At 37.1% G+C, this 144,179-nt stretch overlaps 4 protein-coding genes and 1 pseudogene across 4 annotated transcripts; all 5 read left to right on the forward strand.

The window, feature by feature from the left end:
• Positions 1-7,152: 7,152 nt before the first annotated feature.
• Positions 7,153-50,456, forward strand: LOC131520006 (NKG2-A/NKG2-B type II integral membrane protein-like; annotated as a pseudogene).
• A 10,997-nt stretch (positions 50,457-61,453) lies between these two features.
• Positions 61,454-71,731, forward strand: LOC131520005 (NKG2-A/NKG2-B type II integral membrane protein-like). The gene is made up of 6 exons (XM_058743686.1): positions 61,454-61,673; positions 61,993-62,070; positions 62,533-62,586; positions 63,034-63,185; positions 70,969-71,072; positions 71,329-71,731. Exons 1-6 carry the CDS (start codon positions 61,487-61,489, stop codon positions 71,447-71,449), a joined length of 696 nt encoding a protein of 231 aa, XP_058599669.1. The 5' UTR covers positions 61,454-61,486; the 3' UTR covers positions 71,450-71,731.
• A 10,772-nt stretch (positions 71,732-82,503) lies between these two features.
• LOC131520007 (NKG2-A/NKG2-B type II integral membrane protein-like) lies at positions 82,504-91,760 on the forward strand. Its single transcript, XM_058743687.1, has 6 exons — positions 82,504-82,690; positions 83,011-83,088; positions 83,545-83,598; positions 84,080-84,231; positions 91,219-91,322; positions 91,573-91,760. The coding sequence occupies exons 1-6, from the start codon at positions 82,504-82,506 to the stop codon at positions 91,691-91,693; spliced, it is 696 nt and encodes a 231-aa protein (XP_058599670.1). The 3' UTR covers positions 91,694-91,760.
• A 917-nt stretch (positions 91,761-92,677) lies between these two features.
• LOC131483886 (NKG2-A/NKG2-B type II integral membrane protein-like) lies at positions 92,678-118,971 on the forward strand. Its single transcript, XM_058682252.1, is given in 7 exon segments — positions 92,678-92,882; positions 101,392-101,586; positions 101,976-102,053; positions 102,541-102,594; positions 103,129-103,280; positions 118,225-118,328; positions 118,585-118,971. Coding segments are annotated over 7 exon segments (909 nt in total). The 3' UTR covers positions 118,706-118,971.
• Positions 118,972-128,583: 9,612 nt separating this feature from the next.
• LOC131484055 (NKG2-A/NKG2-B type II integral membrane protein-like) lies at positions 128,584-138,047 on the forward strand. The gene is made up of 6 exons (XM_058682331.1): positions 128,584-128,770; positions 129,043-129,174; positions 129,627-129,680; positions 130,191-130,315; positions 137,501-137,604; positions 137,860-138,047. The coding sequence occupies exons 1-6, from the start codon at positions 128,584-128,586 to the stop codon at positions 137,978-137,980; spliced, it is 723 nt and encodes a 240-aa protein (XP_058538314.1). The 3' UTR covers positions 137,981-138,047.
• The last annotated feature ends 6,132 nt before the right edge of the window (positions 138,048-144,179 follow it).

Below are 144,179 nucleotides of genomic sequence, written 5' to 3' on the forward strand. Positions count from 1 at the left end.
CAGTATTAAAATTTTGTTTTCTGGTAATTAATGGGTGTAAAGTTGAAGATAAATCTCTAGGGGCACTTGGGTGGCTCAGTTGCTTTACGTCTGACTCCTGATTTTGACTCAGTTCATTATCTCCTGGTTCATGACACTGAGCCTCACATCACATCAGGCTCTGCACTGACAGCTTGGAGCCTGCTTGGGATTCTGTCTCTCCCTCTCTCTGCCTCTCCCTCTTTTCTCTCTCTCTCTCTCTCTATCTCTCACCATCACAATACATGAAGTTATTTTAAAAAGAGTCCTTGAAAAATAATTCACCTTGCCATCATATTCCAAAGATATTTTCATATCTAGTTCATCCGTCGTACCTAGGTCTCCTGGTTTGCCATTATTAGAAATATTAGATACTTGATATCATAAAAAGTAAGCTCTAATTACTCTAATTACCCATATTATTTTGAGTAATTTTGAGTGTGGTGTTTTTTATACTGCTAGGCATAGATTTCATTAAAGTTAAACACCAAAAATGGGAACCCATGTTTAAACGTGTAACAAAGGACAATATAAATTGTTTAATTTAAAACTTAAATGTGTATAAATACAGGAATAATAGATGTAAGTACCTCCAACTTCAGAAGACATTAGTGAAATTTACATGATTTGGCATCATTGATGAATGCTTTGGATTAATCCTACCTATATATAGAAAGAAGCAGTCAAACAAAACGAGGAGATAGAGAAATACGTTCCAAATGAAAAAAAAAAGATAAAATCTCGGGAAAAGATGGACATAACATGGAGATAAGCCAACTACCTGATAACCAGTTCAAAGTAATGATCATCCACATGCTCACCAAACCCAAGAGAAGGGTAGATGAACACAGAACTTCAACAAAGTAATGGAAAATGTAACCAAAGAAACAATCAGGCCTGAAGAGTACAATGATGGAAATTAAAGACTACATTAGAATGAATCAATAACAGATTAGGTGATGCAGAAGGATCATCTACCTGGAGGACAATGTAGTAGAAATCATGCAAGCAGAACAACAGCAAGAAAACATTAGTTTTATTTTATTTTATTGTTATTTATTTCTATCTTGGGGAGAGAGTGAGAGCATTTGAAAAGGGAGAGGGACAGGAGAGATTGAGAAAGAGGATCTCAAGCTGGTTCCACACTCAGTGCAGAGCCGGACGTGGGGCTCCTACCCTTGATCCTGGGATCATGACCTGAGGTGAAATCACGAGTTAGAGTCTCAACTGACTGAGCTACCCAAGAGTCCCAATTCTACAAAACTTTTAAAGGGAGTTGACACCTCTGCATCTTAAATTAGTCTCAAAACTGAAGACAATGGAAAGTTTCCAAATTCATTCCATATGGGCAGTGTTACCCCGAAACCAAAACCAAACAAGGAAACCAAACAAACACACACACACACACAAACACACACACACACACATACACCCCACAGTATATGCCAATATCCCTGATCACATGCAACAATCCTCACTCAAGTATTAGCAAACTGAATTCCACAATACAAGAAAGGTTCCAAAAGCATGATTGCATGGGTTTGTTCCACTTATGCAAGGATGCTTCAAGACCTGTAAATCCATCAACCTGTCACACCACATTAATTGACTGAAACATCAAAACCATGTGGTCATCTCAAGAGATGCAGAGAAAGCAGTTGACAGAATTAAACATCCATTTATAGAAAAAACTTCCCAGAGTGTGTACAGAAGGAATTTCTCTCCATATAATAAAGTTCATATATTACAAGCCCGCAACTAACATCATTCTCAACAGTGAGGAGCCAAAAGCTTTTCCTTTCATATCAGGATCAAGACCAGGAAATTCACACTTACCACTTTATTCAACACAGTACTGGAGGTCCTAGACACAGAAATCTGAAAAGAAAAATCAGTCAAAGACATTCATGCTAATAAAGAAAATGCAAAACAGTCACTATTGGCAGATGACTTACTTTCTAGAAAAAAAAATGAGACACTACACCAAAGTAACATATTAGAACGAATACATGAAATCAGTCAAGTTGCAGGACACAAAATTAATATATAGAAATCTTGTGGACTTTATACAGTAGTAGTATTCTGTGAGAAAGAGAAATTAAATAATCCCATTTATAATCGCATTTATAAGAATCAATTACCAAAGAATATTTTAACCAATGGGGTGAAATTCTTACACGCTGAAAATTTAGGCTATTGTTAGAAGAAATTTGAGGATGACACAATTAAGTACATAGGAAGATATATACTGTGCTTATGGAATGAAAGATATAATATTGTGAAAGTATCCCGATTATGCAAAATGACCTATGGATTCAATGTAATCGTTATAAAAATACTAATAGCATTTTCACAGAACTAGAATAAAATACCTGAAAGTTTGTATGGAACTACAAGAAACTCTGAATACCCAAAGCAATCATTAGAAACAGGAACAAAACTGGAAGAAACATTCTCTTGCATTTCAAAGTCTACTACAAAGCTTTAGCAATCCAAGCAGTATAGAACACGAGACACATAGATCAAAGGAATGGAGTAAAAAGCCCAGAAATAAATCTGTGTTTATGTGATCAATTAAATGTGACAAGAAGGCAAGAAGGGACACAAGGGAAAAGAGAGTCTTCAGTAAATGGTGTTTATAAAACTGGAAAACTATGTGCTAAAGAATAATACTGGACTACATGTTTACGCCAAACCCAAAAGAAACCTAAAATGAATTAAAAGCGGTAGGGGTAAGGCCAGCAACAATAACTCCTAAAGAAAGCATAGGCAATAAACTCATGGAGATCGTTCTCCTCGGTATTCTTTTGGATCTGTTTTCATAGAGAATGGCAGCAAAATGAAAAATAAACAATATGACAAACCACAAGGCATTTGCCCAGCCAAGCAAACAGTCAACAAAACAAAAAGGCTACCTACTGAATGGGAGATGATATTTGCAAATGATATATCCGGCAAGGGGTTAATATCCAAAATATATGAAGAATTCCTACAACTTAACACAAAAAGAATGCGCATGATTATAAAATGGACCTGAGACCTGAATAGGTATTTCCTGAAAGAAGATATGCAGATCGCCAACAGACATGTGAAAAGATGCTCAGTATCACTAATCATCAGGAAAACATAAATCAAAATCACAGAGATAGCACCTGCCACATGTCTGAATCCAAAAAACATGAAATAACAAATATTGGTGTGCATGTGGAGAAAAGGAAATCTTATGCACTGTTGGTGAGAATTTGAATTGGTGTCGTCACAATGGGCAACAGGATGGAGGTTTCTCCAAACATTTTCCTCATTTTTGACACAGTTGATGGATCTAGAGGGTTTGACGCTAAATGAAATGAGTCAGACAGAGAAGGGCAAATATCATACGATTTACCTAATGATGTCAAAACAAAAACAAACCAACAAATGAACAAACCAATAGACTCACATGCAGAGAGACCAACTTTGTGATTTCTGTAGGGGAGTGGGGACGAGGGATGGCTGAAAGAAACGAAAGTAAGTAGGTAGTACAAACTTTCCGTTATGAAATAAATAATTCACATGGATGTAAATTACAGCATGGAGAATAGAGTCCATTCCATTGTATGAATTATGTATGGTGATGGGTGATCACGACGATTTATCATGATGATCATAGCATAACGTGTATAAATGATGAATCATTATGTCTACACCTGAACTTAATGTGATATCTTTTGTCAACTATACATCTGGGAAAATAAATACATGAAAATGAAAATAGTATTGTCAACCCATTTTGCCAAACACAAAACAAAACAGAACTACAGACCAAAGGAAACATGCACGTGAATATGCCCAAAATAATTACCAATTCAAATCCAACAATGAAAACAAAGGAAAATAATTCCATTGATGCAAAGTAGGTAATTTAGATATAAAGTTTTATTGCTTGGATGTTCATGTTATTTAATTGTCTTTTAAAAGTACTTTTAAAAGTAGTTTCTCTGCCCTACACCAATATTTTGAGTTAAGTGAAATTGTTAAACACTCATTAATTTTCCCCTAGAGTTAGACTTAGGCTTTTTGTATGTTTGTTTGTTTATAACAAATATTCCTATTTAAATACAGACACCTAGTTACCATTGGTGAATGAATAAGTAAATAGCATGAATAATTATTTAACATTCAAATCTCTGGAATGGTGCTATTGCTGAATATTATTCAATGTTTTATCTTTCTTACAGGCATTTATTTTTTCCAGCAAAAACTTTAATAACCTATTTACAAATAATACAAATGGAATGTAGGTATATTCAAAATGAAGGTAGAATTTGAGAAGATCCATTCAGAAATTGATGTCTTTATGGCAGTCGTAAAAAATTGAAAACGTAGTCATTTTTCACTCTTAGTGTCAAATATAGTTAAACACCCGTCTACGGGTTGATGATTTTAGATTTTCAGTGAAATAGAAATGACATATCAAGGGCATAAGAAAACAGAAATACATAATATCTAGATGTAGCAAATTTGCCTAAAAGTAAAACACAAACTTCTAAGATATTTTACACAAGGCCTAAGTCCTCAGTGTTTGTCATTCAGATGGAAGTAAGTGAACAGCCTGGGTGGTTAAGTCTCTGACCCCAGTATCTCGTGGAACATAAAATTTGTCAGAGGCATTTGCTGAAGGACAAACGAAATGCCACACTGCAAGCTCAAAGCCTCTACATTCTGGAGGTGTGTGAGGAGATAAAGTGTCTTCAAAATAGCCCAAGGGCAAGAATTTCCTGTTCAAATTTGAAGTGACACATTGATGAGAAATCTACTTTTACCACTATTGCTTCACTCTCAGCTCTCACAGGGCCGGCAGGCTGTGAAGACCACAGACACTGTCTGGTCACGAGAGGAACCTGGTTCCCTCTGGACGATGCATGACTGTCTGGCCAACAGAAGGTATGTGTCACCACGGTCCTGCCTTTCTAGTAGTCACCCCAGTGAGTGGGAGATTATAAATGCTGGTGGGATGCACCTGAGGCACAGCTAATATACAATGAAATCATAGAGAACATTGGTATCTGCATTCCAACAATTCAGGGTAACAAACAAGAATGAGTATGAGATACATTAGAGATCTTACAATATTCAAATTCTTGCCTGTGGAGAAGTCATTAAGAACACATGCATATACCTATGCATAGGTTTGCATATCAATATAATTTAAGGTGAGATCCCAGAAGCATCAGGACAAAGAACACATGATTTGGATTTGTCATCAGTTGTCATCAAGAATATATTATATATATTCGACATTGGTCCAGTCTTTAAACATAAATCCCTAAAATGAATCCATTATACCATAAAGGTGAAATGGAATTCCTGATACAGTTATTTCAATAAATGAAAGCAGTTTGATTCTTCATAAAACACAAGATGAGGTACCTTGTGTAAAAATGCTAATTTAAACTTAACTATAAACAATCCAAAGACTTTTTATAAAATTGAACAAAACTTGGCCAAGAAAGATATTCAATACTGAAAGACGCTCTTGTGTAATGAATTGTTCCATGGTCTAAATGCTATGAATGAGTAATGATAAATGGTTACTTTGTTAAAAATAATTAAAATTGGGGGTGTCAGGGTGGCTCAGTCGGTTGGGCATCCAAAGTCTGTGGGGATCATGATCTCACAGTCTGTGAGTTCGAGCCCTACATCAGACTCCGTGCTAACAGCACGGAGCCTGGAGCCTACTTCAGATTGTGTGTCTCACTCTCTCTAACCCTCCCACACTCACAGTCTGTCTTACTCTCTGTCTCTGTCTCTCTCTCTCAAAAGGAAACAAAAAAATTGTTTTAACAAAAATAATTAAAATCATTAATACATTATTGAGAACTGAGACCACTCAGATTGAGTTTAAGTGCTTTATATGCATTATAGTGTACATATTTTAATTCCTATTTTAGATTACTAAACTACATAGTTAGACATGAGATAAATTTTTTTAATTTTTTTTTAATTTTTCATGTTTATTTATTTTTGAGAGACAGAGAGAGACACAGAAGGAGCAGGAGAGGGACAGAGAGAGGGAGACACAGAATCTGACGCATGCTCCAGACTATGAGCTGTCAGCACAGAGCCCCGCGTGGGGATCGAACCCACGAACCATGAGATCATGACCTGAGCAAAAGTTGGTGGCTCGACCAATCTCTCAGTTGACTGAGCCACCCAGGTGCCCCATGAAATAATTTTTGAAGCTGATACTTTGTACTTGGAGAGACAGGAGTAATTCCAGAGTCCACTGACTGCACAGTTCCTTGGCTGACGTCTGAAATTACATTTATGTGAGTTTTAGTATAACTAAACAACTGGAGTTACCCTAACTGCCTTTGAAATCGTAGATCTTTCTAGAAGTTTGTAACAACTGTGTTCTTCCATCAATGATCTGCCCTTTTATTTATCATTTTATGGTTTCATATCTTTGCCATTAAGTCAGTTGTCACTTTCTGATGTTAAGTCCTCTTTTAAAAAATGCTTTGTTTCTTTCTGTTTTCACTCTTGTTCCTGCTTTGGATAATTTTAGTGTGCCTTGTAACATTTTGCAACATAGGAAATATTTCTTCTAAAATTTAACAATTCTCAGAACTCCCCAGATGTTCAAAATAAAATATCACTTTGATAGCACTTTTTAGAAACACAATTTAAAACCACAAATAAAAGTCGTTTGCAACAGGAAATACCTATATGTGCTAAAAACAATATTCTCCAATCTTAGAGCACCTAATTTCTAACCAGTAATGGGTTTTAACATTGTCAAAATTGATACAACACTTTTTTTCTAATACAGCATTTTAATTAATCTGGTTATTCTAATAGTGTTGAAATATGTCTGTGGAATCTGACCTTACTTTAATGAGGACACTATTATTCATGAATTCCTTTCTTCTTCACTAATTTAGTGCTTTACATGTTTTCCAATCAGTATTATTATGCTATTATTGTAAATAAAAAACATTTATTCTATCATGAAACACTTATTTCAATCTCTACACAAGTTAGTACCAGACTTTATATTGTTCAACTGCAAATGAGTAGCATCCCTCACCCTGCACCCCACCCGGTGTCACTGGACTAGCAATATGTCGTCAGCACATGTCACACACTCTTGATCAAGACCTTCAGGGCAGTTTCATCCACATTGTAGCTGACACTACTCAGCTGCAGACATGAACAACCAAGGCGTGACTTATGCGGAACTCCATCATGCTAAGGGCTCAAAAAGACAGCAAGTGCAACCTAAGGGCACGAAAAGTTCCATTTCAGTAACTGAGGAGGAGATAGCCTATGCAGAACTAAATCTTCAAAATGCTTCTCGGGACCTTCAAGGGAATGGCAAGAACTCTCCCTGCAAAGGTAAAAAACATTTAATACAGACAAGTATGTCTGTTTTAGGATTTGAAGTTGGGGTGTAGGGGTGTAGGGAAAGAGTAGGAAGTGATCTCACATCGTTTTCATTTGTGAGGACCAGAGCTGGAGGTTGGAATATGGTATTGTAATTGAATGCATTGGTATATTCTGAGAGAAGATTCCAATGATAGTGATGGGTTTGAGGTGCAGGTTATTGTATGTGATTCCCTGCGCATTGTGGGTTCTCTTGTTTGCAAATCTCCTAAATGATTGCTTCCGGGCATCCTTTCTCAGTGTTTGCCTTTCTCTTCCTACTACTCACCTTCATGTCCAGAGAAGCTCATTGCCGGTATCTTGGGAATCCTCTGCCTCATCTTGATGTCCACTGTGGTAACAATAGCTGTTATTCCCTGTAAGTACGTGTTTGAATGACTAAAAGGGAATTTTCATCTTACTGATCATTAGTTCCTCGACATAGTGTGTAAACACTTTGAATTTATTATTTCATTTTAATGCATTTTTAATGCATGCTCTAAGTGTGGAATGATTATTTAGAGGTTATCTAAAGTAGAAATAACAGATTAAATTGAAGGAGAATTAAACACATATTTGGATTTAATAACTCAAAGGCAAGTCATACAAGAGACTTTATGGTGAAATGCACATTAATTCTTGAGATTGCTTCAAGGAAATATTGTAAGAGATGGTGAGGTTTCGTTCTTTAAGCTTTTGAATTGTTTTCCCCCTCATATTCATTACTTTATTCAATTTTTCTGGTAAAATAGCACACCCAATTTTAAACTAGGAAACTCAAAATATTATGATTTATTTCATTGAATATTATTTTTTTGAGAATTGCTTTAATGTTCTAGCTACTGAAGGACCAGCGCGGAACAAAACGTCCCTGGAAACAAGGATCCAAAAAGGTACAACATCCCTTGCAAAATTCTGTTATTAGTTTCGTGTCTCTTTGAGCTCTGTCTTCAAGTTTGCAAAGATGATAACAGATGCTTTGGGAAAAAGTGAATTCAAAAATCACTTAATGAACTTTCAGAACTGATGGAGAAATACTCATTCAAAATCACTGTACCTGCTGTTAACAATTGCCTCACATTTCCTCCTTCTACAACATGATAAAAGGTAAATCATTCCATAAAGATGGTTGTGTTCACTGACTCTCAGGACATGTATACATGGACATTTTTGTGGTTGCTTTATATGGGCACATATATTAGGGGACGAAAGCCTGACTCTTCTCTGAGTGTGTGCGTGTGTGTGTGTGTGTGTGTGTGTGTGTGTGTTTTGTTTTAATTTTACCAGCTTGTGAGGGTCTACGAATGTTATGTACACATATGTGTATCCATATACACTATGTAAAGTTTCATTTTGTAATATTCAAAGCGCTTTGGATAATATCTCATAATCTCTCCTCAGCTTGTCTCTGTTGTCATTGTCTGAAAGAGTGGTTTACATATTCCAACAATTGCTATTACATTAGCACTGAGGGAAAATCATGGAACGAGAGTTTGGCATCCTGTGCTTCTAACAACTCTAACCTGCTCTACTATGATGATGATGAGGACAAGGTAAGTTTTCAGATGTTTCCAGATTCTATTAAAAGCTTGTCATTAAATGGGGCTCCTGAGTGGCTCAGTGGATTAAGCCTCTGACTTCAGCTCAGGTCATGATCTCAAGTTTTGTGAGTTTGAGCCCCACAGCGGGCTCTGTGCTGACAGCTCAGAGCCTGGAGTCTGCTTCAGATTCTTGTCTCCCTCTCTCTCTAATTCTCCCCTGCTCATGTTCTCTCTCTGCGTCTCAAAAATAAATAAATGTTAAAAAATAAAAAGAAAAATCTTGCAATTAATACTATGCTTGTAGAATTCATCCATAGTTTTATATGTATTTGTAGTTTATTTTTTAAAGTCTTTAATATTCCATGGTTTAACTCTATGACACATTATTTATAGTTTTATACCTTGAATGTACATTTGATAATGTCCAGTTCTTGCTTTTCATAGGATCCTGTGCTTCTAGAAATGCTCTTTTGTCTGAAATTAACTTTACTATTTCATTTTACAGCACATCAAAGAAACTAGGCATATGATTGTGCACACTGATTACAATAGAGTTAGAATCACACAATTCTAAATTACATCATGAGACAGAAGTGTAGAGCCTTTATCAGGCCTGCCCATTTTCCTTTTATGAAATATCTCTGCTTCTTTTGGGGCTGTATATCAATGGAATCATTCAGGGTGCATTTTTATGTGTGTCTCCCTTCTCTCCCAGGTGCTACTTGTAATCCATCTATATTAACACACTTGTCTATAGTTTGTGAATTTTCACTGCTCTCATATGAATATGACATTTTAAAAACCATTCTCAGAAATTTAGTTCCTTTTTCGTATGTGGGTATTATGAATAATTATGTTAGGAAAAGTCTTTTCTATGTCTTCCTCCACATATCATATTTATAATCATTTATTACACATAGCGACATATTATATATTTATGTAACATAAATGTATGGTTTTCATAATAAAATAATAATGTATAATGTAACATAATTGTATTCATGTATAATTATGCTACATTTCTCTGTAGGCATTAGTATGCAATTGCATAGTCATAGATATGTGTATATTTCAATATAAAAATTTATGCCTACATTTTTTTTATTTTATTGTGTAAAATACATTATACCAAATAGGCCTTTGATCTAAAAGTCCTTTGATCAGTAGTCTCAGAAAAATTAATTAATAAGTTCTGATGGTTATTCAGTGACTGTTTTCCTGGGCTGTAAATCTCAAGGCTCTTCTCTTTTGTGAGAATGAGAAGTGCTGGGTTGTGTCTCTTGCCCATTTCTCCAGGACGGTGTCTTCTTTTCACTTCTCAGGAGTCATTGTCATATTTTAGATCTGAGTTCTTTTTCGAGCTTTTAAGATGCAAATACCTGCATCTGCATTTTCACTCTCCTATTGGAGTCTTTTAAGGATCAGAGTTTTAATGTTACCATGGTCCTGCTTAGCTTTTTGTATGTTACAATGAGTATCATGGACCTATTTCAGAAGTTAGCCAAAGTTCATGAATAGAATATCCTATATTATTTTCCTGTATTTACCTTTTTCTTTCTTTATTTTTTAACTTTTCATTATGATGTATGTTCCAATTAGAATTTATCTTTTGTGATGCTATATGTCTGAGGCTGTGAGTGAAAGTTGTATATATCTACATCATTACCTTATTGACGGAGCATCATTTATAGCAAAGTAGGTCCTTTCTTCATCAGTAACTTTATATACATAAAGTTATATATATATGTACACATGTGCTCTAATCTCCTTGATATAAGTAATATAGATATTATGTATCTTTATATAGATGATTGGATATTCATAGATCACGGTCTACACAGTCTATCACAACCCACAGCAGTTCGAGTAAAATGTAGAGACTTACTTGCCTTTACGGTCCATTACCGTGTCCCATTTATACTAGAAGTGGCCTAAATATTTCTCTGCTTACATGGAGAATCACATGCATGTTATAACTTTGCTTCAACTGATACTTTTGCTTCAAATATCAAACAATTTCGAAAACACAGGAGGTGAGGGAAAGTCCATTAGACCTGGTAAGAATTTTATTCTTACATTTGTCCTCTCTTCCTTCCTTAGGATCCAAAATGCCTTCTTTTACCATGTATTCTCTCTAGCAGTTCTTTCAGAGTGGGTCTGGGGGTCATACATTTTCTTAGTGTTCCTTGATCGGAGAATGTCTTCTTTCTCTTGCATGTGTGTTGATTCTTTTCGTGGGTAGTCCATGGTTTTTTATTAGAATCACCCAGTTAGTGTCTAAAACTTTTCTGCTTATCTAGCATGCCTGTTTTCCTGTTATTTTGACTGGAGAGAAGAAACATTGTGGAGACTTGGGTGTGTACCTGTTGGTGTCTGTGGTTTGCTAGGCTCTCTGACCCAGTCTACGTGAGGTAGAGGGAAATTCTGGGGACCTCACCACCACGTCATTCCTCGGGTCTCCAGGGCTGGGATCTGTCGGCTTTCTCATTATCTTTCTGACTCTTCTGTCGTCTTATGAATTATGCCCAGGGATTGTATCTGTATTGGTGGGAGGACTAGGGAAAAGGCTATCCAGTCTATCTTTCCAGAACAGGAAGTGTGGTCTGGGTGGTTTTAATTTGAATACTCCTAAGGTAATGATGTTGAGCATCAGCTCCTATACTCATTTGCCATATACACATGGTGCTTGGTGAAGTACCTATTGAACTGTTTTGCTAACAATTTTACTTTGTTTCATTGTATTTTGAGAATTCTTTGTTGTACCCTGGCAGCAAGTTTTCTAGCAGATGCATGATTTGTAAATATTTTTTAAGTGGCTTATGACCTCTGTTTCTCTTCGAAGAGCAGAGATTATCTTGATGAACTGCACTTCATCAATCTTCTTTTAAGTATCATGGTTTTGGTGTTCTGTCTAAAATCTCTGCCCCACTGTAGGTTGTGCATTTGTTATAACATCTCTTAAAACGTTTTGTTTTCAATTATGTGTGATCTATTTTGAGCATTTTTAGATATGGTATAAAGTATATAATTATTAATAAGATTTGATACGCCATTGTTTCCACAACATTTGTTGAAAAGACTATAGTTTCTCCACCGAATGACTGCATTTTTGTGGAACTTTGCATTTCATATGGTGTGGGTACAAATTTTGCACATTCTCACCTGTTTAACTAATGTCTTCATGTGTTTTTTGTTAGTTTCATGCTTGAAAGGTCTTCCTTTTTGCTTTAAATGTTTATTTATTTATTTTCAGCAACTTAGAAGTCAAGCGGCGGAGGGGCAGTGAGAGAGAGGTCCATGGTGTCAGCATAGATCCTGACATGGGGCTCCCTCTCAGGAGCCATGAGATCAAGACCCGAGCAGTAATCAAGAGTCAGAAGCACAACTGACTGATCTTACCAGGTGTCCCCCAATTGCCCTTTTTTAAACAGTGAGTTGATATAAGTTCAATTTCAGACTTAACACATCTATTCAGGGTCTTTGCATGGATTTACCATTCATTTCTATCATTCTAAAAGTTATTATATTTTTTAATCTTTTAATGTCTATTTATTTTTGAGAGAGAGAGAGAGAGAGAGAGAGGAGCATGAGTGGGGTAGGGGCAGAGGGAGAGGGAGACACAGAATCCAAAGCAGGCTCCAGGCTCCAGGCCTTCAGCACAGAGCCTGACACGGGGCTTGAACCCACAGACTGCGAGATCATGACTGGAGCCAAAGTCGGCCGCTTAACCGACCGAGCCACTCAGGCACCCCCTAAAAGTTATTTTTTATGTTATATTTATTTATTTATTTTGTGTGAGAGAGAAAGTGCACAAAGGAGGGACAGAGAGGGAGAGAGAGAAAATTCCAAGCATGCTCCACGCTGTCAGTGTAGAGCCCAATGTGGGGTTCCAATTCATAAACCTTGAGATCGTGACCTGAGCCAAAATCAAGAGTTGGACGCTCCATCAATGGAACCACCCAGGCACTCCCTTCTAAAGGCTTTTCAAAAGTAAGAATAAATATTTTTTTTTTCAGGTGCCTTGTGAATCAGAGAAATCACATCAATTGATCTTCATTGTCAATGTGACAGATTATGATTATGGCATTTCAAAAGTAAATACAACATGGTGCTACTTGAATAACTCTACTTGTATCAGAGTCCATTATTTTTATATATTGTCAGACCTATTTATGAATGCCCTGACATGTAATTTTGGTTTTTTATTGTATTCCCATCAAAATGTATATGACACTTATTTTATTATCCTCCTTTTTTGACCCTACAATGATTTCTTTTAACTGGTATTTCAATTTTCTCTATTCATAAACATCTAAATACTCTGTAACAGAGTGTGAAAAGTTTTCTGAATCACAGATAAAATTATATTAGAGGCTGTAAGACACTTCTGATATTCCTATTTCTTTTTCTTTTGGTTTTCACAAGTTATGTTTGGTAGGTTTTTTTTCAATGTTATGTCTAATTTTAGATATATCTGAATTACTTCATAATATTCTCCTAGATAATTTTATTGTGGTACAATAAACAACATACAGTTGGATCATATGCTATAAACGCCAACAGACAGCTGAGTTTTCAGAGTCACCATTGCATGGAATGAAAAAATGAATATTACCAGTACTGCACAATGCTCCTACCAAGTTCTTGTCTGCATTTCAAAAACAGTTTATATACATGGCATCACACCTTATACATATTGTATTTTTGGCATTTTCATATGAAGTTGCACTTGTCTGATTCATCCGCATAGCTGCATGAAGTTATAAATTGCCCACATCCCTTTGCTGGTCTGTTGTCGGATTCCCCTACAATGTGCACACCAATTCTATTGCGGAAGCTCTTGGATATTTGGGTATTGGCCCATTTGGGGCTACTTTGAGTTATTCTATGATCCATCCTTCACGATCAACTTTTAGCTAAATGTATGTGTCTCATATTTGAACTACTGGCTCTTCTCTTCTTGCTTCTTGAGAGGGAAGCAACTTAGATCATGCGTTGATAACATTCTTCCTTTTCAGCATAATTGACAAAGGTACAAATTGGCTCTAAACACCACTTTAGTTTCATCCTAAAAACTTTGATGTATGCTCAGTTTATTATCATCCAGTACAAAGGAATTTCTATCATCTGGTACAAGATATTTTCAAAGATTTTATCTTTCAACTGTAAAGTTTTCAGAAGTGTATCACTTTCCACATGTTTGGAAATTTTCCGGATTCCTTTCCATTGCTTCTTCTCATTTTTTTTTAGTCTTCAGAGAAAATACTTTGAATATTTCCATCCTTAAAATTTTTGATCCTAAATTTATGATGTATAACACTTTCTATATATGTCAGTTATGTCAAGCTGGTTCTTAGAGTTTTGACAGTCTTCCATAGTCCTCCTGATGTTGCAACAAGCTGTTCTTACTTACTGAAGGCAGACATTTCGATCTTCAAGTATACTCATTAATTTATTAATCCTAAGTCTGTCAGTTTCTATTTCATGTGTTTCAGGGTTCTGTTGTTAGGTGAATAATGATGTTTATAATTGTGTTATCTTCCTCCTCTTTTGACAGCCTTAACATTTGGATATGTTTCTTTGAATTTCTACTACTATTTCTTGTTTTAACAACTACTTTGATATTAGAACAGCCATTTCTTCTCACTTCTTTGGTTGCTCTTTGTAGGGTCTATCTTTTGCTATCTTTTTATGTTCACCTATTTGTGTCTTTGAATCTACAGTGTGTCTGTTACAGAGAGCATATAGATCAATATTGCGCTTTTATTCGGGATGACACTTTGTCTTATAATTGGAATATGTTTCATTCACATGAGTGTAATTACTGGGATAAGTGAATTTAGATATACAATTTGCTATTTATTCTCTATGTATGTCTTGTTTTCTTCTTCCACTTTACCTCAAATCTTATGTATTAAACATATATTCTATCAGTGTTCCATTTTAATGCGCCTCTATTGATGTGTTAGCTATATTCTTAAGTTATTTCCTTAGGAGTTGTAGGTATTACAAACCTATCTTTTGTTTGTTTTCATGGAGATAAAAACATCTAACATGTTAGACATCTAACATTGCATACATTTAAGGCCAATAATGTGTTCATTTGATAAATTTACATATTGCCTTATGATCACTATGGCCATGTTAGATAACACCTTTGTTACGTCACATATTTGTCATTCTTTGTGTGGTTGAGGACAGCTAAGAATTAGTCCTAGAAACTTTAAAGTTTATAACACAGTAATGTTGTCTTTAATTACTATGCTGCACATTAGACCTCCAAAATTATGTATTGGTTGTAAATTTGTCTTCTTTTTAAAAAATTTTTAAAATGTTTCTTTATTTTTTGAGGGACAGAGAGAGACAGAGAGACACGGGAGAGTGAGGGGCAGAGAGAGAGTGAGACACAGAATCTGAAGCAAGCTCCAGGCTTTGAGCTGTCAGCCCAGAACCTGACGTGGGGCTCAAACTCACAAAATGTGAGATCTTGACCTGAGCCAAAGTCAGATGCTAAAGGCACTAAGCCATCCAGGAGCCCCGTAAATTTCTATTCTTAAACATCTTCCCAAACCCTCAAACTACATTCCTGAAAAACATATTCTACTCTTTGTTTCTGCCTGTTCAGTTTTTTAAATTTCATATGTAAGTAAGACAATATAATATTTGTCTCTCTCTGTCTGACTTTTGTCAGTTAACATAATTCCTTCAAGGTCCATCGTTTTGTTACAAATGGCAAGATTTCCTTCTTTCACCTGTTAAATAATATTGCAGTGTATGTGTGGTTGTGTGTGTATATATGTACCTACATATATATATATATATATATATATATATATATATATATATCACACCTTCTTTAACTATGTCGGTTGGCAGATACTTAGGTTCCTTCTATTTCTCAGCTCTTGCTAATAATATTGCAATGAGCATGGGGTGTAGATAGACCTTTGAGATACTGATCAGTTCCTTCATTTATTTTAAAAAATGTTTTAATGTTTATTCATTTTTGAGAGGGGGGAGTGGCAGAGAAAGGGGGAGACACAGATTCCAAAGCAGGCTCTAAGCTTGCAGATTTCAGCACAGAGCCCGATACAGGGCTTGAACCCACAAAGGGGGGAGATCATGACCAGAGCCAAAGTCAAACACAACCAAATGAGCCACTGACTGCCCCAATGATGAGTTGTATTAAATATGTATGTAAGAGTGACATTACTGAAAACCAGCCATACTAGTTTCCACTGTGGCAGCACCAATTTACATTTCCTCCAAAGGATTCCATTTTCTTCACATCCTCACCATATCAATTCTCTCTAACCTTTCAGAAAAGCCTCTAACAGGTGTGAAGTGACATTTCATTGTTGACTTGATTTGCATTCCCTGATGAGCGATTTTGAGCACCTTTCATGTACTTATTCGCCATTCATATGTCTTCACCAAAATGTATACTGAGGCCCTTGGCCCATTTTGAAAATTAGATTTCTCTCTTTGTTTTGATTCTGTCGTTTGAGTTCTTTATATATATTGGATATTAGTCCCTTCTCTGATACTGGTTTACAAAGATTTTCTTCTCTTCTGTCCATGATCTCTCAACGTTTTGATTCTTCCCTTTGCTGGGCATAAGGCCTTTAGTTTACAGCAGTCCTACTTTTTTATTTTAGTTTTTGTTTCCTGTGGTTGATGACTTATCCCGGAGCTGATTACATACACCAAAGTCTAGGATCTTTTTCCTTTTGTCTCTACCAGTGATTTTATATATTTTATATGTTTTTATGTTACCAATTTTGTCTTTTTGTTTCAGCTGAATGAATACCCTTTAGCATTTCCATGGGGCAGGTCTAATTTCTTCTGACACCTGGCTTCAGCAACCACCACTGGAATCATGCTGCTGCTTTCACCTGACTGCCATCTTGGATGAGAATTGATATGTTGACACACCATTTTCTAGCTTGCTAGGAAAGTCTTTATCTCGTCTTCATTTCTGAATGACAGCCTTGCTGAGTAAGGTGTTCTTGGTTGACAGTTTTTTTCCCTTTGACCACTTTCAAAATGTCATCCTACTTTCTGTCATTCTATGGGACGAAGACCTTTTGAGATGTTCCTTTTTGGTGTCTGGTATGGCATGCTGACCTCAGAGCCCTCAGAGCACTATTGAAGCTGTTGTCCAAGACCAGGCACACATGGAACTATCATAACAACTGGGTCTTGGTGCATAGGTTCACTTGTGGCTGGGGCACTAGGGAAGAGACCTGTGTAGGTATTCCAAGGAAACCCTACCTGGTTCTCAGGGGCTCACCATTGTGACTATGGCTACCAGGGGATTGTAGCAGTCCCACAGGGCATGGATGAGAAGGTTTACTGGTGGCTTGGGGGCCAGTGGGCAGTGTGTGGTAATAGCATATACTGGAGATGGTGAGTCAAAGTTTCAACTGTGTCCCAAGTGGAAGTCCCTAGATAGCAGCAGCATGATCCATTCATGGTTTGTTAAAACCATGTGTCAGGATACAGGGATCTGGACACAGACCCCTAGCCACAGAGCCTCGAAGGAGAGCTTAAGCTGCGATGTGGAAGCTGAAAGTATGTCTTGGGATGCAATTGTATGGTACCAGAAATAAGGCTCAGAGCCCTAAAATGGAACCAAAGTGATGGGACTCCAGGCAGTGGTGACTTGGCCTACCCATGCAGGGTCAGAGCCTTGAGCTGCCATAGGTGGAAGAAAGTCTTCTGGTGTTAGTGATGGCACTTCAGAGTCCAGGCCTGGGAGGCATCAGGTTCTGAATAGCCGGAGGATCCTTTACAATGAAGACTTGGGGTCATGAAATGGAACATGGTGAGTGAGGATCAAGCAAAAGTATGCACCAACAGTGGCAGTTAAGGCACATCCTAGGACCTGGGAACAGGAATCAGGTACCATCCCCAGTGATGTGAGACAAAGCCCCAACCAAGGACAGGAGTAGACAGGCATCAGAGGCAGCTCTAGTCTCGTATAGGTGAGGTGCTGTGGCAAACAACCTCTAAGAGAAGATCTGGAGCCCCTCAAGGCAAGCCTTACCATAGCAACAGCTCCAGCCCCTGAGAATAGATGTAGAGGGGGGCCTCTGTGCTGCTCCATCAAGTGGGATCAGCCTAGATGGGGCACCTCTGTTGCAAAAGCTGTAGCCATCCATGGAGTGGAAGCTTGCTGGGTTCTCCTGCTCCCCTTCTCTCCATGAAGTGACTTCCCCTGAGGGGATTCCTCCAGGTGCCAAGTGGCTCTCAGCTGGAGGGTTGAGTGATGCAGGCAAAACACTTCCTTTTTCTTCCATGGGACCATCCTTGATTTTTGATCAGCACCCGATTTGTGGTGTTTCTTTGTTGTCAAGAGCTTTCCCTGGGCCATGTAGTTGTTGAGTTATGGTTCGGACTAATTTTGTGGGCAGGTGAGCATTATGACCTCCTCGGTCTCCATCTTGCTAATGGCACTCTTTACACATGTATCATTAACTGATTGCCATCTATGTCACATGAATCCTGACTGATTTCTGATACAATATATTAAATGAGCACCAACATAGCTCCTTTGCCACCACCTATCACAGGTATGCCTCAACCTTTCAAAAATTTCCATCATGTCACTTTGCTTTTGTGAAAAACTTACACTAGTACCAGATTTTTCTGAAGAACAGAAATCTGAAGGGGATTTTCGCTTTCAGGAGAAAAGGTGAAAAGTGAAAATTGTGTTCAGGGCTAGTTTTACTGTTAGAGAAGCAGCTCACAGCCCGAGGAGCAAGACTGTTCCTGTCAAGTTCATTTCTCAAAAAACAATCCACTCTGTATATCACTATCAGGCGTAGGTTTGAACTGTATTTTTGAGTGTCTGTGCTTCATCTCAATTTATTTTCTGTACCTCTCCATGCACAAAGCATGTCTTGAGGTATCAGAAAAACCTAAGGGAGGTTATTTTTTGTGTTTTGTGTTTTTGGGGGGTGGTGAATTTTTGGAACAGGGATGCTCAGCAATTTTTCCGTGTAAATTAACGCTATTTGCTTCCTCAATTTACACTATTTCAACTTAGGAAAGTTTTCATAGGAACAACCTACTGTCAGAGAGAGGGGAAATCTGTACTTCTGACAGTGCTTTACTGAAACCAACTCGACTGGTTTCTGAAACCAAACTATGCATCTCTTTACCTTCTCTGCTTTCGTGCTTTCACATTGGAAACCTGAAGGGAAGCATTCGTGGAGACTTTGTACCACACACATTAACAAATGCTAAAAATATAAGGTTTATAGTATAGATCCCACCATGCAGTGTTATAATTATGGCTGCAAATTATCTTATCTTTTCAAGAAATTCAGAGGGGAAAATACACACGCAGATCTAAACTTTTACCAACCTATTTATCATTTCTGGTGGTCTCTAATCTTTCTTGCGGATATGCGTTACCATCTAGTGTCATTTTACTTGTAGCTTGAAGAACATTGTTGAAAGGCAGGTGTAGTAAGAATAAATTCTGTTCGTTTTTGTGTCTGATGTGGGGTCTTTATGCATCTTGTTTTCTGAAAAACTATTTTCTGAATGTATAATTCCTGTTTGACCAGTATATTTGCTTTGTTTTGGTTGTTTGTTTATTTGTTGTGTGTGTGTGTGTGTGTGTGTGTGTGTGCGCGTGCACACAGGTAGTGGGTTTCTTTCTTTCTTTTTTTTTTCCACTATTTTTCTGGTGAGAACTCATGTTTTAATCATATTGTTATTTGCCTAAATATAATGAGTTGTTTTTCTCCTGCCCTTGTCAAGATCACCTCTTTTTGTGGGTTTGACTTTGATTTTCTTTTTTAAGCTGTTGCAGAAAATACCATGACCCCATAACATAGAATTTAACACATTACCCATGTTAAAAAAATAGCCTAGTGTCTTAGAGCAGTTTTAGGTTCATAGCAAAACTCAGACATCGCACCGATATATGCTGTATTCCCCTACTGTCTATGTGTCTATGTAGGAGCAGTTCATAGACTGTCTCATTTTCAAAAGCCCTCAGTGGGGTGGTTCACTTGCTACAACTGATACACCTGTATTGACACATCTTTACCAGCCAAAGACCATAGTTTACTTCAAAGCTTACTCTTGAGGTTGGGCATTTTATGCATTTGGAAAAGTATATAGTGACATGTATCAAACATTATGGAGTTCTACAGAATAGTTTCCCGTCCTTCAAAATCCTCTGTGCTCCCCCTATCCATCCTTCCTACCCCCTAAACACTATCAACCACTGATCGATACTGTCTCCATAATTTTGTTTTTTCCAGAGTGTCATATAGCGGGAATCCTATACTCTCGCACATCTTACATTGCGTTTAACTAGATCATCCATCGTAACCAGTTGAAGCACCCAGTTTAAGTTAGCAGTGCTAACTATCACATTGCTGCAAAAGATATCTAGAGCTCTCCCCTTGTAAAACTGGAACTCAACTCACTGCACAATAATTCTCCTTCAACACTTTCCCCTCAACCTGAGCAACCACTATTCTACTTGTTGTTTCTATCACTTTTACTTCTTTGGATACTTTCTATAAGTGGAATCAAGCAGGTTTTTTTTTTTTCATGTGTATGACTGGCTTATTTCACTTAGCATAATGTCCTGGAATTTCATGCATATTGTGGCAGGTGATAAGATTTCCTTCCATTTACAACTGAATAATATTACAGTGTTATGTGTATACCATGCTTTCTTTCTCCATTCATCCATCAGGGGACATTTGGGTGGCTTCTGCCCCATGGCTCTAATGAATAATGCAGCAGTGAGCATGGGTGTATATATATCTTTGAGATCTTGCTTTCAATCTTTTATATAGTTTCCTACATGTGGGATTGCTGAATCATGTGGTAATTGTATTTTTGATTTCTTGAGGAAGCTCCATACATGTCTTCATAACGGCTCACTCATTTACATTCCCAACAAAAGTGTGTAGTCTCCTCCTTCTCGACCTCCTCACTGACCCTCTTTTAAAAAATGTTATTTATTTGCTGTGAGAGAGAGAGAAAGAGAGAGAGCAAGCAGGGCAGGTGGAGACGGAGGGAAGGGAGAGCATCTGAAGCTGGCTCTGCATCGTCAACACAGAGCCTCATGTGGGGCTCAAGCCCACAAATGTGAGATCATGACCTGAGTCAAAACCAAGAGTTGGAAACTTAACCAACTAAGCCACCCAGGCACCCCAAGCTTTTTTTTTTTTTATAAAATCCATCCTAATGAGTATAAGGTAATAACTCATCATGATTTTGATTTGCATTTCTCTGATCATTAGCATCTTTCCATATGATTTTTCACAATATATATTGTCTTTCGAAATATGTTTTTTTAAAATCTCTGTCCATTTTTTAATTGTGTTTTGGTGTTTGATGTTGTTGGTACTAAATTGTAGACTAATTATATATTTTAGATGTGATTCCCTGTTTGATATATGATTTGCAAGTGTTTTTTCCACTCTGTCTTTTCATCGTTGATCATGCCCTTTAGTGCCCAGAAATGTTTAGGTTGATATAGCCCATTTGTCTTCAATGAACTTTTCCTTTGTGGTCTGGTTTTGGTGGAGTTAATTTTAGTATAAGGTGTAAATGTAAACATACAGCTTCATTCTTCTGCATGTGGGAAGTCAGTTTCCCAACACCTTTTGTAAAAGATTCTGTCTCTCCCTATTGAATGGTCCTGGCACCTTTATCAAAACTGATTAGACTGAATACACATGGGTTTGTGTCTGGATATTTTTAAGGGATTGTTTCTTTGGGGGATTTAGGGTTTGTGTCTTTCTGTTCCTTCATCTTGCTGCTTGTATCCCGTTCCAGTTGGACTAGTGTGCAGGGCAAGGATATGGATTCTGTCTAGATAATGTGGCATAAGGCTGATGGAGGTGGAAGATGTGTCAGCCATCCCTGATTTTCACACTGACTTAAGTACTTCACAATCCACTCTCTTCCCTCAAGAGTATTTCTTCGTCTGTATTTGCCAGTGTTCCTTGGTCATTTCATTATGGTGTCATGAGACATGGATTTGTACGTGCTCATTCTGTTAGCAGTTTGCTAAGTCTGGTGTCTATAAATATTTTCAATGATATTAGTAACCTGTTCAGTCGTTGTGCCTTAAGATTGTTGTCCTGTTTTTTTCTGCCTCTGTCGTTCTTCTCATATTCTACTTAGACTTACACTGGCTTTCCTGATACTGTTTTGAAAGTCTCTGAATTGTGTAAATTCTTCTCTTTTTTCTCTCTCATCCTAAGTTATAAATAAATTTTTTTCCTCCTTCAAATTCATCAGTTTTTTTCTACTTGAGTGGATTTTCCATTTCCGGTATGGATTTATGCACTCAGATTCTCTGTGGTTTCTTCATACAGTTTTATTTCTCTATTGATATTTCCTACTTGCTAAATTGCTGCCATCACATGTTCATGGAATTATTTCAACTAAGTTTTCTTTATAGTTTTCATATATTTATAAATATGAATTTTATTTTTATTATTTTTTTAAAAATTTAATGCTTTTATTTATTTTTGAGATAGAGAGAGACAGAGCATGAGCAAGTGAGGAGCAGAGAGAGAGGGAGACACAGACTGGGAAGCAGTCTCCAGGCTCTGCGCTGTCAGCACAGAGCCAGACGCGGGGCTCAAACTCACGGCCTGTGAGATCATGACTTGAGCTGATGTCAGACGCCCAACCAACTGAGCCACCCAGGTGCCCCTAAATATTATTTTAATTACTTTTGTTCTAATACGTGGAACAACTTATCCCAGCAGACATTTCTATTGACCTATGCTTTCCTTTCGTTGGAAGACATTTTTAAATTTCTCTTCATATTTTTTTTTTTTTACTTTTTAGGTAGACACTTTGTAAAAATATACTTCAGTAAACATGCATTGTATGTCATTTTTCCTAGATTTACTATTTTTTGTTGCCAAACATTTATGGCAGAATCTTCTCCACTGAGGTCTGTCTACTGATAGTTTTGTTCAATGTTTTCCAAATTCTTATTGCTTATTTTTATGACCTTGTGACTTTTACCTTTGATGTTAATTACTGCTGATCAGGTCTCCACCTATGGCATCAACACCCTTGCTCTTTGCAGCTTCTCCCAGTTGTAACATTTCAGTCTTCTTGATCGCTGAGCCAGGGGTGGGCAAGTGGGGAGACACTGAGCATCCCAGGCGAGAAGATGACGGATGTGCTTCTGCCTTGAATCTCCAGGATTTTTTCCAATGTACCTATTTCATAAGTTATTAACCTGTGATCCATTTTCTCAACTCTGACATTGTCTTCACGGTCAGTTTGTCCTCTTCACTTAGTCCTACTAAGATAATTTTATACTTTTGTGTCCACCATGTAACATTATATTATAATTTGAAAGTGTATAGAAAGGAAGAAAGGATGAATGTTTATGTGTTATTACAGAATTCAAGTGAGTATAAGAGCTTGTATTTGACTCCCAATAAATTTTATTTTCTCATAGTTTTTGTTGAATTTACTCTCTGCTACTACATGGGTCAGAGGCTCCCAGAGAAGAAATCATAGTTCATCTGTGCAGCCAAAAGCCTTAACATTTTCTTCTGAACTGTAAGTCTCCTGACAACTTTTTATTTTATGCCTCACAAGAATTGTTCTTAGAAAGAAAAACAGCAATGTGTGAACAATCAGATAAACACAGTAGTTGAAGTTTTTCCAGAGAAAAATGGTATGAGAAATATGGAGATTGAGTCATAATGGATGGTTTATTCATTAAAATACTATGGTACCTAGTAAGAGATATAAGCAACCTTATGGTAAGATTAATGAGATATAATTCTCTGCATTTCAGGTTGTCAGTATCTTCAGAGAGTGACAAGAATTGTCCATATTTCGATTTTCTTGCAAAAAAAACTTATTTTGCACCGTGCTCAGTAATAAGACCATATATTTGTAAGCACCAGGCATTCTAGTTATCTCATTTAGGTATAATGTTATTTCACCATTTATAAAGAATACATCTCTCATTATTTCAAAACCCATATGATTATTTTCTTGGCATATTTTTAAGATAATATTTTTAGTGTAATTTTAGGCTCACAACAAAATTAAGAAGAAGCTCCTGAGACTTCCTGGATTGTCCATGTCTGCACATGTGCATGGCCTCTCCCATTATCAACATCACTCACAAGAATGTTTCATTTCTTACCAAGGATGAATCCACATCAATGCATATATATCGTCCAAAGTCCAAAGAGTACTTGAGGCTTCATTCTTGGTGTTATGGAACTGTTCTCAAATGTAATTATATTAGTGTAAAAAAATATACTCGGTATATATTATTTATTTCTTATGCTTTGCTATTTAGTAGAATAAAATATATATTAATTACAAATCATAACATTAGTGTAAAATTCTCACTACAGTGAATAATTCCATTTATATTTCCAAATTAGCTGATTTGTTCTAGCCCTTTAAGTGCCCCAAATGAGGATTGAACACTCCAGGGTGACAAGGGTATCAGTCCGAATTGAGTCAGGAGACAGAAACAAGGAAGGAAGTTGAGGTAAACAATTATGATCTACTTGTAAAAGAAAGCTTACTAAGAGGAAAGACTACTAAGTTCAATAAAATTACAAAGAATATCTTAGAATTAAAGGAGGGATCACTGGGAAGCCAGATCTGCTCTCTGAAGATGGGATTTAGATGTCATCGAGGATGATGTGGGTGCACACAGCTTCATGGCAGACATGCTCACTGGATTGTCCTGGGGCAGGGCAGCTCCACACTCCTCGGGCTGAACTTGGTGAGGCTGGATCTCAGGCTGTGACTGGCAAACAGGAAGAACTCCCTGTCAGAACTTCAGGAGGAAAGACCGGAAGACAAGAAACTGACGGACTGGCTACAGAAAGTTGCTGGAGGACCAGTACACAGGACTTCTTGTAGGACTGCAAATGGCAACCAGGCCATGGCAGAAAAGGAGAGACAACACCATGAAGCCAGGAAGAAGAGCCCTTTCTGCTGCACTGGCTCTCCATTGTCTCTTACCGACAAAAATCAACTTCATGTGAGATGACAAGAGAGAAAATGGATAGGATCTTACACCGTTGTCTGAGAACAGGGCACTGAGGGTGGACTTGGAGCTGAGAGTACTAAATGAATGGCCCCTCGGGGTTATCATGGAACAACCACAGGGTAGCTGTATAAGAGCCATTCAGATCGGACAACTTCCTCCAAGAATGGAACCAAAGTATACTCTCCGAATCTCTCTTGGTGCCACACAATCAAAGGTTACACTCATCTCGAGGTAGGGATTGGTTTCTAATTGGATAATAGCCAGTGCCCTTTGATACCTTTTCTTATATGTTGTTTTCCTTACTGGGTTCATGTATTTTGAATGACATTTAGGTTTTTTCCATTTTTTATGTACCCACTTCTGTCAGTCTTATAGCCATGCTAAAAACACTTTGTTGTCTTTCTCTGTGTGACTTATTTCACCTAGCTTCCAATTTGACAATAAATTTCACATTAAAAAAATAAAAATAAATAAAAAAAACATTTTGATGCAAAACATAAAATGTTACATAAGAAAACCAAAAATTAAAATCTACAGATATTTGTGTAGGTCAAATGGCTAGTTATTGCCAGATTTCAAGACAAACATGACTAATTAGAAAATGATTCACAAATATTCCTACCCTAATTCAATTTTAAGAGGGAAAGAAATTAAACTCGGTTATTACTTGCAAAATAAATTCATATTTCATATGCATTTATATCTGTGAAGATAGACATATTCTTTGTGTTCTCTCTACATATTCCCTACACTCTTGTAGAAAAAATATGTGAATATTCAAAAGGAATTGAATATAATTGTTTATGGTAGCTGTAACTAATCGCTAAAGTTGTGTTTCATACAACCCAAGATTGCAATGACATTGAAAATTAAGCATTTAATTTTCATTCACCTGTTTGTGGTTTGGCTCTGTTAGGGTTGATCAAGTCTGGGCATTTATGGACTTGGCTCCAGACTACATACAGATGCAGCTCAGATCCTGGTATATGATCTTGCATAGCGGAGATAGCAACTGGCAGAAATGTGTTTCTTAGTGCCTGGTCTCTGAACTCATAACCTATCACATTCCCACACACGTTATATTGTGAACCAATCACGGGGGGCAAATTTATCATTTGTTGTCTGTAGACTACACTCTTTTCACAGTGGTCAGAGGGAAGAAATGTAGATTCACTGAAAGTAACCTAATCTACCATTATAGCCATAAGAATTTTTTTAAATAATACTTCATGAGATAGATAAGTTTGTGAAGGATATTGTTTGGAAATAGATTAAAAATTTAGTACTCTCTTAACTTCCCATTTGTTTTTTTTGTCTTCTGTGCCAAATATCCTTGTAAATCAGTTTTATACAGTGACAAACATGACAGTATAGATTTGTTTCAACATGGTCTTTGAGGAAATAAGTTATAAGCAGAAAATTAAAAAGTGTAAGGACATTGGCATTGAAAGTGGTCACTTCACGTAATTTCTAAGTGCCCACTCCTAGCCCTGGGGCTCAGTTACATAACTGCTCTGGCTGTTTTCTCTGCTGGAATATATGATGGAAATAGTATCTTATTCATATTTACTTGAAGAGTATTTGAACAGTACCTCTCGACACAAGTAGTCACTAGATTTCAGTGGTTTTGGCTTAAGAAATTGATGCTTTTGTGTCATGATGGTCTTAAATGTAGCAACTTCATAGGGCTGTTCTGAGGAATAAATAATAATAAATGATATAATGCCCACAGATCCTTAAAATAAAGTCCAAGCACATGACATTCTTGCTGTCTGTGATCTCTTCATATTTTGCTTTTCCCAATGTCCAATAAAGGCCATTTTCCATAAAACCAAAGCCCTTTAACTGTCTTCTTCCTTTCACCCAGTGAAACAGCCAGTCATCAGAAATGCTATCTGGTAACCATTTTGATCATATATCAAAGAAATTTGCATTTTAAAAAGTGGAGAAATTCAACATGCATCATGTGTGGACACTAAAGTAATTTTTTCTGTGTCTGTGTTTCGTGTTTTGAATTCAAGGTGCAATTACTGTGCTTTCCCTTAATGCTCAAGAACTCCAGTCTCCTCACAAAGTGTGTTATTAGGGCATCTGTATAGGCTGTGTCTTTTGGAATTGAAGAATACACAGGGGATTGTCGAGCTGTGACAAGATAGGCTGTTTGAATTCTAGATTTGGGGATCCTACAGTGTGCAGGGTGAAGAAGGGACTGAAATGCCCTATCTCTTCCAATGTTGGAATATCCCATCTACACATATGCATCTGTTACCATAAAGAATGGAGAAAAGTGAAAGATGCTGCTAAATGCATTCTGATGTAGAACACCTACCATTTCTCCCCGAGTATATTTTACGTTTCTAAATACATACAAAAAAAAAGTGCAAAAATCATTACCTGTACCCATAAGAAGGCATGTGTCACCACTGTCCTGTCTCTCTAGTGAGTGGGAGATCATACACGCTGGTGGGATGCACCTGAGGCACAACTAATCAGCAATCCCATCACAGAGACATTGGTATCTTTATTCCAACAACTCAGGGTAACAAAGCAGAATGAATATGCAATATAGAGATCTATTGATTTGATATCCTGCCACTTTGCTGAATTCATGTATCAGTTCTAACAGTTTTGGGGTGGGATTTTTTGGATTTCTCACAGAAAGTATCATTTCAGCTGAGAAGAGTGAAAGTCTATCTTCCTCTTTGCCTATTTGGATGATTTTACTGCTTTTTGCTGTCTGATTGCTGAAGCTAGGACTTCCAACACTATAGTGAATGACAGTGGTGACTGTAGAGATCGTTGTCGTTCTCCCTGACCTTAGGGGAAAAGGTCTCAGTTTTTCCCACATTGACAATATTGTTAGCTGCGGGTCTTTCGAATATGGCCTTTACAATTTTCAGGTATGTTCCTTCTATCCCTATATTTTTGAGGGCTTATATCAAGAATGGGAGCTACATTTTGTGAAAGTTTTTTTTTTCTGCATCTATGGGAGGATCTTGCAGTTCTTATCCTTTCTTTTATTAATGTGATGTAAAATATTGATTGAGTTGCAGTATTGAACTAGACCTGCATCCAGGAATCAATCCCAGTTGATCAGGGTGAATAATTCTTTTAACGTATTGCTGGATCCAATTTGCTAGTATTTCGTTGAGAGTTTTTGCATCCATGTTCACTAAGGAAATTGGTTGGGATTTCTTCATTTTAGAGGGGTCTTTGGTTTTGGAATCAAAGTAATGTTGGCCTTGTCGAATGAGTTTGGAAGTTTCCCTTCCATTTCTACTTTTTGGAACAGATTCAAAAGATTAAGGGTTAACTCTTCTTTAATGTTTTGCAGAATTCCCCTGGATAAGGAGCCAGTCCTGGAACCTTGTTTGTGGGAGATTTTTGATTACTGAATCAATTTCTTTCCTGCTTATGGGTCTGTTCAAAATTTTCATTTCTTCCTCTTTCAGTTTTAGTAGTTTAAATATTTCTAAGCCATTTGTCCATTTCTTCTAGATTGTCCAATTTGTTTGCATATAATTGCTCATAATATTCTCTTATTATTGTTTGTATTTCTGTGGTGTTGGTGGTAATACCTCCTCTTCCATTTGTGATTTTATTTGGGTTCTTTCCGTGTTTCTTTTTGACCAGTCTGGCTACGGGGTTATCAATTTTGGTAATCCTTCAAAGAACAATTTCCTGCTTTCCTTGATCTGTTCTTTTTTTTAATGTAAATATCATGGATTTCTGCTCTAATCTTTTTTATTTCCCCTCTCCCACTGCTTTTGGACTTTATTTGCTGTTCTTTATCCAGCTTTTTTAGGTGTAACTTTAGGTTGTGTATTTAAGACCTTCCTCCTTCAGCATGGCCTGGATTGTTATGTACTTCCTTCTTATAACCATTGCTGCATCGCAGAGGTTTTGGAATATCTTGTTTTCATTTTCATTGTCTTCCATGTACTTTTTTGTTTCCTCTTTAATTTCGTGGAGAACCCATCCATATTTTAGTAGGATGTTCTTTAATCTCCAAGTATGTATGGTCTTGTCAAAGTTTTTCTCATGATCGATTTCAAGTTTCCTAGTGTTGTGGTCTGAAAATATGCACAGTATGGTCTCAATGTTTTTGTACTTGTTGAGGGCTGACTTGTGACTCAGGCTGTGATCTATTCTGCTTAAAGAGTCCTGCTTAAAATTTCGTGCAGGGCTGGTTTAGTCGTCATGAACTCTTTTATATTTTGTGTCTCTGGGAAACTCTTTATCACTCCTTCTATTTTGAATGACAGTCATGCTGGATAAAGAACTTTGCACTGCATATTTTTCTGATTTAGCACGTTAAATATATCCTGTCATTACTTCCGGGTCTGCAAAGTTTTGTGGATACCTCAGCGGCAAACTTGATGTGTCTTCCCTTATAGGGTAGGGGCTTTTTTCCCTTGCTGCTTTCACAATTCTTTCCTTGTCAGTATATTTTGTGAATTTTACTAAGATATGCCTTGGTGATGGTCAGTTTTTGTGGAATCTAATAGGAGGTCTCTGTGCTTCCTGAATTTTGACATCTGTGTCCTTCCAAGATTAGCAAAGTGTTCTGGTATTTTGCTCATCTAAACTTTCTGCCCCTTTCTCTCTCTCTTCATCTTTTGGAACTCCTCTGTTTTAGATGTTATTCCTTTCTACTAAGTCACCGAGCTCTCCAAGTCTTGTACCCTGTTGTTGCCTTTGTTCTCTCCTTTTTCTGCTTCATTATCCTCCATAATTTTATCTTCTATGTCACTGATTCGCTTCACTGCCTTACGCAGCCTTGCCATCGTGGCATGCATTCATTTTGAATCGCGGTTGTAGCATTTTACTATCAGCCTGACTAGGATTTATTTCTATCTCTGCAGAAAGGATTCTCAGATGTCTTCTATGCTTTTTCAACCCCAGCTAGTATTCACATTATCATGGTTCTTAATTCTAGTTCAGACATCTTACTTTTGTGTGTGTTGACTAAGAATGTGGCTGTCATATCTTCCTGTTCTCGTTTTTGGGGTTAAGTCCTTTGTTTTGTCACTTTGAAGGAAGAAAAAAATTGAGAAAATAAAAAATTAAAATTAAAATTTGAAAAGAAAACAAAAAGCCAAAGAAGGAAGCTAGATCCTAGGTGTGTTTTGATCTGCGTGTTGAAAAAAATCTCGGTAAAATAGAGAGGAAAGGGAAAGGAAAGAAGAAAAAGTAAGAAAACATTTTAGAAATTTTAAAAAATATATAATAAAGTAGAATAAAATAAAATACAAAAACGATATAAATTAGGAACTTAAAAAATTAAAAAAAAACAAATTAAAAATAGAACTATTTTTTTCTGTATCCCAGAAAAAGAAAGAAAATAAAGGGGAAACAAAGTTAAGCTATAACAGAAGCAACGAAAATGAGCCAATAAGTGAACCAGCAAACAGAATGAAACCCGAACGAAGTGACATCCAGTTTCCCCTAGAACTGAAACGATGAAGCCTCCTCTATTTCATGCACTAAGCAGGTGGAGTGACTTGTGCTGGTCTTCTGGGGGTGTGCTTGGAGGGCACAGTTGGGCAGGGCTTGGTGTAATGGCTCCATTCTCCACTAGGTGGCAGTGCTTAGGTTAAGGGGGTGGATCTGTGTGGAACCCATGTGCATGTGTGGGAGAAGGGGAAACGGCTTCACCCAGTGTCCTAGTCTTTGGCACAGGGACTTGCGCTCTCACTGCCCCACTAGCAAGCACCCCTCCTTGGCTGCAGACCTCCGCCCACTCTACACCTCTACCCTGTCCATGTCTAAGCTGTCCACCTTCCAGGTGAACCCTCTCTCCAGAGTTTTATCTCAGATAGGGTTGTGTTTCAGATCCCCACATTTCAGAGACCCCTATTTGGATCTGCACTGACTCTCTGGGAGAGGGTGTTGCTGAGCAATGGCCAGGGTGCTGTCTTGCCTCAGAAAATGTTCATGTGATTGCACATAGGCAGAGGTTCAGAGATTATGGGAAATGACAACACACAGCTAGCTCCAGGTTTTTATTTCACTCTGGCATCTTTGTCCCAGTACTAGCAAATATAGCTGCTCTCATGGTCCGCTGGGACCTGTGCCCTCTGTGAAGCTATATGGCCACTACCAACTGCACTCCAAGCAGGGGAACAGCTTCTCTCTCTACAGCACATAGACCTTTCAGACAGCACTGCCTGTTCCTGGGGATTCTCCCCAGTTCCTCACCAGAGCACCACCAGGCTCTGAGCTCTGAAACGACAGACTCCGCTCTACTGTTTATAGAAACCTGGTAGTATTGACTACCTCTCCTTTCCCCCTGTCAGTGGTTTTGGGGGACAGATTTCTTCTTCAGTCCCCTACGAGTATTTTCATGCTTTCTGTCTCTTTTATCCAGCTACTTTCTGGGGGGAGTGCTTTTCTTGCAGGATCCCAATGCACCACATTCCCCCTTTCTTTCTCTCTGTCTTCTCTCCATGAAAATGGCTCCCTACTCTCTTCATCTTTTCTCCCCTCAGTTCACCTCTCTTCCCTGCATAACCACCGAATCTGTGTCTCAGGTTATGCAGATTGTTGCATTAAGATGAATTTCCTCCAACACCTTAACTCCTCCCACCCATGAAGTAACTTTTAAAAGGTGATACTTTGTAAGTTTGAGAGCCAGGAGTAATTACAGAGGTGATGGACTGCAGACCTCATTGACTGAAGTATGAAATTACATTTATGTGATTCCTTACCATTCCTCTAGAACTAAAGCTACTCTCACTGCCTTTGATATCATAGATCTTTCTAGAAGTTTGCACCAAGTGTGTTCTTCCATAAATGATTTACACTTTTTTTTTATCATTTTATACTTTCATATTTTTGCCATGAAATCAACATCCTTTTTCAGATGTTAAATAAGTGCTTTTTAAAAATACGGGTTTTGTTCTTGTTGTTGTTTTGTTTATTTGTTTTCACCATTGTTCATGCTTTGGATAAGTTAATGTGTCACATTATGTTTTGCAACATATAAAATAGTCCTTTTAAAATTCAACAAATCTCAGAATTCCACAATTTTCAACATAAAATATCACTTGATAGCATTATATTACCCTTTAGTAAAGAAAATTAAATCCCCGAAGAAATGTCACTTGTTACAGGAAATTCCTATATGTGCTAAAACTAGTATTTCCTAGTCTTACAGCACTCTAGTTTTAACCAATAATGGATTTTCAATCGTCACAAAATTGGTGCAAAAGTATTTCTGTAATACAGCCTTTGATTTAATTTGGCTATTCTAATAGTGTTGCAAGGTGTCCCTGGAATCTGACTTTACAGTAATGAGGTCAGTATTATTCTTGAATTCTTTTCTTCTTCACTTATGTATTGTTTACACTTTCCCAACCATTACTACAGTGTCAAACATTGTGTCACTGTAAAACCCTGTTATTCTGTCACAGAATACTTATTTAAGCTCTAAGGGAAGTGGAGTGAGATTTTACATTGTTGCACTTCAAATGAGCAGTATCCCTCACCCTGCACCCCACCTGGTGTCACTGTACTAGCAATGTCATCAGCACATGACACAAACTCTTGATCAAGACCTTCAGGGCAGTTCCATTCAGCACTGTGCCTGACACTACTCAGCTGCAGAGAGGAACAACCCAAGACTAACCTGGTCAGAACTCAGTCAGGTTAAGGAGTCACAAAGACGGCGAGTGAAACCTGAGAGCATTAATAGATCCATTTCAGTAACTGAGCAGGAAATGGCCCATGCGGGATTCAATGTTCAAGTTGCTTCTCAGGAGCTTCAAGGGACTGACAAGAACTACCTCTGCAAAGGTAAAATATTTAATACAGACATGTATATCAGTTCCGGGATGTGAAGTTGGGGTGCAGGGTTGTAGGGAAAGAGTAGGAAATGATCTCATGTAGTTTTCATTTGTGAGGATCAGAACTTGAAGTTGGAATATGGTAGTGTCGTTGAAGTCTGGGGACTCACTTTGTTCCAGTGTTACTATCCGGAGTGTTTGCCAACCTGTCGTGGAGTAGTATGTGACTGCCAATGCAGTGGTATATTCTAAGAGAAGATTACAATGGTAGATATGGGTTTGGGGTCCAAGGGTTTACATTTGATTCCCTGCAGGTTGTTGCTTCTCTTGTTTGTAAATTTCCTAAATGATTATTTCCATGCATCTTTTGTCAGTGTTTTCATTTCTCTTGTGTCCAGGGAGGTACATTGCTGAGATTCTGGGAATCATCTGCCTTGTCTTGATGTCCACTGTGGTAAAAATAAACGTTATTCCCTGTAAGTCAGTGTTTGAATGACTAATAGGGAGTTTTTCACGTTAATATCATCAGTTCTTTGAAATATTATATAACATATGGAATTGTATTATCCTATTTTAATGGATGCATGCTCTAAATGCGGAATAGTTATTCTGAATTTATCTAAAGTAAAAATACCACATGATGTTTAAGGGAGTATTAAACACTTTTCAGAATTTTTATAACTTAAAGGCAAATTATCTGAGAGACTTTATTGATAGATACAAATGAATTCTTGAGATTGGTTAAACCAAATACTGTAAGAGATGGTGAAGTTTGGTTCATTAAGCTTTTGAATTATTCCCCCCCCCTCATGTTCACTACTTTATTAAATTTTTACTGGTAAAATCAATTTTATTGCAGCATTTTCTAATTCTAAATAATATACCAAATTTCAAACTAAGAAACTCAACTTATTGTGATCACTTAATTTCATGTTATGTTTCTTGAAGATTACTTTAATGTTCAAGCTACTGAAGGACCAGAGCAGAACAAAACATCCCTGGAAACAAAGATCCAGAAAGGTACAACATCCCTTGAAAATTCTGTTATTAGTTTAGTGTCTATTCTAGCTCTAACTCCAAGTAGGCAAAGATGATAACAGATTCTTTTGGAAAAAGTGAATTAGAAAATCGTTTAATGAACTTTCAGAAATAATGATTCTAGGAGACTATTACTTCTTAGGCAACAATATGAAGAAATACTCATTTAAAATCAGCGCACCCGTTGTTAACAATTGCCTCACATGTTCTCCTCCTAACATGATAAAAGATAAGTCATTCCATAAAGATGTTTGTGTTCAGTGATTCTCAGGACATGTAGAGTTGGACATTGTTGTGGTTCCTTTATATGGACATATAAATTAGGGGATGAAAGTCTGTCTCTTCTCTCAGTGTGTGTGTGTGTGTGTGTGTGTGTGTGTGTGTGTTTTGCTTTAATTTTACCAGCTTGTGAGGGTATATGAATATGTTACGTACATTTATGTGTATCCATATACAGTACGTAAATTTTCATTTTGTAATAGTGAAAGCTTTTTGGATAATATCTCATAATCTCTCTCCAGCATGTCTCTGTTGTCATTGTCTGAAAGAGTGGTTTACGTATTCCAACAATTGCTATTACATTAACACTGAGAGAAAATCATGGAAGGAGAGTTTGACGTCCTGTGCTTCTAAGAACTCTAACCTGCTCTACTATGATGATGAAGAGGACAAAGTAAGTTTTCAGATGTTTCCAGATTCTATTAAAAGCTTGTGAGTGACTATTATGCTTGTAGAGTTCATCCATAGTGACATATGTATTTGTAGTTTATTTATTTTAAAGTCTTTAATATTCCACATGTTGACTGTATGACACATTATTTATATCCTTATACCTTGAATGTACATTTGATAATTTCCAGTTCTTACTTTTCATAGAACCCTGTGTCTCTAGAAATTCTCTTTTTCCAGAAACAAACTTTACATTTAATTTGACAACATATCAAGGAAATTAGGCATTTGTGCAAATTGATTACAAAATATGTAGAATTACACAAATACCAATCACATCATGGGACAGAAGTTTACAGCCTTTACCAGGCCTGCCCATTTTCATTTTATGAGATATTTCTGCCTATTTGGGGGCTTTATACCAATGGAATCATTCAGTGTGCATTTTTACATGTGTCTCCTTTCTCAGTCAGATGGTATTTGTAATCCATCTATATTAACACATTTGTCTATAGTTTGTGAAATTTCAACCCTCTTATATGAATATGACATTTTCAAAACCATTCTAAGTAATTTAGTTCCTTTTTATTATGTGGGTATTATGAATAATTGTGTTATGAAAAGTCTTTCCTATATCTTCCTCCACATATCATATTTATAATCTTTTATTATATATAACTACATCTTACAGAGCATATTTATGTAATATAAATGTTATGGTTTTCATAATAAAATAATAACCTATAAATACAACATAATTATATTTATGTATAATTGTAATACACTTTCCTGTAAGCATTAGTCTGAAATGGCACAGTCATTGACATGTGGAAATTTCAATATATTAAATTTTCCGAACATCTTTTATTGTATTGTGTAAATATCCATTGTACCAACTAGTCTTTTGACCCAAATCTCAGTAGTCTCAGTAAAAGTAATTAATAATTTCTGATGGTTATACACAGTACCATTTTTCTGTGTTGTAAATCTTAAGGCCATTCTTTTTTGTGAGAAAGAGAAGTACTGGGCTGTGTCTCTTGCCCATTTCTCCAGGATGGTGCCTTTTTTTCACCTCTTAAAAGCCTTTGTCATATTTTAGATACGAGCTCTTTCTCGAGTTTTTAAGATAAAAATATTTGTGACAGGCATTTTTACTCTCATAATGGGGTCTTTTAATGATCAGGATTGTATTTATTTACTTTTTGATATAATTTATTGTCAAGTTGGCTAACATACATTGTATAGAGTGTGCCCTTGGTGTTGGGGGTAGATTCCCGTGATTGATTGCTTACATACAACCTCCCAGTGCTCATCCCAGCAAGTGCCTTCCTCAATGCCCATCACCCATTTTTCTCTCTCCCCCACCCCGATACCCACCCCTAGTTTGTTCTCTGGATTTAAGAGTCTCTTGTGGGGGCGCCTGGGTGGCGCATTTGGTTAAGCGTCCGACTTCAGCCAGGTCACGATCTCGTGGTCGTGAGTTCGAGCCCCGCGTCAGGCTCTGGGCTGATAGCTCAGAGCCTGGAGCCTGTTTCCGATTCTGTGTCTCCCTCTCTCTCTGCCCCTCCCCCGTTCATGCTCTGTCTCTCTCTGTCACAAAAATAAATAAAAAACGTTGAAAAAAAAAAAAAAAAAGAGTCTCTTGTGGGTTGCCTCCCTCTCTCTCTGTTTGTAACTATTTTTCCCCCTTCCCTTCCACCTTGGTCTTCTGTTAAGTTTCTCAACATCCAAGTATGAGTGGAAACATATGATATCTGTCCTTCTCTGACTATTTCACTCAGCATAATACCTTAAGCCGCATAGTTTCTTTGGTCAATCTTCTTTTCTTTTCTTTTTCCCCACCTCCTTCTTTATGTCCCTTTCTCTCCCTCTGGAATGATCAGAATTTTAATGTTACCATAGTCCTACTTAGCACTTGGTGTGTTACAATCATTACTATGGACCTATTTCAGAAGTTACTGATAGTTCATGAGTATTATTTCCTATATTATTTTCCTGGACTCACCTTTTTCTTTATTTCTTTGTCTTTTAACTTTTCATTATGTTTATGATCCAGTTAGAATTTATTTTTTGTGATGCTATATTTCTGATGCTGTGAGATAAAAGTGAAGGTTATATTTTTCTACATCATTACCTCTGTGACGGAGCATCATTTAGAGCAAAGTAGGCCTCATCTTCATAAATAACTTTATATACATGAAGTTCTATATGTATACATATGCTCTAATCTGCTTTATATAAAAAATATGGATATTATATATCTTCATATAGATAATTACATATTCGCAGGTCACTGTCTATACAGTCTGTCACAACCCACAGCAGTTGGAGTAAAATGTAGAGACTTACTTGCCTTTATGGCCCCTTACCATGTCCCAATTATACTGTGTCCTCATATTTCTCTACCACTTTGAGAATCACATGGAATTTATAATTTTTCTCCAACTGATAGTTTTGCTTCAAATATCAAACAATTTAGAGAACACAGTGAAGGAAAGTCCATTATACCTATGAGGGTTTATTCTTTCTTTTGTTCTCTCTTTCTTCCTGATGATTCAAGATGCCTTCTTTTGCCTTTTCTTCTCTTTAGGAGTTCTTTCAGAGTAGGTCTGGTGGTGATACATTTTCTCAATTTTTCTTTATCGAAGAATGTCTTGATTTCCCCTGCATGCCTGTTGATTTTTTTGGTGGATAGTCAATGGGTTTTATTTTATTTTTTTATCAAAAAACAATGTTTTCTTTTTGTTTTTGTTTTGTTTTGTTTTGTTTTTAGAATCACGCAGTTAGTGTCTACAAATTTTCTGTCTTCCTAGCAGCCATTTTTGTGTTATTTTGACTGGAGAGAAAAAACATTGTGGAGACTTGAGGGTGTACCTGTTGGTGTCTGTGGTTTGCTAGGCTCTCTGACACCAGTCTATGTGAGATAGAGGGAAATTCCTGGGAGCTCACCACCATGCCAATCCTCGGGTCTCCGGTGCTGGGATCTGTCAGCTTTCTCGTTACCTTTCTGAATCTTATGCCATCTTATGTGTAATGCTCAGGGATTGTAGCTGTATTGGTGGGAGGACTAGGGAAAAGTCTATGCACTCTTTCTTTCCAAACAGGAATCTTGTCTGTGGTGGTTTTATTTTGAACGCTCCTAAAGTTAATAGTGTTCAGCATCATTTCCTGTACTCACTTGCCATCTATACATGGTGTTTGGTGAAGTATCTACTGAAAATTTTTGCTAATAATTTTACCTTTTTTCATTGCATTTTGAGCATTCTTTATGTACCCTGGCGGCAAGTCTTTTATTAGATGTTTGCTTTGTAAATGTTTCTTCACAAGTTTATGACTTTCTTATCTCTTCAAAGAGCAGATATTATCGTGATGAACTACAATTTCATCAATTCTTCTTTTATGGATTATGCTTTTGACATTCTGTCTAAAAAATCTCTCACCAACTCTAGGTCATGCGTTTTTTATAAGACATTTGAAATTTTTTATGTGTGATCAATTTTGAGCATTTTAATGTAGTATAAAGTATATAATCATTAATCATATTTGATAGTCCATTGTTTCCAGAACATTTGTTGAAAAGACTCTACTTTCTCCACTGAATGGCTTTGCATTTTGGTGGAATTGTGCATTTTGTATTGTGTGGGTACAAATGTTGCCTTTCTCATCTGTTTAATTAATGTCCTTATGTATTTTTCTGTCTGTTTTGTACTTGAAAGATCATCTTTTTTACTTTAAATGTTTATTAATTTATTTTGAGAGAGTGAGAATGCAAGCAGAGGGAGGGGCAGAAAGAGAGGGAGAGAGAGGTAGAGAATCCCAGTAGGGTCCATGGTGTCAGCACAGAGCCTGACTTAGGGCTCCATCTCAGGAACCATGAGCAGTAATCAAGACTCAGAGGCATAAATGACTGATCTACTCAGGTGCCCACAAAATTGTCCTTTCTAAACGGTGAATTTGTTCAAGTTCACTTTCAGAGCTATGCTACCTATTCAGGATCGTTACACGGATGTTTCCTATTCATTTCTATCTTTCTAAACGTTTTATTTAATGTTTATTATTTATTTATTTATTTTGTGTGAGAGAGAAAGTGCATGGGAGAGGTTCACAGAGAGAGAGAGAGAGAGAGAGAGAGAGAGAGAGAGATGGAGACAGAATAACTTCCCAGCAGGTTCTGCTCTGTCAGTGCAGAACCCAATGCGGAGCTCAAACTCACAAACCCTGAATCATGACCTGATCCCAAATCAAGAGTTGGACACTCAACCAATGAACTGCCCAGGCACCCCGTTAGAAAGGTTTTTTAAAAATAAAAAGAAATATTAGTTTTATCATTTACCTTCTGTATCACGGAAATCACATCAATTGATCTTCTTTGCTAATGTGATAAATGAAGATTCTTTATGGGATTTCAAATGTAATTACAAATGGCACTACTTCAATAAATCTACTTATCATTGTCCTGATATGTAATTTCCTTCTCTTTTTAGTATTCCCATCAAAATGTATATGACACATATTTTATTAGCCTCCTTTTCTGACCTTACAATGATTTCTTTTTGCTTTTTAAACTGGCATTACATTTTTCTTTATTCATAAACATCTAAATACTTTCTGAGTGTGAAAAGTTTTCTGAATTACAGACAAAATTGTGTTAGAAATTTTATTAAAAAAATTTTTTTAACATTTATTTATTTTTGAGACAGAGAGAGACAGAGCATGAACAGGGAAGGGACAGAGAGAGAGGGAGATACAGTATTGGAAGCAGGTTCCAGGCTCTGAGATGTCAGCACAGAGCCCGACGGGGGGGGGCGGAGAGAGGGGGCGGGGGGGTCTCGAACTCACTCACTGTGAGATCACGACCTGAGCCCAAGTTGAACACTTAACAGACTGAGCCACCCAGGCGCCCCCTGTATTAGAAATTTTAAGACACTTCTCATATTTTTTTGTAGTTCTTTTGGTCACACGGTGTATTTGGTAGGACTTTTTCCAATGTTCCCTCTAGTTTTAAATATATTTGCATTTCTTCATAATATTCTCCTCTGATATTTTTACTGTGGTACAAGGCACATACAGATGGGTCACATGGTACACGTGCCAACAGATGGCCGAGTTTTCAGTGTCACACTACATGGAATGAGAAAATGAACATTACCAACACTGCGAAATGCCCCTATCAACTTCTTGTCTGCCTTTTGAAAACACTTTATAGAAATGGAATCATAGAGTATGCATATTTTATTTTTAGCATTTTCAGGTGAAGCCAAACTTGTGTGATTCATCCATATGTAGCTGCATGAAATTGTCAATGGTCCACATCTCTTTGCTGTTCTGTTGTCCGATTGTCCTATGTTGCATTCGCCCATTCTATTGCGGATGCTCTTGGATATTTGGGTGTTGGTCATTTGGGGCTGCTTTGAGTTATTCTACGATACCTCCTTCACAATCAGCTTTTAGCTAAATGTATGTGTGTCATTTCTTCCTTCTATAACCTTACCTGGCTCCTCTCTTATTGCTGCTTGAGAGGGAAGCAATTGAGATCGTGCATTGATAACATTCTTCCTTTGTGTGTGATTGACAAAGGTACCCATTGTCTGTAAACACTAATTTAGCTTCATCCTAAAAGTTTTGATGTATTCTCAGTTTATTATCATCCAGTACAAGGTAATTTCTCTCATCCAGGACAAGATACTTTCCAAGATTTCATCTTTGAACTGTACATGTTTCAGAAGTCTTTCACTTTCCACATGTTAGGAAATTTCCCAGATTTGTTTCCATTGTTTCTTCTCATTTATTTCCTTGTCTTCAGAGGAAATACTTTGAATATTTCCATGCTTCTGTCCTTAAACTTTTTGATCCCTATGGATGACATAGAATACTTTCTATATATGTCAGTTAAGTCAAGCTGGTTGCACTCTTTTGACAGTCTTCCACAGTCCTCCTGCTTTTGTGACAACCTGGTCTTACTTACTGAAGGAAGAGATTTCAGTCTTCAGCTATACTCATTGAATTGTTTGTTTACCCTTCTAATTCTGTCAGTTTCTATTTCCTGTGTTTAAGGGTTCTGTTCTTAGGTAAATAATATATGTTTTTAATTGTTTGATCTTCCTCTTATATTGACAGGCTTAACATTTGGAAATGTTTCTTGTACTTTCTATTACTATTTCTTGTTTTAATAGCTGCTTTGATATTAGAACAGCCATTTCTGCTCACATCTTTGCTTACTGTTAGTAGGGTCTACTTTTTGTTATCCCTTTATTTTCACCTATTTGTGTCTTTGAATCTACAGTGTGTCTGTTACAGACAGCGTATAGGTGGGTATTAGTCTTTTATTCAGGATGACACTTTCTATCTTATAATTGGAATATTTATTTAATTCACATGAGTATAATTACTGGAAAATTTGGATTTAAGTATCCCATTTGCTCTTTATTCTATACTTATCTCTTGTTTGCCTCTTCCACATTACCCCACATCTTTTGTATTAAACACATGCTACATTAGTGTTGCATTTTACTTCCTCTATTGTTGTCTTTAGTATATTCTTAAGTTATTTCCTTAGCAATCGTTGTAGGTATTACAAATCTATCTTTTGTTTGTTTTTGTGGAAATGATATTGGCATCTAACATTGCATACATTTAATGATGACAATATGTTCATTTGATAAATTTATGTTTTGCCATATGATTACTGTGGCCATGTTAGATAACACCTTTTCATGTCACATATTTATCATTTTTTGTATGTGTTGAGAGAAGCTAAGAATTCGTCTTAGCAACTTTGAAGTTTATAATACAGCAATGATGTCTGTAATCACTATGTTGTACATTACACCTCCAAAAATTATCTACTAGCTGTAAATTTGTATTCTTTTTTTTTAAATTTCAATGTTTATTTTTTGAGAAAGGGGGAGAGAGACAGACATGATTGGTGGAGGAGCAGAGAGAGAGGGAGACACGAGACCTGAATCAGGCACTAGGCTCTAAGCTGTCAACACAGAACCCGACGTGGAGCTCAAACTCAGAAACCATGAGATCATGACCTGAACTGAAGTCTGACGATTAACCGACTAAACCACCCAGGAGTCCCGTAAATTTGGGTTCTTAAACATCTTCACAAACCCCCAACCCACAGTTCCTGATAAACACATTCTAATCTTTGTTTTTACCAGTTCAGTCTATTAGATTTCATGTGAAAGACAATGCAATATTTGTCTATTTCTGTGTGATTTTCATCCATTACCATAATGCCTTCAAGGTCCATCCATTTGTTACAAATGGCAAGATTTCTTTCTTTCTCCTAGTTAAATAATATTTCAGTGTGAGGATATGTGTGTGTCTGTGTGTTTGTACGTGTATATATATCACAATTTCTACAATTTATGCTGGTTCCCAGATACTCAGGCTCCTTCCATTTCTTGGCTTTTGCAAATAATGTTGCAATGAGCATGGGTGTACAGCTATACCTTTGAGATGCTGATCACTTACTTTGTTTATTTTGAAAAAAATTTTAATGTTTATTATTTTTGAGGTCTGGAGGGGTAGAGAGAGAGGTAGACACAGAATCTACAGGAAGCTATAGGCTCTGAGCTTTCAGCACAGAGTCTGATGTAGGGCTCATTCATATGAACAAGGAGATCATGACCTGAGCTGAAGTTGAACACTCAACCGAATGAGCCACCCAGGTGCCCCACTGATCACTCTCTGAAACACATATGTAAGAGTGACATGCTATTTTCCATTGTGGCATAGCCAATTTACATTTCCTCCAAAGGACTGGAGGAATTGCAATCCCAAAGAATTGCATTTCCCTGATTCTTGATATTGAACACCTTTCATGTACTTATTGGCCATTTGTATGTCTTCAGAAAAATGTATACTGAGGCACTTAGCCCATTTTTGACATTGGATTTCTCTCTTTGTTTTTATTCTGTTGTATGAGTTCTTTATATATATTGGATATTAGTCCCTTATCTGATATTGCTTTACAGATATTATCTTCTCTTCTCTCCGTGATCCCTCAACTATTTGATCCTTTTCTTTGCTGGGCACAAGGTCTCTAGTTTAATGCAGTCCCTCTTTTATTTTTTAGTTTCTTTTGCTGTGATTTTTATATCTTATCCCTGAAATCATTGCCTACACCAAAGTCAAGGGTATTTTTCCTTTTGTCTATACCAGTGATTTTATATTTGTTATATATTTTAATGTCACCAATTTTTGTCTTTTTGTTTCAATTTAATGAAATCCAATTAGCATTTCTGTAGGGCATGTCTAATGTCTTCTGACACATGGCTTTAACAACCACCACTGGAGTCATGCTGCTGCTTTCCTGAGACTGCCATCTGTGGCGAGACTTGAAACTTTGATGCACCATCTTCTCGGATGCCGGGAGGTCTATCTCTTCTTCATTTCTGAATGACAGCTTTGCTGAGTAAGGCATTCTTAGTTGATATTTTTTTTTTCCCCTTTGACCACTTTCAGAATGTCATCCCATTGTCTCCTGCTTTCTACAGGAAGAAGATCTTGTGAGATGATCCTTTTTGGGGTCTGGTATGGCAAGCTGAATCTCTGAGCCTTCACAGCAGTATTGGATCTGTTGCCCAAGATCAGGCACAGATGGAACTACCAAAGCAATTGGCTTTTGGTGCGTAGGTTCATTTGTTGTAGCTGTGGCGCTGGGGTCTCAGTTGGAGACATGTGTAGATATTCCACGCAAACTGTACCTGTGTCTCAGGGGCTCACCATTGCGACTCTGGCTAGCAGAGGATTGTAGCAAGTACAGAGGCCCTGGATGACAAGGTTCATTGGTGACTGGGGCCATGGGCAGTGTGTGGTAGTAGCATATGCTGGGGATGGGGAGTCCAAGTTTCCACTCTGTCCCAAGTGGCAAGTCCAAGATAGCAGCAGCATGATCCAGTGGTGGCTTGTGAAAGCCATGTGTCAGGACCCAGGGATCTGGACACAGACCTCTAGATTCTTGGTCTCCAATGACAGCTAAGGCTTTCAGTGGACGCTGAAAGTGTGTCTGGGGATGTAGCGGTATAGCAGCAGCAATGAGGATTCAGAGCCCTACATTTGGACCGGAGAGAAGAGACTCAAGGCAGTGGTGACTTGGGCTACCAATGAAAGGTCAGAGCCTTGAGCTACCATAGGTGGAGAAAAGTCTTCAGGTGTTAGCCATGGCAGTTCAGTGTCTAGGCCTGGGAGGTTTTGGGTTTCCAAACAGCAAGAGCATCCTTGGCAATGAAGACACAGGGTATTAAATGGAACATGGTGAGTGGGGCTCAAGGCAGCAAATATCTGCACCCATAGTGGCAGTTAAGGCACACCTTAGGATCTGGGGTCAGGTTTTAGGAAACAGCCCCAGTAATGTGACACAATGCCCTAACCTGGGACCAAGAGTGGGCAAAAATCAGACGCAGTTCTAGTCTTGTATATACGACATGCTATGGCCACCAATCCCTAAGAGCAGAATTGGAGCCCTTGAAGGCAAGTCTCATCATAGCAACACCTCCAGCCTCTGGGAGGAGGTGTAGAGGGCACACTCTGGGCTGCTCCAACAACTGGGATTAGAATGGACAGGCCCCTTCTGTTGCAAAAGCTGCAGATATCCCCATAGTTGAAGCTTAGTGGGTTCTCCTGCTCCCCTTCTTTCCATGAGGTGACTCTCCATGAGGGGATTCCTCCAGGTGCCAAGTGGCTCTCATCTGCAGGGTTGGGTGATGCAGGCCAAATGCTTCCTTTTCTTTCCTCTGGACCATCCTGGATTTTTGATCGGCACCAGATTGTTGGTGTTTCTTTGTTGTTTAGAGCTTTCCCTGAGCCATTTTTAGTTTGGAGTTGTTTGGTTACTGTTCTGACTGATTTTGTGGGCAGATGAGCATTATGACCTCCTCGTCTCCATCTTGCTAAAGGCACTCTTTACACATATATAATTTCTGATTGTCATCTACACCCCATCAATCCTGACTAATTTCCAATAAAATATATTAAATTACCACTAACAAGCTCCTTTCCACCATCTATTATAGGTATGCCTCAACTTTCCAAAAATTTGGATTACCTCACTTTGCTTCTCTGAAAGCCCTACACCAATACCAGTTTTTGCTGAACAACAGAAATCTGAAGGGGATTTTTGTGTTTAGGACAAAAGGCGAAAAGTGAAAATTGTGTTCAGGGCTAGTTTTACTGTTTAGTGTCAGCTCACACCCCAAGCAGCAAGATTCGTCCTGTCAAATTCATTTCTCAGAAACTATATAATCTGTATATCAGTATCAAGCATAGGTTTGAACTGTATTTTTGAGTGTCTGTGCTTCATCTCAATTTATCTTTTGTATCCACTCACAAGGCGTGTCTTGAGGTTTCAGAAAAGTCTAAGGAGGTTATATGTGTTATGGGTTTTGGGGGGGGTGGTTGCTTTTTATATCAGGAAATGCTCAATCATTTTTCCATGTAAATCAATGTTATTTGCTTTTTCACTTTACACCATTTCAGCCTCGGAAAGTTTTCATAGGAACAATCTGCTTTCAGAGAGAACGGGAAATCCATCCTTCTACCCACGTTGTAATGAGGCCAGCTAGCACTGGTTACTGAACACCAGTTATTCATCAACGTACCTTCTCTGCTTTCATGATTTCACATTAGAGACCTGAGATGAGGCATTCGTGGTGACTTTGCAACACAAACATTTATAACTGCTAAAAAATATAAGGTATATGGTATACACCCGACCATACAGTGTTATAAGAATGGCCTTGATAATCTTCTTTCTCAACATAATTTAGAGAGAAAAATACACAGGTTTTGAAATTTACTGACACATCTATCGTTTCTGCTGATCTCTATTCCTCCTCGTGGGTATGCATTACCATCTACATCAGTTACTTTTAGCTTGAAGATCATTTCTGAAAGGCAGGTGTACTAAGAAAAATTGTTAAGTTTTGTGTTTGATGTGGGGTCTTTATGCATCTTTTCTTCCTGAAAGACAGCTTTGCTGAATTATAATTCTTGTTTGACAGGTCTTTTTGCTTTGTTTTCTTTTGTTTTGGGTTTTTATGTGTGTGTGCGGGGAGTTGGTTTTGTTGTTGTTGTTGTTGTTTGTTTTTTTAAGTATTTTCTTGGTGAAACTTATCTATTAATCATATTGTTATTTTCCTAAATATACTGAAGTGTTTTTCTCTTTCTCTTGCTATGATCACCTTTTTTGTTGGCTTGCCTTTCATTTTATTCTTAAGCTGTTGCAAACAAAACAAAACACAACAAAACAACATTTACCACATTACCCATGTTAAAAAAATAGACTACTTTGTTAGAGAAGTTTTGGTTTCATAGCAAAACTCAGACATAGCACAGAGGTTTTCTGCATTCCCCTACTGTCTGTGTGTCAATGCACAAGCAGTTCGTAGACGCTCTGATTTTCAAAATCCCTCAGTGGGTGGTTCACTTGCTACAATTGATAAACCTGTACTGACACCTCTTTATCACCCAAAGTCCATTGTTTACTCTCAGGTTTACTCGTGATGTTGTGCCTTTTAAAAGTTTGCAAAAATATATAACAACACGTATGGAGTTATACAGAATAGTTTCCCGTCCTTCAAAATGCTCTGTGCTCCACTTATCCATCCTTCCTTCCCCTAAACCCTGTCAACCACTGATCTCTTTACTGTCTCCATAATTTTGTTTTTTCCAGATGGTCATATAGTGGGAATCATACAGTCTCACATCTTACATTGCATTTCACTAGATCATGCATCTTAACCAACGTAAGCACACATGTTAGGAGTGTTAACTATCACATTGTTGCCCAAAAGATATCTAGAAACTTCACCTTGTAAAACGGGAACTCAACTCATTGAACAATAATTCCCCTTCTCCTCTTTCCCCTCAACCCTGAGCAATCACTATTCTACTTGCTCTGTTTATCATTTTTACTACTTTGGATACTTCATATAAGTGGAATCATGCAGTTTTATTTTTTACTTCGTATGTATGACTGGCTTATTTCACTTAGCATAATGTCCTGTAGTTTAATCCATACTGTAGTAGGTGATAGGATTTCCTTCATTTTACAGCTGAATAATACTACAGTGTTATGTATATATGTATACTACGCTTTCTTTCTCCATTCATCCCTTAGTGGATATTTGGGTGGCCTCTACCCCGTGGCTCTAATGAATAATGCTGCAGTGAGCATGGGTGTATATATATCTTTGAGATCTTGCTTTCAATTCTTTTAGATAGTTTCCTACATGTGGGATTGCTGATTCATGTGGTAATTGTATTTTTAATTTCTTGAAGAAGCTCCATACACGTCTTCATAGGGGCTGACCAATTTACATTCCCAACAACCGTGTGTAAGTCTCCTCCTTTTCGACCTCCTCACTGACACATTTTTAAGAAATGTTTATTTCTTTATTTTGAGAGAGAGATAGAGAGAGAGAGCAAGCAGGGGTGGTGCCGAAGGAGGGAGAGAGAGAGCATCTGAAAGCAGATCCATGCCATCAACAAAAGCCCGATGCAGGGCTAAACCCACAAACTGTGAGATCATGACCTCAACCAAAACCAAGATTCGGACTTTACCAACTGAGCCACCCAGGTGCCCTGACACATTTGTGTGTGTGTGTGTGTGTGTGTGTGTGTGTGTGTGTGTGTTTGCATGTTGCATCCATCACAATGAGTGTAAGGTGATAACTCATCGTGAATTTGATTTGCATTTCTCTGCTCATTAGCGATATTGAGCATCTTTTCATATGCTTTTTACCATTTGTAGATATTCTTTGGAACTTTGTGTATTTCATTTCTTTACCCATTTTTTAATTGTGTTTCTGGTGTTTGCTGTAGTCATTACCGACTTGTAGATTCCTTATGTATTTTAGATATGATTCCCTTGTTTGATATATGATTTGTAAGTGTTTTTTTCCACTCTGTATTTTCATTGCTGATAATGCACAGAAATGTTTCAGGTTGATATTGCCCACTTATCTACAATGGACTTTTCCTCTTGGCTCTTTGGTTTTGGTGGCATAGCCAAGAAATCATTGCCAAATACAATGCTGTTTAATATCCCCCCTTCTTTCTTTGAGGAACTTTATAGTTTTACATCTCACATTTATGTCTTTAGTTCATTTGGAGTTAATTTTAGTATACAGTGTAAATGTAAACATCCAACTTCATTCTTCTGCATGTGGGTAGTCAGTTTCCAAACACCCTTTGAAAAGGTCCATTGTTTCCCTATTGAATCGTTCTGGCATCCTTATCAAACCTGATTAGACCGATTATATGTGGGTTTGTATCTGGATATTTTTAAGGGATTGTTTCCATGGGGGATTTAAGATCTGTGTCTTTCTTTTCCTTCATCTTGCTGCTTGTATCCTGTTCCAGTCGGAACCATTGTGCAGGGCAGGGGTATGGATTCTGTGGTAGATAATGTGGCGTAAGGCTGATGGAGGTGGAAGACGTGTCACCCATCCCTGATTTTCACATTGACTTAAGTCACTTCACAATCCACTCTGTTCCCTCAAGACTATTTCTTTGTCTGTATTTGCCAGTGTTCTTTGGTCATTTCATTATGATGTCATGAGACGTGGATTTGTACGTGCTCATTCTGTTAGCAGTTGCTACGTCTCTGGTGTCTATAAATATTTTAAATGATATTAGTAAGCTGTTCATTCGTCGTACCTTAAGATTGTTGTCTTGTTTTTTTTTCTGCCTCTTTTCTTCTCATGTTCTACTTAGCCTGAAAGTGGCTTTCCTGACACTGTTTTGAAAGTCTCTGAATTCTGTTAATTCTTCTCTTTTTTCTGTCTCAACCCAAGATATAAATAAATTTTGTTACCCCTCCAATTTCTTCAGTTCTTTTCTATTGCATCCCAGATTTTCTGTAGAGAAAATTTAGTGAATTTTCCATTTTAGGTATTTGTTCACTCAGATTCTCTGTGGTTTCTTCATATACTTTTATTTGTCTATTGATATTGCCTACTTGCTAAATTACTGCCATCACATGCTCCTGTAATTATTTCAACTAAGTTTTCTGTATAGTTTACATATCTTTATAAGAAGGACTTTTCAATGCTTTTTTCTAATATGTGCAACAATTACCCCATTAGAAGTGTCTATGACATATGCTTTCCCTTTGTTGGAAGGTATTTTCCAATTTCTCTTCACATGTTTTAACTTTTTATGTAGACACTTTTTAAAATACAGCTTAGTATATATGCATTCTGTTTCATTTCTACTAGATTTACTATGTTTTTTTGTTGTCAAAACTTTATGGCAGCATTGCTTACCTTTATGACCTTGTGACTTTGAAGGCTTGATGTTAATTACTAGTTTTTTGTTTGTTTGTTTGTTTGTTTGTTTCTTTAAGAAAGGATGTGTTCAAACACTGCAGGTCAGTACAGCTTCCATGTTCTGCAGTGTGACATCAGGGCCTGTGTGTGAATGCGGGAGGGGACTGTTCAGACCTTTACTCTCAGTTCCCAAGTCTCCTTGTGCTCTTACTTTCTCCTGGGTTCCTCTTGGTCTCCTCTCCATGTGTGTCTATTTTTTTCCATAAGCTAAGAGTGTTAGAAAGCCAATGTCAACTCTTCCATTATATTCTCACATCCAGTATCTTTCCATTATATTTATGGGGGTCACAGTGCTTGACACAAACATAGCAACCTCCGACCAGGACAAGTATGGGTTTTTTTCATCATTACCGAGCGAAATCAGCACATGGAGCTGAAATTCAATGGGTCCCCATCCCCAGCGCTGATCAGGTCTCCCCCTGTGGTGCCAGCACCCTTGCTCTTTGCAGTTTCTCCCAGTTGTAACAGCTTCAGTCTTCTTATCACTGAGCCAGGGGTGGGCAGGTGGGGAGACACGGGAGCATCCTAGGCGAGAAGATGACAAATGTGCTTCTGACTTGAATCTCCACTGTCCATATTTCATAAGTTACTAACCTTTGACCCATTTTCTAAACTCTGAAATTGTTTTCACGGTCAGTTTGTCCTCTTCACTTAGTTCTACTAAGAAAATTTTATACTTTCGTGTCCACTGTGTAACATTATATTATAATTTGAAAGTGTCTACAAAGGAAGAAAGGATGAACTTTTTGTGTAAGTACAGAATTCAAATGAGTATAAGAACTTGTATTTGACTCCCAATAGATTTTATTTTCTCATAGTTTTTGTTGAATTTACTCTCTACTACTACATGGATTAGAGGCTCCCAGAGAAGAATCATAGTTCACCTGTGCAGCCAAAAGCCTTAACATTTTCTCCCGAAGTGTAAGTCCCATGACAACTTTTGATTTTATGCCTCACAAGAATTGTTCTTAGAAACAAAAACAACAATGTGTGAGCAATCGGATAAACACAGTAGTTGAAGGTTTTCCAGAGAAAAATGGTATGGGAAATCTTGAGATGGACATATATCAGCATGAGTCAAAATGGATGGTTTATTCATCAAAATACTGTGGTACATTGTAAGAGATATAACTAATCTTATGGTAAGATTAATGAGATTTAATTCTCTGTATTTCAGGTGGTCAGTATCTTCAGAGATGGACAAGAATTGCCCATATATAGATTTTCATACAAAAAAAATTTATTTTGCACCGTGCTCAGTAAGAAGACGATATGTTTGTAAGCACCAGGCATTTTAGTTACCTCATTTTGGTATAATGCAGTTTCACCATTGATAAGGAATCCATCACTCATTACTTCAACAGCCATACAATTGTGTTCATTGCACATTTTGAAGATAATGTTTTTTAGTGTAATTTTTGATTCACAACATAACTAAGAGGAAGTTCCAGAGAACCCTCTATTGCCCCTGTCTGCACACGTGCATGGGGTCTTCCATTATCACCATCATTCACTGGAATGTTTCATTTTTTATCAAGGATGAATCCGTATCAATGCATCTATATCACCCAAAGTCCAACGTGTACCTGGGGCTTCATTCTTTGTGGTATAGAACTGTTTCTCAAATTTAATTATATTAATGTAAAAAATATATACTCAGGTCTATATTATTTGTTTCTTATGCTTTTGCTATTTAGTAACATTAATTATATGTATATGTCTATATATATATATATTACAAATCATGATATTATTGTAAAAATTCGCAACAAAGTGAATAATTCCATTTGTATTTCCAAATTAATTAATTTGTCCTAACCCTTAAAGGACCTCAAATGAGGATTGAACCACCCAGGGTGATGAGGTTATCAGTCTGAAATGAGTCAGGAGACAGAAACAAGGGGACACTTGAAGTAAACATTTATCCACTTAAGAGAAAGTTTACTAAAAGGAAAGGATAGTAGTTAAAGAAAATTACAAAGAATATCCTAGAATTAAAAGACAGATCACTGAAGCCAGATCTACTCTCTGAAGATGGGATTCAGATGTCATTGAAGACGATGTGGCTACACACAGCTTCACGGATGACAGGCTCACCGGATTGGCATGGGACAGATCAGCTCTACACTCCACGGGCTGAACTTGATGAGGAAGGATCTCAGGCTGTGACTGGCAGACAGGAAGAGCTCCCTGTCAGAGCATCAGGAGGAAAGACCAGAAGACAGGAAACTGACAGATTGCCTACAAGAACTTGCTGGAGGACGAATACACGTGACTTCCTGCAAGACTACAACTGGCAACCAAGCCATGGCAGCCAAAGGAGAGACAACACCATGAAGCCAGGAAGAAGAGCCCTTTCTGCTGCACTGGCTCTCCATTGTCTTTTACTGACAAGGGTCAACTTCATGTGAAATGACAAGAGAGAAAATGGATAGGATCTTCCACCGTTATCTGAGAACAGGGCACAGAGGGTGGATTTGGAGCTGAGAGTACTAAAAGAACGGCCTCTTGAGGTTATCATAGAACAACCACAGGGATGCTGTGTAAGAGCCATTCAGATCGGCCCACTTCCTCCGATGATGGAACCAAAGTGTACTCTCCAAATCTCTCTTGGTACCACACTATCAAAGGTTAAACTCATTTTGAGGTAGAGATTGCTTTCTCGTTGGATAATAACCGGTATCTTATTTGTTGTTTTCCTCACATGGATTCATATATTTTGGAAAAGATTTATTTTTTAATGTTTTCATGCACACACCTCTGTCAGTCTTTACGACCGTGCAAAAAAATACTTTGAGGCAAATAAATAAAATGTTCAGTAATAGAGAAAACAAAAAATTAAAATGTACAAAAATTAATGTGGGTCAAATGTTTCGTTATTGCCAGAATTCAAGACAAACTTGAGTAATTTGTTGACGATTCAGAGATATTTCTACCCTTATTCAATTATAAGAGGGAAAGAGATTTACCTTGATTATTATTTGTAAACCAAATTCATATTTCACACATATTTATATCTGTGAAGTGAGACATATTCTTTATATTCTCTGTACATAATCCTTATAGTCTTCTAGATAAATTATATCAATATTCCAAATGAATTGAATAGTTGTTAATGGGAACTGTAACTAATTACTAAAGTGTGTTTCATAGTACCCAAGTTTGCAATGACATTGAAAATTACACATTAATTTTTCATTTACCTGTTTGTGGTTTGGCTATGTTCTAACTGATCAAGGCTGGACTTGACTCCAGACTACTTGTTAGATATATCTGCTGCTGCTGCCGCAGTTGCGAATGCAGTGTTGGGACTTAGCTGCTGCCGCTAAGTGAGAAACAGATGGAGTGATTGGAGGCACCAGACTCTGGCTCTTTAGGAAACTGGATGTAAACTCATGTATTCTCCCAGTTTGGCCTTCTGTATTCGGTCCGAGTCTTCCCAAACGCTGCAGTGGCCCGTCCTGGTTTCTACGCCATCATCAAGTTTTACTCAGCAAGGGATGCTCACAGAGCCCAAAAGGCATGCGACCAGAAGCTGCTTTTTCAGAATTCTCCAGTGAAGAATTCTCCGTGACAATTATCTGACCGAATTACGTAAAGACACATTTGAAGGCCTGCTATCCCTTCAGTATTTTTAAATGAAAAGGTATCGGTGAGAGTTCCGGAAGATGGCGGCGTAGGAGGACGCTGGTCTCACCGCGCGTCCTGCTGATCACTTAGATTCCACCTACACCTGCCTAAAGAACCCAGAAAACCGCCAGAGGATTAGCAGAACGGAGTCTCCGGAGCCAAGCGCAGACGAGAGGCCCACGGAAGAGGGTAGGAAGGGCGGCGAGGCGGTGCGCGCTCCACGGACTGGCGGGAGGGAGCCGGGGCGGAGGGGCGGCTCGCCGGCCAAGCAGAGCCCCCGAGTCGGGCTGGCAAAAGCGGAGGGGCCGGACGGACTGTGTTCCGACAGCAAGCGCGACTTAGCGTCTGGGAGGTCATAAGTTAACAGCTCTGCTCAGAAAGCGGGAAGGCTGGAGGACAAAGGGAGGGAGAGCTGCTGAGCCCCCGGACGGCAGAGCTCAGCTTGGCGGGGAACAAAGGCGCTCGCCAGCGCCATCTCCCCCGCCCATCCCCCAGCCAAAATCCCAAAGAGAACCAGTTCCTGCCAGGGAACTTGCTCGCTCCGCGCAAACACCCAACTCTGTGCTTCTGCGGAGCCAAACCTCCGGCAGTGGATCTGACTCCCTCCCGCTGCCACAGGGCCCCTCCTGAAGTGGATCACCTAAGGAGAAGCGAGCTAAGCCTGCCCCTCCCGCCCCCGTGCACCTTGCCTACCCACCCCAGCTAATACGCCAGCTCCCCAGCACCACAAGCCTGGCAGTGTGCAAGTAGACCAGACGGGCCACACCACCCCACAGTGAATCCCGCACCTAGGAGAGGGGAAGAGAAGGCACACACCAGTCTGACTGTGGCCCCAGCGGTGGGCTGGGGGCAGACATCAGGTCGGACAGCGGCCCCGCCCACCAACTCCAGTTATACACCACAGCACGGGGGAAGTGCCCTGTGGGTCCTCACCACTCCAGGGACTATCCAAAATGACCAAACGGAAGAATTCCCCTCAGAAGAATCTCCAGGAAATAACAACAGCGAATGAACTGATCAAAAAGGATTTAAATAATATAACAGAAAGTGAATTTAGAATAATAGTCATAAAATTAATCGCTGGGCTTGAAAACAGTATACAGGACAGCAGAGAATCTCTTGCTACAGAGATCAAGGGACTAAGGAACAGTCACGAGGAGCTGAAAAACGCTTTAAACGAAATGCAAAACAAAATGGAAACCACGACGGCTCGGATTGAAGAGGCAGAGGAGAGAATAGGTGAACTAGAAGATAAAGTTATGGAGAAAGAGGAAGCTGAAAGAAAGAGAGATAAAAAAATCCAGGAGTATGAGGGGAAAATTAGAGAACTAAGTGATACACTAAAAAGAAATAATATACGCATAATTGGTATCCCAGAGGAGGAAGACAGAGGGAAAGGTGCTGAAGGGGTACTTGAAGAAATTATAGCTGAGAACTTCCCTGAACTGGGGAAGGAAAAAGGCATTGAAATCCAAGAGGCACAGAGAACTCCCTTCAGACGTAACTTGAATCGATCTTCTGCACGACATATCATAGTGAAACTGGCAAAATACAAGGATAAAGAGAAAATTCTGAAAGCAGCAAGGGATAAACGTGCCCTCACATATAAAGGGAGACCTATAAGACTCGTGACTGATCTCTCCTTTGAAACTTGGCAGGCCAGAAAGGCTTGGCATGATATCTTCAGTGTGCTAAACAGACTACTTGTTATAGCTGATCAAGGCTGGACCTTACTCCGGACTGCATACACGTTCAGCTCAGATCCCTGTATAGATTTCATTTTGAGAAGATCGGGCTGCCTGGTCTATGATTTTATAGCAGAGATAACAGCTAACAGAAATGTGTTTCTTAGTGCCTGGTCTCTGAAGTCATGAGCTATCACATTCCCACTCACATTACATTGTGAAAACAAGTGATCACATCCTTACATTATATTGTGAAAACAAGTCACAAGGGCCAACTTCTCGTGGTTGTCTGTAGAGTATACTCTTTTCAACATTGTCAGAGGGAAGAAATGTAGATTCACTGAAAATAATCTAATCTACCACTATAGCCATAGGAATGTTTTTTTATTATATTGCTTGATTTAGATAAGTTTGTAAAAGAAAATATGGATAGTTTCTAAAAGATATGTTTGCAAAAGGAAATGATTGGGAAATGGATTAAAAATTTAGTACTTTCTTAACTTCCCAACTGGGTCTTTTTCTTCTGTGCTGAAAATCCTCATAAAGCAGTTTTCTACAGTGACAGACATAATGGTATAGGTGCTTTCACCACGGTCCTTGATCAACTTACAAATAAGGTATAAGCATAAAAGTGTAAAGTAACGACATTGGCAGTGAACGCGGTCACTTCATGAAATTTCTAAGTGCAAACTTGTAGTCTTGGGGCTCAGTTTTGTAACTGCTCTGGCTCAGTTTCCTCTGCTAGAAATTATGGAAGAAATCGTATCTTATTCATAGTTACTTGAAGAGTATTTGAACAGTACCTCTTGGCCCATGAGCGTTCACTAGATCTGAGTCATTTTGGCTTAAGAGCTTGATGCTTTTGTGCCATCACCTGTGACATGATGACCTTAATTGTAACAACTTATGTAGGAATAAATAAAAATAAACAATATGATGCCGATAGATCCTTGAAATAAAGCCTAAGTCCATTAAGTTCTTCCTGTCTGTGATCTCTTCGTACTGTGCTTTTCTCAATGTTCGATAAAGGCCATTTTCCAATAAAACTGATGCTCTGTCTTCTTCCTTCCCCCCAGTGAAATAGTAGGATATCAGAAATGTAATCTGACTAGCATTTTGACCTTATACACCACAGAAATCTGCCTCAAAAAAGGTGAGAAATTCAATACACATCATGTATGGACAGTAGAGTAATTTCTTCCATATATGTGTTTCATATTTTGAAATCAAGTCGCAATTACTGTTCTTTCCCTTATCGGCCAAGAACCCCAGTCTCCTCACAGAGTCTGTTATTTGGACATATGTAAAGACTGTCTCTTTTGGATTTGAAGAATTTGAAAGGGATTTTCAAGCTGTGACACGATAGCCTGTTTGATTAGTAGATTTGGGGATCCTACAGGGTCCAAGGTGGAGAAGGGATTGAAATGTCCTTTCCCTTCCAATGTTGGAGTATCCCATCCACACCTATGCATCTGTTACCATAAAGAATGGAGAAATATAAGGGACGCTGCTAAATACATTCTGATGTAGAACCCCTCCCAGTTTTCTCCCAAAGCATTTTTTACATTTCTATATACATGCCTAAAAGAGTGCAAAAATTATTATTTTTATATAGAAATTATACATTTCTATATACATGCCTAAAAGAGTGCAAAACTGGAAGACCTGAGCTGAGATCACGAGTTAGAGTCTCAACTGATTGAACTACCCAGGCATCCTAATTCTACAAAATTTTTCAAGGGAGTTGACACCTCTGCATCTTAAATTAGTCTCAAAACTGAAGACAATGGAAAGTTTCCAAATTCATTCCATATGGATAGCATTACCCCGAAACCAAACCAAACAAGGAAATCAAACACACCCAGACACACACACACACACACACCCCACAGTATACACCAATATCCCTGATCACATGCAACAGTCCTCACTCAAGTATTAGCAAACTGAATTCCACAATACAAGAAAAGGTTCAAACACCATGATTGCATGGGTTTATTCCACTTATGCAAGGATGCTTCAAGACCTGCAAATCCATCAACCTGTCACACCACGTTAACTGACTGAAACATCAAAATCATGTGGTCGTCTCAATGGATGCACAGAAAGCACTTGACAGAATTAAATATCCATTTATAGTAAAAACTTCCCAGAGTGTGTAGAGAAGGAATTTCCCTCCATATAATAAATTTCATATATTGCAAGCCCACAACTAACGTCATTCTCAACAGGGAAAAGCCAAAATCTTTCCTTTCAGATCAGGATCAAGACCAGGAAGTCCACACTTACCACTTTATTCAACACAGTACTGGAGGTCCTAGACACAGAAATCTGAAAAGAAAAATCAATCAAAGACATCCATGCTGATAAAGAAAATGCAAAACAGTCACTATTGGCAGATGACTTAATTTTCTAGAAAAAAAAATGAGACACTACACCAAAGTAACCTATTAGAATTAATAGGTGAAATCAGTCAAGTTGCAGGAAACAAAATTAATATATAGAAATCTTTTGGATGTTATACAGTGGTATTAATCTGTGAGAAAGAGAAATCAAAACAATCCCATTTATAATTGCAATTATAAGAATCAATTATCAAAGAATATATTAACCAAGGAGGGGAAATTCTTGCACACTGAAAGTTTAAGCTAATGTTAGAAGAAATATGAGGATGACACAAATAAATAAATAGGAAGATATATACTGTGCTTATGGAATGGAAGATATAATATTCTGAAAATATCCCAGTTATGTAAAATGACCTATAGATTCAATATAATCCTTAAGAAATACCAATAGCATTTTCACAGAACTAGAATAAATTACCTGAAAATTTGTATGGAACCACAAGAAACTCTGAATACCCAAAGCAATCATTAGAAAGAGGAACAAAACTGGAAGAAACATGCTCTTACATTTCAAAGTCTACTACAAAGCTTCAGCAATCAAAGCAGTATAGAACAAGAGACACATAGATCAAAGGAATGGAGGAAAAAGCCCAGAAATAAATGTGTGTCTGTGTGATCAATTAAATGTGACAAGAAGGCAAGATGGGACACAAGGGAACAGAGAGTCTTCAGTGAATGGTGTTTATAAAACTGGAAAAATATGTGTTAAAGAATCAAACTGGACTACTTGTTTATACCAAGCCCAAAAGAAACCTAAAATGAATTAAAGCGGTAGGGGTAAGGCCAGCAACAATAACTCCTAAAGAAAGCATAGGCAATAAACTCATGGAGATCGTTCTCATCGGTATTCTTTTGGACCTGTTTTCATACAGAATGGCAGAAAAATGAAAAATAAACAATATGACAAACCACAAGGCATTTCCCCAGCCAAGGAAACGGTCAATAAAAGAAAAAGGCTACCCACTGAATGGGAGATGATATTTGCAAATGATATATATCTGACAAGGGGTTAATATCCAAAATATATGAAGAATTCCTCCATCTTAACACAAAAGGAATGCAAACACGTGATTCAAAAATGGAGCAAGGACCTGAATAGATATTTCCTGAAAGAAGATATGCAGATCACCAACAGACATGTGAAAAGAGGCTCAGTATCACTAATCATCAGGAAAACATAAATCAAAACGACAATGAGATATCACCTCCCACATGTCTGAATCCAAAAAACATGAAATAACAAATATTGGTGGGCATGTGGAGAAAAGGAAATCTTATGCACTGTTGGTGACAATTTAAATTGGTGTCGTCACAATGGGCAACAGGACGGAGGTATTAATTTTGTATGGTGATGGGTGATCACGATGAGTTATCATGATGATCATAGCATAATGTGTATAAATGATGAATCATTATGTCTATCCCTGAACTTAATGTGATGTCACATGTCAGCTATACATCTGGGAAAATAAATACATGAAAATGAAAATAGTATTGTCAACCCATTTTACCAAACACAAAACAAAACAGAACTACAGACCAAAGGAAACATGCACGTGAATATGCCCAAAATTATTACCAATTCAAATCCAACAATGAAAACAAAGGAAAGAATTCCAGTGATGCAAAGTAGGTAATTTAGATATAAAGTTTTATTGCTTGGATGTTCATGTTATTTAATTGTGTTTTGAAAGTACTTTTAAAAGTAGTTTCTCTGCCCTACACCAATATTTTGAGTTAAGTGAAATTGTTAAACACTCATTAATTTTCCCCTACAGAGTTAGACTTAGGCTTTTTGTTTGTTTGTTTGTTGATAACAAATATTCCTATTTAAATACAGACACCTAGTTACCATTGGAGAATGAATAAGCAAATAGCATGAATATTATTTAACATTCAAGTCTCTGGAAAGGTGCTATTGCTCAATATTATTCAATGTTTTTTCCCTCCCACAGGCATTTATTTTTTCCAGCAGAAACTTTAATAACCTATTTACAAATAATACAAATGGAATGTAGGTATGTTAAAAATGAAGGTAAAATTTGAGAAGATCCATTCAGAAATTGATGTCTTTATGGCAGTGGCGAAAAAATTGAAAACAGTCATTTTTCACTCTTAGTGTCAAATATAATTAAACACCCGTCGACGGGTTGCTGATTTTAGAATATTTTCAGTGAAATAGAAATGACATATCAAGGGCATAAGAAAAAGAAACACATAATATCTAGATGTAGCAAATTTGCCTAAAAGTAAAACATAAGCCTATAAGATATTTTACACAAGGCCTAAGTCCTCAGTGTTTGTCATTCAGATGGAAGTAAGTGAACAGCCTGGGTGGTTAAGTCTCTGACCCCAGTATCTCGTGGAACATAAACTTTGTCAGAGGCATTTGCTGAAGGACAAACGAAATGCCACACTGCAAGCTCAAAGCCTCTACATTCTGGAAGTGTGTGAGGAGATAAAGTGTCTTCAAAATAGCCCAAGGGCAAGAATTTCCTGTTCAAATTTGAAGTGACACATTGATGAGAAATCTACTTTTACCACTATTGCTTCACTCTCAGCTCTCACAGGGCCGGCAGGCTGTGAAGACCACAGACACTGTCTGGTCACGAGAGGAACCTGGTTCCCTCTGGACGATGCATGACTGTCTGGCCAACAGAAGGTATGTGTCACCACGGTCCTGCCTTTCTAGTAGTCACCCCAGTGAGTGGGAGATTATAAATGCTGGTGGGATGCACCTGAGGCACAGCCAATATACAATGAAATCACAGAGAACATTGGTATCTGCATTCCAACAATTCAGGGTAACAAACAAGAATGAGTATGAGATACATTAGAGATCTTACAATATTCAAATTCTTGCCTGTGGAGAAGTCATTAAGAACACATGCATATACCTATGCATAGGTTTGCATATCAATATAATTTAAGGTGAGATCCCAGAAGCATCAGGACAAAGAACACATGATTTGGATTTGTCATCAGTTGTCATCAAGAATATATTATATATATTCGACATTGGTCCAGTCTTTAAAAATAAATCCCGAAAATGAGTCCATTATAGCATAAAGGTCAAATGGAAATCCTCATATATTTATTTCAATAAATGAAAGCAGTTTGATTCTTCATAAAATGCAGGTAGATACCTTGTGCAAAAATGCTAATTTAAACTTAACTATAAACAATCCAAAGACTTTTTATAAAATTGAACAAAACTTGGCCAAGAAAGATATTCAATACTGAAAGACGCTCTTGTGCAATGAATTGTTACATGGTCTAAAGTGATATGAATCAGTAATGATAAATGGTTACTGTGTTAAAAATAATTAAAATTGGGGCTCCTGGGTGGCTCAGTCGGTTGGGCGTCCAAATTTGGTGGGGGTCATGATCTCACTGTCTGTGAGTTCGAGCCCTACATCAGACTCTGTGCTGACAGCACGGAGCCTGGAGCCTGCTTCACATTCTGTGTCTTACTCTATCTAACCCTCCCCACTCACGATCTGTCTTACTCTCTGTCTCTCTCTCTCAAAAGGAAACAAAACAATTTTTTAATAAACATAATTAAAATCACTAACACATTATTGAGAACTTAGACCACTCAGATTGAGTTTAAGTGCTTTATATGCGTTATAGTGTACGTCTTTTAATTCCTATTTTAGATTACTAAACCAGATAGCTAGACATGAAATAAATCTTTTTAATTTTAATTTTTTAAAAATTTTTCATGTTTATTTATTTTTGAGAGACAGAGAGATACACAGAATGAGCAGGAGAGGGACAGAGAGAGGGAGACACAGAATCTGAAGCACGCTCCAGATTATGAGCAGTCAGCACAAGCCCCGCATGGGGTTCAAACCCACGAACCGTGAGATCATGACCTGAGCGAAAGTTGGTCGCTCGACCAACCGCTCAACTGACTGAGCCACCCAGGTGCCCGACGAAATAATTTCTGAAGGTGATACTTTGTACTTGGAGAGACAGGAATGATTCCAGAGATCACTGACTGCATCGCTCCTTGACTGAAGTCTGAAATTACATTTATGTGAGTTTTAGTATAATTATACAACTAGAGTTACCCTAACTGCCTTTGAAGTCATAGATCTTTCTAGACGTTTGTAACAACTGTGTTCTTCCATAAATGATCTACTCTATTCTTTATCATTTTATGGTTTCATACCTTTGCCATTAAATCAGTTGTCACTCTGATGTTAAGTCCTCTTGTAAAAAATGCTTTGTTTCTTTTGGTTTTCGCTATTGTTCCTGCTCTGGGCAATTTTAGTGTGTCATGTAACATTTTGCAACATATGAAACATTTCTTCTTAAATTTAACAATTCTCAGAACTCTGCAGATGTTCAAAATAAAATATCACTTTGATAGCACTGCAGTCCTTTTTAGAAACACAATTTCAAACCACAAATAAAAGTCATTTGCAACAGGAAATTCCTATATGTGCTAAAACTTATATTCTCCCATCTAGGGGACTTAATTTTTAACCAGTAATGGGTTTTAACATTGTCAAAATTGATACAACACTTTTTTCAAATACGTATTTTAATTACTCTGGTTATTCTAATAGTGTTGAAATATGTCTGTGGAATCTGACCTTACTTTAATGAGGACACTATTATTCATGAATTCCTTTCTTCTTCACTAATTTAGTGCTTTACATGTTTTCCAATCAGCATTATTATGCTATTATTGTAAATAAAAAACATTTATTCTATCATGAAACACTTATTTCAATCTCTACACAAGTTAGTACCAGATTTTATATTGTTCAAGTGCAAATGAGTAGCATCCCTCACCCTGCACCCCACCCGGTGTCACTGTACTAGCAATGTTGTCAGCACATGACACACACTCTTGATCAAGACCTTCAGGGCAGTTTCATCCACATTGTAGCTGACACTACTCAGCTGCAGACATGAACAACCAAGGCGTGACTTATGCGGAACTCCATCATGCTAAGGGCTCAAAAAGACAGCAAGTAGAACCTAAGGGCACCAAAAGTTCCATTTCAGTAACTGAGGAGGAGATAGCCTATGCAGAACTAAGTCTTCAAAATGCTTCTCGGACCCCTCAAGGGAATGGCAAGAACTCTCCCTGCAAAGGTAAAACATTTAATACAAGCAGGTATATCTGTTTTAGGATGTGAAGGTAGGGTGCAGATGTGGGGAAAGAGTAGGATTTCACATAGTTTTCATTTGTGAGGACCAGAGCTGTAGGTTGGAATATGGTATTGTAATTGAAAGCACTGGTATATTCTGAGAGAAGATTCCAATGATAGTGATGGGTTTGAGGTGCAGGTTATTGTATGTGATTCCATGTGCATTGTGGGTTCTCTTGTTTGTAAATCTCCTAAATGATTGTTTCCAGGCATCCTTTCTCAGTGTTTGCCTTTCTCTTCCTACTATTCACCTTCACGTCCAGAGAAGCTCATTGCCGGTATCTTGGGAATCCTCTGCCTCGTCTTGATGTCCACTGTGGTAACAATAGCTGTTATTCCCTGTAAGTACGTGTTTGAATGACTAAAAGGGAATTTTCACCTTACTGATCATCAGTTCCTCGACATAGTGTGTAAACACTTTGAATTTATTATCCCATTTTAATGCATTTTTAATGCATGCTCTAAGTGTGGAATGATTATTTAGAGGTTATCTAAAGTAGAAATAACAGAATACATTTAGGGAGAATTAAACATATATTTGGATTTAATAACTCAAAGGCAAGTCATAGAAGAGACTTTATGGTGAAATACTCATTAATTCTTGAGATTGCTTAAACCAAATATTGTAAGAGATGGCGAGGTTTGGTTTTTTAAGCTTTTGAATTATTTTCTCTCTCATATTCCTTACTGTATTAAATTTTTCTGGTAAAATAGCACACCTAATTTTAAACTAAGAAATTCAACATATTATGATTCATTTCATTTAATATTATTTTTTTTTGAGAATTGCTTTAATGTTCTAGCTACTGAAGGACCAGCGCAGAACGAAACATCCCTGGAAACGACAATCCAGAAAGGTACAACATCCCTTGCAAAATTCTGTTATTAGTTTAGTGTCTATTTTGGCTCTATCTTCAAGTAGGCAAAGATCATAACAGATTCTTTTGGAAAAGTGAATTCAAAAATTGCTTAATGATCACCATACCTGTTGTTAACAATTACCCCACATTTCCTCCTTCTATAACATGATAAAACATAAATCATTCCATAAAGATGGTTTTGTTCACTGACTCTCATGACATGTAAGATGGACATTTTTGTGGTTGCTTTATTTGGGCACTTAAATTAGGAGATGAAAGCCTAAGTCTTCTCTGAGAGTGTGTGTGTTTTGTTTTAACTTTATCAGCTTGTGAAGGTATATGAATATGGTAGGTACACATACGTGTATCCATATACAGTATGTAAATTTTCATTTTGTAATATTCAAAGCTTTTTGGATAATATCTCGTATTATCTCTATCCAGCGTGTCTCTGTTGTCATTGTCTGAAAGAGTGGTTTACGTATTCCAACAATTGCTATTACATTAGCACTGAGGGAAAATTATGGAAGGAGAGTTTGATGTCCTGTGCTTCTAAGAATTCTAACCTGCTCTACTATGATGATGAAGAGGACAAGGTAAGTTTTCAAATGTTTCGATTCTATTAAAAGCTTGTCATTAAATGGGGCTCCTGAGTGGCTTAGTGGATTAAGCCTCCGACTTTGGGTCAGGTCATGATGTCAAGTTTTGTGAGTTTGAGCCCCACAGCGGGCTCTGTGCTGACAGCCCAGAGCCTGGAGTCTGCTTCAGATTCTGTGTCTCCTTCTCTCTCCGCTTCTCCCCTGCTCGTGCTCTCTCTCTGTGTCTCAAAAACAAATAAATGTTAAAAAAAGAAAAAGAAAAAGGTTGCAATTAATATTATGCTTGTAGAATTCATCCATACTTTTATATGTATTTGTAGTTTATTTCTTTTAAAATGTTTAATATTCCATGGTTTGACTCTATGACACATTATTTATAGTTTTATACCTTGAATGTACATTTGATAATTTCCAGTTCTTGCTTTTCATAGGATCCTGTGCTTCTAGAAATGCTCTTTTGTCTGAAATTAACTTTAGTATTTCATTTTACAGCACATCAAGGAAACTAGACATATGATTGTACACATTGATTACAATAGACTTAGAATCACACAATTCTAAATTACATCAAGAGACAGAAGTTTAGAGCCTTTATCAGGCCTGCCCATTTTCCTTTTATGAAATATCTTTGCTTATTTTGGGGCTGTATATCAATGGAATCATTCAGGGTGCATTTTTATGTGTGTCTCCCTTCTCTCCCAGGTGCTACTTGTAATCCATCTATATTAACACACTTGACTACAGTTTGTGAATATTCACTGTTCTCATATGAATATGACATTTTAAAAACCATTCTCAGAAATTTAGTTCCTTTTTCATATGTGGGTATTATGAATAAGTATGTTAGGAAAAGTCTTTTCTATGTCTTCCTCCACATATCATATTGATAATCATTTATTGCACATAGCGACATATTATATATTTATGTAAAATAAATGTATGGTTTTTGTAATAAAATAATAATATGTAAATGTAACATAATTGTATTCATGTATAATTATACTACACTTCTCTGTAAGCATTAGTAGGAAATTGCACAGTGATAGATATGTGTATATTTCACTATACTAAATTATGCCTACATTTTTCTGTTTTATTGTGTAAAATACATTGTACCAAATAGGCCTTTGATCCGAAACTCAGCAGTCTCAGGATAATTCATTAAAGGTTCTGATGGTTAGAAACAGTACCATTTTCCTGGGTTGTAAATCTCAAGGCTATTCTCTTTGGTGAGAATGAGAAGTGCTGGGGTGTGTCTCTTGCCCATTTCTCCAGGATGGTGTCTTCTTTTCACTTCTCAGAAGTCTTTGTCATATTTTAGACCTGAGCTCTTTTTTGAGCTTTTAAGATGCAAATACCTGCATCTGCATTTTCACTCTCCTATTGGAGTCTTTTAATGATCAGAATTTTAATGTTACCATGGTCCTACTTAGCGTTTTGTACATTACAATGAGTATTATTGGACCTATTTCAGAAGTTAGCCAAAGTTCATGAACAGAATTTCCTATATTATTTTCCTATATTTACGTTTTTCTTTATATCTTTATTTTTTAACTTTTCATTATGATTTATGATCCAAGTAGAATTTATTTTTTGTGATGCTTTATGTCTGAGGCTGTGAGATAAGAGTGAAAGTTGTATATTTCTACATCATTACATCATTACCTCATTGATGGAGCATCATTTATAGCAAAGTAGGTCTTTTCTTCATCAGTAACTTTATATACATAAAGTTATATATATATATATATATATATATATATATATATATATATATACACATATGTGCTCTAATCTCCTTGATATAAGTAATATAGATATTATATATCTTTATATAGATGATTGTATATTCATAGATCACAGTCTACACAGTCTATCACAGCCCACAGCAGTTCGAGTAAAATGTAGAGACTCACTTGCCTTTACGGTCCATTACCGTGTTCCATTTATACTACAAGTGGCCTAAATATTTCTCTGCTTACATGGAGAATCACATGCATGTTATAACTTTGCTTCAACTGATACTTTTGCTTCAAATATCAAACGATTTCAAAAACACAGGAGGTGAAGGAAAGTCCATTAGACCTGGTAAGAATTTTATTCTTACGTTTGTGCTCTCTTTCTTCCTTATGATCCAAAATGCCTTCTTTTACCATGTATTCTCTCTAGCAATTCTTTCAGAGTGGGTCTGGTGGTCATACATTTTCTTAGTGTTCCTTGATCGGAGAATGTCTTGATTTCTCTTGCATGTGTGTTGATTCTTTTGGTGGGTAGTCCATGGTTTTTTAATAGAATCACCCAGTTAGTGTCTAAAACTTTTCTGTTTATCAAGCATGCCTTTTTTTTTTCTGTTATTTTGACCAGAGAGAAAAAATATTTAGGAGACTTGGGTGTGTACCTGTTGATGTCTGTGGTTTGCTAGGCTCTCTTACACCAGTCTACGTGAGTTAGAGGGAAATTCTGGGGTGCTCACCTCCATGTCATTCCTCGGGTCTCCAGGTCTGGGATCTGTCAGCTTTCTCATTAGCATTCTGAATCTTATGTCACCTTCTGCATAATGCCCAGGGATTGTAGCTGCATTGGTGGGAGGAACAGGGAAAAGTCTATCCACTCTATCTTTCCAGAACAGAAAGTCTGGTGTGGGGTGGCTTTCATTTGAATGCTCCTAAGATTAATAGTGTTGGACCTATTTTTCTGTACTCACTTGCCATCTATGCATGGTGTTTGGTGACATATCTATTGAAATATTTTGCTAATAGTTTTACTTTCTTTTTCATTGTATTTTGAGCATTCTTTATATACCCTGGCGGCAAGTCTTTTATTAGACGTATGGTTTGTAAATGTTTCTTCACAAGTTTATGACTGTCTTTTTTCTTCCAAGAGCAGATATTGTCTGGATGAACTACACTTCATCAATTTCTTCTTCTATGGATCGTGCTTTTGTACTCTATCAGATCTCTGGCCAACTCTGTAGGTCATGCATTTTTTAATAAAATATTTGAACGTTTTTATGTGTGATCAATATTGAGCACTTTAATGCAGTATAAAGCATATAATCATTAATCATATTTGATACTCCATTGTTTCCAGAAAATTTGTTGAAAAGACTTTACTTTCTCCACTGAATGACTTTGCATTTTTGTGCAATTCTGCATTTCATATTGTGTGGGTACAGATTTTGCCCTTTCTCATCTGTTTAATTAATATCCTTATGTATTTTTATGTCTGTTTTGTACTTGAAAGATCGTCTTTTTTATTTTAAAAGTTTATTAATTTATTTTGAGAGAGTAAGAATGCAAGCAGAGGGAGGGGCAGAGAGAGAGAGAGAGAGAGAGAGGCAGAGAATCCCACGCAGGGTCCATGGTTTCAGCACAGAGCCTGACCTGGGGCTCCATCTCAGGAACCATGAGCAGTAATCAAGAGTCAGAAGCACAAATGACTGATCTACCCAGGTGCCCACAAAATTGTCCTTCTTTAAACTGTGAATTTATTCAAGTTCATTTTCAGAGTTATGCTACCTATTCAGGATCGTTGCATGGATGTTTCCTATTCATTTCTATCTTTCTGAAGGCTTCATTCAATGTTTATTTTTTAGTTATTTATTTTGTGTGAGAGAGAAAGTGCATGGGAGAGGGACAGAGAGAGAGAGAGAGAGAGAGAGAGAGAGAGAGAGATGGAGATAGAAAAACTTCCAAGCAGATTCCTCCCTGTCAGTGCAGAACCCAATGCGGAGCTCAAACTCACAGACCCTGACATCATGACCTGAGCCCAAATCAAGAGTTGGACACTCAACCAAAGGAACCTCCCAGTCACCCCTTTATAAAGGTTTTTTAAAAATAAAAATAAAAATAATTTTTTTTTTATCATTTACTTTCTTTATCACAGAAATCACATCAATTGATCTTCTTTGCTAATGTGATAAATGTGATAATGTGGGAATGTGATAAATCCCTCAGTGGGTGGTTCACTTGCTACAACTGATAAATCTGTACTGACACCTCTTTATCACCCAAAGTCCATTGTTTACTCTCAGGTTTACTCTTGATGTTGTGCATTTTAAAAGTTTGCAAAAATATATAAGGACACGTATGGAGTTATACAGAATAGTTTCCCGTCCTTCAAAATCCTCTGTCCTTCACCTGTCCATGCTTTTTCCCCCCTAAACCCTGTCAACCACTGATCTCTTTACTGTCTCCATAATTTTGTTTTTTCCAGATGGTCATATAGTGGGAATCATACAGTCTCACATCTTACATTGCATTTTACTAGATCATGCATCTTAACCAACGTAAGCACACATGTTAGGAGTGTTAACTATCACATTGTTGCCCAAAAGATATCTAGAAATTTCACCTTGTAAAACTGGAACTCAAAGCACTGAACAATAATTCCCCTTCTCCTCTTTCCCCTCAACCCTGAGCAATCACTCTTCTACTTGCTCTATCACTTTTACTACTTTGGATACTTCATATAAGTGGAAGCATACAGTTTTATTTTTTACTTCGTATGTATGACTGGCTTATTTCACTTAGCATAATGTCCTGGAGCTTCAACCATATTGTAGTAGGTGATAAGATTCCCTTCCTTTTTACAGCTGAACAATATTACAGTGTTATGTGTATATTACGCTTTCTTTTCCATTCATCCATCAGTGGACATTTGTGCTGCTTCTATCACATGGCTTTTATGAATAATGCTGCAGTGAGCATGGATATATATATATATATATCTTTGAGATCTCGCTTTCAATGCTTTTAGATAGTTTCTTATATGTGGGATTGCTGATTCATGTGGTAATTGTATTTTCGATTTCTTGAGGAAGCTCCACACATGACTTCATAACGGCTGACCGATTTATATTCCCAGCACCGTGTGTGGGTCTCCTCCTTTTCGACCTCCTCACTGACACATTTTTAAGAAATGTTTATTTACTTATTTTGAGAGAAAGAGAGAGAGAGAGAGCAAGCAGGGGAGGTGTCGAAGGAGGGAGAGAGAGAGCATCTGAAACCAGATCTACGCCATCAACACAAAACCCGAAGCGGGGCTAAACCCACAAACTGTGACATCATGACCTGAACCAAAACCAAGATTCGGATGTTAACCAACTAAGCCACCCAGGCACCCCGACACGTGTGTGTGTGTGTGTGTGTGTGTGTGTGTGTGTGTGTTGCATCCATCGTAATGAGTATAAGGTGATAACTCATCGTGAATTTGATTTGCATTTCTCTGCTCATTAGTGGTATTGAGCATCTTTTCATACGGTTTCACCATCTGTATATATTCTTTGCAAATTTGTGTATTTCATTTCTTTGCCCATTTTTTCATTGTCTCTTTTGGTGTTTGCTGTAGTCGTCACTGACTTGCAGATTCCTTGTATATTTTAGATATGATTCCCTTGTTTGATATATGATTTGCAAATGTTTTTCCCACTCTGTATTGTCTTTGCTGAACATGCCTTTTAATGCACAGAATTGTTTCAGGTTGACATTGCCCAGTTGTCTACAATGGACTTTTCCTTTGTGCTCTGTGGTTTTAGTGGCCTAGCCAAGAAATCATTGCCAAGTACAATGCTGTTTAATATCCCCCCCTTCTTTCTTTGAGGAACTTTATAGTTTTACATCTTACATTTATGTCTTTAGTTCATTTGGAGTTAATTTTAGTATACAGTGTAAATGTAAACATCCAACTTCATTCTTCTGCATGTGGGTAGTCAGTTTCCAAACACCATTTGTAAAAGATCCATTGTTTCCCTATTGAATCGTTCTGGCATCCTTATCAAACCTGATTAGACTGATTACACCTGCATTTGTGTCTGGATATTTTTAAGGGATTGTTTCCATGGGGGATTTAGGGTCTGTGTCTTTCTGTTCCTTCATCTTGCTGCTTGTATCCCGTTCCAGTTGGAACTAGTGTGCAGGGCAGGGATATGGATTCTGTCCTAGATAATGTTGCGTAAGGCTGATGGAGGTGGAAGACGTGTCACCCATCCCTGATTTTCACACTGATTTGAGTCACTTCACAATCCACTCTCTTCCCTCAAGAGTATTTCTTTGTATTTGCCACTATTCTTTGGTCTTTTCATTATGATGTCATGAGACGTGGATTTGTATGTGCTCATTCTTTTAGCAGTTTGCTATGTCTCTGGTGTCTAAAATATTTTAAATGATGTTAGTAAGCTGTTCATTCATTGTGCCTTAAGATTGTTGTCCTTTTTTATTTTCTGCCTCTGTTGTACTTCTCATATTCTACTTAGACGTAAGTTGGCTTTCTGGATACTGTTTTGAAAGTCTCTGAATTCTGTAAATTCGTATATAAAATTCTCTTTTTTCTGTTTCACCCTAAGATATGAATAGATTTTGTTGCTCCTCCAATTTCATCAGTTCTTTTCTACCGCATCCCAAATTTTCTGCAGAGAAAATTTAGTGAATTTTCCATTTCAGGTATGTATTTGTTCACTCAGATTCTCTGTGATTTCTTCATATAGTTTTATTTCTCTATTGATATTGCCTACTTGCTAAATTACTGCCATCACATGCTCCTGTAACTATTTCAACTAAGATTTCTGTATAGTTTACATATCTTTATAAGTAGGACTTTTCAATGTTTTTTTTAATATGTGCAACAATTACCCCATTAGAAGGTCTATTGACATATGCTTTCCTTTTGTTGGAAGATATTTTCCAATTTCTCTTCACATTTTTTAACTTTTTATGGAGACATTTTTATAAATACAGTTTATTAAATATGGATTCTCTTTCATTTCTCCTAGATTTACTATGTTTTTTTGTTGTAAAAACTTTATGGCAGTATCTTCTCCACTGAAGTCTCTTTGCTGATAGTTTTCTTCAATTTTTCCATGTTCTTACTGCTTACTTTTATGACCTTGTGACTTTGAAGCCTTGATGTTAATTACTAGCTTTTTTTTTTTGTTTTTGTTGTTTGTTTTTTTTGTTGTTTTTTAAGAAAAGATGTGTTCAAACACTGCAGGTCAGTACAGCTTCCACGTTCTGCAGTGTGACCTCAGTGCCTGTGTGTGAATGTGGGAGGGGACTCTTCAGACCTTTACTCTCAGTTCCCAAGTGTCCTTGTGCTCTTACTTTCTCCTAGGTTCCTCTTGGTCTCCTCTCCATGTGTGTCTATTTTTTCCATAAGCTAAGAGTGTTAGAGAGCCAATGTCAACTTTCTGCTTCTTTCTCCCATCCAGTATCTTTCCATTATATTTATGGGGGTCACAGTGGTTGACACAAACACCACAACCTCTGACCAGCACAAGTATGGGTTTTCTTCATCATCACCGAGCGATATCAGCACTTGGAGCTGAAATTCAATGGGTGCCCGTCCCTATCCCCAGTGCTGATCAGGTCTCCCCCTGTGGCGCCAGCACCCTTGCTCTTTGCAGCTTCTCCCAGTTGAACAGCTTCAGTCTTCTTATCACTGAGCCAGGGGTGGGCAGGTGGGGAGACACGGGACCATCCTAGGCAAGAATATGACAAATGTGCTTCTGACTTGAATCTCCAGGATTTTTTCCAATGTACGTATTTCATAAGTTATTAACCTGTGATCCATTTTCTAAACTGTGAAATTGTTTTCACGGTCAGTTTGTCCTCTTCACTTAGTCCTACTTAGATAATTTTATACTTTCGTGTCCACTGTGTGAAATTATATTATAATTTGAAAGTGTCTACAAAGGAAGAAAGGATGAACTTTTATGTGTTATGACAGAATTCAAATGAGTATAAGAGTTTGTATTTGAATCCCAATAAATTTTATTTTTTCATAGTTTTTGCTGAATTTACTCCGTGCTACTACATGGATTAGAGGCTCCCAGAGAAGCCATCATAGTTCATCTGTGCAACCAAAAGCCTTAACATTTTCTTCCAAAGTGTAAGTCCCATGACAACTTTTGATTTTATGCCTCACAAGAATTGTTCTTAGAAACAAAAACAACAATGTGTGAACAATCGGATAAACACAGTAGTTGAAGGTTTTCCAGAGAAAAATGGTATGGGAAATCTTGAGATGGACATATATCAGCATGAGTCAAAATGGATGGTTTATTCATCAAAATACTGTGGTACATAGTAAGACATATAAGTAATCTTATGGTAAGATTAATGAGATTTAATTCTCTGTATTTCAGGTTGTCAGTATCTTCAGAGATCCACAAGAATTGTCCATATATCGATTTCCGTACAAAAAAAATGTATTTTGCACCGTGCTCATTTAGAAGACGATATGTTTGTAAGCACCAGGCATTTTAGTTACCTCATTTTGGTAGAATGCTCTTTCACCATTGATAAGGAATCCATGACTCATTACTTCAACAGCCATACAATTGTTTTCTTTTCACATTAGAAGATAATGTTTTTTAGTGTAATTTTAGATTCACAACAAAACTAAGAGGAAGTTCCAGAGAACCTTCTATTGAACCTGTCTGCACACGTGCATGGGGTCTTCCATTATCACCATCATGCACTAGAATGTTTCATTTTTTATCAAGGATGAACCCATATCAATGCATCTATATCACCCAAAGTCCAACGTGTACCAAAAAATGAGGCTTCATCTTTTGTGGTATAGAACTGTTTCTCAAATTTAATTATATTAATATAAAAAATATATACTGAGGTATATATTATTTGTTTCTTAAGCTTTTGCTATTTGGTAACATTAATTATATATATATATGTATATATATATACATATATATATATATACATATATATATATACTACAAGTCATTATATTATTGTAAAAATTCTCAACAAAGTGAATAATTCCATTGTATTTCCAAGTAATTAATTTGTCCTAACCCTTAAAGGACCTCAAATGAGGATTGAACCACCCAGGGTGATGAGGTTATCAGTCAGATATGAGTCAGGAGACAGAAACAAGGGGACACTTGAAGTAAACATTTATCTACTTATAAGAGAAAGCTTACTAAAAGGAAAGGATAGTAGTTAAAGAAAATTACAAAGAATATCCTAGAATTAAAGGACAGATCACTGAAGCCAAATCTACTCTCTGAAGATGGGATTCAAATGTCATTGAAGACGATGTGGCTACACACAGCTTCACAGCTGACAGACTCACTGGATTGGCCTGGGACAGATCAGCTCCATATTCCACAGGCTGAACTTGATGAGGAAGGATCTCAGGCTGTGACTGGCAAACAGGAAGACCTCCCTGTCAGAGCGCCAGGAGGAAAGACCAGAAGACAGGAAACTGACAGATTGCCTACAAGAACTTGCTGGAGGACGAATACACGTGACTTCCTGCAAGACTACAACTGGCAACCAAGCCATGGCAGCCAAAGGAGAGACAACACCATGAAGCCAGGAAGAAGAGCCCTTTCTGCTGCACTGGCTCTCCATTGTCTTTTACTGACAAGGGTCAACTTCATGTGAAATGACAAGAGAGAAAATGGATAGGATCTTCCACCGTTATCTGAGAACAGGGCACTGAGGGTGGATTTGGAGCTGAGATTACTAAATGAACGGCCCCTTGAGGTTATCATAGAACAACCACAGGGATGCTGTATAAGAGCCATTCAGATCGGCCCACTTCCTCCGATGATGGAACCAAAGTGTACTCTCCAAATCTCTCTTGGTACCACACATCAAAGGTTAAACTCATTTTGAGGTAGAGATTGCTTTCTAGTTGGATAATAACCGGTATCTTATTTGTTGTTTTCCTTACATGGATTCAAATATTTTGGAAAAGATTTATTTTTTTAATGTTTTCATGCACACACCTCTGTCAGTCTTTACGACTGTGCTAAAAAATACTTTGAGGCAAAAAAATAAAATGTTCAATAATACAAAAAACAAAAAATTAAAATGTACAGAAATTAGTGTGGGTCAAATGTTTACTTATTGCCAGAATTCAAGACAAACTTGAGTAATTTGACGATGATTCAGAGATATTTCTACCCTTATTCAATTATAAGAGGAAAAGAGATTTACCTTGATTATTATTTGTAAACCAAATTCATATTTCACATATATTTATATCTGTGAAGTGAGACATACTCTTTATATTCTCTGTACATAATCCTTATAGTCTTCTAGAAAAAATTATATGAATATTCAAAATGAATTGAATATAGTTGTTAATGGGAACTGTAACTAATTACTAAAGTTGTATTTCATAGTACCCAAGTTTGCAATGACATTGAAAATTACACATTTATCTTTCATTTACCTGTTGTGGTTTGACTATGTTATAACTGATCAAGGCTGGACTTGACTCCAGACTACTTGTTATAGCAGATCAAGGCTGGACCTTACTCCGGACTGCATACACATTCAGCTCAGATCCCTGTATAGATTTCATTTTGAGAAGACCCGGCTGCCTGGTCTATGATCTTTTATAGCAGAGATAGCTAGCAGAAATGTGTTTCTTAGTGCCTGGTCTCTGAAGTCATGAGCTATCACATTCCCACTCACATTCCCACTCATGTAATGTACATTGTGAAAACAAGTGATCACATCCTTACATTATGTTGTGAAAACAAGTCACATGGGCCAACTTCTCGTGGTTGTCTGTAGAGTATACTCTTTTCAACATTGTCAGAGGGAAGAAATGTAGATTCACTGAAAATAACCTAATCTACCACTATAGCCATAGGAATGTTTTTTTATTATATTGCTTGATTTAGATAAGTTTGTAAAAGAAAATATGGATAGTTTCTAAAAGATATGTTTGCAAAAGGAAATGATTGGGAAATGGATTAAAAATTTAGTACTTTCTTAACTTCTTAACTGGGTCTTTTTCTTCTGTGCTGAAAATCCTCAAAAGCAGTTTTCTACAGTGACAGACATAATGGTATAGGTGCTTTCACCACGGTCCTTGAACAACTTACAAATAAGGTATAAGCATAAAGGTGTAAAGTAAGGACATTGGCAGTGAACGCGGTCACTTCATGAAATTTCTAAGTGCACACTTGTAGTCCTGGGGCTCAGTTATGTAACTGCTCTGACTCAGTTTCCTCTGCTAGAAATTATGGAAGAAATCGTATCTTATTCATAGTTACTTGAAGAGTATTTGAACAGTACCTCTTGGCCCATGAGCGTTCACTAGATCTGAGTCATTTTGGCTTAAGAGCTTGATGCTTTTGTGCCATCACCTGTGACATGATGACCTTAATTGTAACAACTTATGTAGGAATAAATAAAAATAAACAATATGATGCCTATAGATCCTTGAAGTAAAGCCTAAGTCCATTAAGTTCTTCCTGTCTGTGATCTCTTCGTACTGTGCTTTTCCCAACATTCAATAAAGGCCAATTTCCAATAAAATGCTCTGTCTTCTTCCTTCCCCCCAGTGAAATAGCAGGATATCAGAAATGTAATCTGACAACTATTTTGACCATATACACCAAAGAAATCTGCCTCAAAAAAGGTGAGAAATTCAATACACATCATGTATGGACAGTAGAGTAATTTCTTCCATATATGTGTTTCATATTTTGAAATCAAGTCGCAATTACTGTTCTTTCCCCTTATTGCCAAGAACCCCAGTCTCCTCACAAAGTGTGTTATTTGGACATAAGTAAAGACTGTCTCTTTTGGAATCGAAGAATTTGAAGGGGATTTTCAAGCTGGACACGATAGCCTGTTTGATTAGTAGATTTGGGGATCCTACAGGGTCCAAGGTGAAGAAGGGATTGAAATGTCCTTTCCCTTCCAATGTTGGAGTATCCCATCCACACCTATGCATCTGTTACCATAAAGAATGGAGAAAAATAAGGGACGCTGCTAAATACATTCTGATGTAGAACCCCTCCCAGTTTTCTCCCAAAGCATTTTTTACATTTCTACATACATGCATAAAACAGTGCAAAAATTATAACTTATACCCATAAGAAGCCATAGAAATTATTTATGAGCTTGGGTTAGGGGATCCACCAACACCACTGGAGATATATAAATATGGAACATTATTAGGGAGATGATCAAGAATAAATTGAGAATAGAAAGAATCACACACAAGTCAGGGATATCAAGATCAAATTGGTAAGTTTCTCTGTGTCTACCTTGTGAGATTATTCATAGGTATTGTACATATTGGGCTCATTACTTTGGCTCCCATAATGCAGAGAGGACTGAGCTGTGTATCCAGATTCTCTTGTCCCAAATTTACTAATATTAAAATTTTCTGTTCTGGTAATTAATGGGTTGTAAAGTTGGAGATAAATCTCTAGGGGCACCTGGGTGGCTCAGTCGGTTTATGTCTGACTCCTGATTTTGACTCAGTTCATTGTCTCCTGGTTCATGACACTGAGTCTCACATCAGACTCTGCACTGACAGCTTGGAGTCTGCTTGGGATTCTGTCTCTCCCTCTCTCTGCCTCTCCCTCTTCTCTCTCTCTCTCTCTCTCTCTCTCTCACCCTCAAAATAAATGAAGTTATTTTAAAAAGAGTCCTTGAAAACTAATTCACCTTGCCATCATATTCCAAAGATATTTTCATATCTAGTTCATCCATCATGCCTAGGTCACCTGGTTTGCCATTATTAGAAATAGTTAGATACTTGATATCATAAAAAGTAAACTCTAATTACCCATATTATTTTGAGTAATTTTGAGTGTGGTGTTTTTTATACTGCTAGGCATAGATTTCATTAAAGTTAAACACCAAAAATGGGAACCCATGTTTAAACGTGTAACAAAGGACAATATAAATTGTTTAATTTAAAACGTAAATGTGTATAAATACAGGAATAATAGATGCAAGTACCTCCAACTTCAGAAGACATTAGTGAAATTTACATGATTTGGCATCATTGATGAATGCTTTGGATTAATCCTACCTATATATAGAAAGAAGCAGTCAAACAAAACGAGGAGATAGAGAAATACGTTCAAATTGAAAAAAAAAAGATAAAATCTCAGAAAAAGATGGACATAAAAAGGAGATAAGCCATCTACCTGATAACCAGTTCAAAGTAATGATCATCCACATGCTCACCAAACCCAAGAGAAGGGTAGATGAACACAGAACTTCAACAAAGAAATGGAAAATGTAACCAAAGAAACAATCAGACCTGAGGGGTACAATGATGGAAATTAAAGACTACATTAGAATGAATCAATAACAGATTAGGTGATGCAGAAGGATCATCTACCTGGAGGACAATGTAGTAGAAATCATGCAAGCAGAACAACAACAGGAAAACATTAGTTTTATTTAATTTTATTGTTATTTATTTTTATATTAGGGAGAGAGAGAGAGAGTTTGAAAAGGGAGAGGGACAGGGGAGATTGAGAAAGAGGATCTCAAGCTGGTTCCACACTCAGTGCAGAGCTGGACTTGGGGCTCCTACCCTTGATCCTGGGATCATGACCTGGGTGGAAATCACGAGTTAGAGTCTCAACTGACTGAGCTACCCAGGCGTCCTAATTCTACAAAATTTTTCAAGGGAGTTGACACCTCTGCATCCTAAATTAGTCTCAAAACTGAAGACAATGGAAAGTTTCCAAATTCATTCCAAATGGACAGCGTTACCCCAAAACCAAAACCAAACAAAGAAACCAAACAAACACACACAGACATACACACACACACACACACACACCCCACAGTATATGCCAATGTCCCTGATCAACATGCAACAATCCTCACTCAAGTATTAGCAAACTGAATTCCACAATACAAGAAAAAGTTCAAACACCATGATTGCATGGGTTTATTCCACTTATGCAAGGATGCTTCAAGACCTGCAAATCCATCAACTTGACACACAACATTAATTGACTGAAACATCAAAATCATGTGGTCGTCTCAAGAGATGCAGAGAAAGCACTTGACAGAATTAAATATCCATTTATAGAAAAAACTTCCCAGAGTGTGTAGAGAATGAATTTCTCTCCATATAATAAAGTTCATATATTACAAGCCCGCAACTAACATCATTCCCAACAGGGAAAAGCCAAAAGCTTTTCCTTTCAGATCAGGATCAAGACCAGGAAATTCACACTTACCACTTTATTCAACACGGTCCTGGAGGTCCTAGACACAGAAATCTGAAAAGAAAAATCAGTCAAAGACATCCATGCTAATAAAGAAAATGCAAAGCAGTCACTATTGGCAGATGACTTAATTTCTAGAAAAAAAATGAGACACTATGCCAAAGTAACATATTAGAACGAATACATGAAATCAGTCAAGTTTCAGGAAACAAAATTAATATATAGAAATCTTTTGGACTTTATACAGTAGTAATAGTCTGTGAGAAAGAGAAATTAAACAATCCCATTTATAATCGCATTTATAAGAATCAATTAACAAAGAATATTTTAACCACAGAGGAGAAATTCTTACACGCTGAAAATTTAAGCTATTCTCAGAAGAAATATGAGGATGACACAAATAAATATATATGAAGATATATACTGTGCTTACGGAATGGAAGATATAATATTGTGAAAGTATCCCAATTATGCAAAATGACCTATAGATTCAATGTAATCATTATAAAAATACTAATAGCATTTTCACAGAACTAGAATAAATTACCTGAAACTTGGTATGGAACTACAAGAAACTCTGAATTTCCAAACAATCATTAGAAAGAGGAACAAAACTGGAAGAAACATGCTCTTATATTTCAAAGACTACTACAAAGCTCTAGCAATCCAAGCAGTATGGGACAACAATAGACACATAGATCAAAGGAATGGAGTAAAAAGCCCAGAAATAAATGTGTGTCTATGTGAACAATTAAATGTGACAAGAAGGCAAGAAGGGACAAAAAGGAAATGAGAGTCTTCAGTAAATGGTGTTTATAAACTGAAAAACTATATGCTAAAGAATAATACTGGACTACATGTTTACGCCAAACCCAAAAGAAACCTAAAATGAATTAAAGCGGTAGGGGTAAGGCCAGCAACAATAACTCCTAAAGAAAGCATAGTCAATGAACTCATGGAGATAGTTCTCAGTATTCTTTTGGATCTGTTTTCATAGAGAATGGCAGCAAAATGAAAAATAAACAATATGACAAACCACAAGGCATTTCCCCAGCCAAGGAAACCATCAACAAAACAAAAAGACTACCTACTGAATGGGAAATGATATTTGCAAATGATATATCCGGCAAGGGGTTAATATCCAAAATATATGAAGAATTCCTCCATCTTAACACAAAAAGAATGCAAACGCATGATTAAAAAATGGACCTAAGACCTGAATAGATATTTCTTGAAAGAAGATATGCAGATCGCCAACAGACATGTGAAAAGATGCTCAGTATCACTAATCATCAGGAAAACATAAACCAAAATCACAATGAGATAGCACCTCCCACATGTCTGAATCCAAAAACCATGAAATAACAAATATTGGTGTGCATGTGGAGGAAAGGAAATCTTATGCACTGTCGGTGAGAATCTGAATTGGTGTCATCACAATGGGCAATAGGATGGAAGTTTCTCCAAACATCTTCCTGATTTTTGACACAGTTGATGGATCTAGAGGGTTTTATGCTAAATGAAACGAGTCAGAAAGAGAAGGGAAAATATCATATGATTTACCTAATGATGTCAAAACAAAAACAAACCAACAGATGAACAAACCAATAGACTCACACGCAGAGAGACCAACTTTGTGATTTCTGTAAGGGAGTGGGACGAGGGTGGCTGAAAGAAACAAAAGAAAGTAGGTGGTACAAACTTTCCATTATAAAATAAATAATTCACAGGGATGTAAATTACAGCATGGAGAATAGATTCCATACCATTGTATTAATTTTGTATGGTGATGGGTGATCACGATGAGTTATCATGATGATCATAGAATAATGTGTGTAAATGATGAATCATTATGTCTACACCTGAACTTAATGTGATGTCATATGGCAGCTATACATCTGGGAAAATAAATACATGAAAATGAAAATAGTATTGTCAACCAATTTTGCCAAACACCAAACAAAACTATAGACCAAAGGAAACATGCACGTGAATATGCCCAAAATTATTACCAAATCAAATCCAACAATGAACACAAAGGAAAAGAATTCCAGTGATGCAAAGTAGGTAATTGAGATATAAAGTTTTATTGCTTGGATGTTCATGTTATTTAATTGTCTTTTAAAAGTACTTTCTCTGCCCTACACCAATATTTTGAGTTAAGTGAAATTGTTAAACACTCATTGATTTTCCCCTACAAAGTTAGACTTAGGCTTTTTGTTTGTTTGTTTGTTGATAACAAATATTCCTATTTAAATAGAGACATCTAGTTACCATTGGAGAATGAATAAGTAAATAGCATGAATAATTATTTAACATTCAAATCTCTGGAAAGGTGCTATTGCTCAATATTATTCAATGTTTTTTCCCTCCCACAGGCATTTATTTTTTCCAGCAGAAACTTTAATAACCTATTTACAAATAATACAAATGGAATGTAGGTATATTCAAAATGAAGGTAGAATTTGAGAAGATCCATTCAGAAATTGATGTCTTTATGGCAGTCGCAAAAAAATTGAAAATGTAGTCATTTTTCACTCTTAGTGTCAAATATAATTAAACACCCGTCTACGGGTTGATGATTTTAGAATATTTTCAGTGAAATAGAAATGACATATCAAGGGCATAAGAAAAAGAAACACATAATATCTAGATGTAGCAAATTTGCCTAAAAGTAAAACAAAAACTTCTAAGATATTTTACACAAGGCCTAAGTCCTCAGTGTTTGTCATTCAGATGGAAGTAAGTGAACAGCCTGGGTGGTTAAGTCTCTGACCCCAGTATCTCCTGGAACATAAAATTTGTCAGAGGCATTTGCTGAGGCACAAACTAAATGCCACACTGCAAGCTCAAAGCCTCTACATTCTGGAGGTGTGTGAGGAGATAAAGTGTCTTCAAAATAGCCCAAGGGCAAGAATTTCCTGTTCAAATTTGAAGTGACACACTGATGAGAAATCTACTTTGTCCACTATTGCTTCACTCTCAGCGCTCACAGGGCCGGCAGGCTGTGAAGACCACAGACACTGTCTGGTCACGAGAGGAACCTGGTTCCCTCTGGACGATGCATGACTGTCTGACCAACAGAAGGTATGTGTCACCACGGTCCTGCCTTTCTAGTAGTCACCCCAGTGAGTGGGAGATTATAAATGCTGGTGGGATGCATCTGAGGCACAGCCAATATACAATGAAATCACAGAGAACATTGGTATCTGCATTCCAACAATTCAGGGTAACAAACAAGAATGAGTATGAGATACATTAGAGATCTTACAATATTCAAATTCTTGCCTGTGGAGAAGTCATTAAGAACATATGCATATGCCTATAAATATAGGCAAATCAATATAATTTAAGGTGAGATCACAGAAGCATCAGGACAAAGAACCCATGATTTGGATTTGTCATCAGTTGTCATCAAGAATATATTATATATATTTGACATTGGTCCAGTCTTTAAAATAAATTCCTAAAATGAATCCTTTATACCATAAAGGTCAAATGTAATACCTCATATATTTATTTCAAGAAATGAAAGCAGTTTGATTCTTCATAAAACGCGAGGTACCTTGCGTAAAAATGCTGATTTAAACTTAACTATAAACAATCCAAAGACTTTTTATAAAATTGAAGAAAACTTGGCCAAGAAAGATATTCAATACTGAAAGACGCTCTTGTGCAAAGAATTGTTACATGATCTAAATGCTATGAATCAGTAATGATAAATGGGTACTGTGCTACAAATAATTAAAATTGGGGCTCCTGGGTGGCTCAGTCGGTTGGGCGTCCAAATTTGGCGGGGGTCATGATCTCACTGTCTGTGAGTTCGAGCCCTACATCAGACTGTGTGCTGACAGCATGGAGCCTGGAGCCTGCTTCACATTCTGTGTCTTACTCTCTCTAACCCTCCCGACTCACGGTCTGTCTTTTTGTCTATGTCTCTCTCTCTCTCAAAAGGAAACAAAACAATTTTTTAATAAAAATAATTAAAATCACTAACACATTATTGAGAACTTAGACCACTCAGATTGAGTTTAAGTGTTTTATATGCGTTATATTGTACGTATTTTAATTCCTATTTTAGATTACTAAACTAGATAGCTAGACATGAAATAAATCTTTTTAATTTTTATTCTTTTTAATTTTTTATGTTTATTTATTTTTGAGAGACAGAAAGAGACACAGAATGAGCAGGAGAGGGACAGAGAGCGGAAGACACAGAATCTGAAGCATGCTCCAGACTATGCGCTGTCAGCACAAGCCCCGCGTGGGGTTCGAATCCATGAACCATGAGATCATGACCTGAGCAAAAGTTGGTCGCTCGACCAACCGCTCAACTGACTGAGCCACCCAGGTGCCCCACGAAATAATTTTTGAAGCTGATACTTTGTACTTGGAGAGACAGGAATATTCCAGAGTTCACTGACTGCACAATTCCTTGACTGACGTCTGAAATTACATTTATGTGAGTTTTAGTATAACTAAACAACTGGAGTTACCCTAACTGCCTTTGAAATCGTAGATCTTTCTAGAAGTTTGTAACAACTGTGTTCTTCCATAAATGATCTGCCCTTTTATTTATCATTTTATGGTTTCATATCTTTGCCATTAAATCAGTTGTCACTCTGATGTTAAGTCCTCTTGTAAAAAATGCTTTGTTTCCTTTTGTTTTCACTATTGTTCTTCCTCTGGGCAATTTTAGTGCGTCATGTAAATTTTGCAACATATGAAATATTTCTTCTAAAATTTAACAATTCTCAGAACTCTGCAGATGTTCAAAATAAAATATCACTTTGATAGCAGTGCATTACTTTTTAGAAACACAATTTCAAACCACAAATAAAAGTCATTTACAACAGGAAATTCCTATATGTGCTAAAAATTATATTCTCCCATCTTAGGGGACTTAATTTTAACCAGTAATGGGTTTTAACATTGTCAAAATTGATACAACACTTTTTTTCTAATACAGCATTTTAATTAATCTGGTTATTCTAATAGTGTTGAAATATGTCTGTGGAATCTGACCTTACATTAATGAGGACACTATTATTCAAGAATTCCTTTCTTCTTCACTAATTTAGTGCTTTACATGTTTTGCAACCAATACTATTCTGCTATTATCGTAAAAATCCACTTATTCTATCATGAAACACTTATTTCTCTCTCTACGGAAGTTAGTACCAGACTTTATATTGTTCAAATGCAAATGAGTAGCATCCCTCACCCTGCACCCCACACGGTGTCACTGTACTAGCAATGTCATCAGCACATGACACACACTCTTGATCAAGACCTTCAGGGCAGTTTCATCCACATTGTAGCTGACACTACTCAGCCGCAGACATGAACAACCAAGGTGTGACTTATGCGGAACTCCATCATGCTAAGGGCTCAAAAAGACAGCAAGTGCAACCTAAGGGCACGAAGTGTTCCATTTCAGTAACAGAGGAGGAGATAGCCTATGCAGAATTAAATCTTCAAAATGCTTCTCGGGCCCTTCAAGGGAATGGCAAGAACTCTCCCTGCAAAGGTAAACATTTAATACAAGCAGGTATATCTGTTTTAGGATGTGAAGGTAGGGTGCAGGTGTGTGGGGAAAGAGTAGGATTTCACATAGTTTTCATTTGTGAGGACCAGAGCTCTAGGTTGGAATATGGTATTGTAATTGAACGCATTGGTATATTCTGAGGGAAGATTCCAATGATAGTGATGGGTTTGAGGTGCAGGTTATTTTATGTGATTCCCTGTGCATTGTCAGTTCTCTTGCTTGTATATCTCCTAAATGATTGATTCCAGGCATCCCTTCTCAGTGTTTGAATTTCTCTTCCTACTATTCACCTTTATGTCCAGAGAAGCTCATTGCCGGTATCTTGGGAATCCTCTGCCTCGTCTTGATGTCCACTGTGGTAACAATAGCTGTTATGCCCTGTACGTACATGTTTGAATGACTAAAAGGGAATTTTTCAACTTGCTGATCATTAGTTCCTCGACATAGTGTGTAACACTTTGAATTTATTATCTCATTTTAATGCATTTGTGCTCTAAGTGTGGAATGATTATTTAGAGGTTATCTAAAGTAGAAATAACAGAATACATTTAGGGAGAATTAATCATATGTTTGGATTTAATAACGCAAAGGCAAGTCATAGAAGAGACTTTATGGTGAAATACTCATTAATTCTTGAGATTGCTTAAACCAAATATTGTAAGAGATGGCGAGGTTTGGTTTTTTTAAGCTTTTGAATTATTTTCTCTCTCATGTTCATTACTTTATTAAATTTTTCTGGTAATATAGCACACCCAATTTTAAACTGAGAAACTCAACTTATTATGATTCATTTAATTTAATATTATGTTTTTTTGAGAATTGCTTTAATGTTATAGCTACTGAAGGACCAGAGCAGAACAAAACATCCCTGGAAACGACAATCCAGAAAGGTACAACATCCCTTGCAAAATTCTGTTATTAGTTTAGTGTCTATTTTAGCTCTATCTTCAAGTAGGCAAAGATCATAACAGATTCTTTGGGAAAAAGTGAATTCAAAAATCGTTCAATGAACTTCCGGACTGAGGGGGAAATACTCATTCAAAATCACCGTAACTGCTGTTAAAAATTGCCTCACATTTCCTCCTTCCATAACATGATAAAAGATAAATCATTCCATAAAGACGATTTTGTTCACTGACTCTCAGGACATGTAGATGTGGACATTTTTGTGGTTCCTTTTTGGGCACATAAATTAGGAGATGAAAGCCTAACTTTTCTCTGAGTGTGTGTGTGTTTTGTTTTAACTTTATCAGCTTGTGAGGGTATTTGAATATGGTAGGTACACATATGTGTATCCATATACAGTATGTAAATTTTCATTTTGTAATATTCAAAGCTTTTTGGATAATATCTCGTATTATCTCCCTCCAGCATGTCTCTGTTGTCATTGTCTGAAAGAGTGGTTTACGTATTCCAACAATTGCTATTACATTAGCACTGAGAGACAATCATGGAAGGAGAGTTTGACGTCCTGTGCTTCTAACAACTCTAACCTGCTCTACAATGATGATGAAGAGGACAAGGTAAGTTTTCAAATGTTTCCTGATTCTATTAAAAGCTTGTCATTAAACGGGGCTCCTGAGTGGCTCAGTGGATTAAGCCTCCGACTTTGGCTCAGGTCATGATCTCAAGGTTCGTGAGTTTGAGCTCCACATCGGGCTCTGTGCTGACAGCTCAGAGCCTGGAGCCTGCTTCAGATTCTATGTCTCCCTCTCTCTCCGCTTCTCCCCTGCTTGTGCTCTCTCTCTGTGATTCAAAAGTAAATAAATGTTAAAAAAATTAAAAAGAAAAAGCTTGCAATTAATATTATGCTTGTAGAATTCATCTATAGTTTTATATGTATTTGTAGTTTATTTCTTTTAAAGTGTTTAATATTCCATGGTTTGACTCTATGACACATTATTTATAGTTTTATACCTTGAATGTACATTTGATAATGTCCAGTTCTTGCTTTTCATAGGAACCTGTGCTTCTAGAAATGCTCTTTTGTCTGAAATTAACTTTACTATTTAATTTTACAATACATCAAGGAAACTAGGCATATGATTGTGCACACTGATTACAGTGTAGTTAGAATCACACAATTCTAAATTACATCATGAGACAGAAGTGTAGAGCCTTTGTCAGGCCTGCCCATTTTCCTTTTATGAAATATCTCTGCTTCTTTTGGGGCTGTATATCAATGGAATCATTCAGGGTGCATTTTTATGTGTGTCTCCTTTCTCTCCCAGGTGCTACTTGTAATCCATCTATATTAACACACTTGTCTACAGTTTGTGAGTATTCACTGCTCTCATATGAATATGACATTTTAAAAACCATTCTCAGAAATTTTGTTCCTTTTTTGTTAGGAGGTATTATGCATAATTATGTTAGGAAAAGTCTTTTCTATGTCTTCCTCCACATATCATATTGATAATCATTTATTACACATAGCGACATATTATATAATATATTTATGTAAAATAAATGTATGGTTTTCGAAATAAAATAATATTGTGTAAGTGTAACACAATCATATTCATGTATGATTATATTACACTTCTCTGTAAGCATTAGCAGGAAATTGCACATAGATATGTGTATATTTCACTATACTAAATTATCCCTACATTTTTCTATTTTATGGTGCAAAATACATTATACCAAATAGGCTTTTGATCCAAAACTCAGCAGTCCCAGAAAAATTCATTAAAGGTTCTGATGGTTAGAAACAGTACCATTTTCCTGGGTTGTAAATCTCAAGGCTATTCTCTTTGGTGAGAATGAAAAGTGCTGGGTTGTGTCTCTTGCCCATTTCTCCAGGACGGTGTCTTTTTTTCACTTCTCAGGAGTCTTTGTCATATTTTAGATCTGAGTTCTTTTTTGAGCTTTTAAGATGCAAACACCTGCATCTTCATTTTCACTCTCCTATTGGAGTCTTTCAATGATCAGAATTTTTATGTTACCATGGTCCTACTTAGCGTTTTGTTCATACAATGAGTATTATTGGACCTATTTCAGAAGTTAGCCAAAGTTCATGAATAGAATTTCCTATATTATTTTCCTGTATTTACCTTTTTCTTTATTTCTTTATATTTTAACTTTACATTATGATTTATGATCCAATTAGAATTTATTTTTTGTGATGCTTTATGTCTGAGGCTGTGAGATAAGAGTGAAAGTTGTATTTTTCTACATCATTACCTCATTGACGGAGCATCATTTATAGCAAAGTAGGTCTTTTCTTCATCAGTAACTTTATATAAATAAAGTTTTATATATATATATATATATATATATATATATATATATACACACGTGCTCTAATCTCCTTGATATAAGTAATATAGATATTATATATCTTTATATAGATGATTGTATATTCATAGAGCACAGTCTACACAACCTATCACAACCCACAGCAGTTCGAGTAAAATGTAGAGACTTACTTGCCTTTATGGTCCATTACCGTGTCCCATTTATACTATAAGTGTCCTAAATATTTCTCTGCTTACATGGAGAATCACATGCATGTTGTAACTTTGCTTCAACTGATACTTTTGCTTCAAATATCAAACAATTTCGAAAACACAGGAGGTGAAGGAAAGTCCATTAGACCTGGTAAGAATTTTATTCTTACGTTCGTCCTCTCTTCCTTCCTTATGATCCAAAATGCCTTCTTTTACCATGTATTCTCCATAGCAATCCTTTCATTGTGTTCAGGGCTAGTTTTACTGTTAGAGAAGCAGCTCACAGCCCGAGGAGCAAGACTGTTCCTGTCAAGTTCATTTCTCAAAAAACAATCCACTCTGTATATCAGTATCAGGCGTAGGTTTGAACTGTATTTTTGAGTGTCTGTGCTTCATCTCAATTTATTTTCTGTACCTCTTCATTCACAAGGCTTGTCTTGAGGTATCAGAAAAGCCTAAGGGAGGTTATTTTTTGTGTTTTGTGTTTGACGGTGGTGGTGAATTTTTGGAACAGGGATGCTCAGCAATTTTTCCGTGTAAATTAATGATATTTGCTTCCTCATTTACACTATTTCAGCTTAGGAAAGTTTTCATAGGAACAATCTACTGTCAGAGAGAGGGGAAATCTGTACTTCTAACAGTGCTGTACTGAAGCCAGCTCCCACTCGTTTCTGAACACAAACTATGCATCTCTTTACCTTCTCTGCTTTCATGCTTTCACGTTGGATACCTGAAGGGAGGCATTCATGGAGACTTTGTACCACACACATTAACAAATGCTAAAAACCATAAGGTTTATAGTATAGATTCCACCGTACAGTGTTATAATTATGGCTGCAAATTATCTTGTCTTTTCAAGAAATTCAGAGAGGAAAATACACATGCAGATCTAAACATTTACCGACCTATTTATCATTTCTGGTGATCTCTATTTCTTCTTGAGGATATGCGTTACCATCTAGTGTCATTTTACTTGTAGCTTGAAGAACTTTGTTGAAAGGCAGGTGTAGTAAGAATAAATTCTGTTCGTTTTTGTGTCTTATGTGGGATCTTTATGCATCTTGTTTTCTAAAAAACTATTTTCTGAATGTATAATTCCTGTTTGACAGGTATTTTTGCTTTGTTTTGGTTGTTTGTTTTTTGTGTGTGTGTGTGTGTGTGTGTGTGTGTGTGCGCGCGCGCGCGCAGGTAGTGGGTTTCTTTCTTTTTTTCCCCACTATCTTTCTAATGAGAACTTGTCTTTTAATCATATTGTTATTTACCTAAATATAATGAGTTGTTTTTCTCCTGCCCTTGTCAAGATCACCTCTTTTTGTGGGTTTGACTTTGATTTTATTTTTTAAGCTGTTGCAGAAAATTCCATGACCCCATAACATAGAATTTAACACATTACCCATGTTAAAAAAATAGCCTAGTGTCTTAGAGCAGTTTTAGGTTCATAGCAAAACTCAGACATAGCACCGGTATATGTCGTATTCCCCTACTGTCTATGTGTCAATGCAGGAGCAGTTCATAGACTGTCTCATTTTCAAAAGCCCTCAGTGGGGTGGTTCACTTGCTACAACTGATACATCTGTAGTGACACATCTTTATCAGCCAAAGACCATAGTTTACTTCAAAGCTTACTCTTGAGGTTGGGCATTTTATGCGTTTGGAAAAGTAGATAGTGACATGTATCAAACATTATGGAGTTCTACAGAATAGTTTCCCGTCCTTCAAAATCCTCTGTGCTCCCTATCCATCCTTCCTTCCCCCTAAACCCTGTCAACCACTGATCAATTTACTGTCTCCATAATTTTGTTTTTTCCAGAGTGTCATATAGCGGGAATCCTATACTCTCGCACATCTTACATTGCATTTAACTAGATCATCCATCGTAACCAGTTGAAGCACCCACTTTAAGTTAGGAGTGCCAACTATCACATTGTTGCAAAGGATATCTAGAGCTCTCCTCTTGTAAAACTGGAACTCAACTCACTGCACAACAATTCTTCTTCAACACTTTCCCTTCAACCTGAGCAACCACTATTCTACTTGTTTCTATCACTTTTACTACTTTGGATACTTTCTATAAGTGGAATCAAACAGGTTTTTTTTTTTTTCATCTGTATGACTGGCTTATTTCACTTAGCATAATGTCCTGGAATTTCATGCATATTGTGGCAGGTGATAAGATTTCCTTCCATTTACAACTGAATAATATTACAGTGTTATGTGTATACCACGCTTTCTTTCTCCATTCATCCATCAGTGGACATTTGGGTGGCTTCTGCCCCGTGGCTCTAATGAATAATGCTGCAGTGAGCATGGGCGTATATATATCTTTGAGATCTTGCTTTCAATTCTTTTAGATAGTTTCCTACAGTTGGGATGGCTGATTCATGTGATAATTGTATTTTCAATTTCTTGAAGAAGCTCCATTCCCTTCTTCATAACGGTGACCGATTTACATGCCCAACAACAGTGTGTAGTCTCCTCCTGGTCGACCTCCTCACTGACCCTTTTTAAAAAAATGTTATTTATTTGTTTTGAGAGAGAGAGAAAGAGAGAGAGCAAGCAGGGGAGGTGGAGAGGGAGGGAAAGGGACAACATCTGAAGCTGGCTCTGCATCGTCAACACAGAGCCTGATGCAGGACTCAAACCCACAAATGTGCGATCATGACCTGAGTCGAAACCAAGAGTTGGAAACTTAACCAACTAAGCCACCCAGGCACCTGAGCTTTTTTTTTTTTTATACCATCCATCCTAATTAGTATGAGGTGATAATTCATCGTGATTTTGATTTGCATTTCTCTGATCATTAGCATCTTTCCATATGATTTTTCACAATTTTTATTGATTTTGGAAATATGCCTTTTTAATTTCTTTGCCCTATTTTTTAATTGTGTTTTGATGTTTGTTGTTGTTGGTACTAACTTGTAGATTAATTTTATATTTTAGATGCGATTCCCTGTTTGATGTATGATTTGCAAGTGTTTTTTCCACTCTTTCTTTTCATCGTTGATCATGCCCTTTAGTGCACAGAAATATTTAGGTTGATATCACACATTTGTCTACAGTGGACTTTTCCTTTGTGCTCTGTGGTTTTGGTGGCAGGGCCAAGAAATCATTGCCAAATACAGTGTTGTTTATTTCCCCCCCCAATTTTTCTTTGAGGAACTTCTACACCTTACATTTATGTCTTTAGTCCACTTTGAGTTAATTTTAGTATACGGTGTAAATGGAAACATCCAGCTTCATTCTTCTGCATGTGGGAAGTCAGTTTCCCAACACCTTGTGTAAAAGATGCTGTCTTTCCCTATTGAATGGTCCTGGCACCCTTATCAAACCTGGTTAGACTGATTATGCGGGGGTTTGTGTCTGGACATTTTTAACGTATTGTTTCCATGGGGGATTTAGGGTCTGTGTCTTTCTGTTCCTTCATTTTGCTGCTTGTATCCCATTCCACTCGGAACTAGTGTGCAGGGCAGGGATATGGATTCTGTCCTAGATAATGTGGCGTAAGTCTGATGGAGGTGGAAGACGTGTCACCCATCCCTGATTTTCACACTGAATTAAGTCACTTCACAATCCACTCTCTTCCCTCAAGTGTATTTCTTTGTCTGTATTTGCCAGTGTTCTTTGGTCATTTCATTTATGATGTCATGAGATGTGGATTTGTACGTGCTCATTCTGTTAGCAGTTGACTAAGTCTCTGGTGTCTATAAGTATTTTAAATTTTGCTCTGGTCTTTTCTGCCTCTGTCGTTCTTCTCATATTCTACTTAGACCTAAGCTGGCTTTCCTGATACTGTTCTGAAAGACTCTGAATTCTGTAAATTGTTCTCTTTCTTCTCTCTCATCTTAAGGTATAAATAAATTTTGTTACTCCTTCAAATTCACCGTTTTTTTCTACTTGAGTGGATTTTCCATTTCCAGTATGGATTTATGCACTCAGATTCTCTGTGGTTTCTTGATATAGTTTTATTTCTGTATTGATATTCCCTACTTGCTAAATTGCTGCCATCACATGTTCATGCAATTATTTCAACTAAGTTTTCTTTATAGTTTTCACATATTTATAAATATCAATTTTATTTTTATTATTTTAAAAAATTTCAATGCTTTTATTTATTTTTGAGAGAGAGGGACAGAAAGAGCATGAGCAGGTGAGGAGCAGAGAGAGGGAGACACAGACTGGGAAGCAGGCTCCAGGCTCTGAGCTGTCAGCACAGAGCCAGACGCGGGGCTCGAACTCACGGACTGTGAGATCATGACCTGAGCCGAAGTCAGACGCCCAACCAACTGAGCCACCCAGGCACCCCAAAATATAACTTTTAAGTACCTTTGTTCTAATATGTGCAACAACTTATCCCAGCAGACGTTTCTATTGACCAATGCTTTCCTTTCGTTGGAAGACATTTTTAAATTTCTCTTCATATTTTTTTTTTTTTTACTTTTTAAGTAGACACTTTGTAAAAATATTCTTCAGTAAACATGCATTGTATGTCATTTTTCCTAGATTTACTATTTTTTGTTGCCAAACATTTATGGCAGAATCTTCTCCACTGAGGTCTGTCTACTGATAGTTTTGTTCAATGTTTTCCAAATTCTTATTGCTTATTTTTATGACCTTGTGACTTTTACCTTTGATGTTAATTACTGCTGATCAGGTCTCCCCCTGTGGCACCAGCACCCTTGCTCTTTGCAGCTTCTCCCAGTTGTAACATTTCAGTCTTCTTGATCGCTGAGCCAGGGGTGGGTAGGTGGGGAGACACTGAGCATCCTAGGTGAGAAGATGATGGATGTGCTTCTGCCTTGAATCTCCAGGAATCTTTCCAATGTTCATAAGTTATTAACCTGTGATCCATTTTCTAAACTCTGAAATTGTCTTCACGGTCAGTTTGTCCTCTTCACTTAGTCCTACTAAGATAATTTTATACTTTTGTGTCCACTGTGTAACATTATAATTTGAAAGTGTCTAGAAAGGAAGAAAGGATGAACATTTATGTGTTATTACAGAATTCAAGTGAGTATAAGAGCTTGTATTTGACTCCCAATAAATTTTATTTTCTCATAGTTTTTGTTGAATTTACTCTCTGCTACTACATGGGTTAGAGGCTCCCAGAGAAGAAATCATAGTTCATCTGTGCAGCCAAAAGCCTTAACATTTTCTTCTGAACTGTAAGTCTCCTGACAACTTTTTATTTTATGCCTCACAAGAATTGTTCTTAGAAAGAAAAACAGCAATGTGTGAACAATCAGATAAACACAGTAGTTGAAGTTTTTCCAGAGAAAAATGGTATGAGAAATATTGAGATTGAGATATATGAGTCAAAACGGATGGTTTATTCATTAAAATACTATGGTACCTAGTAAGAGATACAAGCAACCTTATGGTAAGATTAATGAGATATAATTCTCTGTATTTCAGGTTGTCAGCATCTTCAGAGAGTGACAAGAATTGTCCATATTTCGATTTTCATGAAAAAAAAACGTATTTTGCACCCTGCTCAGTAAGAAGACCATATGTTTGTAAGCACCAGGCATTTTAGTTACCTCATTTTGGTATAATGTTATTTCACCATTTATAAAGAATACGTCTCTCATTATTTCAAAACCCATATGATTATTTTCTTTGCATATTTTTAAGATAATATTTTTAGTGTAATTTTAGGCTCACAACAAAATTAAGAAGAAGCTCCTGAGATTTCCTTGATTGTCCCTGTCTGCACATGCGCATGGCCTCTTCCATTATCAACATCACTCACTAGAATGTTTCATTTCTTACCAAGGATGAATCCGCATCAATGCATATATATCACCCAAAGACCAAAGAGTACTTGAGGCTTCATTCTTGGTGTTATGGAACTGTTCTCAAATGTAATTATATTAGTGTAAAAAATATACTCGGTTTATATTATTTATTTCTTATGCTTTGCTATTTATTAGAATAAAATATGTTAATTACAAATCATAACATTAATGTAAAATTCTCTACACAGTGAATAATTCCATTTCTATTTCCAAATTAGCTGATTTGTTCTAGCCCTTTAAGGGCCCCAAATGAGGATTGAACACTCCAGGGTGACAAGGCTATCGGTCAGAATTGAGTCAGGAGACAGAAACAAGGAAGGAAGTTGAGGTAAACAATTATGATCTACTTGTAAAGGAAAGCTTACTAAGAGGAAAGGCTACTAAGTTCAATAAAATTACAAAGAATATCTTAGAATTAAAGGAGGGATCACTGGGAAGCCAGGTCCGCTCTCTGAAGATGGGATTTTTTTTTTTTTTTTTTTTTTTTTTTTTTTTTTTATTTCTGGGACAGAGAGAGACAGAGCATGAACGGGGGAGGGGCAGAGAGAGAGGGAGACACAGAGTCGGAAACAGGCTCCAGGCTCCGAGCCATCAGCCCAGAGCCTGACGCGGGGCTCGAACTCACGGACCGCGAGATCGTGACCTGGCTGAAGTCGGACGCTTAACCGACTGCGCCACCCAGGCGCCCCTCTGAAGATGGGATTTAGATGTCATCGAGGACGATGTGGCTACACACAGCTTCGTGGCAGACATGCTCACTGGATTGTCCTGGGGCAGGGCAGCTCCACACGCCTCGGGCTGAACTTGGTGAGGCTGGATCTCAGGCTGTGACTGGCAAACAGGAAGAACTCCCTGTCAGAACATCAGGAGGAAAAACCAGAAGACAAGAAACTGACGGACTGGCTACAGAAAGTTGCTGGAGGACCAGTACACAGGACTTCTTGTAGGACTGCAAATGGCAACCAGGCCATGGCGGCCAAAGGAGAGACAACACCATGAAGCCAGGAAGAAGAGCCCTTTCTGCTCCACTGGCTCTCCATTGTCTTTTACTGACAAAAGTCAACATGTGAGATGACCAGAGAGAAAATGGATAGGATCTTGCACCATTATTGACAACAGGGCAGTGAGGGTGGATTTTGAGCTGAGAGTACTAAATGAATGGCCCCTGGGGTTATCATGGAACAACCACAGGGTTTCTGTATAAGAGCCATTCAGATCGGCCAACTTCCTCTGATGATGGAACCAAAGTGTCCTCTCTGAATCTGTCTTAGTGCAGCACTATCAAAGATTAGATTTATTTCAAGGTAGAGATTGGTTTCTAATTGGATAATATCCAGTGTCCTTTGATACCTTTTCTTATATGTTGTTTTCCTCAACTGGGTTCATGTATTTTGAATGACATTTAGTTTTTTTCAATTTTTTATGTACCCACTTCTGTCAGTCGTTACAGCCATGCTAAAAAACACTTTGTTGTCTTTCCCTGTGTGACTTATTTCACTTGCTTCCAATTTGACAATAAATTTCACATTAAAAAATTAAAAAATAAAAAAATAAAAAACAACTTTGATGCAAAACATAAAGTGTTACATAAGAAAACCAAAAATTAAAATCTACAGATATTTGTGTAGGTCAAAGGCTGGTTATTGCCAGAATTCAAGACAAATGTAATTAGAAAATGATTCACAGATATTCCTATCCTAATTCAATTATAAGAGGGAAAGAAATGAAACTCGGTTATTACTTGCAAAATAAATTCATATTTCATATGCACTTATATCTGTGAAGATAGACATATTCTTTGTATTTTCTCTACATATTCCCTACACTCTTCTAGAAAAATTATGTGAATATTCAAAAGGAATTGAATATAATTGTTTATGGTAGCTGTAACTAATCCCTAAAGTTGTGTTTCATACAACCCAAGATTGCAATGACATTGAAAATTAAGCATCTAATTTTCATTCACCTGTTTGTGGTTTGGCTCTGTTAGGGTTGATCAAGTCTGGGCCTTTATGGACTTGACTCCAGACTACATACAGATGCAGCTCAGATCCTGGTATATGAGCTTGCATAGTAGAGATAGCAACTAGCAGAAATGTGTTTCTTAGTGCCTGGTCTCTGAACTCATAACCTATCACATTCTCACACACGTTATATTGTGAAACAAGTCACGGGGGCAAACTTATCATTTGCTGTCTGTAGACTACACTCTTTTCACAGTGGTCACAGGGAAAAAACGTAGATTCACTGAAAATAACCTAATCTACCATTAGAGCCGTAGGAATATTTTTTTAAGTAATACTTTATGAGATAGATATGTTTGTAAAGGATATTGTTTGGAAATAGATTAAAAATTTAGTACTCTCTTAACTTCCCATTTGGTTTTTTTTTTCTTGCCTTCTGTGCCAAATATCCTTGTAAATCAGTTTTATACAGTGACAGACATGATAGTATAGATGTTTTCAACATGGTCTTTGAGGAAATAAGTTATAAGCAGAAAATTAAAAAGTGTAAGGACATTGGCATTGAAAGTGGTCACTTCATGAAATTTCTAAGTGCCCACTCCTAGCCCTGGGACTCAGTTACATAACTGCTCTGGCTGTTTTCTCTGCTGGAATATATGATGGAAATAGTATCTTATTCATATTTACTTGAAGAGTATTTGAACAGTACCTCTCGACACAAGTAGTCACTAGATTTCAGTGGTTTTGGCTTAAGAAATTGATGCTTTTGTGTCATGATGGTCTTAAATGTAGCAACTTCATAGGGCTGTTCTGAGGAATAAATAATAATAAATGATATAATGCCCACAGATCCTTAAAATAAAGCCCAAGCACATGAAGTTCTTGCTGTCTGTGATCTCTTCATGTTTTGCTTTTCCCAGTGTCCAATAAAGGCCATTTTCCATAAAAACCAAAGCCCTATAACTGCCTTCTTCCTTTCACCCAGTGAAATAGCCAGGCATCAGAAATGCTATCTGGCAACCATTTTGATCATATACATTAAAGAAATTTGCTTTTAAAAAAGGAGAGAAATTCAATACGCATCATGTGTGGACACTAGAGTAATTTTTTCGGTGTCTGTGTTTCGTGTTTTTTTGAAATCAAGTTGCAATTACTGTCCTTTCCCTTATTGCTCAAGAACCCCAGTCTCCTCACAAAGTGTGTTATTTGGGCATCTGTATAGGCTGTGTCTTTTGGAATTGAAAAATACAAAGGAGATTGTCAATCTGTGACAAGATAGCCTGTTTGAATCCTAGATTTGGGGATCCTACAGTGTGCAGGGTGAAGAAGGGACTGAAATGCCCTATCTCTTCCAATGTTGGAATATCCCATCTACACATATGCATCTGTTACCATAAAGAATGGAGAAAAGTGAGAGATGCTGCTAAATGCATTCTGATGTAGAACACCTACCATTTTGTCACCAAGTATATTTCACATTTATAAATACATACAAAAAACAGTGCAAAAATTATTACCTATACCCATAAGAAGGCATGTGTCACCACTGTCCTGTCTCTCTAGTGAGTGGGAGATTATACATGCTGATGGGATGCACCTGAGGCACAACTAATCAGCAATCCTATCACAGAGACATTGGTATCTTTAGTCCAACAACTCAGGGTAACAAAGCAGAATGAATATGCAATATAGAGATCCATTGATTTGACACGCTGCCACTTTGCTGAATTCATGTCTCAGTTCTAGCAGTTTTTTGGTGGGAATTTTTGGATTTCTCACAGAAAGTATCATTTCAGCTGAGAAGAGTGAAAGTCTAACTTCCTCTTTGCCCATTTGGATGATTTTACTTCTTTTTGCTGTCTGATTGCTGAAGCTAGGACTTCCAACACTATAGTGAATGACAGTGGTGACCGTGGACATTGTTGTCATCTCCCTGACCTTAGGGGAAAAGGTCTCAGTTTTTCCCACACTGACAACAATATTACCTGTGGGTCTTTCCAATATGGCCTTTATGATTTTCAGTTATGTTCCTTCTATCCCTATATTTTTGAGGGCTTATATCAAGAATGGGAGCTACATTTTGTGAAAGTTTTTTTTTTCTGCATCTATGGGAGGATCTTGCAGTTCTTATCCTTTCTTTTATTAATGTGATGTAAAATATTGACTGACTTGCAGTATTGAACTAGACCTGCATCCAGGAATCAATCCCAGTTGATCAGGGTGAATAATTCTTTTAATGTATTGCTGGATCCAATTTGCTAGTATTTCGTTGAGAGTTTTTGCATCCATGTTCACAAAGGAAATTGGTTGGTATTTCTTCATTTTAGAGGGGTCTTTGGTTTTGGAATCAAAGTAATGTTGGCCTTGTAGAATGAGTTTGGAAGTTTCCCTTCCATTTCTACTTTTTGGAACAGATTCAAAAGAATAAGGGTTAACTCTTCTTTAATGTTTTGCAGAATTCCCCCGGACAAGCAGCCAGTCCTGGAACCTTGTTTGTGGGAGATTTTTGATTACTGAATCAATTTCTTTCCTGCTTATGTGTCTGTTCAAAATTTTCATTTCTTCCTGTTTCAGTTTTAGTAGTTTAAATATTTCTAGGTGTTTGTCCATTTCGTCTAGATTCTCCAATTTATTTGCATATAATTGCTCATAATATTCTTTTATTATTGTTTATATTTCTGTGGTGTTGGTGGTAATATCTCCTCTTCCAGTTGTGATTATATTTGGGTTCTTTCCGTGTTTCTTTTTGACCAGTCTGGCTACGGGGTTATCAATTTTGTTAATCCTTCAAAGAACAATTTCCTGCTTTCCTTGATCTGTTCTTTTTTTAAATGTAAATATCATGGATTTCTGCTCTAATCTTTTTTATTTCCCCTTTCCCACTGCTTTTGGACTTATTTGCTGTTCTTTATCCAGCTTTTTTAGGTGTAACTTTAGGTTGTGTATTTAAGACCTTTCTTCCTCCTTCAGGAAGGCCTGGATTCTTATGTACTTCCTTCTTATAACCATTGCTGCATCGCAGAGGTTTTGGAATATCTTGTTTTCATTTTCATTGTCTTCCATGTACTTTTTAGTTTCCTCTTTAATTTCGTGGATAGCCCATCCATATTTTAGTAGGATGTTCTTTAATCTCCAAGTAAATATGGTCCTTTCAAAAGTTTTGTTGTGATTAATTTCAAGTTTCATAGAGTTGTGGTCTGAAAATATGCACAGTATGGTCTCAATGTTTTTGTACTTGTTGAGGGCTGACTTGTAACCCAGTATGTGATCTATTCTGGAGAATGTTCCATGTGTACTCAAGAAGAATGTGTATTCTGCTTTAGGATGATGTGTTCTGAATGTATCTGTTAAGTCCATCTGGTCCAGCGTGTCATTCAAAGCCAGTGTTTCCTTGTTGATTTTCTGCTTACATGATTTGTTTATTACTGTAAGATGTGGGTGTTGAAGTCTTCTACTCTTATGGTATTATCGCCAATGAAATTTATGTTTGTAATTAATTGATATATATATTAGGATGCTCGCACATTGTAGGAATATGCATTTACAATTGTTAGATCTTCTTGGTGGATAGACCCCTTAATAATGGTTTAATGCCCTTTTACTCTTGTTACAGTCTTTATTTTTAAATCTAGTTTGTCTGATATAAGTCAGCTACTCCAGGCTTCTTTTGATGGCCACTAGCATGATAGATGGTTCCCCATCCCCTTATTTTAATCTGTAGATGACTTTAGGTCTAAAATGAGTCTCTTGTAAGAAGCATATACCTTGTTTTCTTATCCATTCTGATACCCTATGTCTTGTCATTGGAGCATTTAGTCCTTTTCCACTTAGAGTGAGTACTGAAAGATATGAATTTAGTCCCATTGTGTTCCTTCTAGAGTTGATGTTGCTGGTGGTGTTCTCTGGTCCTTTCTAGTCTTTGTTGTTTTTGGTCTTTTTTGTTTTGTTTTGTCTTTTCTCCACTAAAAGAGTCCTGCATAAAATTTTGTGCAGGGCTGGCTTAGTCGTCATGAACTCTTTTATTTTTTGTGTCTCTGGGAAACTCTTTATCACTCCTTCTATCCTGAATGACATTCTTGCTGGATAAAGAATTTTTGACTGCATATTTTTCTGAAATAGCACGTTGAATATATCCCTCTAGGTCTGCAAAGTTTATGTGGCTACGTCAGCTGCAAACTTGATGTGTCTTCTCTTATAGGGTAAGGACTTTTTTCCCTTGCTGCTTTCACAATTCTTTCCTTGTCAGTATATTTTGTGAATTTTACTAATATATGCCTTGGTGATGGTCAGTTTTTGTGGAATCTAATGGAAGGTCTCCGTGCTTCCTAGATTTTGACATCTGTGTCCTTCCCAGATTAGGAAAATGTTTTGGTATTTTGCTCATCTAAACTTTCTGCCCCTTTCGCTCTCTCTTCATCTTTTGAAACACCTCTGTTTTGGATGTTTTTCCTTTCTACTAAGTCACTGAGCTCTCCAAGTCTCGTATCCTGCTCTTTGCCTTTGTTCTCTCTTTTTTCTGCTTCATTATTCTCCATAATTTTATCTTCTATGTCACTGATTCGCTTCACTGCCATATGCAGCCTTGCCGTCATGGCATGCATTCATTTTGAATCTTGGTTGTAGCATTTTTACTATCAGCCTGACGAGATTTTATTTCTATCTCTGCAGAAAGGGATTGTCAGGTGCCTTCTATGCTTTTTCAACCCCAGCTGGTATTCACATTATCGTGGTTATTAATTCTAGTTCAGCCATCTTACTTTTGTGTGTGTTGACTAAGTCTGTGGCTGTGATATCTTACTGTTCTCTCTTTTGGGGTTAAGTCCTTTGTTTTGTCGTTTTGAAGGAAGAAAAAAATTAAGAAAATAAAAAATTAAAATTTGAAAAGAAAACAAAAAATCAAATAAAGGAAGCTAGATCCTAGGAGTGTTTTGATCTGCATATTGAAAAAAATCTCGGTAGAATAGAGAGGAAAAGGAAAGGAAAGGAGAAAAACTAAGAAAAAATTTTAGAAATTAAATATATATATATATATATAATAAAGTAGAATAAAATAAAATACAAAAATGATCTGAAATAGGAACTTAAAAAATAAAAAAAAAACAAGTTAAAAATAAAACCATTTTTTTCTGTATCCAAGAAAATAAAGAAAATTAAGGGGGGGGAATAATTTAAGGTATAACAAAAGCAACATAAATGAGCAAATAAGTGAACCAGCAAACACAATGAAACCCCAATGAAGGGACATCCAGTTTCCCCTAGAACTGAAACGATGAAGCCTCCTCTATTTCATGCACTAAGCAGGTGGAGTGACTTGTGCTGGTCTTCTGGGGGTGTGCTTGGAGGGCACAGTTGGGCAGGGCTTGGTGTAATGGCTCCATTCCCCACTAGGTGGCAGTGCGTAGGTACCGTGGTGGATCAGTGTGGCACCCATGTGCATGTGTGGGAGAGGTGGAAATGGCTTCACCCAGTGTCCTAGTCTTTGGCACAGGGACTTGCGCTCTCACTGCCCCACTAGCAAGCACCCCTCCTTGGCTGCAGACCTGTGTCCACTCTACACCTCTACCCTGTCCATGTCTAAACTGTCCACCTTCCAGGTGAAACCTCTCTCCAGAGTTTTATCTCAGACAGTGTTGTGTTTCAGAACCCCACGTTTCAGAGACCCCTTGCTTCAATCTGCACTGACTCTCTGGGGGAGGGTGTTGATGAGCAATGGCCAGGTGCCGTCTTGCCTCAGAAAATGTTCATGTGATTGCACAGTGTCAGAAGTTCAAAGATAATGGGAAATCATAACACACAGCTAGCTCCAGATTATTGTTGCACTCTGGCATCTTTGTCCCAGTACTAGCAAATGTAGCTCTTCTCTGGGAACCTTGCCCCCTGTGAAGCTACATGGCCACTACCAATTGCACTCCAAGCAGGGAACAGCTTCTCTCTCTACAGCACATAGACTGTTCAGACAGCACTGCCTGCTCCTGGGGATTCGCCCCACTTCCTCACCAGAGCACCACCAACCTCTGAGCTCTGAATCAACAGACTCCGCTCTACTGTTTATAGAAACGTGGCAGTACTGATACCTCTCCTTTCCCCTGTCAGTGGTTTTGGAGGACAGATTACTTCTTCAGTCCCCTACGAGTATTTTCACTCTTTCTGTCTCTTTTTTCCAGCTGCTTTCAGGAAGGAGTGCTTTTCTTGCAGGGTCCCAATGCACCACATTCTCCCCCTTTCTTTCTCTCTGTCTTCTCTGCATGAAAATGGCTCCCTACTCTCTTCATCTTTTCTCCCCTCAGTTCACCTCTCGCCCTGCATAACCGCCAACATCTATGCCTCAGGTTTTGCAGGTTGTTGCTACACTCCTCAGATCAATTTCCTAGGTGTTCCAAATGGTCTGGTGCCCTTCTAGCTGCCTTACAGGGAGGAGACAAAATTAGCGTCTCCATGCCATTCCAACACCTTAACTCCTCCCACCCATGAAGTAACTTTTAGAAGGTGATGCTTGTAAGTTTGAGAGCCAGGAGTAATTACAGAGTTCATGGACTGCAGACCTCATTGACTGAAGTATGAAATTTCATTTATGTGATTCGTTACCATTCCTCTAGAACTAAAGCTACTCTCACTGCCTTTGAAATCATAGATCTTTCCAGAAATTTGCACCAAGTGTGTTCTTCCATAACTGATTTACACTTTTATTTATCATTTTATACTTTCATATTTTTGCCATGAAATCAATTGCCATTTTCGATGTTAAATAAGTGCTTTTTAAAACTATGGGTTTTGTTGTTGTTGTTGTTTGTTTGTTTTCACCATTGTTCATGCTTTGGATAAGTTTAGTGTGTCACATAATGTTTTGCAACATATAAAATAGTCCTTTTAAAATTCAACAAATCTCAGAACTTCACAATTTTCAACATAAAATATCACTTGATAGCATTATATTACTCTTTAGTAAAGAAATATAAGTCCCCAAAGAAAAGTCACTTATTACAGAAATTCCTCTATGTGCTAAAACTAATATTTCTTAGTCTTACAGCACTCTATTTTTAAGCAATAATGGATTTTCAATCGTCACAAAAAATGGTGCAACAGTATTTCTCTAATACAGACTTTAATTTTAATCTGGCTATTCTAATAGTGTTTCAAGGTGTCCCTGGAATCTGACTTTACAGTAATGAGGTCAGTATTATTCTTGAATTTTTTTCTTCTTCACTTATGTATTGTTTACTCTTTCCCAACCATTACTATAGTGTCATATATTGTGTCACTGTAAAAGCCAGTTATTCTGTCACGAAATACTTATTTAAGCTCTAAGGGAAGTGGAGCTAGATTTTGCATTGTTGCACTTCAAATGAGCAGTATCCCTCACCCTGCACCCCACTCAGTGTCACTGTACTAGCAATGTCGTCAGCACATGACATACACTCTTGATCAAGACCTTCAGGGCAGGTCCATTCAGCACTGTGCCTGACACTACTCAGCTGCAGAGACGAACAACCCAAGACTAACCTGGGCAGAACTCAGTCAGGTTAAGGTGTCACAAAGACGGTGAGTGAAACCTAAGAGCACTAATAGATCCATTTCAATAACTGAGCAGGAAATGGCCCATGCGGAATTCAATCTTCAAGTTGCTTCTCAGGAGCTTCAAGGGACTGATAAGAACTACCACTGCAAAGGTAAAACATTTAATGCAGACAGGTATATCTGTTTCGGGATGTGAAGTTGGGGTGCACAGGTGTAGGGAAAGAGTAGGAAATGATCTCATGTAGTTTTCATTTGTGAGGATCAGAACTGGAAGTTGGAATATGGTAGTGTCCTTGAAGTCTGGGGACTCACTTTGTTCCGGTGTTACAATCTGTAGTGTTTGCCAACCTGTCATGGAGTAGTATGTTGACTGCCAATGCAATGGTATATTCTAAGAGAAGATTACAATTGTAGATATGGGTTTGGGGTCCAAGGGTTTACATTTGATTCCCTGCAGGTTGTTGCTTCTCTTGTTTGTAAATTTCCTAAATGATCATTTCCGTGCATCTTTTGTCAGTGTTTTCATTTCTCTTTTGTCCAGGGAGGTACATTGCTGAGATTCTGGGAATCATCTGCCTTGTCTTGATGTCCACTGTGGTAAAAATAAACGTTATTCCCTGTAAGTCAGTGTTTGAATGACTACTAGGGAATTTGTCACTTTAATGTCATCAGTTCCTTGAAATATTATATAACATATGGAATTTTATTATCTCATTTTAATGCATGCATGCTCTAAGTGTGGAGTAGTTATTCTGAATTTATCTAAAATAGAAACAACACATAATGTTTAAGGGAGTATTAAACACTTTTCAGAATTTGTATAACTCAAAGGCAAGTTATATGAGAGACCTTATTGATAGATACAAATGAATTCTTGAGATTGGTTAAACCAAATACTGTAAGAGATGGTGAAGTTGGGTTCATTGAGCTTTTGAATTATTTTCCCCCTCATGTTCATTACTTTATTAATGTTCACTGGTAAAATCAACTTTATTGTAGAGTTTTCTAATTCTAAATAATATACCAAATTTCAAACTCAGAAACTCAACTTATTGTGATCACTTAATTTAATGTTATGTTCCTTGAAGATTACTTTAATGTTCAAGCTACTGAAGGACCAGAGCAGAACAAAACATCCCTGGAAACAAAGATCCAGAAAGGTACAACATCCCTTGAAAATTCTGTTATTGGTCTACTGTCTATTTTAGCTCTATCTCCAAGTAGGCAAGATGATAACAGATTCTTTTGGAAAAAGTGAATTAGAAAATCACTGAATGAACTTTCAGAAATAATGATTCTAGGAGACTATTACTTCTTAGGCAACAATATGAAGAAATGCTCATTTAAAATCACCGTACCTGTTGTTAACAATTGCCTCACATTTTCTCCTCCTATAACATGATAAAAGATAAATCATTCCATAAAGATGGTTGTGTTCAGTGATTCTCAGGACATGTAGAGGTGGACATTTCAGTGGTTGCTTTATATGGGCACATAAATTAGGGGATGAAAGTCTGACTGTTCTCTGAGTGTGTGTGTGTGTGTGTGTGTGTGTGTGCTTTCCTTTAATTTTACCAGCTTGTGAGGGTCTATGAATATGTTATGTACACATATGTGTATCCATATACAGTATGTAAATTTTCATTTTGTAATATTCAAAGTTTTTTGGATAATACCTCGTAATCTCTTTCCAGCATGTCTCTGTTGTCATTGTCTGAAAGAGTGGTTTACGTATTCCAACAATTGCTATTACATTAGCACTGACAGAAAATCATGGAATGAGAGTTTGACATCCTGTGCCTCTAACAACTCTAACCTGCTCTACTATGATGATGAAGAGGACAAGGTAAGATTTTAGATGTTTCCAGATTCTATTAAAAGCTTGTGAGTGAATATTATGCCTGTAGGGTTCATCCGTAGTTACATATGTTTTTGTAGTTTATTTATTTTAAAGTCTTTAATACTGCACATGTTGACTCTATGACACATTATTTATATTCTTATACCTTGAATGTACATTTGATAACTTCCAGTTCTTACTTTTCATAGAAACCTGTCTCTCTAGAAATGCTCTTTTTCCTGAAATAAACTTCACATTTAATTTTACAACACATCAAGGAAACTAGGCATTTGTGCACATTGATTACAAAACATATAGAATCACGCAAATAACAATCACATCATGGGACAGAAGTTTAGAGCCTTTATCAGGCCTGCCTATTTTCATTTTATGAAATATTTCTGCTTATTTGGGGGCTTTATATCAATGGAATCATTCAGTGTGCATTTTTACGTGTGTCTCCTTTCTCTGTCAGATGGTATTTGTAATCCATCTATATCAACACATTTGTCTATAGATTGTGAAATATCACTACTCTCTTATATGAATATGACAGTTTAAAAACCATTCTCAGAAATCTAGTTCCTTTTACATTTGTGGGTATTAGAATAATTGTGTTATGAAAAGTCTTTTCTATATCTTCCTCCACATATCATATTTATAATCCTTTATTATATATAACTACATCTTACAGAGCATATTTATGTAATATAAGTGTTATGGTTTTCATAATAAAACAATAACGTATAAATATCACATAATTGTATTTATGAATAATTGTAATACACTTCCATGTAAGTGTTAGTCTGAAATTGCACAGTCATCGACATGTGGAAATTTCAATATATTAAATTTTCCCTCCATGTTTTATTGTATTGTGTAAATATCCATTGTACCAACTAGTCTTTCGATCCAAAGCTCAGTAGTCTCAGTAAAATTAATTAATAAGTTCTAATGGTTATACACAGTACCATTTTTCTGGGTTGTAAATCTTAAGGCTATTCTCTTTTGTGAGAAAGAGAAGTACTGGGCTGTGTCTTTTGCCCATTTCTCCAGGATGGTGCCTTTTTTCACCTCTTAGAAGCCTTTGTCATATTTTAGATACGAGCTCTTTCTCGAGCTTTTAAGATGAAAATATTTGTGACATGCATTTTCACACTCATTATGGAGTCTTTTAATGATCAGAATTGTATTTATTTATTTTTTAATATAATTTATTGTCAAGTTTGCTAACATACAGTGTGTACAGTGTGCCCTTGGTTTGGGGGGGTAGATTCCCGCGATTGATTGCTTACATACAACCCCCCAGTGCTCATCCCAGCAAGTGCCTTCCTCCATGCCCATCACCCATTTTCCTCTCCCCCCCACCCCGCTACCCACCCCTAGTTTGTTCTCTGGATTTAAGAGTCTCTTGTGGGTTGCCTCCCTCCCTCTCTGTTTGTAACTGTTTTTTTCCCCCTTCCCTTCCACCTTGGTCTTCTCTTAAGTTTCTCAACATCCAAGTATGAGTGGAAACATATGATATCTGTCCTTCTCTGACTATTTCACTCAGCATAATACCTTAAGCCACATAGTTTCTTTGTCTGGTCAATCTTTCTTTTTTTCCCCACCTCCTTCTTTATTTCCCTTTCTCTCCCTCTGGGATGATCAGAATTTTAATGTTACCATAGTCCTACTTAGCACTTGGTGTGTTACAATCATTACTATGGACCTATTTCAGAAGTTACTGATAGTTCATGAGTATTATTTCCTATATTATTTTCCTGGACTCACCTTTTTCTTTATTTCTTTATCTTTAAACTTTTAATTATGTTTATGATCCAGTTAGAATTTATTTTTTGTGATGCTATATTTCTGATGCTGTGAGATAAAAGTGAAGGTTATAGTTTTCTACATCATTACCTCTGTGACGGAACATCATTTATAGCAAAGTAGGTCTCATCTTCATAAATAACTTTATATACATGAAGTTCTATATGTACACGTATGCTCTAATCTCCTTTATATACAAAATATGGATATTATATATCTTCATATAATTACATATTCACAGGTCACTGTCTATACAGTCTGTCACCACCCACAGCAGTTGGAGTAAAATGTAGAGACTTACTTGCCTTTATGGCCCCTTACCGTGTCCCAATTATACTGTGTCCTCATATTTCTCTACTTACTTCGAGAATCACATGGAATTTATAATTTTTCTCCAACTGATAGTTTTGCTTCAAATATCAAACAATTTAGAGAACACAGTGAAGGAAAGTCCATTATACCTATGAGAGTTTTATTCTTTCTTTTGTTCTCTCTTTCTTCCTGATGATTCAAGATGCCTTCTTTTGCCATTTCTTCTCTTTAAGAGTTCTTTCAGAGTGGGTCTGGTGGTGATACATTTTCTCAATTTTCTTCATCGAAGAATGTCTTGATTTCCCCTGCATGCCTGTTGATTTTTTTGGTGGATACTCAATGGGTTTTATTATTTTTTTTTATCAAAAAACAATGTTTTGTTTTTGTGTTTGTGTTTGTTTTGTTTTGTTTTTAGAATCAAGCAGTTAGTGTCTACAAATTTTCTGTCTTCCTAGCAGCCTTTTTGTGTTATTTTGACTGGAGAGAAAAAACATTGTGGAGACTTGAGTGTGTACCTGTTGGTGTCTGTAGGCTCTCTGACACCAGTCTATGTGAGGTAAAGGGCAATTCCAGTGAACTCACCTCCATGTCATTCCTTGGGTCTCCAGGGCTTGGATCTGTCAGCTTTCTCATTACCTTTCTGAATCTTGTGTCATCTTATGTATAATGCCCAGGGACAGTTGCTGCACTGGTGGGAGGAATAGGGAAAAGTCTATGCACTCTTTCTTTCCAAACAGGAATCTTGTCTGTGGTGGTTTTATTTTGAATGCTCCTAAAGTTAGTAGTGTTCAGCATCGTTTCCTGTACTCACTTGCCATCTATACATGGTATTTGGTGAAGTATCTAATGAAAATTTTTGCTAATAATTTTACCTTTTTTCATTGCATTTTGAGCATTCTTTATGTACCCTGGCGGCAAGTCTTTTATTAGATGTTGGCTTTGTAAATGTTTCTTCACAAGTTTATGACTTTCTTACCTCTTCAAAGAGTAGATATTATCTTAATGAACTACATTTCATCAATTCTTCTTTTGTGGATTATGCTTTTGACATTCTGTCTAAAAAATCTCTCACCAACTGTAGGTCATGCATTTTTTATAAAACATTTGAACGTTTTTATGTGTGATCAATTTTGAGCACTTTAATGTAGTATAAAGTATATAATCATTAATCATATTTGATAGTCCATTGTTTCCAGAACATTTGTTGAAAAGACTCTACTTTCTCCACTGAATGACTTTGCATTTTGGTGGAATTGTGCATTTTGTATTGTGTGGGTACAAATGTTGTCTTTCTCATCTGTTTAATTAATGTCCTTATGTATTTTTATGTCTGTTTTGTACTTGAAAGATCATCTTTGTTGTTTAAGTGTTTATTAATTCATTTTGAGAGAGTGAGAATGCCAGCAGAGGGAGGGGCAGAGAGAGAGAGGCAGAGAATCCCAACCAGGGTCCATGGTGTCAGCACAGAGCCTGACCTGGGGCTCCATCTCAGGTTCCATGAACAGTAATCAAGAGTCAGAGGAATAAATGACTGATCTACCCAGGTGCCCACAAAATTGTCCTTTTTTAAATGGTGAATTTATTCAAGTTCATTTTCAGAGTTATGCTACCTATTCAGGATCGTTGCATGGATGTTTCCTATTCATTTCTATCTTTCTAAAGGTTTTATTTAATGTTTATTTTTTATTTATTTATTTTGTGTGAGAGAGAAAGTGCATGGGAGAAGGTCAGAGAGAGAGAGAGAGAGAGAGAGAGAGAGATGGAGACAGAATAACTTCCCAGCAGGTTCTGCTCTGTCAGTGCAGAACCCAATGTGGAGCTCAAACTCACAAACCCTGACATCATGACCTGAGCCCAAATCAAGAGTTGGACAATCAACCAATGAACCTCCCAGTCACCCCTTTATAAAGGTTTTTTAAAAATAAAAAGAAATATTAGTTTTATCATTTACCTTCTGTATCATGGAAATCACATCAATTGATCTTCTTTGCTAATGTGATAAATGAAGATTCTTTATGGCCTTTCAAATGTAATACAAATGGCACTACTTCAATGAATCTACTCATCATTGTCCTGATATGTAATTTCCTTCTTTTTTTAGTATTCCCATCAAAATGTATATGACACATATTTCATTAGCCTCCTTTTCTGACCCTACAATGATTTCTTTTTGCTTTTTAAACTGGCATTACATTTTTCTTTATTCATAAACATCTAAATACTTTCTAACTGAGTGTGAAAAGATTTCTGAATTACAGACAAATTTGTATTAGAAATTTTATCTTTTTTAATTTTTTTAACGTTTATTTATTATTGAGACAGAGAGAGACAGAGCATGAACGGGGGAGGGTCAGAGAGAGAGGGAGACACAGAATCCTAAACAGGCTCCAGGCTCTGAGCTGTCAGCACAGAGCCCGACGTGGGGCTCGAACTCATGCACCGCGAGATCGCGACCTGAGCCGAAGTCGGACGCTTAACCGACTGAGCCACCCAGTCGCGCCTTATATTAGAAATTTTAAGACACTTCTGATATTTTTTTTTCTAGTTCTTTGTATAGGTGGGATTGTATTTGGTAGGATTTCGTAGGATTGTATTTGGTAGGATTTTTTCCCAATGTTCCATCTTGTTTTAAATATTTTCGCATTTCTTCATATATCATCCTCTCATACTTTTACTGTGGTACAAGGCACATACAGATGGGTCACATGGTACACGTGCTAACAGATGGCCGAGTTTTCAGTGTCACCACTGCATGGAATGAGAAAATGAATATTACCAACACTGCGAAATGCCCCTATCAATTTCTTGTCTGCCTTTAAAAACACTTTATAGAAATGGAATCAGAGAGTATGCATATTTTGTTTTTAGCATTTTCAGGCGAAGCCAAACTTGTGTGATTCATCCATATGTAGCTGCATGAAGTTGTCAGTGGTCCACATCTCTTTGCTGTTCTGTTGTCCGATTGTCCTATGTTGCATTCGCCCATTCTATTGCGGATGCTCTTGGATATTTGGGTGTTGGTCATTTGGGGCTGCTTTGAGTTATTCTACTATACATCCGTCACAATCAGCTTTTAGCTAAATGTATGTGTGTCATTTCTTCCTTCTGTAACCTTAACTGGCTCCTCTCATTGCTGCTTGAGAGGGAAGCAATTGAGATCGTGCATTGATAACATTCTTCCTTTGTGTGTGATTGACAAAGGTACCCATTGTCTGTAAACACTACTTTAGCTTCATCCTAAAAGCTTTGATGTATTCTCAGTTTATTATCATCCAGTACAAGGTAATTTCTCTCATCCAGTACAAGATAACTTTCCAAGATTTCATCTTTGAACTGTAAATGTTTCAGAAGTCTCTCACTTCCCACATGTTAGGAAATTTCCCAGATTTCTTTCCATTGTTTCTTCTCATTTGTTTCCTTGTCTTTAGAGGAAATACTTTGAATATTTCCATGCTTCCATCCTTAAACTTTTTGATCCCTATGGATGACCTAGAACACTTTCTATATATGCCAGTTATGTGAAGCTGTTTCCACTATTTTGACAGTCTTCCATAGTTCTCCTGCTTTTGTGACAAACTGATCTTACTTACTGAAGGAAGAGAGTTCAGTCTTCAGCTATACTCATTGAATTGTTTATTTACCCTTCTAATTCTGTCAGTTTCTATGTCCTGTGTTTAAGGGTTCTGTTCTTAGGTAAATAATGTATGTTTATAATTGTTTGATCTTCCTCTTATATTGACAGGCTTAACATTTGGAAATGTTTCTTGTACTTTCTATTAATATTTCTTGTTTTAACAGCTGCTTTGATATTAGAACAGCCATTTCTGCTCACATCTTTGCTTACTGTTAGCAGGGTCTACTTTTTGTTATCCCTTTATTTTCACCTATCTGTGTCTTTGAATCTACAGTGTGTCTGTTACAGACAGCGTATAGGTGGGTATTAGTCTTTTATTCAGGATGACACTTTCTATCTTATAATTGGAATACTTATTTAATTCACATGAGTATAATTCCTGGGATATTTGGATTTAGGTATCCCATTTGCTATTTATTCTATACTTATGTCTTGCTTTCCTCTTCCACTTAACATCATAGCTTTTGTATTGAACATATGCTACACTAGTGTTCCATTTTATTTCCTCTACTGTTGTCTTTAGTATATTCTTAAGTTATTTCCTTAGCAATAGTTGTAGGTATTACAAATCTATCTTTTGTTTGTTTTTGTGGAGATGATATTGGCATCTCACATTGCATACATGTAATGCTGACAATCTGTTCATTTGATAAATTGATGTATTGGCATATGATTACTATGGCCATGTTAGATAACACCTTTTCATGTCACATATTTATCATTTTTTGTATGTGTTGAGAGAAGCTAAGAATTAGTCTTAGCAACTTTGAAGTTTATAACAGCAATGTCTGTAATCATATGTTGTACATTACACCTCCAAAAATTATCTATTATATATAAATTTGCATTCTTTTTAAAAAAAATTCAATGTTTATTTCTTTTTTGAGAAAGAGGGAGAGAGACAGACATGAGCGGTGGAAGTTCAGAGAGACAGGGAGACACAGAATCTGAAGCAGGCTCTAGGCTCTAAGCTGTCAGCACAGAACCTGACGTGGGGCTCAAACTCAGAAGCCATAAGATCATGACCTGAACCGAAGTCAGATGCTTAACTGACTAAACCACCCAGGAGTCCCGTAAATTTGTATTCTTAAACATCTTCACAAACCCCCAACCCACAGTCCCTGATAAACGCATTCTAATCTTTGTTTTTACCAGTTCAGTCTATCAGATTTCATGCGAAAGACAATGCAATATTTGTCTGTTTCTGTGTGATTTTCGTCCCTTACCATAATGCCTTCAAGGTCCATCCATTTGTTACAAATGGCAAGATATCCTTCTTTCACCAGGTTAGATAATATTTCACCGTGAGTGTATGTGTGTGTCTGTGTGTTTGTACGTGTATATATATCACACTCTTTGACTTTATGCCGGTTGCCAGATACTCAGGCTCCTTCCATTTCTTGGCTATTGCAAATAATGTTGCAATGAGCATGGGTGTGCAGCTATACCTTTGAGATGCTGATCAGTTACTTTGTTTATTTTGAAAATAATTTTAATGTTTAATATTTTTGAGGTCTGGAGGGGCAGAGAGAGAGGAAGACACAGAATCTAAAGGAAGCTATAGGCTCTGAGCTTTCAGCACAGAGCCTGATGTGGGGCTCATCCATATGAACAAGGAGATCATGACCTGAGCTGAAGTTGAACACTCAAACGAGTGAGCCACACAGGTGCCCCATTGATCACTTCCTGTAAACACATATGTAAGAGTGACGTACTATTTTCCACTGGGGCAGAACCAATTTACATTTCCTCCAAAGAACTGGAGGAATTGCAATCCCAAAGGATTGCATTTCCATGATTCTTGATATTGAACAACTTTCATGTACTTATTGGCCATTTGTATGTCTTCAAAAAATGTATACTGAGGCAATTAACCCATTTTTTACATTGGATTTCTCTCTTTGTTTTATTCTGTTGTATGAGTTCTTTATATATATTGGATATTAGTCATTTATCTGATATTGGTTTACAGATATTTTCTTCTCTTCTCTCCATGTCTCTCAACTATTTGATTCTTTCCTTTGCTGGGCAGAAGTTCTCTAGTTTAATGCAGTCCCTCTTTTCTTTTTTAGTTTCTTTTGCTGTGATTTTTCTGACTTATCCCTGAAATCATTACCTGCACCAAAGTCAAGGGTCTTTTTCCTTTTGCCTATAACAGTGATATTCTATTTGTTATATATTTTAATGTTACCAATTTTTGTCTTTTTGTTTCAATTGAATAATTCCTTTTAGCATTTCTGTAGGGCACATCTAATTTCTTCTGACACATGGCTTTAAAAACCACCACTGGAGTCATGCTGCTGCTTTCCCCTGACTGCCATCTGTGGCAAAAGTTGAAACTTTGATACACCATCCTCTAGGATGCCGGGAAAGTCTTTATCTCTTCTTCATTTCTGAATGACAGCTTTGCTGAGTAAGGCATTCTTGGTTGATATTTTTTTTTTCCCTTTGACCACTTTCAGAATGTCATCCCATTGTCTCCTGCTTTCTACAGGAAGAAGATCTTGTGAGATGATACTTTTTGGGGTCTGGTATGGCAAGCTGACGGCAGAGCCTTCATAACAGTATTGGATCTGTTGCCCAAGATCGGCACAGATGGAACTACCAAAGCAACTGGCTTTTGGTGCATAGGTTCATTTGTTGTAGCTGTGGCGCTGGGGTCTCAGTTGGAGACATGTGTAGATATTCCACGCACTGTACCTGTGTCTCAGGGGCTCACCATTGCGACTCTGGCTAGCAGAGGATTGTAGCAAGTACAGAGGCCCTGGATGACAAGGTTCATTGGTGACTGGGGCCATGAGCAGTGTGTGGTAGTAGCATATGCTGGGGACGGGGAGTCCAAGTTTCCACTCTTTCCCAAGTGGCAGTAGCATGATCCAGTGGTGGCTTGTGAGCCATGTGTCAGGACCCAGGGATCTGGACACAGACCTCTAGATTCTTGGTCTCCAATGACAGCTAAGGCTTTCAGTGGACGCTGAAAGTGTGTCTGGGGATGTAGCAGTATAGCAGCAGCAATGAGGATTCAGAACCCTACAGTTGGACCGGAGAGAAGAGACTCTAGGCAGTGGTGACTTGGCCTACCAATGAAGGGTCAGTGCCTTGAGCTACCATAGGTGGAGAAAAGTCTTCAGGTGTTAGCCATGGCAGTTCAGAGTCTAAGCCTGGGAGGTTTTGGAGTTCCAAATAGCAAGAGCATCCTTTGCAATGAATACACAGGGTCATTAAATGGAACATGGTGAGTGGGGCTCAAGGCAGCAAATATCTGCACCCATAGTGGCAGTTAAGGCACATCTTAGGATCTGGGGTCAGGTCTCAGGAAACAGCCCCAGTAATGTGACACAATGCCCTAACCTGGGACTAAGAGAGGGCAAAAATCAGACGCAGTTCTAGTCTTGTATACATGATGTGCTATGGCCACCAATCCCTAAGAGCAGAATTGGAGCCCTTGAAGGCAGGTCTCATCATAGCAACACCTCCAGCCTCTGGGAGGAGGTGTAGAGGGCACAATCTGGGCTGTTCCAACAACTGGGATTAGAATTGACGGGCCCCTTCTGTTGCAAAAGCTGCAGACATCCCCATAGTTGAAGCTTAGTGGGTTCTCCTGCTCCCCTTCTTTCCATGAGGTGACTCTCCATGAGGGGATTCCTCCAGGTGCCAAGTGGCTCTCAGCTGCAGGGTTGGGTGATGCAGGCCAAATGCTTCCTTTTCTTTCCATGGGACCATCCTGGATTTTTGATCGGCACCAGATTGTTGGTGTTTCTTTGTTGTCTAGAGCTTTCCCTGAGCCATTTTTAGTTTGAAGGTGTTTAGTTACTGTTCTGACTGATTTTGTGGGCAGATGAGCATTATGACCTCCTAGTCTCCATCTTGCTCATGGCACTCTTTACACGTATACAGTTAACTGATTGTCATCTACGCCCCATGAATCCTGACTAATTTCCGATAAAATATATTAAATTAGCACTAACAAGCTCCTTTCCACCACCTATTATAGGTATGCCTCAACTTTCCAAAAATTTGGATTACCTCACTTTGCTTCTCTGAAAGCCCTACACCAATACCAGTTTTTGCTGAACAACAGAAATCTGAAGGGGATTTTTGTGTTTAGGACAAAAGGCGAAAAGTGAAAATTGTGTTCAGGGCTAGTTTTACTGTTTAGTGTCAGCTCACACCCCAAGCAGCAAGATTCGTCCTGTCAAATTCATTTCTCAGAAACTATATAATCTGTATATCAGTATCAAGCATAGGTTTGAACTGTATTTTTGAGTGACTGTGCTTCATCTCAATTTATCTTTTGTATCCACTCACAAGACATGTCTTGAGGTGTCAGAAAAGCCTAAGGAGGTTATATGTGTTATGGGTTTGGGGGCGTGGTTGCTTTCTGTATCAGGAAATGCTCAATCATTTTTCCATGTAAATCAATGTTATTTGCTTTTTCACTTTACACCATTTCAGCTTTGGAAAGCTTTCATAGGAACAATCTGCTTTCAGAGAGAACAGGAGATCCATCCTTCTACCCACGTTGTAATGAGGCCAGCTAGCACTGGTTGCCCAACACCAGCTATTCATAACTGTACCTTCTCTGCATTGATGATTTCACATTAGAGACCTGAAATGAAGCATTCGTGGTGACTTTGCAACACAAATATTAGTAACTGCTAAAATATATAAGGCATATGGTATACATCCGACTATACAGTGTTATAATAATGGCCTTGATAATCTTCTTTCTCAACATAATTTAGAGAGAAAAATACACAGGTTTTGAAATTTACTGACACATCTATCGTTTCTCTATTCCTTCTTGTGGGTGTGCATTACCATCTATCAGTTACTTTTAGCTTGAAGAACATTTCTGAAAGGCAGGTGTAGTAAGAAAAATTGTTAAGTTTTGTGTTTCATGTGGGGTCTTTATGCATCTTTTCTTCCTGAAAGACAGCTTTGCTGAATTATAATTCTTGTTTGACAGGTCTTTTTGCTTTGTTTTCTTTTGTTTTGGGTTTTTATGTGTTTGTGTGGGGAGTTGCCTTTGTTGTTGTTGTTGTTGTTTTGTTATTTTTAGTATTTTCCTGGTGAAACTTATCTATTAATCATATTGTTATTTTCCTAAATATACTGAGTTGTTTTTCTCTTTCTCTTGCTATGATCACCTATTTTTGTTGGTTTGCCTTTCATGTTATTCTTAAGCTGTTGCAAACAAAACAAAACACAGCAAAACAACATTTACCACATTACCCATGTTAAAAAAATAGACTACTTTGTTAGAGAAGTTTTAGTTTCATAGCAAAACTCAGACATAGCACAGAGGTTTTCTGCATTCCCCTACTGTCTGTGTGTCAATGCACAAGCAGTTCGTGGACTCTCTCATTTTCAAAATCCCTCAGTGGGTGATTCACTTGCTACAACTGATAAACCTGTACTGACACCTCTTTATCACCCAAGATCCATAGTTTACTTTCAGGTACTCTTGATGTTGTGCATTTTAAAGTTTGCAAAAATATATAAGGACACGTATGGAGTTATACAGAATAGTTTCCCGTCCTTCAAAATCCTCTGTCCTTCACCTATCCATGCTTTTCCCCCCTAAACCCTGTCAACCACTGTTCTATTTACTGTCTCCATAATTTTGTTTTTTTCCAGATGGTCATATAGTGGGAATCATACAGTCTCACTACTTACATTGCATTTCGCTAGATCATGCATCGTAACCAACATCAGCACATATGTTAGGAGTGTTAACTATCACATTGTTGCCCAAAAGATATCTAGTAATTTCACCTTGTAAAACTGGAACTCAACTCACTGAACAATAATTCCACTTTTCCTCTTTCCCCTCAACCCTGAGCAATCACTATTCTACTTGCTCTATCACTTTTACTACTTTGGATACTTCATATAAGTGGAATCATAGAGTTTTATTTTTTATTTCATATGTATGACTGGCTTATTTCATTTAGCATAATCTCCCGGAGCTTCATCCATATTGTAGCAGGTGATAGGATTTCCTTCCTTTTTACACCTGAACAATATTACAGTGTTATGTGTATATTATGCTTTCTTTTCCATTCATCCATCAGTGGACATTTGTGCTGCTTCTATCACGTGGCTTTTATGAATATTGCTGCAGTGAGCATTGGTATATATATATATATACCAATTATATATATATATAATCTTTGAGATCTTTATTTCAATTCTTTTAGATAGTTTCCTACATGTGGGATTCCTGATTATGATGTGGTAATTGTATCTTTAATTCTTGAGGAAACTCCATACATGTCTTCATAACGGCTGACTGATTTACATTCCCAACAACCATGTGTGGGTCTCCTCCTTTTCGACCTCCTCACTGACACATTTTTAAGAAATGTTTATTTACTTATTTTGAGAGAGAGAGAGAGCAAGCAGGGGAGGTGTCGAAGGAGGGAGAGAGAGAGCATCTGAAACCAGATCTACGCCATCAACACAAAACCCGATGCGGGGCTAAACCCACAAACTGTGACATCATGACCTGAACCAAAACCAAGATTCGGATGTTAACCAACTGAGCCACCAGGCGCCCGGACACATTTCTGTGTGTGTGTGTGTGTGTGTGTGTGTGTGTGTGTGTGTGTTGCATCCATCATAATGAGTATAAGGTGATAACTCATAGTGAATTTGATTTGCATTTCTCTGCTCATTAGCGATATTGAGCATCTTTTCACATGATTTTTCACTATTTGTATATATTCCTTGCAAGTTTGTGTATTTCATTTCTTTGCCCACTTTTTCGTTGTGATTTTTGGTGTTTGCTGTAGTCGTTACTGACTTGTAGATTCCTTGTATATTTTAATATGATTCCCTTGTTTTAGATATGATTTGCAAGTGTTTTTCTCCACTCTGTATTTTCATTGCTGATCATGCCTTTTAATGCTAAGGAATGTTTCAGGTTGATATTGCCCAGTTGTCTACGATGGACCTTTCCTTTGTGTTCTGTGGTTTTGGTGGCCTAGCCAAGAAATCATTCCCAATTACAATGCTGGTTATTATCCCCCCCCCTTTTTTCTCTTTGAGGAACTTTATAGTTTTACATCTTCCATTTATGTGTTTAGTTCATTTCAAGTTAATTTTAGTATACGGTGTAAATGTAAACATCCAACTTCATTCTTCTGCATGTGGGAAGACAGTTTCCAAACACCCTCTCAGAAAAGATCCATTGTTTCCCTATTGAATTGTTCTGGCATCCTTATCAAACCTGATTAGACCGATTATATGTGGGTTTGTGTCTGGATATTTTTAAGGTAATGTTTCCATGGGGGATTTAGGGTCTGTGTCTTTCTGTCCCTTCATCTTGCTGCTTGTGTCCCGTTCCAGTCGGAACTAGTGCGCAGGGAAGGGATACGGATTCTGTCCTAGATAATGTGGCGTAAGGCTAATGGAGGTGGAAGACATGTCACCCATCCCTGATTTTCACACTAAGTCACTTCACAATCCACTCTGTTCCCTCAAGAGTATTTCTTTGTCTGTATTTGCCAGTGTTCTTTGGTCATTTCATTATGATGTCATGAGACGTGGATTTGTACGTGCTCATTCTGTTAGCAGTTCCTTAAGTCTCTGGTGTCTATAAATATTTTAAATGATATTAGTAGGCTGTTTTTTCGTCATGCCTTAAGATTGTTGTCCTGTTTTTTTTTTCTGCCTATGTTGTTCTTCTCATATCTACTTAGACCTATGCTGGCTATCCTGACACTGTTTTGAAAGTCTCTGAATTCTGTAAATTCTTCTCTTTATTCTGTCTCATCTTAAGGTATAAATAAATTTTTTTACACCTCCAAATTCATCAGTTCTTTTCTACCGCATCCCAAATTTTCTGCAGAGAAAATTTAGTGAATTTTCCATTTCAGATATATATTTGTTCACTCAGATTCTCTGTGGTTTCTTCATATACTTTTATTTCTCTATTGATTTTTCCTACTTGCTAAATTACTGACATCACATGTTCATGTATTTATTTCAACTAAGTTTTCTGTAGAGCTTACATATCTTTATAAATAGGACTTTTCAATGCTTTTTCTAATATGTGCAACAATCACCCCATTAGAAGTTTCTATTGACCTATGCTTTCCCTTCATTGGAAGACATTTTCCAATTTCTCTTCACATTTCTTAACTTTTTATGTAGACATTTTTAAAAGTATAGTGTAGTAAATATGCATTGTTTCATTTTTCCTAGATTTAGTATATTGTTTTGTTGTAAAAACTTTATGTCAGCATCTTCTCCACTAAAGTCTGTTTGCTGATAGTTTTCTTCAACTTTTCCATGTTCTTACTGCTTTCTTTTATGACCTTGTGACTTTGAATCCTTGATGTTAATTACTAGTTTTTTTGTTTTTGTTTTGTTTTTAAGAAAGGATGTGTTCAAACACTGCAGGTCAGTACAGCTTCCACGTTCTGCAGTGTGACCTCAGTGCCTGTGTGTGAATGCGGGAGGGGACTGTTCAGACCTTTACTCTCAGTTCCCAAGTGTCCTTGTGCTCTTACTTCTCCTGGGTTCCTCTTGGTCTCCTCTCCATGTGTGTCTATTTTTTCCATAAGCTAAGAGTGTTGGAGAGCTAATGTCAACTCTTCCGTTATATTCTCACATCCAGTGTCTTTCCATTATATTTATGGGGGTCACAGTGCTTGCCACATTCACCACAACCTCTGACCAGCACAAGTATGGGTTTTCTTCATCATTTCCGAGCGAAATCAGCACTTGGAGCTGAAACGTGAATGGATGCCCGTCCCCATCCCCAGTGCTGATCAGGTCTCCCCCTGTGGCGCCAGCACCCTTGCTCTTTGCAGCTTCTCCCAGTTGTAACAGCTTCAGTCTTCTTATCACTGAGCCAGGGGTGGGCAGGTGGGGAGACACGGGAGCATCCTAGGCGAGAAGGTGACAAATGTGCTTCTGACTTGAATCTCCACTGTACATATTTCATAACTTACTAACCTTTGGTCCATTTTCTAAACTCTGAAATTGTTTTCACGGTCAGTTTGTCCTCTTCACTTAATCCTACTAAGATAATTTTATAGTTTCGTGTCCAGGGCATAACATTATATTATAATTTGAAAGTTTCTATAAAGGAAGAAAGGATGAACTTTTATTTGTTATTACAGACTTCAAATGAGTATAAGAGCGTGTATTTGACTTCCGGTAAAATTTGTTTTCTCATAGTTTTTATTGAATTTACTCTCTGCTACAACATGGATTAGAGGCTCCAATAGAAGCCATCATAGTTCATCTGTGCAGCCAAAAGCCTTAACGTTTTCTTCTGAAGTGTAAGTCCCTTGAAAACTTTTGATGTTATGTGTCACAAGAATTGTTCTTAGAAACAAAAACAACAATGTGTGAACAATCGGATAAACACAGTAGTTGAAGGTTTTCCAGAGAAAAATGGTATGGGAAATCTTGAGATGGAGATATATAAGTATGAGTCAAAATGGATGGTTCATTCCTCAAAATACTGTGGTACATAGTAAGAGATATAAGTAATCTTATGGTAAGATTAATGAGATATAATGCTCTGTATTTCAGGTTGTCAGTATCTTCAGAGATTGACAAGAATTGTCCATATATCGATTTTCGTCTAAAAAAAATTTATTTTTCACCTTGCTCAGTAATAAGACCATATGTGTGTAAGCACCAGGCATTTTAGTTACCTCATTTCGGTATAATGCTATTTAACCATTGATAAGGAATCCATCACTCATTACTTCAACAACCATACAATTGTTTTCGTTGCACATTTTGAAGATAATATTTTTTAGTGTAATTTTAGATTCACAACAAAACTAAAAGGAAGTTCCAGAGAACCCTCTATTGCCCCTGTCTGCACACGTGCATGGCCCCTTCCATTATCACCCTCACTCCCTAGAATGTTTCATTTGTTATCAAGGATGAATCCGCATCAATGCATATATATCACCCAAAGTCCAAAGTGTAACTGAGGCTTCATTCTTTGTGTTATAGAACTGTTTTTCAAATTTAATTATATTAATGTAAAAAATATATACTCAGGTATATATTATTTATTTCTTAAGCTTTTGTTATCTAGTAAAATTAATTACATATATGTATATATATACATATATATATACAAATCATAACATTACTGTAAAAATTCTCAACAAAATGAATAATTCCATTTGTATTTTCAAGTTAATTAATTTGTCCTAGCCCTTAAAGGACCTCAAAAAAGGAATGAACCACCCAGGGTGACAAGGTTATCAGTCAGAAATGAGTCAGGAGACAGAAACAAGGGACACTTGAAGTAAACAATTATCTACTTACAAGGGAAAGCTTACAAAGAGGAAAGGATACTGGTTAAAGAAAATTACAAAGAATATCCTAGAATTCAAGGACAGATCATTGAAGCCAGGTCTACTCTCTGAAGATGGGATTCAGATGTAATTGAAGATGATGTGGCTACACAAAGCTTGTTGGCTGACAGGCTCACTGAAATGGCCTGGGACAGAGCACCTCCACACTCCACGGGCTGAACTTGGTGAAGCAGGATCTCAGGCTGTGACTGGCACACAGGAACACCTCCCTGTCAGAGCATCGGGAGACAAGACCAGAAGACAGGAAACTGACAGATTGCCTACAAGAATTTGCTGGAGGACGAATACACGTGACTTCCTGCAAGACTGCCACTGGCAACCAAGCCATGGCGGCCAAAGGAGAGAAAACACCATGAAGCCAGGAAGAAGAGCCCTTTCAGCTGCACTGTCTCTCCATTGTCTTTTACTGACAAGGGTCAACTTCCTGTGAGATGACAAGAGAGAAAACGGATAGGATCTTCCACTGTTATCTGAGAACAGGGCACAGAGGGTGGATTTGGAGCTGAGAGTACTAAATGAACGGCCCCCCAGGATTATCATAGAACAACCACAGGGTTTCTGTGTAAGAGCCATTCAGATCGGCCCACTTCCTCCGAGAATGGAACCAAAGTGCACTCTCTGAATCTCTCTGGGTGCCACACTATCAAAGGTTACACTCATTTCGAGGTAGACATTGGTTTCTAATTGGATAATAACCAGTGTCTTACATGTTGTTTATCTCATAAGGATTCAGATATTTTGGAAAAGATTTATTTTTTTAATGTTTTTATGCACACACCTCTGTCAGTCTTTACAACCGTGCTAAAAAATACTTTGAGGCAAAAAAAAAATGTTCAGTAATAGAGGAAACAAAAAATTAAAGTGTATAGAAATCAGTGTCAGTCAAATGTTTAGTTGTTGCCAGAATTCAAGACAAACTTGAGTAATTTGATAATGATTCAGAGATATTTCTACCCTAATTCAAATATAAGAGGGAATATAAGAAATAGTATCTTATTCATAGTCACTTGAAGAGTATTTGAACAGTTCCACTTGGCCCATGAGTGTTCACTAGATCTCAGTCGTTTTGGCTTAAGAGCTTGATGCTTTTGTGCCATCACCTGTGATATGATGATCTTAATTGTAACAACTTATGTAGGAATAAATAAAAATAAACAATATGATGCCTATTGATCCTTGAAATAAAGCCTAAGAACATTAAGTTCTTCCTGTCTGTGATTTCTTTGTACTTTGCTTTTCCCAATATTCAGTAAAGGCCATTTTCCAATAAAACTGATGCTCTGTCTTCTTCCTTCCACCCAGTGAAATAGCAGGATATCAGAAATGTAATCTGACAACCATTTTGACCATATACACCAAAGAAATCTGCATTCAAAAAGGTTAGAAATTCAAGACACATCATGTATGGACACTAGAGTAATTTCTTCCATATATGTGTTTCATATTTTTAAATCAAGTCGCAATTACTGTTCTTTCCCTTATTGGCCAAGAACCCCAGTCTCCTCACAAAGTCTGTTATGTGGACATATGTAAAGCCTGTCTCTTTTGGATTTGAAGAATTTGAAGGGGATTTTCAAGCTGTGACACGATAGCCTGTTTGATTAGTAGATTTGGGGATCTTATAGGGTCCAAGGTGAAGAAGGGATTGAAATGTCCTTTCCCTTCCATTGTTGAAGTATCCCATCCACACATATACATCTGTTACCATAAAGAATGGAGAAATATAAGAGATGCTGCTGAATACATTCTGATGTAGAACACCTCCCAGTTTTCTCCCAAAGTATTTTTTACATTTCTAATACATACATAAAACAGTGCAAAAATTATTACTTATACCTATAAGAAGCCATGGAAATTATTTATGAGCTTGGGTTAGGGGATCCACCAACACCACTGGAGATATATAAATATGGAACATTATTAGGGAGATGATCATTAAGAATAAATTGAGAATAGAAAGAATCACACAGAAGTCAGGGATATCAAGATCAAATTGGTAAGTTTCTCTGTGTCTACCTTGTCAGAATATGCATAGGTGTTGTACATATTGGGCTTGTTATTTTGGCTCCCAGAATGCAGAGAGGACGGAGCTGTGTATCCAGATTCTCTTGTCCCAATGTTACTAATATTAAAATTTTGTTTTCTGGTAATTAATGGGTGTAAAGTTGGAGGTAAATCTATGGGGGCGCCTGGGTGGCTGAGTCGGTTTAGTGTCTGACTCCTGATTTTGCTCAGTTCATTATCTCCTGGTTCACGACACTGAGCCTCACATCAGGCTCTGCACTGACAGCATGGAGCCTGCTTGGGATTCTGTCTCTCCCTCTCTCTGCCTCTCCCTCTTTTCTCTCTCTCCTTCTCTCACCCTCAAAATAAATGAAGTTATTTTAAAAAGAGTCCTTGAAAACTAATTCACTTTGCCCTCATATTCCAAAGATATTTTCACTTTTTGTTCATTTCTAATTCATCCGTCGTTCCTAAGTCACCTGGTTTGCCATTATTAGAAATAGTTAGATACCTGATATCATAAAAAGTAAATTCTAAGTACCCATATTATTTTGAGTCATTTTGAGTGTGGTGTTTTTTACACTGCGAGGCATAGATTTCATTAAAGTTAAAAGCCAAAAATGGGAACCCATGTTTTCTGTGTAACAAAGGATAATATAAATTATTTAATTTAAACATAAATGTGAATAAATGCAGGAATAATAGATATAAGTACCTCCAACTTTAGAAGACATAGTGAATTTTACATTATTTGGCATCATTGATTAATGCTTTGTATGAATCTTACCTATATATAGAAAGAAGCAGTCAAACAAAATGTGGAGATAGAGAAAATGTTCCAAATGAAAGAAAAGATAAAATCTCAGAAAAAGATGGACATAACATGGAGAAAAGGCATCTACCTGATAACCAGTTCAAAGTAATGGTCATCAACATGCTCACCAAACCCAAGAGAAGGGTAGATGAACACAGTGAGAACTTCAAGAAAGAAATGGTAAATTAAAAACAAACAAACAAACAATCAGACCTGAAGAGTACAACGATGGAAATTTAAAACGACATTAGAATGAATCAATAACAGATTAGGTGATGCAGAAGGATCAACTAGCTGGAAGACAGGTAGTAGAAATCATGCAAGCAGAACAACAAGAAAACATTAGTTTTATATTATTTAATTATTTATTTTTATCTTGGGGAGAGAGAGAGAGCATTTGAAAAGGGAGAGGAACAGGAGAGAGAGAGAAAGAGGATCTCAAGCAGGTTCCACACTCAGTGCAGAGACAATGGAAAGTTACCAAATTCATTCCATATAGACAGAGTTACCCCAAAATCAAAACCAAACAAGGATACCAAACACACCACACACACACACACACACACACACACCCCACAGTATACGCCAATATCCCTAATCAACATGCAACAATCCTCACTCAAATATTAACAAACTGAATTTCACAATACAAGAAAAGGTTCAAACACCATGATTACATGGGTTTATTCCACTTATGCAAGGATGCTTCAAGACCTGCAAATCCATCAACTTGACACACAACATTAATTGACTGAAACATCAAAATCATGTGGTCGTCTCAAGAGATGCAGAGAAAGCACTTGACAGAATTAAATATCCATTTATAGAAAAAACTTCCCAGAGTGTGCAGAGAAGGAATTTCCCTCCATATAATAAAGTTCATATGTTACAAGCCCGCAACTAACATCATTCTCAACAGTGAGGAGCCAAAAGCTTTTCCTTTCAGATCAGGATCAAGACCAGGAAGTCCACACTTACCATTTATTCAACACAGTCCTGGAGGTCCTAGACACAGAAATCTGGAAAGAAAAATCAGTAAAAGACATCCATGCTAATAAAGAAAATGCAAAGCAGTCACTATTGGCAGATGACTTAATTTTCTAGAAAAAAAAAATGGGACACTACACCAAAGTAACCTATTAGAAATAATAGGTGAAATCAGTCAAGTTGCAGGAAACAAAATTAATATATAGAAATCTTTTGGATGTTATACAGTAGTAATAATCTGTGAGAAAGAGAAATTGAAACAATCGCATTTATAATTACATTTATAAGAATGAATTACCAAAGAATATTTCAATCAAGGAGGTGAAATTCTTACATGTTGAAAATTAAGCTATTGTTAGAAGAAATTTGAGGATGACACAAATAAATAAATAAGAAGATATATACTGTGCTTATGGAATGGAAAATATAATATTGTGAAAATATCCCAATGATGCAAAATGACCTATAGATTCAATGTAATCATTATGAAAATACCAATAGCATTTTCACAGAACTAGAATAAATTACCTGAAACTTTGTATGGAACTACAAGAAACTCTGAATACCCAAAGCAATCATTAGAAAGAGGAACAAAACTGGAAGAAACATGCTCTTACATTTCAAACTCCTACAAAGCTCTAGCAATCCAAGCAGTATGGGAAAACAGTAGACATACAGATCAAAGGAAAGGCATAGAGAGCCCAGAAATTAATCTGTGCCCTATGGTCAATTGCTATGTGACAAGAAGGCAAGAAGGGACACAAGGGAAGAGAGAGTCTTCAGTAAATGGTGTTTATAAAACTGGAAAACTATGTGTTAAAGAATCAAACTGGACTACTTGTTAATACCAAACCGAAAAGAAACCTAAAATGAATTAAAGAGGTAAGGGTAAGGCCAGAAACAATATCTCCTAAGGAAAGCATAGGCAATAAACTCATGGAGATCGTTCTCATCGGTATTCTTTTGGATCAGTTTTCATAGAGAATGGCAGCAAAATGAAAAATAAACAATATGACAAACCACAACGCATTTCCCCAGCCAAGGAAACCGTCAACAAAACAAAAAGGCTACCTACCAAATGGGAGATGATATATGCGACTAGGGGTTAATATCCAAAATATATGAAGAATTCCTACATCTTAACACAAAAGGAATGCAAACACGTGATTAAAAAATGGACCAAGGACCTGAATAGGTATTTCCTGAAAGAAGATATGCAGATCGCCAACAGACATGTGAAAAGATGATCAGTATCACTAATCATCAGGAAAACATAAATCAAAACCACAATGAGATAGCACCTGCCACATGTCTGAATCCAAAAAACATGAAATAACAAATATTGGTGTGCATGTGGAGAAAAGGAAATCTTATGCACTGTTGGTGACAATTTAAATTGGTGTCGTCACAATGGGCAACAGGATGGAGGTTTCTCAAAACGTTTTCCTCATTTTTGACACAGTTGATGGATCTAGAGAATTTTATGCTAAATGAAATGAGTCAGACAGAGAAAGGCAAATACCATATGATTTACCTAATGATGCCGACACAAAAACAAACCAACAAATAAAAAAACAAAACAATAGACTCATATACAGAGAGACCAACGCTGTGATTTCTGTAGGGGAGAGGGGACGAGGGATGGCTGAAAGAAACGAAAGAAAGTAACTGGTATAAACTTTCAGTTGTAAAATAAATAATTCAAAGAGATGTAAATTACAGCAGGAGGAATAGAGTCCATACCATTGTATGAATTTTGTATGGTGATGGGTGATCACGATGAGTTATCATGATGATCATAGCATAATGTGCATAAATGATGAATCATCATGTCTACACCTGAACTTAATGTAATATCACAGGTCAACTATACATCTGGAAAAATAAATACATGAAAATGAAAATAGTATTGTGAACCATTTTGCCAAACACACACAAAAAAACAGAACTACACACCAAAGGAAACATACACATGGATATGTCCAAAAATATTAGCAAATCAAATCCAACAATGAAAACAAAGGAAAAGAATTCCATTGATGCAAAGTGGGTAATTTAGATATAATTAGAGGTAAAGTTTTATTGCTTGGATGTTCATGTTATTTAATTGTCTTTTAAAAGTACGTTCTCTGCCCTACACCAATATTTCGAGTTAAGTGAAATTGTTAAACATTCATTAATTTTCCCCCTATACAGCTAGACTTAGGTTTTTTGTTTGTTTGTTTGTTTATAGCAAATATTCCTATTTAAACACAGACACGTAGTTTCCATTGGAGAGTGAATAAGTAAATAGCATGAATAATTATTTAACATTCAAATCTCTGGAATGGTGCTATGGCTCAATATTAGTCAATGTTTTATCATTCCCTCAGGCATTTATTTTTTCCAGCAGAAACTTTAATCACCTATTTACAAATAATACAAATGGAATGTAGGTATGTTAAAAATGAAGGTAAAATTTGAGAAGATCCATTCAGAAATTGATGTTTTTATGGCAGTTACACAAAAATTGAAAACGTAGTCATTTTTCACTCTTAGTGTCAAATATAATTAAACACCCATCGACGGGTTGCTGATTTTAGAATATTTTCAGTGAAATAGATATGACATATCAAGGGCATAAAAAAAAGAAATACAGGGCCCCTGAGTGGCTCGTTAAAAAAAAATTTAAAAAAAAAGAAAAAGAAATACATAATATGTAGATGTAGCAAATTTGCCTAAAAGTAAAACATAAACCTATAAGATATTTTACACAAGGCCTAAGTCCTCAGTGTTTGTCATTCAGATGGAAGTAAGTGAACAGCCTGGGTGGTTAAGTCTCTGACCCCAGCATCTCGTGGAACATAAAATTTGTCAGAGGCATTTGCTGAGGCACAAACGAAATGCCACACTGCAAGCTCAAAGCCTCTACATTCTAGAGGTGTGTGAGGAGATAAAGTGTCTTCAAAATAGCCCAAGGGTAAGAATTTCCTGTTCAAATTTGAAGTGACACATTGATAGGAAATCTACTTTTTCCATTATTGCCTCACTCTCAGCTCTCACTAGGCTGTGAAGACCACAGACACTGTCTGGTCACGAGAGGAACCTGGTTCCCTCTGGACGATGCATGACTGTCTGGCCAACAGAAGGTATGTGTCACCATGGTCCTGCCTTTCTAGTAGTCACCCCAGTGAGTGGGAGATTATAAATGCTGGTGGGATGCATCTGAGGCACAGCCAATATACAATGAAATCACAGAGAACATTGGTATCTGCATTCCAACAATTCAGGGTAACAAACAAGAATGAGTATGAGATACATTAGAGATCTTACAATATTCAAATTCTTGCCTGTGGAGAAGTCATTAACAACACATGCATATACCTATGCATAGGTTTGCAAATCAATATAATTTCAGGTGAGATCACAGAAGCATCAGGACAAAGAACACATGATTTGAATTTGTCATCAGTTGTCATCAAGAATATATTATATATATTCGACATTGGTCCAGTCTTTAAAAATAAATCCCTAAAATGAATCCATTATACCATAAAGGTCAAATGGTATTCCTCATACATTTATTTCAATAAATGAAAGCAGTTTGATTCTTCATAAAACACAAGATGAGGTACCTTGTGTAAAAATGCTAATTTAAACTTAACTATAAACAATCCAAAGACTTTTTATAAATAAAACAAAACTTAGCCAAGAAAGATATTCAATACTGAAAGACGCTGTTATGCAATGAATTGTTACATAGTCTAAATGATATGAATCAGTAATGATAAATGGGTACTGTGTTACAAATAATTAAAATTGGGGCTCCTGAGTGGCTCAGTGGGTTGGGCGTCCAAATTCGGCGGGGTCATGATCTCACTGTGAGTTCGAGCCCTACATCAGATGCTGTGCTGACAGCACGGAGCCTGGAGCCTGCTTCACGTTCTGTGTCTTACTCTATCTAACCCTCCCCACTCACGGTCTGTCTTACTCTCTGTCTCTCTCTCTCAAAAGGAAACAAAACAATTTTTTAATAAACATAATTAAAATCACTAACACATTATTGAGAACTTAGACCACTCAGATTGAGTTTAAGTGCTTTATATGCGTTATAGTGTACGTCTTTTAATTCCTATTTTAGATTACTAAACCAGATAGCTAGACATGAAATAAATCCTTTTAATTTTAATTTTTTTTAAACTTTTTCATGTTTATTTATTTTTGAGAGACAGAGAGATACACAGAATGAGCAGGAGAGGGACAGAGAGAGGGAGACACAGAATCTGAAGCATGCTCCAGACTATGAGCAGTCAGCACAAGCCCCGCATGGGGTTTGAACCCACGAACCATGAGATCATGACCTGAGTGAAAGTTGGTCGCTCGACCAACCGCTCAACTGACTGAGCCACCCAGGTGCCCGACGAAATAATTTCTGAAGGTGATACTTTGTACTTGGAGAGACAGGAATGATTCCAGAGATCACTGACTGCATAGCTCCTTGACTGAAGTCTGAAATTACATTTATGTGAGTTTTAGTATAACTATACAACTAGAGTTACCCTAATGCCTTTGAAATCACAGATCTTTCTAGAAGTTTGTAACAACTGTGTTCTTCCATAAATGATCTACTCTATTATTTATCATTTTATGGTTTCATATCTTTGCCATTAAATCAGTTGTCACTCTGATGTTAAGTCCTCTTGTAAAAAATGCTTTGTTTCTTTTTGTTTTCGCTATTGTTCCTGCTCTGGGCAATTTTAGTGTGTCATGTAACAGTTTGCAACATATGAAACATTTCTTCTTAAATTTAACAATTCTCAGAACCCTGCAGATGTTCAAAATAAAATATCACTTTGATAGCACTGCATTACTTTTTAGAAACACAATTTGAAACCACAAATAAAAGTCATTTGCAACAGGAAATTCCTATATGTGCTAAAAATTATATTCTCCCATCTTAGGGGACTTAATTTTTAACAGTAATGGGTTTTAACATTGTCAAAATTGATACAACACTTTTTTCCTAATACAGTATTTTAATTACTCTGGTTATTCTAAAAGTGTTGACATATGTCTGTGGAATTTGACCTTACTTTAATGAGGACACTATTATTCATGAATTCCTTTCTTCTTCACTAATTTAGTGCTTTACATGTTTTCCAATCAGCATTATTATGCTATTATTGTAAATAAAAAACATTTATTCTATCATGAAACACTTATTTCAATCTCTACACAAGTTAGTACCAGACTTTATACTGTTCAACTGCAAATGAGGAGCATCCCTCACCCTGCACCCCACCCAGTGTCACTGTACTAGCAATGTTGTCAGCACATGACACACACTCTTGATCAAGACCTTCAGGGCAGTTTCATCCACATTGTAGCTGACACTACTCAGCTGCAGACATGAACAACCAAGGCGTGACTTATGTGGAACTCCATCATGCCAAGGGCTCAAAAAGACAGCAAGTGCGACCTAAGGGCACCAAAAGTTCCATTTCAGTAACTGAGGAGGAGATAGCCTATGCAGAAGTAAATCTTCAAAATGCTTCTCGGGCCCTTCATGGGAATGGCAAGAGCTCTCCCTGCAAAGGTAAAACATTTAATACAAGCAGGTATGTCTGTTTTAGGATTTGAAGTTGGGGTGTAGGGGTGTAGGGAAAGAGTAGGAAGTGATCTCACATCGTTTTCATTTGTGAAGACCAGAGCTGGAGGTTGGAATATGGTATTGTAATTGAATGCATTGGTATATTCTGAGAGAAGATTCCAATGATAGTGATGGGTTTGACGTGCAGGTTATTGTATGTGATTCCCAGTGCATTGTCTGTTCTCTTCCTTGTATATCTCCTAAATGACTGTTTCCAGGCATCCCTTCTCAGCGTTTGCATTTCTCTTCCTACTACTCACCATCATGTCCAGAGAAGCTCATTGCCGGTATCTTGGGAATCCTCGGCCTCGTCTTGATGTCCACTGTGGTAACAATAGCTGTTATTCCCTGTAAGTATGTGTTTGAATGACTAAAAGGGAATTTTTCACCTTACTGATCATTAGTTCCTCAACATAGTGTGTAACCCTTTGAATTTATTGTCTCATTTTAATGCATGTGTGCTCTAAGTGTGGAATGATTATTTAGAGGTTATCTAAAGTAGACATAAGAGAATAAATTTAGGGAGAATTAAACATATATTTGGATTTAATAACTCAAAGGCAAGTCATAGAAGAGACTTTATGGTGAAATACGCATTAATTCTTGAGATTGCTTAAACCAAATATTGTAAGAGATGGTGAGGTTTGGTTTTTTACTTTTGAATTATTTTCTCTCTCATGTTCCTTGCTGTATTAAATTTTTCTGGTAAAAGAGCACACCCAATTTTAAACTAAGAAACTCAACTTATTATGATTCATTTCATTTAATATTATGTTTTTTGAGAATTGCTTTAATGTTCTAGCTACTGAAGGACCAGAGCAGAACAAAACGTCCCTGGAAACAAAGATCCAGAAAGGTACAACATCACTTGCAAACATCTGTTATTAGTCTACTGTCTATTTTAGCTCTATCTCCAAGTAGGCAAAGATGATAACAGATTCTTTGGGAAAAAGTGAATTCAAAAATTGTTTAATGAACTTTCAGAACTGATGGGGAAATACTCATTCAAAATCATCATGCATGCTGTTAAAATTGCCTCACATTTCCTCCTTCTATAACATGATAAAAGGTAAATCATTTCATAAAGATGGTTTTCTTCACTGACTCTCGGGACATGTAGATGTGGACATTTTTGTGGTCGCTTTATTTGGACACATAAATTAGGCGATGAAAGGCTAACTCTTCTGTGAGTGTGTGTGTGTTTTGTTTTAACTTTATCAGCTTGTGAGGGTATTTGAATATGGTAGGTACACATACGTGTATCCATATACAGTACGTAAATTTTCATTTTGTAATATTCAAAGCTTTTTGGATAATATCTCGTATTATCTCTCTCCAGCATGTCTCTGTTGTCATTGTCTGAAAGAGTGGTTTACGTATTCCAACAATTGCTATTACATTAGCACTGAGAGAAAATCATGGAAGGAGAGTTTGATGTCCTGTACTTCTAAGAAATCTAACCTGCCCTACTATGATGATGAAGAGGACAAGGTAAGTTTTCAAATGTTTCCTGATTCTATTAAAAGCTTGTCATTAAATGGGGCTCCTGAGTGGCTCAGTGGATTAAGCCTCCGACTTCGGCTCAGGTCATGATCTCAAGGTTCCTGTGTTTGAGCCCCACATGGGGCTCTGGGCTGATAGCTCAGAGCCTGGAGTCTGCTTCAGGTTCTGTGTCTCCCTCTCTCTCTAATTCTCCCCTGCTCGTGCTCTCTCTCTGTGTCCCAAAAATAAATAAATGTTAAAAAAATTAAAAAGGAAAAGCTTGCAATTAATATTATGCTTGTAGAATTCATCCATAGTTTTATATGTGTTTGTAGTTTATTTCTTTTAAAGTCTTTAATATTCCATGGTTTGACTCTATGACACGTTATTTATATTTTTATACCTTGAATGTATATTTGATAATTTCCAGTTCTTGCTTTTCATAGGAACCTGTGCTTCTAGAAATGCTCTTTTGTCTGAAATTAACTTTACTATTTAATTTTACAACACATCAAGGAAACTAGGCATATGATTGTGCACATTGATTACAATGTAGTTAGAATCACACAATTCTAAATTACATCATGAGACTGAAGTTTAGAGCCTTTATCAGGCCTGCCCATTTTCCTTTTATGAAATATCTTTGCTTATTTTGGGGCTGTATATCAATGGAATCATTCAGGGTACATTTTTTTGTGTGTCTCCCTTCTCTCCCAGGTGCTACTTGTAATCCATCTATAGTAACACACTTGTCTACAGTTTGTGAATATTCACTGCTCTCATATGAATATGACATTTTAAAAACCATTCTCAGAAATTTAGTTCCTTTTTTGTAAGTGTTATTATGAATAATTATGTTACGAAAAGTCTTTTCTATGTCTTCCTCCACATATCATATTGATAATCATTTATTGCACATAGTGACATATTATATAATATATTTATCTAAAATAAATGTATGGTTTTCATAATAAAATAATAATGTATAAATGTAACATAATTGTATTCATGTATAATTATGCTACATTTCTCTGTAAGCATTAGTATGGAATTGCACAGTCATAGATATGTGTATATTTCACTATAGTAAATTATCCCTACATTTTTGTATTTTATTGTGTAAAATACATTGTACCAAATAGGCCTTTGATCCAAAACTCAGCAGTCTCAGGAAAATTAATTAAAGGCTCTGATGGTCAGAAACAGCACCATTTTCCTGGGTTGCAAATCTCAAGGCTATTCTCTTTTGTGAGAATGAGAAGTGCTGGGGTGTGTCTCTTGCCCATTTCTCCAGGACGGTGTCTTCTTTTCACTTCTCAGAAGTCTTTGTCATATTTTAGACCTGAGTTCTTTTTTGAGCTTTTAAGATGCAAATACCTGCATCTGCATTTTTACTCTCATATTGGAGTCTTTTAATGATCAGAATTTTAATGTTACCATGGTCCTACTTAGTGTTTTGTACATTACAATGAGTATTATTGGACCTATTTCAGAAGTTAGCCAAAGTTCATGAATAGAATTTCCTATATTATTTTCCTGTATTTACCTTTTTCTTTATTTCTTTATATTTTAACTTTCCATTATGATTTATGATCCAATTAGAATTTATTTTTTGTGATGCTATATGTCTGAGGCTGTGAGATAAGAATGAAAGTTGTATATTTCTACATCATTACCTCATTGACGGAGCATCGTTTATAGCAAAGTAGGTCTTTTCTTCATCTGTAACTTTATATACATAAAGTTATAGATATGTACACATGTGCTCTAATCTCCTTGATATAAGTAATATAGATATTATATATCTTTATATAGATGATTGGATATTCATAGATCACAGTCTACACAGTCTATCACAACCCACAGCAGTTCTAGTAAAATGTAGAGACTTACTTGCCTTTATGGTCCGTTACCGTGTCCCATTTATACTGTAAGTGTATATTTCTCTGCTTACATGGAGAATCACATGCATGTTATAACTTTGCTTCAACTGATACTTTTGCTTCAAATATCAAACAATTTCAAAAACACAGGAGGTGAAGGAAAGTCCATTAGACCTGGTAAGAATTTTGTTCTTACGTTTGTCCTCTCTTCCTTCCTTATGATCCAAAATGCCTTCTTTTACCATGTATTCTCCATAGCAATCCTTTCATTGTGTTCAGGGCTAGTTTTACTGTTAGAGAAGCAGCTCACAGCCCGAGGAGCAAGACTGTTCCTGTCAAGTTCATTTCTCAAAAAACAATCCACTCTGTATATCAGTATCAGGCGTAGGTTTGAACTGTGTTTTTGAGTGTCTGTGCTTCATCTCAATTTATTTTCTGTACCTCTTCATTCACAAGGCTTGTCTTGAGGTATCAGAAAAGCCTAAGGGAGGTTATTTTTTGTGTTTTGTGTTTTGTGTTTTGTGTTTTGAGGGTGGTGGTGAATTTTTGGAACAGGGATGCTCAGCAATTTTTTCATGTAAATTAATGCTATTTGCCTCCTCAATTTACACTATTTCAGCTTAGGAAAGTTTTCATAGGAACAACCTACTGTCAGAGAGAGGGGAAATCTGTACTTCTAACAGTGCTGTACTGAAGCCAGCTCACACTGGTTTCTGAACACAAACTATGCATCTCTTTACCTTCTCTGCTTTCATGCTTTCACATTGGAAACCTGAAGGGAAGCATTCGTGGAGACTTTGTACCACACACATTAACAAATGCTAAAAACCATAAGGTTATAGTATAGATCCCACCATACAGTGTTATAATTATGGCTGCAAATTATCTTATCTTTTCAAGAAATTCAGAGAGGAAAATACACACGCAGTTCTAAACATTTACCGACCTATTTATCATTTCTGGTGATCTCTAATGCTACTTACGGATATGCATTACCATCTAGTGTCATTTTAATTGTAGTTTGAAGAACATTGTTGAAAGGCAGGTGTAGTAAGAATAAATTCTGTTTGTTTTTGTGCCTGATGTGGGGTCTTTATGCATCTTGTTTTGTAAAAAACTATTTTCTGAATGTATAATTCCTGTTTGACCAGTATTTTTGCTTTGTTTTGGTTGTTTGTATATTTGTTTTGTGTGTGTGTGTGTGTGTGTGTGTGTGTGTGCGCGCGCACACAGGTAGTGGGTTTCTTTCTTTCTTTTTTTTTTTTCCACTATTTTTCCGGTGAGAGCTCATCTTTTAATCATATTGTTATTTACCTAAATATAATGAGTTGCTTTTCTCCTGCCCTTGTCAAGATCACCTCTTTTTGTGGGTTTGACTTTGATTTTATTTTTTAAGCGGTTGCAGAAAATACCACGACCCCATAACATAGAATTTAACACATTACCCATGTTAAAAAAAATAGCCTAGTGTCTTAGAGCAGTTTTAGGTTCATAGCAAAACTCAGACATAGCACCGGTATATGCTGTATTCCCCTCCTGTCTATGTGTCAATGCAGGAGCAGTTCATGGACTCTCTCAATTTCAAAAGCCCTCAGTGGGGTGGTTCACTTGCTACAACTGATACACCTGTATTGACACATCTTTTTCAGCCAAAGACCATAGTTTACTACAAAGCTTACTCTTGAGGTTGGGCATTTTATGCGTTTGGAAAAGTAGATAGTGACATGTATCAAACATTATGGAGTTCTACAGAATAGTTTCCCGTCCTTCAAAATCCTCTGTGCTCTCCCTATCCATCCTTCCTTCCCCCTAAACCCTGACAACCACTGATCACCTTACTGTCTCCATAATTTTGCTTTTTCCAGAGTGTCATATAGGAGGAATCCTATACTCTCGCACATCTTACATTGCATTTAACTAGATCATCCATCTTAACCAGTTGAAGCACCCACTTTAATTTAGGAGTGCTAACTATCACATTGTTGCAAAGGATATCTAGAGCTCTCCCCTTGTAAAACTGGAACTCAACTCACTGCACAATAATTCTCCTTCAACACTTTCCCCTCAACCTGAGCAACCACTATTCTACTTGTTTCTATCACTGTTACTACTTTGGATACTTTCTATAAGTGGAATCGAACAGGTTTTTGGTTTTTTGTTTTTTTTTTTTTCATGTGTATGACTGGCTTATTTCACTTAGCATAATGTCCTGGAATTTCATGCATGTTGTAGCAGGTGATAGATTTCCTTCCATTTACAACTGAATAATATTACAGTGTTATGTGTATACCACGCTTTCTTTCTCCATTCATCCATCAGTGGACATTTGGGTGGCTTCTGCCCTATGGCTCTAATGAATAATGCTGCAGTGAACATGGGCGTATATATATCTTTGAGATCTTGCTTTCAATTCTTTTAGATAGTTTCCTACATGTGGGATGGCTGCTTCATGTGGTAATTGTATTTTCAATTTCTTGAACAAGCTCCATTCTCTTCTTCATAACGGTGACCGATTTACATGCCCAACAACAGTGTGTAGTCTCCTCCTGGTCGACCTCCTCACTGACCCTTTTTTTAAAAATGTTATTTATTTGTTTTGAGAGAGAGAAAGAGAGAGAGCAAGCAGGGGAGGTGGAGAGGGAGGGAAAGGGACAGCATCTGAAGCTGGCTCTGCGTTGTCAACACAGAGCCTGATGCGGGGCTCAAACCCACAAATGTGCGATCATGACCTGAGTCGAAACCAAGAGTTGGAAACTTAACCAACTAAGCCACCCAGGCACCTGAGCTTTTTTTTTTTTTTTACACCATCCATCCTAATGAGTATGAGATGATAACTCATCATGAGTTTGATTTGCATTTCTCTGATCATTGGCATCTTTCCATATGATTTTTCACTATATTGTCTTTGGAAATATGCCTTTTTAATTTCTTTGACCTATTTTTTAATTTTGTTTTGGTGTTTGTTGTTGTTGGTACCAACTTGTAGATTAATTTTATATTTTAGATGTGATTCCCTGTTTGATGTATGATTTGCAAGTGTTTTTTCCACTCTGTCTTTTCATCGTTGATCATGCCCTGTGTTGCACAGAAATGTTTAGGTTGATATCACACACTTGTCTACAATGGACTTTTCCTTTGTGGTCTGGTTTTGGTGGCAGAGCCAAGAAATCATTGCCAAATGCAGTGTTGTTTATTTTGCCCCTAATTTTCCCTTGAGGAACTTCTACACTTTATATTTATGTCTTTAGTCCACTTTGAGTTAATTTTAGTATACAGTGTAAATGGAAACATCGAGCTTCAATCTTCTGCATGTGGGAGGGAAGTCAGTTTCCCAACACCCTTTGTGAAAGATGCTCTCTTTCCCTACTGAATGGTCCTGGCACCTTTATCAAAGCTGGTTAGACCAATTATACCTCGGTTTGTGTCTGGATATTTTTAAGGTATTGTTTCCATGGGGGATTTAGAGTCTTTGTCTTTCTGTTCCTTCATCTTGCTGCTTATATCCCATTCCATTCAGAACTAGTGTGCAGGGCAGGGATGGATTCTGTCTAGATAATGTGGCATAAGGCTGATGGAGGTGGAAGACGTGTCACCCATCCCTGATTTTCATGCTGACTTAAGTCACTTCACAATCCACTCTGTTCCCTCAAGAGTATTTCTTTGTCTGTATTTGCCAGTGTTCTTTAGTCATTTCATTATGATGTCATGAGACGTGGATTTGTACGTGCTCATTCTGTTAGCAGTTTGCTAAGTCTCTGGTGTCTATAAATATTTTAAATGATATTAGTAAGCTGTTCCTTCGTTGTGCCTTAAGATTATTGTCCTGTTTTTTTTTTTCTGCCTCTGTTGTTCTTCTCATATTCTACTTAGAACTAAGCTGGCTATCCTGATACTCTTTTGAAAGTCTCTGAATTCTGTAAATTGTTCTCTTTCTTCTCTCTCATCCTAAGGTGTAAATAAATTTGTTACTCCTTCAAATTCATCAGTTTTTTTCTACTTGAGTGGATTTTCCATTTCCGGTATGGATTTATGCACTGAGATTCTCTATGGTTTCTTCATATAGTTTTATTTCTCCATTGATATTTTCTACTTGCTAAATTGCTGCCATCACATGTTCATGCAATTATTTCAACTAAGTTTTCTTTATAGTTTTCATATATTTATAAATATGACTTCTAAATACTTTTGTTCTACTGTGTGCAACAAGTTATCCCTGCACACGTTTCTATTGACCTATGCTTTCCTTTTGTCGGAAGACATTTTTAAATTTCTCTTCATATTTTTTTACTTTTTAGGTAGACACTTTTTAAAAATATAATTCAGAAACATGAATTGTTTGTCATTTTTCCTAGATTTACTATTCTTTTTGCCAAACATTTATGGCAGAATCTTCTCCACTAAATCTGTCTGCTGATAGTTTTGTTCAATTGTTTCCAAATTCTTATTGCTTATTTTTATGACCTTGTGACTTTTACCTTTGAAGTTAGTTACTATTTTTTTTAGAAACAATATGTTCAAATACTGCAAGTCAGTATGGACTCACCTTCTGCAGTGTGACATCTGTGCCTGTGTCTGTGATTGTGAGAGGGACTGTTCATAATGTTGCTAAGAGTTCTCAGGTCTCCTGTATTCTTACTTTCTCCTGGCTTCCTCTTGGTCTCCTCTCCATGTGTGTATATTTTTTCCATAAGCTAAGAGTGTTGGAGAGCTAATATCAACTCTTCCGTTATATTCTCATATCCAGTATGTTTCCATTATATTTATGGGGGTCACAGTGCTTGACACAAACACTACAACCTCTGAACAGCACAAGTATGGGTTTTCTTCATCATTACTGAGCGATATCAGCACTTGGAGCTGAAACATCAATGGGTACCCATCCCCATCCCCAGTGCTGATCAGGTCTCGCCCTGTAGCACCAACACCGTTGCTTTTTGCAGCTTCTCCCAAATGTAAAAGCTACAATCTTCTGGATCACTGAGCCAGGGGTGGGCAGGTGGGGAGGCACTGGAACATCCTAGGTGAGAAGATTACACATGTGTTTCTGACTTGAATTTCCACGGTACATATTTCATAAGTTATTAAGCTTTGATCCATTTTCTAAACTCTGAAATTGTTTTTGCGGTCAGTTTGTCATTTTCACTTAGTCCTACTAAGATAACTTTATACTTACGTGTCCAGTGTGTAACATTATATTATAATTTGAAAGTTTCTATAAAGTTAGAAGGAAAGAACTCTTATTTGTTACTACAGAATTCAAATGAGTGTAAGAGCTTGTATTTGACTTGCAATAAAATTTGTTTTCTCATAGTTTTTGTTGAATTTATTCTCTGATACTACATGGATTAGAGGCTCCGATAGAAGCCATAATAGTTCATCTGTGCAGCCAAAAGCCTTAACGTTTTCTTCTGAAGTGTAAGTTTCCTGACAACTTTTTATTTTATGTCTCACAAGAATTGTTCTTAGAAACAAAACAGCAATATGTGAACAATCAGATAAACATAGTAGTTGAAGTTTTTCCAGAGAAAAACGGTATGGGAAATCTTGAGATTGAGATATGTAAGTATGAGTCAAAATAGATGGTTTATTCATCAAAATACTATGGTACATAGTAAGAGACGTAAGTAATCTTACGGTAAGATTAATGAGGTATAATTCCCTGTATTTCAGGTTGTCAGTATCTTCAGAGAGTGACAAGAATTGTCCATATTTCGATTTTCGTGCGAAAAAACCTTATTTTGCACCCTGCTCAGTAAGAAGACCATATGTTTGTAAGCACCAGGCATTTTAGTTACCTCATTTTGGTATAATGTTATTTCACCATTTATAAAGAACACGTCTCTCATTATTTCAAAACCGCTATGATTATTTATTCTGCATATTTTTAAGATAAAAATATTATTACATTTTTTACTGTAATTTTAGGTTCCCAACAAAAGTAAGAAGCTCCTGAGATTTCCTGTATTGTCCCTGTCTGCACATGTGCATGGCCTCTCCCATTATCAACATCACTGACTAGAATGTTTCATTTCTTACCAAGGATGAATCTACATCAACGCATATATCACCCAAAGTCCAAAGAGTAATTGAGGCTTCATTCTTGGTGATATGGAACTGTTCTCAAATTTAATTATATTAGTGTAAAAAAAAATATGCTCGGTATATATTATTTATTTCTTATGTTGTGCTATTTAGTAAAATAATTATATATAAATTTCAAATCATAATATTAGTGTAGTATTCTCAATACAGTGAATAATTCCATTTTGATTTCCAAATTAGCAGATTTGTTCTAGTACTTTAAGGGCCTCAGATGAGGATTGAACACCCCAGGGTGACAAGGGTATGAGTCAGAATTGAGTCAGGAGACAGAACAAGGAAGGAAGTTGAGGTAAACAGTTATTATCTACTTGTAAAGGAAAGCTTACTAAGAGGGAGGCTACTAAGTTCAATAAAATTACAAAGAATATCTTAGAATTAAAGGAGGGATCACTGGGAAGTCAGGTCTGCTCTCTGAAGATGGGATTTAGATGTCATCGAGGACGATGTGGGTGCACACAGCTTCATGACAGACATGCTCACTGGATTCGCCTGGGGCAGGGCAGCTTCACACTCCATGGGCTGAACTTGGTGAGGAAGGATCTCAGGCTGTGACTGGCACACAGGAGCAACTCCCTGTCAGAGCGTCAGGAGGAAAGACCAGAAGACAGGAAACTGACAGATTGCCTACAAGAATTTGCTGTGGGACGAATACATGTGACTTCCTGCAAGACTGCAACTGGCACCTAAGCAAGCCATGGCGGCCAAAGGAGAGAAAACACCATGAAGCCAAGAAGAAGAGCCCTTTCTGCTGCACTGGCTCTCCATTGTCTTTTACTGACAAAAGTCAACTTCATGTGAGATGACCAGAGAGAAAATGGATAGGATCTTCCACCGTTATCTGAGAACAAGGCACTGAGGGTGGATTTGGAGCTGAGAGAACTAAATGAACAACCCCTCGGGGTTATCATGGAACAACCACACGGTTTCTGTGTAAGAGCCATTCAGATCAGCCCCAATTCCTCCGAAAATGGAACCAAAGTGTACTCTCTGAATCTGTCTTAGTGCAGCACTATCAAAGATTAGATTTATTTTAAGGTAGAGATTGGTTTCTAATTGCTAATAACCAGCGGCCTTTGATACTTTTCTTATATGTTGTTTTCCTGAACTGGGTTCATATATTTTGGATGACCTTTAGTTTTTTTCAAATTTTTATGTACCCACTTCTGTCAGTCTTTACAGCCATGCTAAAAAAAAATTTGTTGTCATTCTCTGTGTGACTTATTTCACTTAGCTTCCAATTTGACAATAAATTTCATATTAAAAAAATAAAAATAAATAAATGAAAAAAATATTTTGATGCAAAACATAAAATGTTGCATAAGAAAACCAAAAATTAAAATGTATAGATATATGTTTGGGTCAAATGGCTAGTTATTGCCAGAACTCAAGACAAACGTGAGTAATCAGATAATGATTCACAGATATTCCTACCCTAATTCAATTATAACAGGGAAAGAAATTAAACTCGGTTATTACTTGCAAAATAAATTCATATTTCATATGCACTTATATCTGTGAAGATAGACATATTCTTTGTATTCTCTCTACATATTCCCTACACTCTTCTAGAAAAATTATGTGAATATTCAAAAGGAATTGAATATAATTGTTTATGGTAGCTGAAAGTAATTGCTAAAGTTGTGTTTCATACAACCCAAGGTTGCAATGACATTGAAAATTAAGCATCTAATTTTCATTCACCTGTTTGTGGTTTGGCTCTGTTAGGGTTGATCAAGTCTGGGCCTTTATGGACTTGACTCCAGACTACATACAGATGCAGCTCAGATCCTGGTATATGATCTTGCATAGCAGAGATAGCAACTAGCAGAAATGTGTTTCTTAGTGCCTGGTCTCTGAACTCATAACCTATCACATTCCCACACACGTTATATTGTGAAACAAGTCACGGGGCAAACTTATCATTTGTTGTCTGTAGACTATATTCTTTTCATAGTGGTCAGAGGGAAGAAATGTAGATTCACTGAAAGTAACTTAATCTACCATTATTGCCATAGGAATTTTTTTTAATAATACTTCATGAGATAGATAAGTTTGTAAAGGAAATTGTTTGGAAATATATTAAAAATTTAGTACTCTCAACTTCCCATTTGTTTTTTTTTGTCTTCTGTGCCAAATATCCTTGTAAATCAGTTTTATACAGTGACAGACATGACAGTATAGATGTTTTCACCATGGTCTTTGAGGAAATAAGTTATAAGCAGAAAATTATTAAGTGTAAGGACATTGGCATTGAAACCGGTCACTTCCCGTGATTTCTAAGTGCCCACTCCTAGCCCTGGGACTCAGTTACATAACTGCTCTGGCTGTTTTCTCTGCTGGAATATATGATGGAAATAGTATCTTATTCATATTTACTTGAAGAGTATTTGAACAGTACCTCTCGACACAAGTAGTCACTAGATTTCAGTCGTTTTGGCTTAAGAAATTGATGCTTTTGTGTCATTACCTGTGACATGATGGTCTTAAATGTAGCAACTTCATAGGGCTGTTCTGAGGAATAAATAATAATAAATGATATAATGCCTACAGATCCTTAAAATAAAGCCCAAGCACATGAAGTCCTTGCTGTCTGTGATCTCTTCACATTTTGCTTTTCCCAATGTCCAGTAAAGGCCATTTTTCATAAAACCAAAGCCCTATAACTGTATTCTTCCTTTCACCCAGTGAAACAGCCAGGCATCAGAAATGCTATCTGGCAACCATTTTGATCATATACATTAAAGAAATTTGCTTTTAAAAAAGGAGAGAAATTCAATACGCATCATGTGTGGACACTACAGTAATTTTTTCTGTGTCTGTGTTTTGTGTTTTTTTGAAATCAAATTGCAATTACTGTCCTTTCCCTTATTGCTCAAGAACCCCAGTCTCCTCACAAAGTGTGTTATTTGGGCATCTGTATAGGCTGTGTCTTTGGAATTGAAGAATACACAGGGGATTGTCGAGCTGTGAGAAGATAGGCTGTTTGAATTCTAGATTTGGGGATCCTACAGGGTCCAGGGTGCAGAAGGGACTGAAATGCCCTATCCCTTCCAATGTTGGAATATCCCATCTACACATATGCATCTGTTACCATAAAGAATGGAGAAAAGTGAGAGATGCTGCTAAATGCATTCTGATGTAGAACACCTACCATTTCTCCCCAAGTATATTTTACATTTCTAAATACATACAAAAAACAGTGCAAAAATTATTACCTATACCCATAAGAAGGCATGTGTCACCACTGTCCTGTCTCTCTAGTGAGTGGGAGATTATACATGCTGGTGGGATGCACCTGAGGCACAACTAATCAGCAATTACATCACAGAGAAATTGGTATCTTTATTCTAACAAAGCAGGGTAACAAAGCAGAATGAATATGCAATATATTAGAGATCCATTGATTTGATATCCTGCCACTTTGCTGAATTCATGTATCAGTTCTAGCAGTTTTTTGGTGGGAATTTTTGGATTTCTCACAGAAAGTATCATTTCAGCTGAGAAGAGTGGAAGTCTAACTTCCTCTTTGCCTATTTGGATGATTTTACTTCTTTTTGCTGTCTGATTGCTGAACCTAGGACTTCCAACACTATAGTGAATGACAGTGGTGACCGTAGACATTGTTGTCGTCTCCCTGACCTTAGGGGAAAAGGTCTCAGTTTTTCTCACAATGACAACAATATTACCTGTGGGTCTTTCCAATATGGCCTTTATGATTTTCAGTTATGTTCCTTCTATCCCTATATTTTTGAGGGCTTATATCAAGAATGGGAGCTGCATTTTGTGAAAGTTTTTTTTTTTCTGCATCTATGGGAGGATCTTGCAGTTCTTATCCTTTCTTTTTTTTTTTTTTTTTTTTTTTTTTTTAATTTATTTTTGGGACAGAGAGAGACAGAGCATGAACGGGGGAGGGGCAGAGACAGAGGGAGACACAGAAGCGGAAACAGGCTCCAGGCTCTGAGCCATCAGCCCAGAGCCTGACGCGGGGCTCGAACTCACGGACCGCGAGATCGTGACCTGGCTGAAGTCGGACGCTTAACCGACTGCGCCACCCAGGCGCCCCTCTTATCCTTTCTTTTATTAATGTGATGTAAAATATTGACTGACTTGCAGTATTGAACTAGACCTGCATCCAGGAATCAATCCCAGTTGATCAGGGTGAATAATTCTTTTAATGTATTGCTGGATCCAATTTGCTAGTATTTCGTTGAGAGTTTTTGCATCCATGTTCACAAAGGAAATTGGTTGGTATTTCTTCATTTAGAGGGGTCTTTGGTTTTGGAAGCAAAGTAATGTTGGCCTTGTAGAGTGAGTTTGGAAGTTTCCCTTCCATTTCTACTTTTTGGAACAGATTCAAAAGAATAAGGGTTAACTCTTCTTTAATGTTTTGCAGAATTCCCCTGGACAGCCAGTCCTGGAATCTTGTTTGTGGGAGATTTTTGATTACTGAAGCAATTTCTTTCCTGCTTATGGGTCTGTTCAAAATTTTCATTTCTTCCTGTTTCAGTTTTAGTAGTTTAAATATTTCTAGGTGTTTGTCCATTTCATCTAGATTGTCCCATTTGTTCGCATATAATTGCTCATAATATTCTCTCATTATTGTTTATATTTCTGTGGTGTTGGTGGTAATATCTCCTCTTCCAGTTGTGATTATATTTGGGTTCTTTCCGTGTTTCTTTTTGACCAGTCTGGCTACGGGGTTATCAATTTTGTTAATACCTCAAAGAACAATTTCCTGCTTTCCTTGATCTGTTCTTTTTTTTTTTATGTCAATATCATAGATTTCTGCTCGATTCTTTTTTATTTCCCTTCTTCTGCTACCTTTGGACTTTATTTGCTGTTCTTTATCCAGCCTTTTTAGGTGTAACTTTAGGTTGTATATTTAAGACCTTTCTTCCTCCTTCAGGAAGGCCTGGATTCTTATGTACTTCCTTACAACCATTGCTGCATCGCAGAGGTTTTGGAATATCTTGTTTTCATTTTCATTGTCCTTCATGTACTTTTTAGTTTCCCCTTTAATTTCATGGATAGCCCATCCATATATTAGTAGGATGTTCTTTAATCTCCAAGTATTTATAGTCCTTTTAAAAGTTTTGTTGTGATTAATTACAAGTTTCATAGAGTTGTGGTCATAAAATATGCACAGTATGGTCTCAATGTGTTTGTACTTGTTGAGGGCTGACTTGTGACCCAGTATGTGATCTATTCTGGAGAATGTTCCATGTGCACTCGAGAGAATGTGTATTCTGCTACTTTAGGATGATGTGTTCTGAATGTATCTGTTAAGTCCATCTGGTCCAGCGTGTCATTCAAAGCCAGTGTTTCCTTGTTGATTTTCTGCTTACATGATTTGTTTATTACTGTAAGATGTGGGTGTTGAAGTCTTCTACTCTTATGGTATTATCGCCAATGAAATTTATGTTTGTAATTAATTGATATATATATTTGGGTGCTCACACATTGTGGGAATATGCATTTACAATTGTTAGATCTTCTTGGTGGATAGACCCCTTAATAATGGTTTAATGCCCTTTTACTCTTGTTACAGTCTTTATTTTTAAATCTAGTTTGTCTGATATAAGTCAGCTACTCCAGGCTTCTTTTGATGGCCACTAGCATGATAGATGGTTCCCCATCCCCTTATTTTAATCTGTAGATGACTTTAGGTCTAAAATGAGTCTCTTGTAAGAAGCATATACCTTGTTTTCTTATCCATTCTGATACCCTATGTCTTGTCATTGGAGCATTTAGTCCTTTTCCACTTAGAGTGAGTACTGAAAGATATGAATTTAGTCCCATTGTGTTCCTTCTAGAGTTGATGTTGCTGGTGGTGTTCTCTGGTCCTTTCTAGTCTTTGTTGCTTTTGGTCTTTTTTGTTTTGTTTTGTC

The sequence above is a fragment of the Neofelis nebulosa genome, chromosome 8 (assembly GCF_028018385.1).
Source record: "Neofelis nebulosa isolate mNeoNeb1 chromosome 8, mNeoNeb1.pri, whole genome shotgun sequence".
Lineage (NCBI taxonomy): Eukaryota > Metazoa > Chordata > Mammalia > Carnivora > Felidae > Neofelis > Neofelis nebulosa.

Coding starts and splice junctions, on each gene's coding strand:
- LOC131520005 (XM_058743686.1), top strand. CDS start 61,487: ATGAACAACCAAGGCGTGACTTATGCGGAACTCCATCATGCTAAGGGC. Junction 61,674..61,992: donor CAAGAACTCTCCCTGCAAAG/GTAAAACATTTA, acceptor CTTCACGTCCAG/AGAAGCTCATTGCCGGTATC. Junction 62,071..62,532: donor AACAATAGCTGTTATTCCCT/GTAAGTACGTGT, acceptor TTAATGTTCTAG/CTACTGAAGGACCAGCGCAG.
- LOC131520007 (XM_058743687.1), top strand. CDS start 82,504: ATGAACAACCAAGGTGTGACTTATGCGGAACTCCATCATGCTAAGGGC. Junction 82,691..83,010: donor CAAGAACTCTCCCTGCAAAG/GTAAACATTTAA, acceptor CTTTATGTCCAG/AGAAGCTCATTGCCGGTATC. Junction 84,232..91,218: donor ATGATGATGAAGAGGACAAG/GTAAGTTTTCAA, acceptor ATTTTCTCATAG/TTTTTGTTGAATTTACTCTC.
- LOC131484055 (XM_058682331.1), top strand. CDS start 128,584: ATGAACAACCAAGGCGTGACTTATGTGGAACTCCATCATGCCAAGGGC. Junction 128,771..129,042: donor CAAGAGCTCTCCCTGCAAAG/GTAAAACATTTA, acceptor GACTGTTTCCAG/GCATCCCTTCTCAGCGTTTG. Junction 129,175..129,626: donor AACAATAGCTGTTATTCCCT/GTAAGTATGTGT, acceptor TTAATGTTCTAG/CTACTGAAGGACCAGAGCAG.